The following is a 142,285-nucleotide window of genomic DNA, read 5'->3' on the forward strand; positions in this document are numbered from 1 at the left end:
ATGCGGGCCAAGGCAGGAGAATCCACTGCTGCCCTCTCAGTTCCTTTTATTTTAATTGGAAGGGTGATGCTTAATATCCCCTTAAAAAAGAACACACCAGTCCATCTGGGTCATTATTTCATTTTCAGCCTTTAGGAGGCAGTTGAAGATAGCTTTATTTAGGACTGCGTGGCTAAATTTAGTAGCAGTCCCAATCCCAAGCAGTCATTTACATTTTTGGTTTTATGTTTCTAATGTATTTTATTTGGGGGTGTTTTATCTATGCTTGTACACTGCCTTAAGCTCTGTAAGGAAGAATGGCAGCTAATAAATGTCTGAAATAAATAAATAAATTCCTGGCTGCCCCCCTTTCTGCTCAGCCTCTGGTATGTCAAGAGAAAACCAGTCCCTAGAGAAAAGCAAAACAAACCATCACTTTAATATTACACACTGTACAGAGGAGACAGAAGGGAAGTGGTGTTCCGGCCACCACAGGATCTGCTGAAAGCCGCTCAAGTGTCCAGTAAAACTGACTACAGGGGAAATCACACGCATAGACAGCCCCAGTTTGAGCTTGTGGAGTCATGGATGGAAATGGAGTGGGGGAGCTTCCAGTAATGAGGAAGGATATCAATCCTGCCTTGTTTTTGCTCCGAGAGGGCAGTTTGTGACGATCCTTCCAGAAACTCTATGGTGGAGACAGCTCTAGGAAGTTACACACAGCAGCAAGAAATTGTTGGGGTTGATCGGCGTGAACCCAGTGTCCGGCATCAGGCACGTACTGGATCTCTGCTTGGGGGAAAAGCCGTTCGATCTCTGGGTAGTCATTGGAGCTACAGAAAGGGGGACAGAGAACAGTGCTGAACAGAAGCCACAGTGGTGGCCCTCCCCCCATGTACTCCCTTCGTAAAGAACTTGGATCAATCTGGAAGCTGCTGTGTTGAATCCAGCCAGCATTTCCACAGGTGAAAAAGAGAGGGCTCCCCTTTGACCACCAAAAAAAGGCTGTGTTGGTGATCATGGTATGTAGATGGACACAAGCTATGAGGAATGAAGGGTGCAATCACAAGGTGAATTCAGTGACATACAGCAAAAAAGGGCGGGGGGAGGTGTCCCAACCCGCAGTGCAGCCCATTCAAAACCCCAGCTCAAAGGTCTTAGTTCACAACAACTGATGCAAGCAAATAGCTGCAGGTGGAGGAACTCCTTGCATGCTCCAGAGGCATGCTCTTGATCCAGAGAAATCCCAGTTAATCTGTGGGACTCAAGGCTAGCCTACAGGTTACCTTGTTTATGTGTACATAATACAACAAAGCAGGTGTCCTCTTCACCACATCACCTTTCTAGGAAGAAATCTGAGCATGAGAATGGGTTTGGGAGCCAAGGCCTTGCACAGACGAGGGCAAGCTAAACTCTGGATGATTTTTCTAAATCTTGGAACAAGAAATCTCACCTGATGTACTCAGATTTCGAGCCTCCAAGGAAAAGAGTGGGGCCTGTGTAGGACGTCTGGAAATCAGGGAAACTCATCATTTCGTTCAGATGGTGGGAGATGGCCTCCAAATTCACCCGCCACACAAACTGGTCCTCAGAAGACACCAGATTGGTGAGCAGAAAGTTGCGGATGGTTGGCTCCTGGGCAGAGAGAAGACAAAGAGGAGCTTCGGTTGAGCAAGAGTAACACCCCCTTCCAAGAACACACATTCTGTGCAACTAAACTGTGCATGCACAGACTACAGAATCTGCTCTGCAACTCAGCAGCCTAGATAACCTTCATCTTCTTCTCTTCCCCTTTCCTTCCCTTAAAATGACTCCACAAGTTTCTGAAGGAAGTTTTTCCTCCTGCACAAAGTAAACTCTTTCTAAGAGGCTGACACTCCCCACCCTAAATGCACACCATCAAAAGACCCAGCAAATAGATACCAGGGAGAACAGGAAACAGAGGGGAAGAAGGGGAGGAAAAGGTAGAAGGTGGGAATAGGACTTCAAACATTGCAGCAGGACAGGTATAGTAAACCTGTATTTATATAAGACGGTTTTGCCAGATTCAAGAGAAAAACTTATACTGATTTCTATTTCACTGATTTCTTTGGGAAGGGACTGTCCCCACCTAATAAGGACATCTGAAGCTGCCATATGAGAATCAGACCTTTGGTCCAATTAGCTCAGTATTGCCTGCTCTGACTGGCAGCAGCTCTCCAGGGTTTTGGGCAGAGGGAGGTCTTTCTCAACACTTGCTGCTTGCAACTTTCTTTAACAAGTATATGAGATATACCATGAGAGATATCATGCCTATATTCTGGAGAGCCACCGTGGTGTAGTGGTTAAGAGCAGGTAGATTCTAATCTGGAGAACTGGGTTTGATTCCTCACTCCTCCGCCTGAGTGGCAGAGGCTTATCTGACGAACCAGATGTGTTTCCGCACTCCTACATTTCTGCTGGGTGAGCTTGGGCTAGACACAGTCCTCTCTGAACTCTCTCAGCCCCACCTACCTCACAGGGTGTCTGTTGTGGGGAGAGGAAGGGAAAAGAGCTTGTAAGCCACCTTGAGTCTCCTTACAAGAAAGGTGGGGTATAAATCCAAGCTCTTCTTCTTCTCTTCAGATCGTATAAATAGTTTGTCTTTTACGATAGAGATGCCAGGTCTAAGACTGGCCCTCCTGCATGCCAACATGCACTGGGCTCTAAAGTACCAAAAGGTCTCCAAAACAAGATTTGCCTCAGATTCCCTTTTCTTTAACATCATATTTCCAGGTCAGTGAAAAACCTGAGCGACCGCCCAGTGAAATCCCAGAAATCAAAGTAGAAATTCTAAGAGTGATGAGGCGGTGGGGCTGCAATGGAGCCTCCTTGCAAAAACAGACCTATGTGGCCTAATTTCAGAAGCCTTTTGGACCTTCTTATATCAGAAACCATTTGAGTGAACGACTGAAACAGTGGAGCTGGGATATCATTTTATGCTGCTGTGGAAAGCTAGGTAGTGCCCTCCCCCCCCCCCCTTTGCCTGTGTTATCTCTTGAAGCACACCCTTGCGTCTGAACTGGCTTGGCTTCAACTGGACCCTGGAGATGCGACCTTACCGGGACAGTCGAGCGCAGCTGCTCTTCAGCCAGCCGGCGAGCAGTGGAGCGAGGGAGACCCCGCGGGATGTCCACGGCCTGCATGGCAGCCACGAAGGCTGGGAAGCTGGTGACAGTGGATGTTACACTGGGACTGATGTCGACACATACCAGGCGCTCCACCAGTTCTGGCTGAGGGGGAACAAGCAAGTCAAAGTGTGTGTCAGAGGACGAACAGACAAAAAGGCAGTCTCCTCCCGGGGGAAGATGGAAAATGCATCCAAAAGAATCTCAGAAGCAGGAGTAGAGGTATTATGACTAGATTATATAAGAGACACCTGCATTTGGAAAAAGCAATTTCTTTCCAGTTGTTCAGCTCAGGGTAAGTGGGGTAGATAGGGAAAGATTTGGTGGGAAGTTCAAGTGTGAAGCAAATGAATCTGAATTGCTTTGTGAAAATGATGCACTATTTTGAGCTTTATAAGTTGGTGAACAATTGTAATTGTAGTCTTTAGTTTGGTGTTTCCTGGGTCAATACTCCCACCTTCTATTGACCACCAGCCAAGAATTTCTTCTTCTTCTTCTTCTTCTTCTTCTTCTTCTTCTTCTTCTTCTTCTTCTTCTTCTTCTTCTTCTTCTTCTTCTTCATCATCATCATCATCATCATCATCATCATCATCATCATCATCATCATCATCATCATCATCATCATGTTTTGTGCTTCCACCTATGAGTACATGAAGCTCATCCACTGAAGTTTCTGGGATCATATACAGTAGCATACTTACCCGCTGGAGCGAAAGTACCATGGCCGTCTTGCCCCCCATGCTGTGGCCAATCAAGACACACTTGTGAAGGTGCAGCTGCTGAAGGAGGAGCTGGACATCAGCACTCATGGCTTTGTAAGACATCAGCGGGCTGTGGGGGCTGCTGCCATGGTTACGGGCATCGACTGTCAGCACCTAACTGGGCAGGAGAAAATGAACAGCGCTAAGTTGGCACAATGCAGGCCTTGCTTACACTCTAGAAGAAGGCATATCAAGCAATGAAGGAACTGTCGAAGGCTGTCACAACTGTCTGTTGTGGGTATTCTGGGCTGTGTAGCTGGGATCCAGTGGTTTTAGCTCCTAATGTTTCATCCACATCTGTTGCTGGCATCTTCAGAGGCATGTCACGGTAAGATGTGTTTCTCTTTGGGGCACAGCCCCCTCCAGAGGGACACTACACACTGTGTCATGAAGAGACACACATCTTACCTCTTCTTCTTCTTCTTCTTCTTCTTCTTCTTCTTCTTCTTCTTCTTCATCATCATCATCATCATCATCATCATCATCATCATCATCATCATCATCATCATCATCATCATCATCATGTTTTGTGCTTCCACCTATGAGTACATGAAGCTCATCCACTGAAGTTTCTGGGATCATATACAGTAGCATACTTACCCGCTGGAGCGAAAGTACCATGGCCGTCTTGCCCCCCATGCTGTGGCCAATCAAGACACACTTGTGAAGGTGCAGCTGCTGAAGGAGGAGCTGGACATCAGCACTCATGGCTTTGTAAGACATCAGCGGGCTGTGGGGGCTGCTGCCATGGTTACGGGCATCGACTGTCAGCACCTAACTGGGCAGGAGAAAATGAACAGCGCTAAGTTGGCACAATGCAGGCCTTGCTTACACTCTAGAAGAAGGCATATCAAGCAATGAAGGAACTGTCGAAGGCTGTCACAACTGTCTGTTGTGGGTATTCTGGGCTGTGTAGCTGGGATCCAGTGGTTTTAGCTCCTAATGTTTCATCCACATCTGTTGCTGGCATCTTCAGAGGCATGTCACGGTAAGATGTGTTTCTCTTTGGGGCACAGCCCCCTCCAGAGGGACACTACACACTGTGTCATGAAGAGACACACATCTTACCATGACCTGCCTCTGAAGATGCCAGCCATAGCTGCGAGCAAAACTTTACGAGCTACAACCACCAGACCACCACCACACAGCACAGAAAACCTAAAAGAGCCAATGAAGGAGCTGCTGCTTTTTCACAGGATGACCGAATTTTCTCTGACACTTGGGTACACACAGTCTGTTTTCTTATCCCAACAACCTTGGCACTAAAAAATCCAAGATGGTTATTATTTTGTATTTATTATTATTTTATTCAAGTTATACCTCCCCCCTTCCCAACAGGACCAGCCTCAGTGAAGCTTCCAACAATAAATAAATATATTGTCAAAGGCTTTCATGGCTGGAATCACTGGGGTGCTGTGTGATTTCCGGGCTGTATGGCCATGTTCTGGAAGCATTCTCTCCTGACGTTTCGCCTGCATCTGTGGCTGGCATCTTCAGATCCTGTGAAGCAATGAAGCAATGAAGGAACTGTCGAAGGCTGTCACAACTGGCTGTTGTGGGGATTCGGGGCTGTGTAGCTGGGATCCGGTGGTTTTAGCTCCTAATGTTTCATCCACATCTGTTGCTGGCATCTTCAGAGGCATGTCACGGTAAGATGTGTTTCTTTTCGGGGCACAGCCATGGCCATACAGCCCGGAAACCACACAGCACCCCAATAAATAAATAAATGTACAATATAGGTGCTTTTCCAGGATTTTCCAGGATTGTAAGTCAGAAGGGGGGAACAGAGCTAGGCACTACGAACCAGGTGGGGCATTCTACAGCAAAGGTCCAGCATGCTTTGTTCTGTGGCAGAGGAATATACAATCTACTATCACCTTCATGTGCAACATAGTTGTCCGTTTTATTAACTTGGTTATTGTTTTTATTTTTTATTCACTGATTGTTATTGTATTTTCTTTGTCAGCAGTAGAAGCTAGAGATGTAACTTCTTAATAAACAAACTGATAGGTCTCAAGGGCACATGAATTGATTCAGAGGTCCTGCAGCTATCCCAACAAGCTGCCTCCACTTCCTGACCCCCAACCCCACCCCACATACCTTGCGGCCAGTCTGGAGCACAAACATTTTGGCGAGGGACTGGAAGTTGGTTTTGCTTCCAAAGAGACCATGGAGAAAAACAAGTGGAGGTTGAGGTGAGGGTCCATCAAGCACTGCATACGAAAGGGGAAGTGGCCTGCCAACAGAGGATGGAGGCAGTTAGAAGGATCTAAACTTCTGACACCCCAAGTAAACATGAGGTATGGGCGAGGAATGCCACACTAAGGAATTCCAGAGTCCTGTCATTATTAAACAAGCAATTAGCCCAAAGTCACCCAGCAAGTTTCTTGGCAGAGCGGGGATTCGAACCTGGACCCTAGCCCAACATCTTAACCACTACACCATACTACCTCTGCCTCTCATATGTCTACATTCTTAATAATAAAGTAACATATGTACACTTCCAAAAACCACTAAGTGATGCACGACTAAACTTCACACTGGCCACCACCCGGCCAATTGACACAGCTGCCCATTGAATCAGTTTCCACTATGGGCATTGCCCATAGCCGGGCCTTATCAAGTATTTACAATTCCGCGCGGGGCACTCTGGGAAAAAAAAGACTCAGCTGGCCCAGCCTGGCCAGCCTCTTTTTCTCTTCTTCCGGTGAACTTACGTCATCACGTGGCTTGCAAGCGCCCTTTTTCCCTTGGCTTGGTGAACGAGGAGGGGTCGGAGGGGCGACGGCTGAGCCCACCTCGAGAAGCCGAGCGCGCGGAGCATCTTTGGGAGGGCGTGGCCAGTCACCAGGGAGACTGAGAAGGCCGGACATAGGGAGGCACGTGGCACGCAGCGTTTTCCGGTTTGTTACCAAGGGGACTTCTGGGTACAGGAGAACCGGTCACTCAAATGTTCAGGGACGGGGATGAGACGTGATATGTGCCTGTACCGGCAGGGGGCGCGCGGAGCTGTTTTTGTGCGCGCTTGTGAATGGCACAGAATGCTTCTTGTCAAACTTTCTTGTCAAAATAATTTGTATTGTATTGTATAATTTGATTTGTATACCGCCCTCCCCCGAAGGGCTGAGGGCGGTGAACAACAACAACAGCATAATAGCAAACATCAGTAATCAAGCAAGCTGTAATCAAGCATAATAGCAAACATCAAGCAACAAAACATCAATAAACAGAGGATCAATAAACACATTATTAAACGTAGCATTATAAACAAGAACATCAATAATCATAACATCATAAGCTATAAGGCAACAATAATCAAACCAGCATATATAATCAACAGAGATAGACATAACAAGCATGCGGAAAGAAAGAAGACTGCAGCTCGCCCCATGGGAGATTTTATTTATTTCGATTTATATGCTGCTCTCCCCGACAGGGCTCAGAGCGGCATACAACAATAAAACATAACATAATAAAACTCGATTTAATAAACAATTAAAACAGCTATTAATAATTAAAATCAAATCCCAGCTAAGTAACGTTTTCTTAATTAACATTTTCTAATTAACGTTTTCTTAAAACTTAAAACCAGAATTAGGGTTAGGGCCAGCAACAGATCTAATTGAAGTTGAAATGTGGAAAGAGGCATGACCCATCGCTGGGGGGTTTGCCTCTTTTTTTCCCTCCCCAAACTCAGGTCTTGCCATCTCAGTCCTGCCCAATATTAAAGACAGAACTTAAGAAATGACAACCAAGAGTATCTCGGAGCATATGCAAAACTGTGGGTCCCTAAGGTGCCCCGTGCTGCTTAGTGGTAAGCTGCAGTACTGCACTCAACAGCTCTGCTCATGACCTGAGTTCAATCTCGGTGGTTGTCAGTTTCAGGTAGCGGGTTAAGGGTTGACTGGGTTCGATCTTGGCAGGAGTCGGTTTCAGGTAGCCGGCTCAAGGGTGACTCAGCCTTCCATCCTTCCAAGGTTGGTGAAATGAGTACTCAGCTTGCTGGGGGTAAAATGTGGGCAACTGGGGAAGGCAATGGCAAACGACCCTGTAAACATTGTCTGCCTAGGAAACGTCAGGATGTGATGTCACCCCATGGGTCCATAATGACCCAATGTTTGCAAAGGGGACTATCTTTACCTTTTTGAAGGTGGTACTGGCCTCTGAAACCAGGCCCCTTGTAGTGGAGGGGAATTTCATTTCTGCCATGGAGACAAACACATCTTACCGTGACAAGCCTCTGAAGACGGCAGATGTGGGTAAAAAGTTAGGAGCAAAGACTATCAGACCATGGCAGCACAGCCTGAAAAACCCACAGCAACCGGATTTTCATTTCTTTGGGTTTAACACTTCTTCTTTTCTGGGTGAAACTGCAACCGCTCTGCTTCCCCAACCCCCCCCCCCCACACACACACACACAAACACACCAGCTGCCCTTCCCGAAAGGCAAACAGAAGCTTTGGCAGGCAATGTTTACAAAAACAGGTCATCTGTGATCGTTGGTTGCTCCTGAGGAGGGTTGGAAATGAGTAGCCCCTAACCTCTTCTTTGGGCCAGATAGCTGGCACTAGAATTGACAGAGGAGCCGGAGAAGCAGCGCTGTGTGGTAAATGCTGAAGATATGAATCGTCTTCTTGTGGAGTCAGAATGCTCACAGCGGTGCCGTCGAGCTGATTCAATGCAGAAATGAATATGCCTCGGCCCACTGATTTCAACAGAACCATCAGTGCATGTCGCTTGCTGTTGGAAAGTGGCCATTTCTCTTTGTTGCTTTGTAGATTTGCCGAATCCCTTCCTTGAGCTGTTTAAACTGAGAATGTTTAAGGACTAAATGAAACCTCCACGTTCAAATTTGGAATAACGTTGAACACAACATTCTGAGGGCAATCAGCCGGGGAAGAATAGTTGTTTCATATCTTTCTCACAAATGCTCTTAGTTAGCTGAAATTCAGGAATAATTTTTAACCCTGGAATCCCCAGTGGGAGTTTTGATAGCAGCAAAATGGCTACCACGGGAGCTGGAGGCAACCACAGAACGATGGCAACAGGTTTTCAGTAACCCAGTGCAGGTTCTTGTGCTGTGGTGGCAGTTGCTGCCAAAGCTACATTTTTAAAAAATCTGCACAGCCAATCAGAAGCCTTGACCTGGCCGCTTCCACTTCCTAAAAACACTGGATGTGTGCCAGAAAAGGGGTTGGTGTGTACCGTGACACCCACAGATACCACATTGAGGACCTCTGTTCTAATCAGCATTGTAAAACATATTAGAGAACTGCAAATGCAACAGAAACACCATAAACAAATTGCCAGCGGTGGTTAATGGTAAGATCCAAAAGCACTCAAACCCAATGCACACCTGTCAACATCAACAGCAAACAGGCACTGCCTTAGTGGATCCTGTCTGTCAATGTATTAATAGCTAGACTGGCTCAATGGAATCTCTGTTCAGATGCAGTATATCTGAACAGCTGCAAGAGAGGACTGTTTTCATGCTCTGTGAGTTTTCTGGGGCCACTGGCTGACAGTCTATAGAAACAGTGCTGGACTAGGTGGACCTTGATCAATCAAATTTCATTTTCTGCTCTAGGATTTGGCTTGATTCCATTTGTTTCAGTCATCCGGAGTCATTTTATTGTGCCTCTTCTTCTAGCATTCAGTGCCAATCAACACATTCTGGAGTACAGAAGTTGGGTTTGGGATTCTCACGGACTAAGATGCTGCTGCAGGCATTAGTTGCAAGCTTCTCTGGTTTGGATCAGGACTGTGGCACGTGTGAAGAAAGGGTTTCAGCCATCCTCCTAATACCCAGCTGACCACAATCCCAGGGGGAGGCACCATTTGGTATGTTGGGGAAACTTATGTGTATTCCAGGAATGTGGGTTTTGGGTAAACAGCACCACCTACTACTGTTTGATGTAACATCATGCCATCTTCCCTGAGATCTGTTAGGGAGATGAAAATACCGTGCCATGAAAGGCTTTGTATTTGTAACATGAACTGTGAAGAGTCAGTTCATATCCTATACCATTGTCCTTTATATAATGCATCTAGGAGGAAGTTCCTGGCATCTCTGTTGATCGACAACAGACCAACGGAAAACCCTCTTCCTTCTGGACAATGGCTCAAGAGAAGTCTTAGAGCTGACTGCCAGGTTCCTCTGCATTGTAATTGCAAGGCGTTTTTAATGTAACCTTTGAAACCTTTTATTATCATTTTAGAGGATTTTTAAAAATATAAATCCCTATTTTGTTATATGCTCTTTTATACATTTGTTTTTTTTAAAGTATGTATTATTGTTGTTATCTGAATGGCATTAAAGGCTTCAGTTCAGTACCGTTTGATATTGGGAGAATGGCCTAAGGGCCGTGCATCTGAGCCAAACCAGGTACCACATGCCTATTCTAGAGAGTCCGCAATTTGAGCCTGACGCAGAGTGGGATCCCAGATCCAGCCTGTGCCATCCGTGAACGTTCTTCCAAGTTTCCTGGCTGGTGTCTTTTGCACCTGCTGTGCTGTGGTGGCCGTGATTTGTTGCTCTCGCTCTATGAAAGCAGCCGGTTGGCTTTTCCTGTTTTGGGGCAGAGCCCGAGCCAGAGGAGCTTTTGATCTCTTTCAGCTCTAACCTACCCACTCCCTCCCAATCAAAACTCTGACACACGCTTATACACTCCCCTCTCGGGAATCTGTGCCGGGGCCCAGCCTCAGAAACTCGATTAAGCATGAAAGAAGAACAGGGAGCTTCTCTGAGCATATGCAGTGTGCTTTCCCTTCACTGCTGAATAATCGCGACCACTTCCTACCACCCAGCACCATTGCAGGGTGGGTCCAGAAACAGAAGGTCAACCAGCAGTTCGTGTATGGACAGCCCACCAGGGTCTCAACGTACCTTCTTGCTTGCTACCACTAACAATGGTGAAGGGGTTGTGTCACAATCCATGCAGGTGGGTTAGAGGTGATTTGAGAGCTCTCCGTCCAGCAACGGCAAAGCTTCCAGCACTCCACCTATGCCCTGATGTCTTCTTTTTTAAAAGAAGAAACTTCCCCTTTTCCTAGGAGAAATATCAGGTTTGCAGCCCCTGCCAGGTATGCATAGAGATGAGTATTGACCCCTTCATTCTCCAGCAAAAGCACCAAGTGTACCCTGAGCCCTATCTGACTGTCAGGGCTTTCACCATAGATGGCAGAGAAAGGGTTAAATGGGAACACAGCACACAGATTGGCTGCTGGCCAAGTATCTCGCACCTGTCCTAGGTATCGGTCACGTGCTTGGGGTGTGGAGGCCCTACAAACCTGTCCTTTGTTCCAGACTCTGCCTGCACAGAGTCCTTGTGTCCTCTTGCGGACAACGGCTCCACTGTTACAGGGAGCTACTCTTGCTCCATCTAGACAGCAGCCCCTCACCCCACCCACCAGAAGCAATGGTCTTGCATTAAAAAGGGGAGGGGGTGTTAGCTGAGAGTGTTGGATCGAAATTCTTTTCTCTCCGAGGTTTTTTTTTAAAATAAGGCTTTAAAAAAGACAAACAAAAACAATAGCCAAAACCACATACCCACAAAACAAATTACAAAAGGGGAAAATGGACCGACCTCAATTTCCTCTGTGCCAAATATAAACACAATTTAAAATCTACCAATTCTAGGATTACAAGTATGGAATTCATTCTTAATTATTATTACTGAAAAGATCCACACTTTTCTCTATTATGTCTATCTTCTTGGGATTTGGATTCTTAAAGTCAATAAGGAAAGGGGGTTGCCGTCTGCCATTCCTGTTTTCAGTATCAGGAATGGGTCGGATGGGACGCTGTGCCACCCACCCCTGTTGCTTCTACCAGTATGTTTGGACAAATAGCAGAGATCTGGCAGGGAGATGAAAATACCACGCAATGAAAGGCTTTGCATTGTAACATCATATTCTACACACCATTGTTCTTTATATAATGCAGCTAGGAAGAAGTTCCTGGCTCCTCTGTTGAGTGACAACAGCATTCTCACAGAGCATTCCTTCTGGACAAGGGCTCAAGAGAAGTCTTAGAGTTGACTGTCAGGTTTCTCGATATTGTAATTGCAAGGCGCTCTTAATGTAGCTTCTGAAACCTTTTATTCAGTTTTTCATTTATCTAAGATGATAATGTTTTAAATATAGATCCTTATTTTTTAAATGTTAATGTTTAAAATATATTTTAATATAGATCCTTATTTTGTGATATTTGTAAAAGAGTATGTATTATTGTTGTTTTCTGAATGCCATTAAAGGTTTCATTTCAGTTCTGACAAATTGCAGCGTGTGCACATTGTCCAGAATCAACCATAACGATGGTCTCTTTTTGGGGAGCAAAGTGTTTCAGTCAGTGTGACTCTGAAACAACTGTGCTGTTTACTCCCTTGTCGCCCGTTTGCCTGGAAATCCCACTCAGAATAAACCCAGGGGGTCCCCCCCGTACTATATGCCCTCCTGCATCTCAGTAAGACCACAGGTGCCCTCAGATGGCATCACCCACAAAGAGGTGATGCCTTCTAGGATATAGGCTTCTTGCTGTGCAGTCAATCGTATTGTCCTGTCCAGACAGGGAGGATCTGCAATATCTTTATGCAAGAGGAACTGGATGAGGAAGGTTTTCCATATACCCATCCCAGGGTTAAATGTATTGTTCATATGCAAAGGAGGACTTCGGAGCTTTTGTATTGTCAAGGAATTTGGGAGGCCGCAACTTCTCATGCAGAGTAAAATCTCTTCTGGCCAACTGTGGAAGTCAGAGGAGCCTTGCTACACGAGGCCACCAAACGATGCCGTTTTTAGGCCATTATTTTCTGTTCTGTTCACCGCTCCCCTTCTTTTCTCCTTTAGATCCCTCTCCACAGAGTTTACAAAGCTCTTGTTCGACAGCAGGTGAACTGAGCCAAGCGGGAGGGCACGGACCGCCCATCATGCTGAGCACGGCTCAGAACATGTGAAAAGCAAACAGAAGCTTGCTGAATCTGCCCCAAACCATGAGCATTCGGGTGGAAAGGAGATCCATCTCTTCCATCTCCAGCCTGAACCGCTCTCAGCGAGGCAAAGGAAAAGCAGAATGTGACTAACGCTCAAGCCCCATCTGGGTTCAATCGGATCCAGATCTCAGTCTCCGGATGGCTTTTCATGCCAGGGAACTCAGACCTGGTACATGAGAAGTCATAGCACAGAGAAGAAGGCTTCTGGGCATGTGCAAAGCACATACCCTACCAATACTAATTGCAAGCCATGGCGAAAATCTGGAAGCAGTGGAAAGTAAGATTTCAAACTAATCTTGAAGGCTGCCATCAGTCCCAGTACCTCTCTTTAAAAAAACAACAACAACAAGCAGCCTCAAATTGGAGACACCGAGCCAGGGGCTGTCCTTAATGTGCTTTTTTACCTTCGTTCGATATGTGGCTTCTGGATTGGAGGTGCCGACTCCATTCATGGAGCTGTGAAATTTGTTTTCACAGCAACACGGGCTTTGCTTTAGTTTGCTGTTCCTTCCATTTATTTCTCCATCAATTTATTATATCATGAGGCCATCTGACCTCCTACCCAAGGGGTAAAGGTTGGCTGTATATCATCTCGCCGGACAACAACCCAGGAACTTTGATCCCTGCAATTCTATTCATGGCGCTGCAGCCAATGAATCCGAGCAACTTTCTTTGATCAGGGCCAGTGCTCCCCTTCATTGTCTTGAGCCAATATTTAGCCTAGCGACTGTCCAAGTCCCTCCGGTGGAGGCATTCCAACTGTCTGAATCAGAATATGCTGGTCTCAAGGTCACAGTGAACCATAAGCATCAAAGAACTGGCAGTTTTGGGTGGGAGTCAGGCCAACCAGCCCAGGTCATTTTAGTACCTGAGATGGAAAATGTAAATATTCACCTCCCCAACTGCAAAGACCTTCAAAATAAGGATGGTATTTGGTAACAGTGCAAACAGCCATGTTGCCTTGCATCTGCTGTTGCTATACAATAAGCATAACAGAAAGCATCTTATTGCCACATCTTGTGACAGCGAGTTCCATAAGTTGCATTACATCTTGTCTGGGCAGCAAGCCGCTTTTGTACTGTAAATTATTATAACTGGGTACAAGGAGGGGGGGGGATGTCTCTTTCCTTCATTCTGCAAGATCTCTTGCACCGATTCCAAGTCATTTCAGTGGCGCTTTGGCAGGAGAACTTCCTGGTATATTGTGCCTCGAGGTCAGCTCTGTTTGCCTTCCACTCATCTACCCTTAATGACACCCAAAATATGCTGCCTGAGGCAGCCACCTATCCTACCCTCAGGGTAGGATTCTGGATTGTGGTTTAAGATCAGGGCAAGCCCAGGCTAGAATTAAATTGATTTAAAAACCCTTCTTTGCTCAGAAGGCTTACTCATTTCCATAATATCTGTGATTCGTCTACGGCTACTCCTGAATTGCTGTGAGACGTACAGGTGCTTTCGAGCTAAGATTACGACTCTTTGCCTGGTCCAAAGCTCTGTCCGCTAGAGACCCTGCAAGTCTCTCGCCTTCTGAAGCCCCTGGCAAGCACAAAAGTAGTGCCTAGTTGTTGCGCATACAACAAAAAAAGGACTGCGCGCACGCTGAACTCGGAGTAAACTCCGGAGTAAAGTAAACTCGGAGCAAGAATGCAGATACTTGCCAGAAAATGCAGATAGAAGTGTGAAACCAACCAGCCCCAAACTGTCAAGAATGCAACGTTTGATCAAGTTACTAAAACAGAGTTTTATTTGTGGGAGAAAGAAGGAAACACCATATAACTGTACAAACACAAGGGAGGGGGAGTTGTCAGCTGCCCTCAAGCCCCGTGTAACAATGAACCTGGCTTCCTCCCAGCTTGGTTGGACGGGAATCCTACTTGGTATCTCTGGCTAAAATGTCCACGATGGAAAGTCGGAACAGCTGCTACCCATCAAGGTTCACTTTACCAGCAACTTCTTAAATATTTTTCTGCCCTGCTCCAATGGTTGCCACTATCCCAGGAGGTGATGGTATCTGCTAGACAGCTTGTTTCTGATGACTGTGGAAGTTACCACTTGTGCTGAAGGGCCGGGCTTGAGAAAAATGGCAGATGTCGGCCATCTTTATTTCTTCCTCACCAACCCATTGCAATCTTCTCGCTCCCAGCAACAGCTGACTCTTTGCTCAAATGCAAATTCGCCATTCACTATGGATACTTCCCTATAACTTGGGTGGAACCATTTATTTCCCAGAGGCCCGGTTTGGGACAAAGTTATTACCTCAGGGCAGGGGCCAGAGTGAACTCTTTCACAGCATAGTGGAGGAGGTGGAGGTGGAGGCCATCTTAATTCCTCCCTGGAACCAGCAAGAACACAGGTCTTTTTGCCCAATCAGACCAAATTCTGTGCTCTAAAGCTGCTATTTAAACTTTAAAAAGGGGGCCTGGTTTGATATCGTATCCTACCACTCATCATCTCTCAAGGGTTCCCAATATCAACCAGATCTCACACTTGGTGGACATCTCTCCCCATGGTCTATCTCCCCTAGAATATCTTCTAGAAATATAGCAAAATGATTCCAATAACACAGCAGCTCCCACTGATTAAAACAAGGAGGGATATACACATTAATCATAATTAAGACTGAATTAAAAAAAAACTCGATAAAAAAGCCTGGGCAATATTCCCTAGAATATCATCCTATCCGTCCCCCGCCCTTTAAATCGATCGCTTTCCCATGTAATCCCTACAGAAACAAAGGTCTGAGGTAGGAAATAAAAGGGGCCTGGCGCTAGCCGCGAACAGCGGGAACAATGTGGAGGCTACGCCTTCAACTGCCTTTCCAGAGTGCGCAACCAGACCTTGGCCCCACACCAGCCTTCGATGACTGCAGATAAAGCCCAAGGGACAGGAAGCGGGGGTCCAGTCTTGCAGAGGCACTCAACGAAAGTCCAAGACATGGCCGGGTGTGTTTTAAGTCACAGGCTATCCACAAGAAGACGAGCTAAAGGTTTCCCCTTCTCCTTTTCAGGAATACTTTGTGGTGGGGGAATGCTAGCCCAAAGCCCCTCATTCAGTCCCCAAAGTTAAAGTAGAACATATCTCTGAATATTTACTTCCAGGGATATGTCTGGATGTCTCTTTTCTTGAGCAAGTGACAGCAAAGGTCAGGAGCGTCCTCAGAGGTGCAGCAACTGGTGGTTCAGTCTGGTGCCCCAGGCAGGCTGCTGCTTCATACGTAGTTCTTCCTTTCGTAGCTGGCCACCGTTGACTTGGGGGCTGAGTAGGTCGTGTTTGTGGGTCTGTACCTGTCATCCTTAGGGGGGCAAGAACAGCAGAGCAAGGCACCCCCGAAAAGTGAGAGGGCAGCCGCTGCCCAGCCAACGTAGAGAGAAGCTCCTAGCTCTCGCTTCAGGGCTTGGGGCACCGCCACATTGTAGAAGTCACGGATGATGGTATTGGCCGACCAGGAGACAGGGATGAGGACCAGGATACCGGCCAACAGGAAGATGACTCCGGAGACGATGGTCACCTTGGCTTTCATGGAATCGTCCTCGATACACCTGGTGCACTGCGCCCCCATCAAGAAGACAAGGATGCCCAGCAAGCCTAGGACGATAGATATGACCGTCAAGGCACGGGCGGCCTGCAGGTCCGGGGCCAGAGCCAGCATGGAGTCGTAGACCTTGCATTGCATCTGGCCAGTGCTCTGCACCACACAGTCCATCCACAGGCCCTCCCAGGTTATCTGCGCAGTGACGATGTTGTAGCCGATGAAGGCTGTCACCCGCCACATAGGCAGCCCGCAGGAAAAGATGCAGCCGATCCAGCCCAAGACGGACAGAGATATCCCGCCAATTTCCAGGCCCATCGACATGTTGCTGCCGCTTTGTCGGTCACCGCTTGCCAAGCTGGGGAATCGGGTGTTCTCAGAGCGTAGCTTCGAGCAGAACTATTCAAGCACCTGGCCTCGGGCTGATTTATAGCCATTGCTATAACCTGGGCGGGCTATGTTAGCTCAAGCACGGGGTGGGGCTTTGCCAACGGACTCTCATCCTGCCGTTCCCTCACACCGTCGCCTTTTGTTTGTTTGTGGAGATGGCATCCTTGAGAGATGAAGACCGAGCTGGGAGTGCGAGTTGGAGGCAGGCCCTGAATTCCAACCGCTTGTTTGCCGTGACCACTTTTGGTTTCAAGAGGAGGCTGGCAAGCAGGGACAGGGGTGGCAGCCGAACGGAAACACCTTCTGAAGCACTTTGAATGACACAGCATTTGCTTGATTTTAAAACTGCTATTTGGCCTCGCGGGGCCCCAAACATGCGTGGAAGAGACTGGCATTCTTGGCATCCATTTTGTCACATGTGTGCTGGCATCTGAACCTAAAACCTCCTCACGAGGCTGGGATAGTCTCATAAGCTACTTGGGATTGTGTGGGCTTGGATATCAGGGCCCCCTTCAGGTGCAAAAGAGGGAGTATCAGTCTGCAACATTTATTTTACGTATTTTTATCCCATCTTTGGACCCTAACAAGGGCTGCCAAAGCATCTCACAGTTTAAAACATGCACGATACAATCACATTTAAAAACCACTAAAACCAATCCGCCCCCCCCAAAACAGACGTCAGAACATTAAAACAATTAAAAACTGTTAAAATATGTACCTGACATAAAACAGCGATTAAAATATTGGTTAGGAAGGAGGGATCCCTGAGAGAATGCCACATGAAACAAAAAACATCCTCAGCCACTGGAGGAAGATGGCAACCAAAGGGGACAAACAAATCTACCTGAGAAGAAAGTTCCAAAGCTTTGGTGCCATGATCAAAAAGGCCCTTTCCTGGGTTGCCACCTGCCTGATCTCAGAAGGTGGAAGCACCTGAGGCAAGGCCTCCAAAGATGAGTCTAGTGGTAATGGGCTTAATAGTAGAGCATGTGGTTTGCATACAGAAGTTACCCACTGCCCAGTCAAATCCCTGGCATATGATAAGGTTGCCAATTCCAGCTTGGGAAATTCCTGGAAATTTGGGAGCGATGCCTGAGGAGGACAGAGTTGGGGACGGGAAGGAGCCCAGCAAGAATGGAATATCATCTAATTCCAGGAACACTCTAAGGGAGCTTTTTGAAGTTGACAGCACCTCTAGGCAAAAGGTTCAAGGTAGGGAGTTTTGGGAATGGTCTCACTCTGGCTGAGATGGCGGAGAAGGGAAGAGGCATTAATGATCTAGACAGGTCAAGGCTTTGACTGTCACAGTGTAAGGGAACTTCTTATAGGCAAGGGCCAGGGCTTGTACTTTGGAGGCAGGTCTTTGGTTTGGTCCATGACATCTCCACTTAGAAGATGTGGTAAGAAGCCCTTGTCTTCCTGAGATGGTGGAGAGAGCTTCTTCCAGACAAACATTGCTAGAAGGACCCATGTTCTTACTCAGTATAAAGCAACTTAATTCATTCGGTATTGGCCTCTGTGGTAAAGAAGCTTGGCATAAATATCAGGAAGTTGGCCTTTTGCCTTTGCCAGACAGAGAAAGACTTTCTATTTTGCGGCACTTGAGACATTCAGTTTCCTATGGGCCTCCTTGGTCATTTCTCTACCTCTGTAAGTGCCCATTCTGGAGGTAGGCATGATGCCACTTGAATCAGTTGTATTCCTTTACATCCTTCTGGGAAGAAGGCTGTTTGTATTTGCTGGAAGAACATTGCATCTCAACTCCTGTGTATACTCCACGAAGCAGGGAAGAGCCATCATCTTTGGAACCATGGTTGGGTTGAATTAATGAAGAACATAAGAACATCCTTCTTGGATCATACCAAAGTTCCATCCAGTTCACAGTCCTGTTTCCAATAGGGATCAACTACTCCCTGCTAAGAAACTCACAAGTAGGTCATGAAGGCGATTGACATTTTGTTCCCAGCACCTGTAATTAAAGGTGAATATGGAGGTTCTATGTACTCATCATGCTACAGCTAATATCTGTTGATGGTTACTTGCAAAAGTCAGGGGACTCAGGAAGCCATCAAGAAGAAGAAGAAGAAGAAGAAGAAGAAGAAGAAGAAGAAGAAGAAGAAGAAGAAGAAGAAGAAGAAGAAGAAGAAGAAGAAGAAGAAGAAGAAGAAGAAGAAGAAGAAGAAGAAGAAGAAGAAGAAGAAGAAGAAGAAGAGGAGGAGGAGGAGGAGGAGGAGGAGGAGGAGGAGGAGGAGGAGGAGGAGGAATTTGGATTTATATCCCCCTTTTCTCTCCTGTAAGGACACTCAAAGAGGCTTACAATCTCCTTTCCCTTCCCCCTCACAACAAACACCCTGTGAGGTAGGTGGGACTGAGAGAGCTCTGAAGAACTGTGACTAGCCCAAGGTCACCCAGCTGGCATGTATGTGTGGGAGTGCACAAGCTAATCTGGTTCACCAGATAAGCCCCCACAGTTCAAGTGGCAGAGCAGTGAATCAAACCTGGTTCTCCAGATTAGAGTGCACCTGCTCTTAACCACTACATCACGCTGGCTCTCTTTAGAAACAGAACGATGACTGGACATCCACCCCTAGCTATGGATGAAATAAGCCAGGGTGAACAGTTGAGATTGGCAGAGGAATGGCGTTGACATGCCTTGAAAGTCTTCCTAATGTCTTGGGTAGAAACCAGGAACCAATCAGGAGGCAGAGAAACTAGAATGGCTAGCATCTAATAAGACCTTTCGAGGCTGGCCAATTGGTTGCGGTTTTCATACGTGCTTAAAGGAGCTGGTTTTCTAGTCATAGAATCATAGTGTTGGAAGAGACCTCAAGGGCCATCAAGTCCAGGTGGGAAGCCCCCAACACTTGTCTGGATGTGGCGTTGCTCTGCTTCCGAGGCCCCTGAACAGTCACTATCAGGGGCAGAGAAGTGGACAGGGCGGAAGTTTGCTCTGGTCTGTTCAAGCGATTCTTCACAAAGATACGTTCGCTATGTCAACCTGAAGTTTATTTAAGTTGTGGCAGCTCCCATATCAGCCATCTTGTTTAACTAACTACCCCGACAAAGGTGGTTTGTTGACTATTGCCCGGCGGCTATCGCTGCATACACATTTCCATTAGTTCAGTTTCTTAGTGGCGCATGTTCCATCCTTAGGGCGCATTGCCTTGTCTAGACAAGGAAATAGAAAAAAATCCAACGAAAGAGCATAGTTTCGGTCTTGGCCTATACCTCCTCACTCCGGTCCATTCTGGTCCAGATGGCAGTCCAGGAAATGAATCAGTTTTCTCTCTCATTACAAACCGCTGGTTGCAATTAAGATTTTATAGTGGGCCAAGTAAAGAGTTATAGAAACCATTCCAACAGTGATAGTGTTATTGGGACATACTTACCTGACTAGGTCACAGGGGAATTCCAGTTTGCTTCATTGAAACTTCATCTTTTCTTTAAAATAAAAAGGACCACCCTTTCCCCACTTAAACACGTGGTTTGCAGAGGATCGGTGTCATATCCTTTGGAAAAATCACCTCTTCGGTCCATATACATAATAACTACTCTGTTTTCCCGTAAATAAGACAACCCCTGAGCATAGAGGTTTTGCTGAAGTGCTTAATATAAGGCATCCTCCGAAAGTAAGACGTAGCAAAGTTTTTGTTTGGAAGCATGCCCACCGAACAGAACAATAAGACATCCCCTGAAAATAAGACATCGCACATCTTTAGGAGCAAAAATTAATATAACACTGTCTTATTTTCGGGGAAACACGATAGCTACCATATCTTCCTTCAAGGAACTGGGGATCATACACTGTTCTCCCATTCGCCATTGAGCGCTTTTGCAGGAAAGACAAAACAGGGTAAATATGATTGCACAGCAAAGAAAGACATCTTGAAAACATTTCAGACTGAATAATTGTTTTAAAAGGGGATTCATTTAAAACATTTTGAGGCTGGAAATAAAACATTTTCAGAACCAAGGGAAGGAGGAGGAAACAAAGCAGAACTCCATGGTGGACATGTTTTATTTACATCTGGCCTTTCCTTGCACTGAAGTTTCCCTGCAATGCACTAATTAACAGTAAATTAACCTGCGGTGCATTTCCTTAGCAATGTCCTTTGCAATGCTGATGTTTCATTAAATGTGGTTTTACCACATTTCTCTGTACATAATGTTGAGATGTGGGGACGAACGGATGAAGTTTCATTTGCACACTTGGACATTTGATTGTGACTTCTGGGGAACATAATGAAAGACAGCCACCATGGTTAACAAGGGAGGTTGAGGAAATTATCAGAAAAAAGAAGAAGTCTTTTAGAAAATGAAAGTCCAACTTGACTGATGAGGAATACCAGAGGGAACACAAATGGTGGCAAAAGAGAAGCAAGTTAGCTGAAAGGGAGGCAAAAAAGTGTTATGAGGAATGCATGGCTGCGAACATCAAGACGAGCAGCAAACAGTTCTTCAAGTACATCAAAAGTAGGAAGAGGTAGGCCCATTAGATGACAAAGGAACAAAAGGTGTACTAAAAGATGACAGGGAGATTGCAGAGAAGCTGAATGAATTCTTTGCATCTGTCTTCACCCAAGAGGAGGTGAGGAACATTTCTGCACCTGAACCAAGCTTCTTAGGAGGTGAATCCAAGGAACTAGTGAAGATAGTTGTAGACAAGGAAGAAGTTCTGGCAGCCATTGATAAACTAAATGCTACCAAATCCCCTGGCCCAGATTGCATTCACCCAAGAGTTCTTAAAGAGCTCAAGCATGAAATTGCTGATCTTCTCACTTTAATATGCAATTTATCCCTGAAATCAGGCTCCATCCCTGAAGACTGGAAGATGGCCAATGTCACACCAATCTTTAAGAAAGGATCTAGGGGGAACCCAGGAAATTACAGGCCAGTCAGTTTAACATCTGTCCTGGTAAATTAGTAGAATCTATCATTAAAGATAGGTTATTGAGAAAACTCAGCAATGAAGGAATAAGAGGGGAAGTCCTCCTATGGATTCAAAACTGGTTGAGGAACAGGAAGTGAAGGGTGGGTGTAAATGGGAAATTCTCACAATGGAGAGATGTGGGGAGTGGTGTCCCCCAAGGATCCGTCTTGGGACCAGTGCTCTTTAACCTATAAATAAATGACCTGGAAGTAGGGGTGGGTAGCAAGGTGGCCAAGTTTGCAGATGATACCAAATTAGGTAGGGTGGTGAGAACCACAAAGAGCTCCAAGCAGACTTTTATAAATTAGGTGAGTAGACTAAGAATCAATGTAGCAAAATGTAAAGTGATGCAGATAGGGGCAAAAAATCCAAACTTCACATACAAGCTACATGGGTGAGTGCTATCAGTCACAGACCAGGAAAGGGATTTGGGCATCTTAGTTGATAGTTCCATGGGAATGTCAACTCAATGCATGGCAGCTGTGAAAAAGGCAAACTCTATGCTGGGGATCATTAGAAAAGGAATTGATAATAAAACTGCAAGGATTGTCATGCCCTTATATAAAGCAGTGGTGCGACCGCACTTGGAGTACTGTGTTCGGTTCTGGTCGCCGCATCTCAAAAAGGATATTGAAGAGATCGAAAAAGTGCAGAGAAGGGCAACGAGGATGATTGAAGGATTGGAGCACCTTCCTTATGAGGAGAGGCTGCAGCATTTGGGACTCTTTAGTTTGGAGAGGAGACGTCTGAGGGGGGATAGGATTGAAGTCTATAAAATTATGCATGGGGTAGAAAATGTTGACAGAGATAAATTTCTCTCTCACACAATACTAGAACTAGGGGGCATTCATTGAAAATGCTGGGGGGGAGAATTAGGACTTCACCCGTTCTATAGCACCCATGATTGAAGACAACTGCCGTGTGCTTTCTGCAAAAGCCTGTCTGAATTGCCCCGCCTCATGTCTTCGATGCTCCTCCTCTTGTCTTTTTTTGCTGTGCCTCCTCCTTTCTGTGCTGTGCCTCCACGTCTCCTTGATCCACCATTGCACGTGCGAAGCCAGCCAGGACACCCACGCGACGGAGTCTTCTCTTCTCCAGCAACGCACGTGTAACCCCCATGCCCAGAATGGGTTGAACCAGTAAGGGGGTGGAGACTCAGAGCAGCAGAAAGGCTGCAGAGCTCTTTGGAGAAGACAAGGCTACCAGACTCGGACCTTGATTTCTATAAGCCCTTAACACCTTGTTAAGGGTTTCTTTTTTGTGGTTGTAATGGGTGAGAGTTCTCCTGGAAACCTTCATCATGTTGCATCCTGTTCATCAAGCCCTTGGAGTCTTCAGGAGCCAACCCACTTGCAAAGAAGAATTAGACTTGGCAGTATCAGTAGACTGTAACTAGAAGGACTTGAAATGCAACCTGAACAGGACCTTGAATTGTAATGTTAAATGTTGATGTTTAATGTTATTTGTAAAGAGAAGTAAACTGTTTTGTTTAAATTTGGTTCTTTGCAACTCCTTCCAAGTACTGCCCCACAGAACCCACAAGCTGAGGTTACACACGGCGTTCTGGTGATGTCTCAACCCAGGGTTGTCCCATTTGTGTACCTGTGCAGTAAACAGCAGTGAGCAGCAGAAAAAAGGACGGCTAGATCATGTTTCCACACCACCTTTATAATTTTCTTATTGTGTAGTGCTACTTGATATCATGGAGGCTATTCGCAGACAGCAATAAAACAAGGGCACTGTACCGCTTTTTTCCCCCTGTAGGAATGCATAACTTGGGAAAGGGCATGTGTACTGCAGGAGACAAAGTTTTCCACAGACCACGAAGCAAAGTTAGCAACGTGGCAGAAGCTGCCGTACCTTCCAACTGACTGGTACTGCCCTGGTCAGCATTTATAGCTCCCTCTTGTAGCTGTGAAACATTGCTTTGCGGGTTGTTCTGCAGACACGGACCTGTGAGAGATGGGTTGAGGAGGGCTACCATGATAAGAACTGTATTGAACTGCTGCATGCCAATGGAAGGTTAATGTAGTGCAGAAATGCCTCCACATCACATCCCTGAGCACTGCCCAATGGACACTCAATCTCTACTAGTCAGCGAGCCCTCCTAGAACTGATCACACATGTAGCTTGTCAGAGTTACACAAGAATACACTCACCCTGCATCATAGCATTGTCAATCTGAGTTGCATCTTCCTGTGTTGATGTGTCGCCATCGGTTCCTGTGTCGGAGGAGGAAGAGGGAGTTTATTAAGTTTGAAAGAGTGTGGCAACACAAGTCCTTATCTCGTGCTCGGGGAGGGGGGGCTGCCTGTCCGACACGGAGAATGGGAACAGCGTGAGCAGAGAACCTTAGCCAGTAGTCTGGACAGTGCCCAAGGGGTGGGTGGGAAGGGAACGTGGGGCCACTAGCAGGAATGTCCTACCTGCTATTGCAGTAAGGCCATTAGACATGACTGTCCCAAGATGCAGGAGACTGGCCATAGAAGAGATTGGGGTGCTTACCAGATGCCAGTAGAGATGGACTACTGGCAAGGATGGCCGATTCATCCATGATCTGCAACGTTGATTGAGAGACGGGTTGCACATTCGATGCAGTGTGAGAAGTACTGTTGGCCGCAACACACACCGTTGCTCTCAGTTGTTCGGGGGGATTGACATTTCTGTCATCAATCAGTATGCTGTCCGGCTCATTGTAGAATGGCATCGTTTTTGGACTGTTCCCCGAAACCCTGTTGTGCTGAGCAACACGCTTAAAGTCCCTCTTAAGCGCCTTTGCCTTTGTGCGGCACTCTGTCGCAGTCCTCTTGTGGCCCCTTCTGTTCATCCCTGCCGCAACCTTTTGGAACACATCCATGTTACGATAGCTGCTCTTCAGTGACTTCTGCACTTCCTGTTCTCCCCATATTCCAATTAGATCTCTTGTTTCTGCTTCCTGCCACGCAACACCTCTACCCTTGTTGGCAGGCCCTGTGAATCCCACAGAGGTGTCAGACGCAGCACTCCCCGCCACGGGCAAGTTTGTATTGCTGGTTTGCATGTGAGCAGCTCCAGATATGATGTATGTCAACCTTGGGAGAGAGTAAGGGGGATAGTGCATATCTGTTCGTTTGAAGCAACGTGAAATCAGTGTCAGTGCAACGACGGTCTTCTGCAAATGGTTAAAAAAAAAAGCTCAGCACACGCTCTGTGATTGGACGGGACTCCCGTGTGGCGGGAGAACCAAACACGAATTCGGCCCCTGACATTCCCCACTTATCCAACGTATCCAGCGTTGGGGGGCGTGTTAATTAAAAAGTTGAACTTCGAAGCAGCGTCGGTAAAAGTGCTTGATTACGCAGGGCACACACATTAGAATCTGTTGTTGGCACGTATGTAGTGAGGAACGTTGAATCGATCCGCCTTGTTTTGATGATTTATCCAGCATTAATTTGCCCGTGGGGAATGCGCCTTTGTTTTAATGTGAATTCAAAACACTTCTGCAAAATGACTTCAAATGAAAGCTCCAACATGAAACGGCCAAACTGGGGTTTACGCAAAGGTTTCACACTCCCTCCATTGCAGAGGTGTAGCAAGGGGGGAAAGCACCTGGTGCACTGGTGCGTCCTCCGCCCCCGTCCCGCCCCAAACACCCCCAGAATGCCCCGGAACGCCCTTGCCACACCCCCACAGGGGCACGCGCCCAGTGCATCGCACACCCCCTGTCCCCTTGGAGCTATGCTTTTGCTCCACTGCCCTCTGCTTATTGAATGGAAATGTTGCTGCTATGCCTGAAATCTTACTCTGCCCTCCTGGATGTAGGCACTGTTTCAATTTGTTGTTTTTTCCTGTGAACTGTTGCATGCTCAAAGCGCTTTTCTCCCATTTCCTCATATTTTGGATATGAGAGAGTAAAGCCCGACAATCTCCATCGCTGACACGCCTTCTTCATGGCCTTCTGCCAGGGTGTCGAGTATCTCCAACCCAGCAGGGAAACAGGACCAGCTGTTGGCAGGATACTTCAGTTTGCAAATATTGTTTTATCAAGACACTTTACAACGTTTCTACTAGGAGCGATGGTAAGGGGGAAGGGAGTCTCCACCGAAAGGACCTCTAATGAGCTTCCTATTGTGGGTTTATAAAGCACTGCTGTTCAGATGGAACCTCTCTGCAGCCCACGTCAATCCTGTTCTTTCAAGTGGACTAAACACGTAACAGTGTACAATGGAAAAAGGACAAATATTGAGAGTCAGGGTATTGTTCAAGGCTTTCACGGCCAGAACCAACTGGCTGTTGTGGGATTTCCGGGCCGTGTGACTCAGTGTGGCGCAGATCACTTCTCCGGATTAGAGATTGCTACTTTTAACCACCACACCATGCTGACCGAGGCAAATGGTGGTTAAACGGTTAAGAGCAGGTGCACTTTAATCTGGAGAACCGGGTTTGATTCCCCCCGCTTTGCCACTTGAGCTGCGGAGGCTTATCTGGTGAACCAGATTAGCTTGGCACTCCAACACATGCCAGCTGGGTGACCTTAGGTTAGTCACAGTTCTTTTGTCTTTGTTTGAACAGACTGAGAGATGCCATGTGAGAGGGAGAACACCACGATGTGATCACGAGGCTAGATAGACAAGATGTAACCAAGTGTAGTACTGTAGAAATTCAAGTAACCCTCCCTAACAGATAGTAAACTCATTTATACATAAGCAACTGAGAATCTGTCTCTTTTGTCCTACTCTGCTAATTTGCATATTGAATTTACCTAACAGTTTCCTAACCTGGATCCAGCAACCCTACCCACCTCCAGGAGTTTCCCAGCCTGGCAACCGAAAATGTCAAACCTCACCATCAGACAATGGTCCGTGGGAAGGACATGCAAGCAGGTGAGGATATGGATGGGCTGTAAGGAAGGCACGAGGGCGGGTCCCGGTAGTAGGCGGAGGAAGATGAGGTAGGACCCCTGGCCCCTATCTATCCGGGACCCCCCAAAATTTGAAAATGGTCCTGATTGTATCCTTCATCCCTGGAGCCTCCCCAATTTGAGATACAATGAATCATCCCTGTTCTACAGGCCATCCTCCCTTGCTGAGTTGGCACGTGGAGGTAGTTGGCAATCCCAGAAGCTGCTAGACAGAAGGGCAGAGCAGGAAGCAAAGACAGATCTTCTCTCAACAGCTGTCAAAGCAGGGAAACGGAGGGGCCCCACCTACTCGCAAAGAATTCCTCCCTGAGAGTGCCATGATAAGCAGAAAATGCCAATCAGGATAATCTTGCCTGGTGCTCTTCTGCTTTGGCTAGCATTTCTGTTGCACACGTAAACTCCTGATGCAAGATGTTTCTTTCCCTTTGCTGCCCTGGCCCTTCCTTCCAGCTTCCTGGAAATGCGACCAGACAGCAAGGCACCGTAGCTGCAATCAAATCAGAAGGGTTCTGGTCACTCCCCAAAGTCTAGAATTGGGAGCATTTGCAGAGTTTCCCATCCTTTCCATCCAGTGGAGTACCGCCCAGGGGGACATATGGGGTCTAATGTCCCCAGGTTGCGGCCATTGACTCACATGGGGGCAGAAACTCGCCCCCACAGCTCCTTATCCTAACTTTGAGATGACCTGGTGCAAAAAAAAATTGTTTGGCCGTGGTGGGGAAGGGCAGCTGCCCATGGGAGGGGAGGGGCAGAAAGGTTTTGCACCGGGCTACATTTTCCCTAGATCAGTGATGTCGAACCTTTTTGAGACCGAGTGCCCAAACTGCAACCCAAAACCCACTCATTTATCGCAAAGTGCCAACCCGGCAATTTAACCTGAATACTGAGGTTTTAGTTAAGGAAAAAATGGTTGGCTGAGGCGTGTGTTACTCGGGAGTAAACTTGGTGGTAGTTGTTGGCTTTGCTTTGAAGCAACCATGCAATTCTTCGAACAGGTGAATCACGACCCTAGGAGAGTTTACTCAGAAGCAAGCCACATTGCCAGCACATTGTCAGCTTACTCCCAGGTAAAGGATTATGCTTTAGTTCTTTGCATGAAAATCAGTGGGGTTTAACAGTGATTAACAGGGTTACCTACACTGCTTCCCCAAAACTAGGTCTTAGGTTAAATGCTAATAATAGAGCCCAGCAGCCCAGGCCAGCCTAGATGTGTGTGTGTGTGTGGGGGGGAAGCGATTTCCCCCCACATGATGAACTCTGTGCGTGCCCACAGAGAGGGCTCTGAGTGCCACCTCTGGCACCCGTGCCATAGGTTCGCCATCACTGCCCTAGATACACCTCTGTTTCCGTCAAATCTTGACTTGTACATTTCCAACTGTAAATCCCTAATTAAATGGATACCCTCCCCTTGTCTGCTCTGGCATCAGCGACCAGCCCTAAACCAGCCTCCAAAAGGAGGGCAGACCTTAGTGGTAAACCATGCTTTCGATGCTGGCATTTCCAAAGTCATTCCCGCATCTCCACATAAAAAGGCTGCGCATTGCAAGCCAAGGAAAAGCTTTCTGAGAGACACTGCAGAGCTGCTGCCAGTCAGAGCAACTGCAGTCGCCTTATAACTAGGGTTGCTAATCTCCAGGTGGGCCCTGGAGACCTCCCATAATAACCAGACTGCAATGATAATTTCCCCTGGACAAAATGGTTCCTTCCGAAACTGGGCTCTGTGGCATTATGCCTATTGCATTCCTCCACAAAGTCTGCCCCTTCCAGAGTCCAACCACATATCCCCTGGAGCTACTCAACCCAGAGTTGGTGGCTGGGCTCATAAGACCATTGGTCAGAACTGAGACAATTTCCCTCAGTCATCATGGTGTGGTGGTTAAGAGCAGTAGTCTCTAATCCGGAGAACTAAGGCCCCTTCCGCACATGCAGAATAATGCACTTTCAGTCCACTTCCACAATTGTTTGGATTTTGCTATTCTGGACAGCTTCAAAGTGCATTGAAAGTGGATTGAAAGTGCATTATTCTGCGTGTGCGGGAGAGGCCTGAGTTTGATTCCCCATTCATCCACATGAGCGGCAGACGCTAATCTGGTGAGCCAGGCTTATTTCCCTACACATAAAACCTTCTGGGTGACCTTTGGCCAGCCACAGTTCTCTCAGAACTCTCTCAGCCCCACCTACCTGTTGTGGGGAAAGGAAAGGATGGAATTTGTAAGCCACTTTGCGACTCCTTACAGCTGAGAAAAGCGAGAGACAAATCCAAACTATCCTTCATTCTGTGCCTCTGTGTGCATGTGTAAACAATGGGATGATCATAATTGGAAGCATTGATTTTCAAAATGTTTATTTTATTGAAGTACTTTTACACCAACGGGCTCAGAATGCACCTCTGCAAATGGTCCACGAGGCCCGCAGGTTTCTATTCGGCTTGTTGCCACAATCGCCCCTTTGCAATGCTTCAGCTGTCTCTCGACACCCTGTTTTTTGCAACAGACGTCAAAGGAATTCCTACACACCTAAGCATATGCCGCTCAGAACAGGAGGGGGACGAGAGGAGGTGGGGAAGTCATTCAAAACTATGCATCTTCTCATTGCACAGTATTACCACATCTTCCGAGACAAAGGCCCTCTCCGACTGGACGCAAGCTCCCGCACCCCCTCCTGCCATTCTGCTGCTGAGCCTTGTGGCTCTCTGCCATGGCTCCCCGCCTCCTCTGGCTACCTGCCTGGCCCAGCCTTCCTTGTCGAGGGACTTGTCCTGCAACTGCATTTGATGCTCAGGGACCCTCGCAGCCAAGGAAGCGGCCCCCTCCCTTCCCCACCGCCTGGGACTGCTCCCTCGTTCTCGGACAGCCACAGAAATCTCAGCAGGTGAGTGAACCTCTCTGTTCGTTCATCCCCACGGCATAACCACTGGCCCGGCTTGGGCTCCCTGAACTGCGTTCGCCACCAGCCATGTCTTGGGTTTCGTGCCCACAAAGAAGGGATGCTGATGACGTCAGGATCACAGTCCTGGGGGTGGGGGCCATGGCTGGGATTCTTCAACTGGCTGACACCCATCAATGTCTATACCGTGTTCAGGTTAAAGATGACGGGAGATTTGTGGATTCATCCACCATTTCCTGGACTGTTGCTCTTGAATGCTCCGCTTGGATCTTGGTGCCTACCTAGTTCTGTCCCCAAGGCACTAAGACCCAAGTGGAGCATTCAAGAACAACGATTGAACAACAAACCTAGAAGTGTTAGAGCAGGTAGTAGGCCAGGATTGGCTCGCTGCTGTCATCTGACTTCCAGGACCAGGAGGATTCTGGGCTGTGGAGCTAATGCATGTGGTCTTTTCCAATAAGATTGCTAGTGTGGTGTAGTGGTTACGAGCAGGTGGATTCTAATCTGGACAACCGGGTTTGATTCCCCACTCCTCCACCTGTTGTGGGGAGAGGAAGGGAAAGAAGCTTGTAAGCCACCTTAAGTTGTTGTTGTCTTCTTCTTCTTCTTCTTCTTCTTCTTCTTCTTCTTCTTCTTCTTCTTCTTCTTCTTCTTCTTCTTCTTCTTCTTCTTCTTCTTCTTCTTCTTCTTCTTCTTCTTCTTCTTCTTCTTCTTCTTCTCCTCCTCCTCCTCCTCCTCCTCCTCCTCCTCCTCCTCCTCCTCCGAACAGTGGCAAGGGGGTCCAGGAACCAATGCCTCACCAACAGGAGTCATGCAGCCCTGTTCACAAGTTACAGTGACCGTAGCAGTCCAATCTGTGTATAGTATACTCTTGATATTTGTTTGCCTGTGTTGACTAATTCCCATGGCATGTTTGTAGGGTTGCCAGGAGATCTCCCAGAATTACGGTGCATCTCCAGGCAACGGAGATTAGTTCCCCTGGAGAAAAGCGCTGCTTTGGAGGGTGGACACCAAGGCATTACATTGTGCTGACGTCTCCACCCCAAACCCCACCCTCCCAGACTCCACCTCCAAATTGGCACATGTACAGCTCAACATGTGATTTAAACCCCTTATTTATCTAGGTATCGGCCTCTGGTTTAATTTGTTAGGTTGCCACAAAATTTTGGGGATGGCGCCTGAGGAGCGCAAGGTCTGGGGAGGACTATAATGCCACAGTGAGACCACACTCCTAAACAGCCAGTTTCTCCAGTGGAACTGATCATTGTCACTAGGCCAGTAGTGGTGTAGTGGTGAAGAGCAGATGGATTCTAATCTGGAGAACCGGGTTTGATTCCTCACTCCTCCACCTGAGTGGCAGAGTCTTACCTGGTGAACCAGATGTGTTTCCACACTCCTACAATCCTGCTGGGTGACCTTGGGCTAGTCACAATTCTCTCAGGACTCCCTCAGCCCCACCTACCTCACAAGGTGTCTGTTGTGGGGAGAGGACGGGAAAGGAGCTTGTAAGCCACCTTGGGTCTCCTTACAGGAGAGAAAGGTGGGATATAAATCTTCTTCTACGCAATCAATTATAATCCCAAGAGATCTCCAGCCAACCCCAGGGGGTTGGCAATTCTTTTCTTTTTTTGTAAAGTGGCTCTTTGTTACAAACAAATGTACACATACAGGATGTACACAAGGTTCACTGTAACACCTGACCTAGTGCTGGCAGTGAGGTTATATGGCTTATGGGCTGGTGATTAATTGAGAGTTTCTCCAGGTGTGGCAAGAGGGCCCTCATGGGAAACGGTTAAACTCCTACCTCCCTTTCTACACTTTGATCTCTCGGTTTTAGGACAGGTTCACTTTCACTGACCTTTCGTCAGCTGTTTGACTTGCAAGTAAGACGAGCTGCCTTTGAATTGAGTGAGCAAGATCCAACCCGCTTGGCTCAACACAGCCTTTTTACCTTAAACTCAACCTCGCTAAAGCAAAGCAGAGCCGTTTGTTGAGGGTTTTCCGGGCTGTGTGGCCGTGGTCTGGTAGATCTTGTTGCTAACGTTTCGTCTGCATCTGTGGCTGGCATCTTCAGAGGTGTATCACAAAGAGACTGGACACAGTGTGTAACAGACTTCTCTCTGTGATACACCTCTGAAGATGCCAGCCACAGATGCAGGCGAAACGTTAGCAACAAGATCTACCAGACCACGGCCACACAGCCTGGAAAAACCCACAACACCAATTGAATCCGGCCGTGAAAGCCTTCAACAGTACATCAAAGCAGAGCTGTTTGTGAAGCACTTTGCCACTGGCTCGAAGGCAGAACGTTCCTCAAGGTGAGCTGTGGTAGAGCTCATATCTGGTCCTGCAGGCAAAATCCCCAGCTGAGGCTGGAATGTATGAACAAAATATAAGACTTCAAAGTATTATAGTGCTTTGAAATATGACAGCGCTTTGCTCTCAGCATATGTTTGGGAACAGAAGGGAACTGAAGGGTACATTCGGCATTCTCAGCTTTGATTTCTGAGTGCTTCTGGGAGCATTCCCTTCTTCAAGTATATGGCCATTCATGCATGCACTATCTGCCCTGCAGCTGTTTGCTTTGCAGTGGGTTTTCCCTGTGGGTTTTGGTTTACACAGGGATTCTTCTCCTGCAAAGTGTTCCTAGTCAAAACCAACTGTTATTTTGCCCACCCACCACTCCCTTGTTATTTTCATGCCACCTTCATTTGGGAAGGTTTCCTGCCACCTTTTTTGGGTGGGTGGGTGGGTATCTTTGGTCTAGCACACAGGTGTCAAACTCACGGCCCTCCATATGTTATGGACTACAGTTCCCATCATCCCCTGCCATGCTGGAACTGCAGTCCATAACATCTGGAGGGCCGTGAGTTTGACACCTATGGCTAGCATCACTTTGCTAGGCCATGTCAATTTCATGTCAGTTTCAGAAGGCCTATCACTAGAGCGTTTTTTTTAAAAAAACCTTGAAACAGAGGACCTACTGAGGTGTGAAAACCCAAAGAAAGCCTAATGCACACAAATCTCCTTCATTTCCCATAGTCGATGGGCCAGTCACACGAGTTTAGTTAATTGATTGACTGATTTCCCAGCATTTGCAGATGAGAAAAACAATTATTCTTTTTAAAATGCACATTTCTGTTTTCGGGGCATGTTCCTTATTTCCGCTTCTCACGCACACAGGAGGGAATACCTATTTTAAGGTGGCATTTGGTATTGAGGGTTTTTTGAGCATTGAAAAACACACAACCTAATTCATTTTTTTAAAAAAAAACCCTGCTATCTCAGAGGTACCTTTTTATATAGCAACTGATACATTTCAAAATTATTCCTCTTAACAATGTCTTTTTGGCACTGTCCTTCGTATTGTCGAAAAAGGATTAATGTAGAATGACAAAAGGCATCCGGAAACGTGAAAGAAAACACTTGTGCTCCTTTCTGTAGCGCCAGCCATGTCAGTAACCACAACACTTTGGGCGTTTGACAAAGCAGGAGGGTGATTGCGTTTTTAAAGTGTCCCTAACGAAATAAGCAAAGGATCTTCTAGTGGCTGAGATAACTCACTCGGCAGTGGTGCGCTGGAGGATCCCGCTTGGCAGGTACGGTTCCCTTCTTCTGCTTCTTGGGGTGGGCTGAAAACTGGCATACTTGACATACTTGTCGTTCAGGCCCGCCTTCTGTGGAGGGCGAATGTGAATCATCCTTGCTAGTAGAGCTTAAGCAGGGCGGGTGGTGGAAACAGCTGCCAGAGCCTTGCAGCCATTTAAGGACGAACGCGCTGCTTGCGGCAGATGTTTTCATGGGACCATCAGAGGGATTTAGTATTTTCAGCTCCTGCTTTTCAGCTGGAAGTGGCTGTCAATGAGGTTCAGAGGAATAAGAAACCGATCAGAGGACATTCAAGTCCAATGCAAAAGTGATGGGCTTTGTGTGTGATTATCTGGCGTTGGAACCAGGTGTGACGTGAAGGTTCCTGTCTGCTGCCCGGGCTTTCTTTGATGGTCCCAGTGGTCCTGGGAAGCAGGAGGAAGGGGGCATGAAACCTTACATTCAAGGTGTATGTGCAATACACACGTACAGGGCAGACGGCGAACAGGTGGGAGGTTATCAGCGAATGTGAGAAAAACACCCAGCATTCCAGGACAGAGGTGTGTTCCATTACTATGCAGAATGGAAATTTAAACTGGATCCTAGCAAGAGAGTAAATGATCCCATCAGAATGGGTGTGGAGCGAGCGCTCTTAGCCGGTGCTGAACTGGCAAAGTCAGATTTCTTTATTTCGGCATTTATACTTTGCTTTTCTCCCTAATGGGGGTCCAAAGTGGCATTCGACACCCTTCTTCCCACCTTCAGCTGGTCCTCACAGCATCCTTGTGAGGTAGATTAGAGAAGAAGAAACAGGAACTGGCTGAAAGTCACTCAGCTAGCTCCCATGGCAGAGTGGGGATTTGAACATAGGTCCCCCAGATCTTCGGGTGACATGCTAACCACAGCATCAGGCTCCAATTTAAATCATGGTTTGAGGATATGAATTTTTTAAAATGGCAGTTTGCCTGGCTTTTAGCCCCACCTACCTCACAGAGTGTCTCTTGAGGGGAGAGGCAAGAAAAGGAGATTGTAAGCCCCTTTGAGTCTCCTTACAGGAGAGAAAGGCAGAGTATAAATCCAAACTGCTCCTGCTCCTTCTCCTTCTCCTTCTCCTTCTCCTTCTCCTTCTCCTTCTCCTTCTCCTTCTCCTCCTCCTTCTCCTCCTCCTCCTCCTCCTCCTCCTCCTCCTCCTCCTCCTCCTCCTCCTCCTCCTCCTCCTCCTCCTCCTCCTCCTCCTCCTCCTTCTTCTTCTTCTTCTTCTTCTTCTTCTTCTTCTTCTTCTTCTTCTTCTTCTTCTTCTTCTTCTTCTTCTTCTTCTTCTTCTTCTTCTTCTTCTTCTTCTTCTTCTTCTTCTTCTTCTTCTTCTTCTTCTTCTTCTTCTTCTTCTTCTTCACCCCACTCTTTCAGGCTCTATTCTCAAATCTCCAAGAATTTCCAAACCTGGAGATGGCAATACTATACCCTCCTAAGGCATTTAGCTCTGATTGCCCAAAGTTCCCCTAAAAATTATCAAGTGGGGAAAAATCAGAGCTCCTGGGTCCTGCCTGGGTTCTGAAAAGAAGAACCGGCTGCCATATTGGTTAGCAATCTGCTGTAAATTGGAAAAACAGGACAAGGGAAAGGGAGGAGAAAATTCTCAAGTTTTGCAAAAAAACAAACCAACCACACATGGCAATCTTTTGCTTGTCAGTCAGCAAGGACTTGATTGAGATCTCTAGATACCAGCCGGCTGTGCAAATCCTGTCCTGGCACCTGGCCAGGGGTGTTGAAGGCCTTCCTTTCTCCACCCCAAAGTCACTGGGCCAGCTGTTCACATTCCTACCCGGGAGTATGATACTTGACAGGCACACTGCAGATATTTTGTGATTTCTACATTCCCTCCCCAGAGAATGGTGCACCTGCTATTACAGATACATGTCCCAACAAAGGAATCTATTTCTGAATACATTTTTGTGAACTTTTTTTTTCATTGCGGCAGGTCTTTTGAGTCAGCAAACATTGCAAAATTCAGCCAGGTGTGCAACTGAAATGCAGAATTGACATTAGAAGCGTGCTTGGTTTTGAATAAGGAGCTGGGTGCGAGATGCTTTGAAACTGGCGCTGAAGCCTTTGCCATGCTTTTGGATGAAGGATGAAAAGCACTCAAACTATATCTGATTCAGAATGGGGGAATCATGCACAGTTAAGTTGCACCTGTGGTTCTGAACAGGGAATCATGCACAATTAAGTCATGCCTGCATTTCTGGACAGGGACGCATGCACAGTTAAATCATGTCTGTGATTCTGATTCTTATGGGAACTTCCCTCCGGGGGGTGGGGTGGGAGGAGTTCAATCAAGGGAATGGCAAGAGGAAGAAAAGAGGGAATTCCCCCTGCCCTGGCCCTAGTCAAACTCACTTCCTGTTAGGTCTTGGACCTTAAATCAATAAATGGACTCTGGATTTTTGATCGGAAGTGTTTATTGAAGGCAGCAAGTCCCTAGCTTGAGAAAGTCAGTTCTGAAGGGAACCTGGCTTTCCTAGGTTGTGATAGCTCCACTCAAATCCCTCTCCCATTTTCCCAGCAAAAGTGTGAAAATACTTGTTTTAGGAGACATAGGCGCCTCAAGGTCACAAGGAGAGTTTGAATTTATATTCCACCTTTCTCTCTTGTAAAGAGACTCAAAGGGGCTTACAATCTCCTTTCCCTCCCCGCCCCACCACAACAAACACCCTGTGCAGTAGGTGGGCTGAGAGGGCTCCGAAGAGCTGTGACTCGCCCAAGGTCACCCAGCTGGTGTGTGTTGGAGTGCACAAGCTAACCTAGTTCCCCAGATAAGCTTCCACAGCTCAAGTGGCAGAGCGGGGAATCAAACCCGATTCTCCAGATTAGAGTGCACCTGCTCTTAACCACTACACCACTGCTGCTCCCAAGAGAGGAAGATATGCCACCCCTGTGGTTCAGCGGACATCCTGTTATCCGAGGACGGGTGGCTTCCCAGGGTTATGTCAAGTTATCTATGATTGGTGCGAAGCTGTAAACATCAAGGAGAAAGATACAGAGAGGAGAGACCCTTTTGCATATCCATCAGTGTGCATAGGAGCACTTTCAGGCCTTGGTCCTGACACATCTCCCATCTCATGGGCATAGGGTTGCCAACTTCAGTTTGTAGAATCCTGGGGACTAGGAGGTGGTGCCCATGGAGGCTGGAGCTTGTTGCCCATGGAGGTTGGGAACCATGCGTGGTGGCTAGATTTGAAGATTAAATGAAAAGGGAAACGTTGTTAAGATGCCGGAGGAAAAGGAAGATGCAAAAACATCCCAGGGGGAAGGAGAGAAGAAAGCACAATTTGTAATTTCATAACAAGGGCCCATGCAAATATTATAATTATACAACGTGATCATTTTGAAGAACAACGCGTTGCAATTAACACCACTGACACACAGGTTTTGTGACCTGTGGTTGTAAATTCCGTAAAACAAATCCTTAAAACCAGTTACATATCTAATAAATGATCATAAAAACACAATTAAAGTTTTTTTACTTTTATAGATTGTGATAGCCTGTAATAAGTGTAGCCAGGGTCCAGAGGCATATCTAGGAAAAATGTAGGTCAGTTCAAAATCGGAGTTTTCACCCCTCCCCCTGCCCCATATGGATGGCTGCCTTCCCCCACCACGACCAAACAACTTTTTTTTTTGCACCAGGTCATCTCCAAGTCACCATCAGATTATAGAACATGCCCCAACTTGGGGGGAAGGAGGGTGTGTGTGGGGTGTTTGACTATATGGCTGCAGCCAGGGGACATTTGATCCCATATGTCCCTCTGGGCAGTACGCCCTTGCCAGTGTCTGGCACTGGAAAGATCTGATGTGTGTATGTGATTCTTATCTCATTTGCAGCCTAAACATGCTACTGTCCTGAATCAGGTCAGCCTAATAGCTAAGCATCACACGCTACGGGCCTCGCCTTTTCGAAGGGCCGGCGCTAAACGTTTGCAAGCTGTCTGCTGAAATCTGCATCTCGCTGTATTCTCACAATCGGGCAATGCTGTTGCCTACATGTTGGGGTTGCTGCATGAAATTGATGCCTTTCACTAAAGTGTCATTACCTGACTGTATAGCAAATGAAAAAAAATCGAATTACTTTATTATGCAAGTAAATAATTTATATTTAAATATTTATGCACACTGTTTTTTTAAAAAATCGGTCCCCTTTAGAACATACGCTACAGATTAATCCAGCCCTATCTTGAATGATCGTTCTGGCTTATTGGACAGCCAGTCAGGTTGGCTTGGATGGTGGGTGAGGCTCAATGCTGTAATCAGGAGGGACCTCTGAACATGCACAGAGTGTGCTTCAGTCTCCAACAAACAAGTCCACTGGTTTCCTAAAGCGGCTAGTGTTTGAGGTCCAAGGTGGTTGCGACTTGCTTGGTCACCTTTAGACTTACGGCTCACAGAGTCAATCTCTAGGGTTGCCAGCTCTGGGTTGGCAAATACCTGCAGATTTTTGGGGTGGAGGCTGAGGATGGGGAGGGAGTGTATAATCCTAGAGCCCACCTTCCAAAGCAACCATTTTCTCCAGTAGAACTGATTTGTTGCCAACGGTCATCCCAGGAGATCTTTCTTGGCCTTCTCAGCATCCCTGGGCTCTTAATCCTGGACCCTTTAAAGAAGAAATCAGCTACCAGAAAGGGGAAGAAAGAAGGATGAGATGCAGACCAGGAAACCTCTGGGTTTCCCCTCCCACCATTTACTTCCCTGGTTGTTTGTGGCACAGGGATTTCTTCTTGTGAGGAAACTATCACTTCTCTGACTGGTTTGGTGCTCTCGGTGGCAAGGGACGGGTGTGGCTGGACATCCCATCTTTGGAGGATGAGGTGATTCATTCACGGATGCTGTCAACAGGCAATGTGGAGATGGACCATCCTGCAGCATCAGGCTAGATCGCAAGAGAGCGTAAGGGAAGGAAAACATTTGGGACGCCACAGCGCAGCAGGGGAAGGGAAGAGGGGCACACTTTTCCCGCCAAAAATATTGTTATCCTACAGAGCTCACTGCTGAAAGATTATGCTGTCCTGGTCGGAGGCTTTGAGAAGGGGTTTGCCGATAAAAAGCTGTCAGCTAATCGGAGCCTTCGTCTTTGGTAACCAAAGAACTACAGACAGGAAAACACCATCATACTCAGGCCGAAGATGGACAGCCACTTCGGAGACAGGATGCTGGACTTGATGCTCTGATCCAGCGAGGTCGTTCATATGAAGAACAGGGCAGTGGTGGGACCCAAAAATTTTAGTAACAGGTTCCCATGGTGGTGGGATTCAAACTGGCCAATGGGGCTGGGTGGGCCATTCCGGGGGCGGGGCATTCCTAGGCGGGGCTGTGGCAAGGACACAGCCGCTGTGCCAGTCCTTGGGCGGGAAACGAATGCACGCAGGCGCAGGCTGCCACGCACGCCGGTGCGCCTTCTGCTAGACTGCTTCAAGTTCCAGGTGCTACTGCTGAGAGGAGGGGCGTAGCTAAGGCAAAAATCAGGTGGCAAAATCACCAATTAGTAACCCCCTCTCGGCACACACAAATAATTAGTAACCTACTCTCAGGAACCTGTGAGAACCTGCTGGATCCCACCTCTGGAACAGGGTTTTTGCATTGCTTGTGATAGCCCAAAATGGAGCCCTCATGTTCAGACATAACATATATTTCATTATCAGTTGCCAGGGACAAGAATGGTTGTTTTCCTATCCTGCTGATGTGCTCCCGAGAAACATTTGGTTGTCCACTGTTGGAAACAGTATTCTGGATTTGACAGACCTCTGGCCCGGCCCAGTAAGTGGATCCATACATTCCTGTCTCCTGATCAGCTTTGCGAAACAGCCGAGCCGGCAAGATTTCACACACCCTTTCTCTGCCTCATCCTAACTCATTCCTTTAAAAAAAAAATCCTGGCTGAGATTTAATTTTGCCCAGTTGGGAAAAGGGGAAAACCAGTCCTCCCAGTCGAGGAGACGAGCTCTATCCTTGAAGAAGCCAAGATCCCAGCTTGCAATGATGATCAGGAATCCGGGAGAACTGGTTTGAGCCTCGGCGTCTGTTCATGCTGGATGGGGCTTGGGAGACTCCACCCACCGTCGAGACATATAATTTCCCCAAATTTACCACCTGCAGCTCACTCACACGGGCACATCTACGGTTGCTGCAGCTTTCCCATTTCCAGCCCAGCGACAGGTGCAGGGAGCCGGGAGCCGGGCATGATGGCGACCATGGGGATTCAAGTGTTGGGCATCACGCTCTCCGTCATTGGCTGGCTGGGGTCCATCCTGTGCTGCGCCCTCCCGATGTGGCGCGTGACAGCGTACATAGGCAACAACATCGTGGTAGCCCAGATCATCTGGGATGGCCTGTGGATGAACTGCGTGGTCCAAAGCACCGGGCAGATGCAGTGCCAGATCTACGAGTCCATGCTGGCGCTGGCCCAGGACATGCAAGCCGCCCGGGCGCTGGTGGTCGTCGCGATTGTCCTGGCGGTGGCGGGGATCTTTTTCGCCATCATCGGAGGGAAGTGCACCAGCTGCGTGGAAGACGAGACGTCCAAGGCCAAGATCATCATCTTTTCCGGCATCATCTTCATCCTGTCCAGCCTCATGCTCCTCATCCCCCTCTGCTGGACCGCCAACATGATCATCCGGGACTTCTACAATCCCATGGTCCCCGACAGCCAGAAGCGGGAGCTGGGCGCCTCGCTGTACATCGGCTGGGCCGCCTCCGGCCTGCTCCTCCTTGGAGGGGTGCTACTCTGTTTCAACTGCCCCCCTAAAAACGAGAAACCGTATTCGGCAAAGTACACGGCGACCCGATCCGTGCCGGCCAGCAACTATGTCTAAGAATTAGCCCGTCTCCCTGCTGTGCGGGTTGTGCATGGGACTTTCTGCTACCACCCCACTGGGGGGATATTTAAGACTGTGTTTCTTCTGTGTTGGACAGGTGTTCCTTCCATGACTTAACAACCATATGCTGTGACCGGAGCTCCTCACCCTGATTCTGAAAGCAGGCATCGTTCTCCTGTGTTCAGTCTTTTGAGGAAGCATCTCGGGTGCAGAGTGTTAAAAGGGAGAATGTGATTGGTTGGGGTGCTTGCCACTTTCACCCGCCAGAACTACACGGAGAACGAGCTTCACAGGCAGCTGTTTTGGACTATGGCCAAAAGGTTTTTTTTTTTCACGGTCATTCATCGGATTTCAGTTTTCAAAGCTGGACTGGGGAGGTTGAAGGCCTTGTCTCTGTTGAAGGGCTTTCCGTCAGCACTTGACTGGAATGGAGTGGACAGCAGCAATGCAGTTTGAGGTTTGTGAGTCTCTCAGTCTCTAGGGCCATCTCTGGTTGCCTAGAACTTGAAGGCTAACCCACACTGGTGTTGCATGATGGCTGGGAACCTGGAGACAGACTCAAGAATACAGGTCTGCTCTTGTGGTGCCGGTGTGGTGTAGTGGTTAAGAGCAGGTGGATTCTAATCTGGAGAACTGGGTTTGATTCCCCACTCCTCCACCTGAGTGGCAGAGGCTTATCTGGTGAATCAGATGTGTTTCTGCACTCCTACAGTCCTGCTGGGTGACCTTGGGCTAATCACAGTTCTCTCTGAACTCTCTCAGCCCCACCTATCTCCCAAGGTGTCTGTTGTGGGAGAGGAAGGGAAAGGAGCTTGTAAGCCACCTTGAGTCTCCTTACAGGAGAGAAAGGTGGGGTATAAGTCCAAACTCTTTTTCTTCTCCTTCTCCTCTTCTTGTTATTCTGGACCCGGGGACGAGAACTGGCAAATGACAGTAAAGGACTTTCAGGGTCATATGGGGTCTGGCTCATGGATAGCTCATTGCTTGTGGGTTTGGGTAAGGATTTAAATGAACACAGAGAAATTAACACCGTGTGTGCGCTTCCCGCCCTTCCAAAACCGCAAAAGGTGAGAGCCACACCCTGTCACTGGATGGGCTAACACATCCTTGCAAGTTTTCAAAGTATATGGGCTTTCTCAGGTGTAAGCCATTCACCAGCCTGACTTTTCTAATGTCAGAAGATGAGCGAAAACTTGAATAGGGAAGCGAGTGGTAGCGTGGGAGAGAAAGGCCAGCTTTAGAATCTTTGCAGGACTTGTAATTTCGCTTTGGAACCTGCTGTCAGTGCTGAGACCCTCCTTGGGTCTTTTTTATCAACACAGCTTGGCTGCACAGGGTGGTACTCTGACCGTGTGCAGAGTGCCTTGCTGACACCACTGAGTAATTATAACTTCAGTTCTCCATTCTGAGGAAAGAGAACTTCCAGTCCAAAGCAAATGGCTTTGAGGAACTTGTGAACACCTCAACCTCCTGTTTTAGAAATTATAGTTTTCATTTCCTCTTTCCCATGACCCCAGCTCTGTATGTTTGGAAAGCACTATCCGTCGGGAGAATTCTTGAGAACTCAACCTATTTTGAATGTCACGGCCTGTTCCTGTAGCTGATGGAACAACCAACTGGTGCCTCTGAGCAGGTGCGAAGTGTCCTCCTTGCAGTACTGAGTAACTGACTAGAGATGCGTCAGGATTTGCCTTTTGAATTGGTCCTATTTGCCGGACCACCATGGGGGTGTTGTGAGAATGTTCCCCCTCTTTCTTGCAGGGTTGGTTATTCCGAGCTGCCCGTATCAGGGATCATCGTAACCAGACAGACGAGAAGTCGATGCTTTTGCCCTTCTGTTGTTCTGTATTCCCTCCCCCTCCATATTTTATGTCATAACTTTAAATCATATTTTATTTGTTTGTAAGCTATGTTAAAGTGTATGGAAAAGCAGCCTGTTTTGAATAAATAGTGTTCAATAAATGTGTGTATATATGAGGAATCAAGGGCTTCTCTCTCGTTTCTCTCACTCCGTTCTGCCCATTGAAGCCAAAGTGGAGACCGTCGACAAACCTCTCTGTCTCATCCTCCATGTCTGTTATGCGGGGGTAATTCATCTCCGCTAACCTGCAGGGTCATGACAAAACATCTTGGATCACTTGAAAGGTTCTGTTGCGTGGTTAGTGGCATCAAAACCATTGTTGACCTGTGTTTTCACATGTTAAATGGTTTTTAAAGATCACAGTCCTGTTTTGGATTGTCTCTTCCCACTTTTATTGTATCGCTTCGTTGTTCGCTTATATTATGCTGCCTTATTTCTATCACGGATCTTAAAGGCGGCACCTGTGGGTGAGAGAAGGGCTTCTTAGTAAATCTCCCATTCATCCACGTATCAGACCCAGATCTCTTGGCTTCAACAAGACAGAGTACCACGCCACGCTTGGATTTCTTTTTGGATTTCTTTTGGATGGTTTTGTGCTGGATCTTAAACTGTCTGGAAGGCCCATTTTTAGAGAGGTGGGTTAGAAATGTTGCGACCAACCTTTAAACACACACGTGCATGCACACGCACACGCACTTGTGGCTTTTACAACACCTCCCACACAAGTGGGTGCAGCACCAGAAACGGCAATGAATTGTGTGCTGGTGAAAAGTGCAGCCAAGTCACGGCCGACTTATGACAACCCTGCAGGGTTTTCAAGGCAAGAGAGATTTGGAGGCAGTTTGCCGTTGCCTGCCTCCACGTGGGCTGAGAGAGTTCAGAGAGAACTGTGACGGGCCCAAGGTCACCCAGCAGGCTTCATGGGGAGGACTGGGGAATCGAACCCGGTTCTCCAGTCTAGAGACTGCCGCTCTTAACCACTACACCATGCTTAATAATACACACATCTTAGTAATATAGACGTGGCTTAGGGCACTGTCCCACACCAAGAAGCTTCTTTCTCTACTGCTTCACCCTTGATGGCGGGATATTTTTGCTGGCTCATAGAACAAAGGAGACCACAAAATGGAGGGGCCACAGTGCATTGGCACTGGGGCAACGAGGGAGTGCCAGAAAAAATGGGTCAATATATGTGAACCCTCTCTTCCTTCCCAGCATCAGATCCAGTCAGTAGTCGGGGCCTATTGCTGAGCCACCTGTGTTTTTTTTTCTGCCGTCAAACTTCCTGGTGTTGCCCACTTCCAGCAACTTGCATCCAAAGGTATGCTGCCTCAGAACATGGAGGTTCCATTCAGTAGCTGTAGCTAATAGGAGCCAATGCACTTAATCTTTGATGAAAGGGTTTAATCCCCCTTACAGCCATTTAAGCTCAAGGCCAACAGTACCTCCCATGGCAGCGAGTGTCACAACATTTGGAGCCTTTCACATCCGAGATCACAGTAATTCTTACTAAAATGATTTTGATTTTTTATTTTTAAAAATTATATTTCACATCCTGCCCTTTCCCAGCACAAGCTCAGGGCGGCGAACAAATTAAAAATTATTCCGTACCTAGACAGTAGCAATCTAGTCAATGAATAATTCAATAAACCTGTTTGAAACCAGCAGACTTATTAAAACAGCTTATCCAATATTAACCCCTCCCTTCCTAATTTAAAAATTTCTTAATAGAAAAGGGAAGGGAGGGAAAAGAAAAGAAAAACCCTGCAAGAGGGTGGGGGTGGTTTGGGAGGCCAGAAACACTGGAATAAGTTGGAACTGCCTCAGCTTTCAATCCACTTTCAATGCACTTTGCAGCTGTGTGAATAGCCCAGTGGAACTGTACAGGGGCCCTTGGCTCAGCAGACGGGGTCCTTTCCACACAAATCACCTGGAGCATTTCCAAAATGTCTGCAAAACGTTTTCGATCCCCTCCCATTTGTTCGCACTCGCCCCCTCAAAACGTTTCATGGCCACTGTGAAAGGTTATTTCTCTCCTTTTTGGCTATTTGTAGAAGCAATACTTTGAAGACCCGTGGATTCTCTGGTGCTGTCCAGGTTCCTAGTCTGGCATCTTAATGACTGCACCATGCTGGCACTCTCAGAGTCTCTGGACCCTGGGAAATGCCAAAGCTCGCAGGCTGCCGCCAATGCTGGTGATGCGTTTTCAGCTTGTGTTCTGGAATGCCTCTTCCCAGCTCCGCAAGTAACATTCCAGTGTTGGGCTCAGAGGCAGGGTAAGGAGCAAATTGGAATGGGGGTACTAATTCCCTGTGGGAAAGGGCTGTGGCTGAAATCCAGAGCAGGGGAGAAAGACATGGAAGAAGAAGAAGAAGAAGAAGAAGAAGAAGAAGAAGAAGAAGAAGAAGAAGAAGAAGAAGAAGAAGAAGAAGAAGAAGAAGAAGAAGAAGAAGAAGAAGAAGAAGAAGAAGAAGAAGAAGAAGAAGAAGAAGAAGAAGAAGAGAAAAGTTTGGATTTATATCCCCCCTTTCTCTCCTGTAGGAGCTCACAATCTCCTTGCCCTTCCCCCCTCACAACAAACACCAGCAGCAGCAGCATTTGGATTTATATCCTCTTTTCTCTCCTGTAAGGAGTCTCAAAAGGTCTTCAATCTCCTTTCCCTTCCCCCACCCTCAACAACAAACACCCTGTGAGGTAGGTGGGTCTGAGAGAGTTCCAAAGAACTGTGACAAGCCCAAGCTCACCCAGTTGGCATGTGCTGGAGATAAGCCTCCACAGCTCAAGTGGCAGAGCGGGGAATCAAGCCCGGTTCTCCAGATTTGAGCGCACCTGCTCTTAACCACTACACTACTCTGACGCTCCCAGGAAGGAACTGCTTGAATCCTCAGAGATATGGAAACCGCCTCCAACTCACTTTGCAGGTGGTGTTCATACTAGAACATAAGAACATAAGAACTAGCCTGCTGGATCAGACCAGAGTCCATCTAGTCCAGCATTCTGCTACTTGCAATGGCCCACCAGGTGCCTTTGGGAGCTCACATGCAGGATGTGAAAGCAATGGCCTTCTGCTGCTGCTGCTGCTCCTGAGCACCTGGTCTGCTAAGGCATTTGCAATCTGAGATCAAGGAGGATCAAGATTGGTAGCCATAGATCGACTTCTCCTCCCTAAATCTGTCCAAGCCCTTTTTAAAGCTATGTGGTGGGGGCACCATTGCTAGATGTGGTGGGGGCACCATTGCTTGCCTCCCCCAAATCTTCATGTGTCAAAGACTTGGATTTCTTAATAGAAAAAGGGTGCTGCTGCTGCTGCTGCATATGCAGAACATTCCTCTGAGCCAGATCCTGTTGCCCCATCCTGACAAGGCGGCGCTGCTGGAAAAACAAGCTCTGGAATCGCCTGCTTAGGTTTGACCATCTTCCAGCCAGATCCTCTGCATTCCCAGTGGTGAGCTGCACCCACAGCCAGCAAAGCAAACTACCTACCTTGGCTGCCTTGTTTTGGCAGTGCAGTCAAGCAGGGGAAAACAGGGGTGAGGCACCTTGCTGAGTGCTGACTGCCCTTGCTGTACCAATTTTGCTTTAGAGAAGCTCAGTCCTGGAGCAGACGGCTTTGCAGGCAGGTACAAGTTCAGCTCCTGGCATCTCCAACGCAAGAGCTGCAGGGGTTGAGAAATACCTTTCTGTGTCTGGGACCCTGGAGAGCGACTGCCAGCCCAAGGAAGCGATGCTGGGCTTGGTAAATCAAGAACCTGAGTTCATTTTTTGTCTTCCCCCCTCCCTCAGTTGACAGAGTGTCGATAGAAGAGTCTATGGCCATTTACACGCTTGTGGTCTCCTTTGTATTGAGCAAACATTCCCTTCAGATTAGATTCTCGGTTGTGCACATGTTTTCCCTTCTTAGGAACTCACTGTGCTCCCAAATCAGAGAATCCCTGTAGTTTTCAGAAACCTGTAAAAGTGTGACTTTTTCTCTCCCTTCGCAGGGAAAGCAAAGGAGATCACCATGCATTTCATCAGTTTCATTGGGGGTTTTTTCACTCCACCTTTCCTCACTCACACAACAGTAGTTTCTCTCACTCTTTGGGCCACCATTTCAAAAGGATCAGACGGGGCTTTCCTTTCTTTTCTTTTCTTTTTTGAATGCTGAAGATCTACTGCTGAAGCAATAGACCCTTGAAATTGACATGAAATTGACATGGTGTAGCAAAATAACACTAATCTCTCTCTCTCTCTTACACACACACACACACACACACACACACACACACACACACACACACAGTAGCAGAATGAACAAGGAAGCATTGGGCATGTAAAATGGCAGCTTGGCTTGGCTGGGGACCCTTTTCAGGGGAGATAAATAAAATAAATATGCAAATAAAAAAACCCACAGGAAAATCCCACCGTGAAGCAAACAGTTGTGGGGTAAGTAGTGCGTGCATAAATAGCAAATGCCACCCAGGACAATATCAGCCCTTCTTAAATAATGCCTTCCCTGGGTGATGTGTCATCTGTGGATCAGAAGTGAAGCTTGCAAAATCTGTTTGGGGTGCAGAAATTGGTGCGTAGGCAGCATCCGAATGAGTTTCCAGTAGCACAGTTCAGCTGAGCTGTGTTTCTGGGTGTGTATGGCAGCACTGTTTGGCATCTGGCTGCTTCTACAGACCACAATGGAGCCCAGATGTGCCAGCTGTTTAGTTATGAGATTGCTACTTCTAGGACGTTAGGTGGTCTCCTTTCTTTGGGTCCAAGGGTTTCTAAAACCTTGCAGTTGGCACCTGAGGTTTCACAACAGTACCTTTGTCAGGGCCTGCTCTTATCAAAAGCAAAACAAATGATGCAAGACGGCTTCTCCTCCCCAGCAACACCCAAACTGCACCCTCCTTGCAAAGCCAATATGATGTTGTTTGTCTCCTGAGCACTGACACCCTGAATTATTTTGCCCCCAAGTGATCTGGCTGAGACATCTGTCATCTCCTTGATCACCAAGGTTGATTCAGCTGACCTGGCTGGCAAGGTGGGTGTCCCCCACCTCCCTCACCACTCCATGTGTGTCCCTCCTGAAGCTGCGCACTCAGCGGAAGAGGACAACCATTCCAGATAGGAGTGTACCATTCTTCAATCAAAGAAATATGGTAGCTGCACTCCCCTGCTACAACCTCCAAACAAACTCAAGGTCCAGAGTTACTTTCTCCCCAAAATGGTTCCTTCAAGGAGCTAGCTTAGCCAAAACCTATTAAGAGAAACCAGCTTTCTTCTCTGTGATTTTTTAAAAAAATGTGCATCAACTTGGAACATGATGCCACAGGAGGTGGTGATGGCCACTAACCTGGATAGCTTTAAAAGGGGCTTGGACAGATTTATGGAGGAGAAGTTGATATATGGCTACCAATCTTGATCCTCCTTGATCTGAGATTGCAAATGCCTTAGCAGACCAGGTGCTCGGGAGCAGCAGCAGCAGAAGGCCATTGCTTTCACATCCTGCATGTGAGCTCCCAAAGGCACCTGGTGGACCACTGCGAGTAGCAGAGTGCTGGACTAGATGGACTCTGGTCTGATCCAGCAGGCTCTTGCTTATGTTCTTAATGACAGTAGGGTTTCCTTTTAATCACTGTTTTATTATATGCTTTGTAAGCTACCTGAGAGAAGGGAAGGCAGGATGGCATAGCTTAATCTTATCAGATCTTGGAAGCTAAGCGGAGTCAACACATGTACGTGTTCTGATGCAGACCTGCATAGGATTTCTCTTCCAATGACACACAACCTTGATAGATCTAATGAAAGGTGCATTCCTGGGAAAAATAATTTTATCAAGATCCAAACTGCAGAGAGGAACAAGTTGATTTTTCTTTAATGGATGCAAATTGCCCAGGGAACTCCCTAGAAGAGAATTTATTGCAGCTAGGTTTGTACATTTAAGCCTGGATATGCCCAGTGTCAACCCACGCAGAGGCAAACAATAGCAAACCACCTCTGAACATCAAATGCCTTGAAAACCCTACAGGGTCACCTTAAGAGCCAGCATGGTATAGTGGTTAAGAGCTGGTGCACTCTAATCTGGAGAACCAGGTTTGATTCCCCACTCTACCACTTGAGCCGTAGAGGCTTATCTGATGAACCAGATTAGCCTGTGCACTCCAACACATGCCAGCTGGGTGACCTTGGGCTAGTCACATTTCTTCGGAGCTCTCTCAGCCCCGCCCACCTCACAGGGTTTTTGTTGTGGTTGGGGGGAAGGGAAAGGAGATTGTAAACCCCTCTGAGTCTCCTTAAAGGAGAGAAAGGGGGGATATAAATCACACAACACACACACTGCCACAGAAGATCTCAAAGGACAATATGCAGGAAATCCATTTTTCAGATCCAATCCAGTCCAATTCCATGAGTGGGTCCATCTCACTTTGAAACCATCCCAAGCTGAAACTGCAAGCGACGGTAACCCGTGTGGCATGTGTATATGCTTGAACTCAGATCTGGCCTCCATCTGTAAAACAAGGGTATGAGTATATTGGGGGGGGGGTCTGATTTAAAGAGAAAGCTGTTTGGGGTGGGGGGCTCCAGAGAAAGTGACCAACCAGTGGAGCCTTGAGTGCTTCTGGAACCTCCAGAGTTTAGAGATCGATTCCCCTGGATAAAATGGCACCTTCAGACAGCAAACTCTACACCAGTGGTGGCGAACCTATGGCACGGGTGCCAGAGGTGGCACTCAGAGCCCTCTCTCTGGGCACGCGCAGAGTCCCCACACACACATCTAGGCTGGCCTGGGCCACTGGGCTTGATTATTAGCATTAAACCTAAAACCCACTGATTTTCATGCGAAGAACTAAAGCGCGATCCTTTACCTGGGAGCAGGCTCGGTTGCTGGCAATTGGGCTTGCTTCTGAGTAAACCCTCCTAGGGTTGTGATCCACCCATTGGAAGAGTTGCACGGTTGTTTCAAAGCAAAGCCACTGACTACCACCAAGCTTACTCCCGAGTAACGCACGCCTCGGAGCCAACCGGTTTTTCTAAACTAAAACCTCAGTATTCAGGTTAAATTGCCGTGTTGGCACTTTGCGATAAATGAGTGGGTTTTGGGTTGCAGTTTGGGCACTTGGTCTCGAAAAGGTTTGCCACCACTGCTCTACACCATCACACCTCTGCCCCCAATTCCCCCCCACCACAGTCTCCTTCCACAAATTTCCAAGAATTTCCCAATACGAATGAGCCCAGGCATTTACATGAGCAGGATATTTGGCAATAGAGGGTGGCAAAGGTGGAGGACTGCAGATCACAGGTAAGAACACACCAGACAAGTGTGGGCAGAGAGAGAGAGAGCAGGGAAGAGGGATGGGTGGGATAATGTGATTTCCTTGCTGCATAATTTGGTGCAGGATTCCGAGACTGCACGGTGCAGTGTTCAGAATGCTGGGCTGTGAATCCGACAGACCCAGGTTCTCTGCCAGGGAAACTGCCCGGATGATCTGTGGGCCAGTCGCCCACTCTCAGTCCGACCCACCTTACAGGGTTGTTGTGAGGATACAAGGGAAGATGTAAGCCTCTTTCAGTCCCGAATATGGAGGAAACTGGGGAGTGCACGAAGTAAAATAAAAAAATAAATTAGGATTTTGGGGGTGGGGAGTACAATATTTGCACCCCTGCCTGTTGCCTTCGGCAGAATTTCTGTCCCTCCTAACCAATCCTTGTGCTCTATTCCAGCCATGGCGGCCCTGGCCCTGCAGTTGGCGGGGCTGGCCCTGTCGGTCTTGGGCTGCCTGGGGGCCATCTTGGCTTGCGCCCTTCCCATGTGGAGGATGACGGCCTTCATCGGCTCCAACATCATTGTCGCACAGGTCTTCTGGGAGGGCCTGTGGATGAACTGCGTCTACGAGAGCACCGGCCAAATGCAGTGCAAGATCTACGACTCCTTGCTGGACCTCCCCTCGGACCTGCAGGCTGCCCGTGCTCTTGTGGTGGTCTCCATCGCGATGGCCTTCCTGGCTCTCCTCGTTGCTATCACCAGCGCCGAGTGCACCCGTTGCATCGAGGACCGAAGCGTCAAGGCCAAAGTCTCAGCGGTGGCCGGCACGATCTTTGTCCTGGCTGGGCTGACTCTTCTTGTTCCCGTGTCTTGGTCAGCCAGCACCATCATCAGCAACTTCTACAACCCGCTGGTGCCTGCGGCCCTGAAACGAGAGCTGGGGGTGGCTCTGTATGTGGGCTGGGTGGCCAGCGGCCTCTTGATGTTTGGGGGCTTCACCCTCTGCTGCCTCTTCCCTCAAAACAAGGTTGAGAAACCCTTCCAGATGAGATATAGTGCAGGAAGACGTTCCAACCTGGGCAGCTACGCCCGGAAAGACTATGTGTAACTTCCCTCAGAAAGCCTTTCTCCCTCTGTACCTCACAGAGAAAGAAAAAACCCTCTCCCTTCTCTGGGACTGACAGGAAAAGGGAGACCGCAGAGGCCTGAGTGATAGTCAACCAGTGTTCCCAATCCTTCCAGATAGGGTTGCCAACTTCCTGGGTGGCAACTGAAAATCTTCTGGATCACAACTGATCTCTAGGGCCGTTTCCACACAGTCCACATATCCCAGGATGGGCAAGTGAAATATCCCAGTTGTGCACGTTTTCCACACGTTTTCCACACGGTTCCCGGTGCTAATGCGGGCCTGCCCTGGTGTTGCCCCAAGAAATTCCCCTTAGCCCAGGATTTTCAAAAATCACCAACTTGGTGATTCTTTTCAAATATCCCGGGGTGACCCCTCTGCTATGCAAACACCATGGAAGCAGAATCAGTTTATTTTCCCCACCTTGCCGCTCTTGACCAATCAAGATATTTGCGCATGAGGGGATGCACTTGTGGTGTAAATACGAAAGACCCGAGCTTGTGCGGAACAAACTAGAGTATTACGTCCCGGTCCTAACTTGGCTCCTGGAAAGAAATGGGCGGCCGTGTGGAGGGAGAAGCTGGGATAAAATAAACCCAGGTTAAAAAAACACAGTGGTACACAGGTATTATTTTGCCATGCAGAAACGAACTAGGAGATAGAGATCAGTTCACTGGGAGAAAATGGCCGCTTTGAAAGATGGATTCTGTAGCATTATGTCCCATTGAGACTCCTCCCCTCTGGAAACCCCACCCTCCTCTGGCTCCACCCCCACAATCTCCCGGTATTGCCCCACCCGAAGCTGGCAACCCTATCTTCAGATATCCCTCTCAGAGCTCCAGCTTGGGTGATGCTTGGTGCTGAGGAAACGTCTGGGCCGGCCTGTTCTCATGTGATTTGTGCAAATGTATTGATGCAGTCCGTGGAAAGAGGTCCTGCTACAAAACGTGTGTTTGTTTTATATTGCTTTCACTTGTATTGCTTCCCCCAGTGAATCCTGGGAACTAGGTTGCCAACAACCTGAAGGAGAAAAAGGCACGCTCCTGTCTGTTTCCACGCATGAAGGGGCAAGACATTTTTCCCTCCAAGTTGTTGGCACTCCGCAAGGAAACTGAAGTTTTAAGCTTCTTTTAGACATCCCCAGTCCAGAAATCCCTCGTTCAAGAAATTACCAGCTCTCTGAGCTCTCAAAGGCACCTGGTGGGCCACTGCAAGTAGCAGAGTGCTGGACTAGATGGACTTTGGTCTGATCCAGCAGGCTCGTTCTTATGTTCTTACCCTCTGATGGGCCATGGCACACGCCAGCAACATTTATGCTAGGTGAAAGGCGGGGGTATCTTTGCTGTCCAATCCAATCAAATTTTATGGTTACGGTCAATGACCGGCAATTACAAGTAATAAAAACATTAAAAGAAAATTCAGCATTAAAAAAAAAAGTTTCTAGAACTTCTGGTGCTGCCTGACTTGTGAAAGTTTATTCTCATGCCCTCTGACTGGCAGTGTTAATGGAGTTTATGTCCTAGTGCGCACGCACGATTCAGCATTTTAAAATAAACCATTAAAAAGTAGTGCTGTCTGCATGTTTGCCAGTCTTCCGGATTTTTCTGCACACCTCCAGTTATCCTGCTGTCCCGAGACATCTTGTGAAAGTTTATCCTCGGGCCCTCTGATTGGCAACTGCGCATTCCAGCAACTGTGCATTCCATGCAAAAGGAGCATTTAGTTCAAATGCAAAGTTCAGCATTTTAAGTCAGTTAATTCTAGAAGATGGCAACAAGTTGCATGCTATAAAAATATAGTCAGTCATGAAGAAGAAGAAGAAGAAGAAGGAGGAGGAGGAGGAGGAGGAGGAGGAGGAGGAGGTTCACCAGAGAAGCCTGTGCCACTCACATGGAGGAGTGGGGAATCAAACCCGGTTCTCCAGATTAGAATCTACCTGCTCTTAACCACTACACCATGCTGTGATTGTGTTGTCTTAAAGAAGAAGAAATGGATCCGACTAAACTTCTCTAGCTGGAGATTTCCTTGAAAGACTAAAAGCAATCTGGGCATAACGTCTGCATTGCACACCAAGTATCTGGCAGAAGAGAGAACCCCTTAGACCTCACACTATAAGGCGTTGGAGGCAAATGTCTTGGGCCAGTCCCGGCCATCTCATCCCCTTGTCTAGGCTAAATGACAGCGAATTGTATTTTATAACAATTATATAGAGCAGAATGTACCATAAAAAGCCCAAGGGCTTGTACAGAGCTGTGGAATTCAAAGGCCCTTCCCATCTCGCACTCCTCTTACTGTGTACTCTGCCGGATGGGTGTTTTCTCTTCAGGATCTTGTAGGTATGCGTCTCCTGCTCTTTAAAATTTTATTTGCCTTTTTCAAAATAGTACCAAACAAATCAACGCTGGCAATAATTAACAGGTTCTTACCACACCCCGTCCATCCGTTGCCACTTCAGGAACATTCTGTCTTTCCCACCCTCATGTGGTCTCTAATATAAAATTTAGCAAGGTGATAAAAAACATGAAAACATGTAGAGCTGAAAACACCCCTCTGAATTTCAGGAGACGCCACGTTCCCTCAAGAGGCAGGGAAAACAAGTGAGATTGCAAATAAGCAGTGGCGTAAAGGGCAATCTATTCCAGCTGCCCTCACTTCCTTTTAAAAATTGCTTGCTATTTTCAGTCAAATGAATTTGGGTCGCTTTTCTTCCATTATATTTCGTCTTTCTTGGTGTGGCTAAAACTGTTTCTTCCAAATAGCAATGAAAGGGAGTCTAGGCTGCACTGCAGGCTGGAGGCTCATCGGATGGATGTTGTTCCATACTCTAAAATCGTCCCCACCCAGAAATCCAACATGCCAAGGGAAAAGATGCCCTGACCGGGATGGCCTGATGCCATCAGAAGCTGAGCAGAGCTGGCCTTGCTTAGACCTTGCATGGGAGACCACCACCAAGGAAGTTCAGAGATGCTCCACAGAGGCAGACATAGCAAACCACCTCTGAACATCTCTACAGGGTTGCCCAAGTCAGCGGGGACCTGACGGCACTTTACACACGCACGCACGCACGCACGCACGCACGCACGCACGCAAGTAAAAAAGTGGTAACAGTCCTACGTAGGTGGATTGAGGCAATGATTATGTGAATGTCAGGTGTGGTACAGTCCAGACCCAAAGTGGGCTATTTATTTAACTTACAAATGAAGTTCTTGGCAGGCCTCTGCCCAGCAGGACCTGTAGCAGGCAGGAGCAAGCAGAGTCAGATCTGAAAGGTTTTGCCAACTGATGCCCATAGTTGGAATCCATGGCCGTGCCTGAGATGAGTGGCCCTTGTTTTTATTCTTTTGGCATTTTAATGCCCCTCTCTGTTCCTGGTCCAGTTTCTCATTGACCCTTTGCTTTGCTGCTTGGAAGAAAAACAGCTTTTGCCCAAAGGACCTTCCATGAAGCGTCAAAGAGAGTCTCTGTTTGTTGTTACACAACACTATCCCATTTTATAGGTGGAATTATGTTCAGCCTCCGGGACTTCACTTTAGGTCTGTTTACTGGTTATCAAGCTAAGCCATATTGAGGGGCTGCTTCGCATCCAAGCCATTTCTCCCTGCCCACATGCATGCCAATAGAGTCATAAACTCATCAGGGAACCAGTTTGGTGACTCCAGATGAGACCGCCCTTGGCCCACAGAACAAAGCCTTTGGCAAGGGCCGTAATATATTTTTTCTTGCTTTTTAAAAAAGCATCCGCCATACATTCTGGCATCCTTCCCAAGTTTGGCTTTAACATGAGTTTATAAAATCCATTTTCCCAATGCACATTAATTAATGTTATAGGTGGTGTAGTGGTTAAGAGAAGATTGATTCTAATCTGGGGAACTGGGTATGATTCCCCACTCCTCCACCTGAGTGGCAGACGCTTATCTGGTGAACCAGATGTGTTTCCACACTCCTACATTCCTGCTGGGTGACTTTGGGCTAGTCACAGTTCTCTCAGAACTCTCTCAGCCCCACATACCTCACCAGGTGTCTGTTGTGGGGAGAGGAAGGGAAAGGAGCTTGTTAGCCACCTTGAGTTTCCTTAAAGGACAGAAAGGTGGGGTATAAATCCTCCTCCTCCTCCTCCTTCCTCACAAGGGCTCAGGGAGGCTTACAAAGGTACCAATACAATGAAAACCAATAAAACCAACAGTGTGCCGACCAACATATTGGAGGGATACATCATCAACATAACCTGGCCCCTGTCTATGGAACAGTATCCCTGTGGAAATTTGCCAGGCACCAACCCTTTATAGGTTCTGGCATCTGGAGAGGATTTTCCCCTTTACCCAGGTCTTTTGACTTTGAACCTTTTGATGCCCCCTCTGGAGGCTGCTGGTTTGGGGTGGGGGAATATTTTTGGGGTTTGGGTGAGTAAAGTTTTGGAAGTGTTTTATGATTGTTTTTATATGATGTTGAGCTCTCCGATATTGTTTTTACTGTAGTTAACAATAAAAGCGAACAGCTCTGAATTGAATGAAGTATGGATTGATTTGCTTACGGCTGCTCCTTTGCAGGAGTAGGGTAGAGAAGAGGTACTCTGTGTAAGATTCCAGGTGCATTTTTTTTGCTTTTTATTATTACTACAAGTTGCAAAACTGACCAAATGGGGAAAAAACAGGCTCTGGAACTACGGCTTTCAGAAATGCCAGCTCATCGCCACCTATCAGTCCAAAACTTCCTTGGGGGTCTCCCAGCAAGTGGCAGGTGAAGCTGCTCCCTCAAAAGCCGACACCCAGAGTCTTCCTGTACAGGTAGATCACCCCAGAAATGTAGTCCGACCCCTCTGTGGCTTCTTGCTCCGATGTTGCCCTCTCCCACTGGCCGACTTCTTGCACCTTGACCTTTTCCCACAGTCCTCGCTGTTCCAGGTCATCCAGCAGCTGCTGCATTTGGCTCTTGTACCGCAAGTTGCTTTGGTTGTCCCGCGTAGTCAAGCACAGAAAGCCCCCTGTTTGGCAAGGAAGTCAGAGAACATCACACATTGGCATACAAGAATGTAGCTGGCAGGAAGAAGAGGTTGGCAAGAGAAACCACAGAGCTGAATCTGGGCCCATTCAGGGAGATATCTGGCCCTCTACATTGTCAAAATTCTCTTTTCCTCATTTCTTGAACACTGAGCAAGGGCAGCAGGGAGACCCAGACTGCATATCTTTCTGCTTCTCCTCTTGGCCTTTGCTTCTCATTGTCTTTCTGTGGTATTTACTCACTTGTGGAGACAGAAAGTGAGGGAGACAGAGGTGAATTGGATGCATACCTGTGCTATCCTCCCTCTGGAAGGAAAAGGACTTGGTGGTGGGGGGGGAGAAATATGGGTTGAAGGGCAGTGGGTCCTTTGTGGGGGCACTGACTCTGCCCTCCACAGGCCAAACTAGTTGTTCATCACCTCAAGAGCTATAGGGAAGATGGGAGAGAACCCTGACTAACCATGATCATTCCTCACTTCTCTCTGTGATACACTTCTAAAGATGCCGACCACAGATGCAGGCGAAACGTTAGGAACAAGATCTACCAGACCACGGCCACACAGCCCGGAAAACCCACCACAACCAGTTGAATCCGACCACGAAAGCCTTCGACAATACGTTGCCCTTCTGTATTTCCCCTGCAGGAGAAAGAATCTACCAAAGGCAAGATCAAGGCCCAGAAGGCCCTCCGGGCAGAGCCAGGTCACAAGGAAGGCAAGGAAGGCTTATCCAAACAACTCAGTGCTAACAAAGCCCTTCATCTGCCGAGAAAGGCCCTCAGGGCCGTGGCACCATCTAGTGACCGCAGATACCAATTCCCAGTTGTCTTGCTGGACCAGACATAAGTGGGCCGATCGAGGACAGCATCTGGGTTTTTTCCCTGACACCTGGAGCTATTCTATGCCCTGCAGAAAGAAATGGGAATATTTGCTCCAGAGGTGGAATACCAGCTCCTCCGGGGGCCACAGAAGGCCAGTAAATAAAGGAACCCCCCTCCCTAAATTACAGCCCAGATGCAAACCTGGGCCTCTCCTGCAGCTGCGGCGGAGCTGCAAGGTGTCAGAAATGGGGACTGTCCAACATCTGGTTTAAAATGCTACAGAAGAATAAAGGAACTTACGAAGCTAGAAAGAGAGCCTGTGGAACTGGGAGCAGTTAATATGTCCAGCAGGCTTTCTCAGGTCTTGAATCAAGATTGCAGGTGGTCCTTGCATGCCACTATGGGGATTTTTATTACCTTAGTGTAGAGTGTCAACTCCAATGTACAGAACTCCCTTTCTGCTGCTCCCAGTTCAGCAATTTGACAGCCCTTCCCGTGGTCTACAAATCAGCCATTCAATCTGATGACTTCACACCTGAAGGCCACGGCAGTACAAAATAATGGAGACCAAGCCCCGACTGTCAGAGCAACAAACAATACCTGCGCTGCACGCTACAAAGATCTTAGCGGCAGCCGAGTTTCCTTGCTGCTTGAACCAAACCCAGAAAGTCAGTCCAACGAATGAATTCCAAAACTGAAAACCAGCTTCCCGCAGCAACTGTTCTGCAAAGCGGCTCTGATTAAGGACTGTGACACTCAAGGTGAGAGAAAGGAGAAGGCAGGAAAAGGAAATTGTGCCCTGCTTTGATTTCTGTCCTTAAGGAGCATAGAGTCTTCAGGGTGTGGGGTAGAGCAGCATTACCCTTCTAAGAGCAACAAAAGAGAATGTACCATCTTCAACCACACTAGAATGGGGCCTCTGTGATCAGAGGCAAAGCACAGGTCTGGCTGTGTCATGCCCTGATGGCATCTTTCTACCGCTGGCCAGTATAGGGAGTCTGTTTAGCAGCAGCGGTGTAGTGGTTAAGAGCAGGTGCACTCTAATCTGAAGAACCGGGTTTGATTCCCTGCTCTGCCACTTGAGCTGTGGAGGCTTATCTGGGGAACGAGATTAGCCTGTGCACTCCAACACATACCAGAGCTCTTTGGGTTAGTCACAGTTCTTTGGATTTCTCTCAGCCCCACCTACCTCACAGGGTGTTTGTTGGGGGGGGGGAGGGAACAGAGATTATAAGCCCCTTTGAGTCTCCTTACAGAAGAGAAAGGGGGGATATAAATCCAAACTACTACTCCTCTTCTCCTCTCCTCCTCCTCCTCCTCTTCTCCTCCTCCTCCTCCTCCTCCTCCTTCTCCTTCTCCTCCTCCTCCTCCTCCTCCTCCTCCTCCTCCTCCTCCTCCTCCTCCTCCTCCTTCTCCTCCTCCTCCTTCTCCTTCTCCTCCTCCTCCTCTTCTTCTCCGTCTCCTTTTCTCCTGCACCTCCTCCTCCTCTTCTTCTTCTCCTCCTCTTCTTTTACTCCTCCTCCTCCTCCTCCTCCTCCTCCTCCTCCTCTTCTTCTTCGACTGGACTGATTTTTGGTCCACCTCAGAGCTGCCAATTGTTCCAACAAATACCTGTCCTCCCCGGGTCTTCCCCCTCCCCCCCCCACCTCCACAATTGAGCTTATCTTGTCAAAGCCACACCTGGGTCCCTACCTGGTTTGGTGACGCGAAGCAGCTCTGGGATGACACTGGTGGGCACCTGCCCTTCGCTGAGTGCCCCAACAATTGTAACAGCATCGTAGAAGCCTGGGGTGGAAGAAGTGATGCTTAGCTGCAGGGAAGAAGGGGGGGGGGCAGTGCCAGGAAGCAGCCCCAAAGAGAGAGCTGAGTGCCCCGCCAGCCTGTCCCCCACTTCCAGCTTGTTCCTGGTTGTGTTACCTGAGGGTGCGGGCAAGGCTTCCTGGTCCAGCCTGCACAGATTCAGCTCCTGATACAGCCCCTTTTGGCGCGCGTGTTCCAACATCCCCCAACTTCCATCCAGGCCGTGGAAGCGGCAGAAGCCCTTTGCCTGCAGCTGGAAATGTAGTGCGAGTCATGTCATTCTGCTGGCTGCCAGTCAAATGAGACACATTTGGACTCACCAGCTGTCACATTCTGGATGGGGCACACTAGATATCTAGGGCTTTTTCAGTGGTGGCCTCTCACCTGCAGGAGTATACTGCCCAGAGGGACATATGGGGTCAAATGTCCCCAGACTGCAACCATTTAGTCACTTGGGGGGGGGGCAGAAAATCACCCCCACACTCCTTCTCCTTCCCCCTGGGTCGGATCGGCAGCCAGGCTCCTTACCGGCGCATCTAGCCGGGACCGGATTACGCCGGTACACCCTGTACCATCTTCACTGGCTGCCTATTGAGTTCCAGATCATGTTCAAAGTGTTGGTTTTGACCTTCAAGGCTGTGAGCGGCCTTGGGCCTGCATATCTGAGGGACCACATCTCCTTATACTGCCCCACTAGGTCCCTCTGCTCCTTGGAGAAGTGCCTACTAAAGGTCCCTGACCCGAAAGACATCCAGCTGGCCTCTACGAGGGCCAGGGCTTTTACGGCCCTGACTCCTCTCTGGTGGAACAGGCTCCCTAGAGAGACCAGGGCCTGCAAAATGGATCTGTTCCGCCAGGGGTTTGGCCAACTGGGTTGAGTGTGTATCCCCATTCCATCTTGGCCTCTCGTGGGCACGGGGGGAGGGGGGCAGGGAGGGGGGGTTCTGTCGCCTTCTGAAACAACATCATTCCTAAGTTATGGTATTTATCGATTGTTCTATCTTGTTGGGTTTTATTATTATATGAATTATGATTCAATTATTGTTTTATCTTTGCTGTTCACCGCCCTGAGCCCTTCAGGGGAGGGTGATTTATAAATCTAATTATAAATAAATATAAATGCACTGACTTCAAGATCTGGTGCAAAAAACGTTGTTTGGTCATGGTGGGGGAGAGCAGAAGCCTATATGGGGTGGGGTGGGCCCCCGAAAACTTTGCACTGGGCCACATTTTTCCTAGATACGCCCCTTGAGCCCAGCACAAACACTTCTTTTTACCCCGGCTTTTAAAATGGGGGTGGGTGGGTTATCCTCATCATTTTAATGGTCTGCTTCTGTTTCACAGACAGTTTTTATGCTGCTTATATCCAATGGATTTTTTTAATATTGTAATTTTTATTGTAAGCCGTCTTAAGCATGATTCTTAAGGGGCAACATATAATCACCCCAAGGGAATAAATATTCTAATTTACACACTTGTGGTCTTCTTCACATTGATCCTACATTCCCTTCAGGTTGAATTCTTGACTGTGCACACATGTCCCCTCTTTGGAATTCACCATGCTTTCAGATCAGAAAATTCCAGTGGTTTCCAAACGTTCTCAAAGCGTGACTTTTTCTCTCCCCTTGCAGGGAAAGCAAAGGAATTCTATACGCTTTAGTCTTTCTTCGGGTGTTCTTTCTCCTCCTCTCTTCACCTGCCCACCCCATAGCAATTCTTCCCACTATTTGAGACCCCATTTCAGAACAATCAGAAGGGCCTCCTCTTTTTTTAAAAACAGGGAAAATGACATGAAATTAACCAGATCTAGCAAAGTAACACTAGACCAAAGATTGCAGTTTAGTCTGCCAAATGGGGAATGTGTCAAATTGCACACCCAGGCCTGACCACTAGCCCACACTAATTTGCAACCCCAGGTGAACCTGGGCGGGGATCCATGTTACCTCCTGGGCCACAAGCCCTGTGCCACAAGCCACATCGAGTACCAGAACATCTGCGAGGGATCCCTGGAACACAGAGGCCAGACAGGAAGCAGCCAATCTGGGGGCTTGGTACTGTAGCGTTATCACATCCTAGAGGAGAAAAGCATCAGGCAATTATCTGAGCTGGTGAATTCACAACAAGCATTTTTTTAAAAAGCTACTGCATGTTGCATACTTAATCACAATAGTCCTCTGAGATTCAGTTCAAGGCCACCTACAGAGATTTATGGCTACCCAGGGACTTGAACTTTGCCTCCAAACTGAGCAGTCTGTGTTCTTTATCGTTCTGCACGTTCCAGAGCAGAGTCCGAGATCTGAAAACAGATGCTGGGCCTGTGACTTGTGGCCGAAATTGAGACAGAGCAATAGCCCCAGAACAGGTCAGATCCAAGGAGGAAAGTCCCACTGCTTGCTAGCACAGGGCCAAAAGGGAGGACGGGAGATAAGGTGAATGTTTCAAAGGACAGATTTCAGACAGGGTGGTGGCCCTGGGGCAGCTGGCTCCACCCCAATCTGCATTGGAGGAGACTGCTCACCCTTGAAAGAGCAGTGGTGCAGCCCAGGAGTGTTCATAGACCCACAGGTCTACAAGACTTGATAGCTTGGGGGGGAGGGGAAGAAAGGGGAACCCTGACTTCAGGTCAGTCAGTCAGTCAGTCAGTCAGTCAGTCAGTCAGTCAGTCAATCAATCTTTACTATGGTCATAGTCCAGCATAGACCACCATATGGTACAGAAGATTAAAAAGGTAAAGTTTCACTGCAAGCAGTGATTTTATAGGCAAGCCACTTTTGTGGGGTTGTTTGCCATTGCTATTCTTTACCCCCTAGCTAAGAGCTAGGAAAGGTACTCATTTACCGACCAATAAATGGATGGATGGCTGAGTTGACCATGAACCAGCTGCCGGGATATCTGACCCACAGGAGGCTCGAACTCCTGGCCGTGTGAGTGGCAGTGCAAGCACTTAACCACTACGCCATATGGCTCCTGCGGTACAGAAGATACTTACAATTGAAAGGATAAAATATAGTAAAACTGTAAATACATGTATAGAATCCACCAGCAGAAGAAAACCAAGAGCACGAAAAGGTACGGGAACATAAAGGGGTGGGATAAGAGTGTAAATATTAAAAGGAAACAAGACATAAGGGGACCATAAAACTGGCAGATAAAAGGCTATAAATAAATCCCAGTGATAACCTTAGTATTTATTGTGCCTGTTTTATTGCACAGAGCATTCTGCAATGTTCTTCAAGTGCTGCTGATATGTTATATCAGGGTTTAAGCACTGCAGCAGAGTGATCTAAAACTGACCTGTGTGACCTGGAAATGTACTCAGCAGAGGCAAAATAAAACCAGTACGTGCCTTTTTATGGTACTGACACTGGAGAAACACATGATCAGACAGGTTTGATGCTTTCCTCTGATGTCAGAGGCCCCTGTCTTTTTCTTGTGAAGGTCTGGCAAAACAAGCCCCCCCCCGCCCATTTCTTTCTGTAATACCCTCAGCGTCACCCATGCTCTGGTAACATCGAGGCAAGAGCGTTGTGCTGCGCTCCAAGCAGGGCTGCCTTTGGAAAGCACTCAAAAACGTTGAGAGGTGCAAAATGTAGCGCATGGATCATGACCTAGAGTTGACGGCCATGATTGGACAACCGCTGCTCCCTCCCAGTTCATTCCAGAGTTCAATTAATTCAGAGTGCTATTGTCACCCTTTAAAGCCTAAGAGCTGCGAGCATCTACAGGACTGCCTTTCCCCATCCGAATCCACGTTCCAAAACCTGACAGAAGGCCCATCTTTGTGTGTCCCTGCCTCTGGAGGTGAGGTGGGTTGCTACCAGAGACTGGGCCTTTTCTGCATTGGCACCGAGGCCAAGGAACGCCCCTTCCTTTATGTGTGCCTGCAAGTTAACCCCTCAGAAGCCAGACAACATTTTTGTTTGCTTGTGCTTTTAGTGGTGGCTTTTAACTGGCTTTGTTAAGGCATATTTTCCCATTCTGACTTATTTATAGCCACAGTTATCAGCTAATAATCTTTATATTGTCTAGTTTTATTGCTGATTTTGCTTTCCAGTTCCCTTGCATATTTTTCTGTTATGTCCCAAAAGCCACTTGAAGGGCTTTACCAGGACATTTTCTGAATATATCAATATTTGTGGCCAAAGGGCAGGAGATCGTTCTATTATATTCCTGTGGAATTTATCCTGCCCTTGCAAATGACTTAGATTTGGGGGTGGGAGAGTGGGGGACTTTTTTTTTGACGTTCCTTTACCAGGCAGATGCTTGAGAATAAAATCCTGGTTAAGGGGCAACTAAATCATCTTAATGATCACATATATTTCCCCCCACGGTTGGAGATCTGGATTACGTTGCTCAGAAACACACAACCAGCCACACTGTCAGGAACTGAGCTTCTAGTTTGTTTTATTTATTTTAATTTTCGATTTATATCCCACCCTCCCCTGCAGGGCTCAGGGCGGCGTCCTCATGAAACAAGAAGGTTGTCAAATACCTGACCTCCTATGAGAAGCCAGCATGGGATCGTAGTGGTCAAGGTGTTGGACTAGGATCTGAGAAGCCCTTGTTGCCAAGAGCTAAACATAGACTTTCTCTTCGCAAAGTTCCCAAAGCTTTTTTAAAAAAGCCATCTGGATGTACAGGCAGGAGGGGGAACGCTCTCTGCACATGCTCTTAGCCACCGCCAGCAAAGCGGGAGAGGCACCTGCTCATACTCCGGAGCCCAGCCGTCGTAAAAGTGCAGTTGTTCCTCCGAGTCGTTTTCGTGATGCACAGCAGAGACGCGACGTTGAACCTCCGCTAGGCTCCGGCTGCTGGAGGCGGCCATAGCGGAGGAGGAGGAGGAGGAGGAGGAGGAGAGTTTTCTCTTGCCCCATTGGCCGCCTCCGTCCCGGCCCTCCCAGAGAAGGCAGCTCCCCTTCCCAGCCTGTCGCTGCACCCTCTCCTGGATCGGCTTAATCTGTTTGCGGAACTCTAGTCCCGCCTGCTCTATGTCAAATAACTAATACAGGGGTATCCAACTCTGGCCCCTCCAGATGTTCATGGACTATGATTCCCATCAGCCCCAGGGGCACCCCTGAACTAATATACGAGTGTTTTGGTTTTTCTTGCTTGTTTCTTGTCGGCTGGAGGCAAACGCTTGTCGCTCTTTTCAAGATGACTCTCGGCTCTTTTACAGCATTCATCATCAACCAAGACGAGGCTTTAGATGAGGCTGAGATGGGGCAGCATTGAGCGTGGCCACTAAGAGCTTCCAACAAGCATCTCTTTCCCCCTCCATCTAGGAAGGCGCTCCCATTTTTTGGCCTAAACGTGGCACAACAGGCAGCAGCTCATCTGAGCATCTTTGGAAGCCAGGAGAACGGCGCTGCTTGGTTCCCATGGCAACCGGGGCGGAGGGTACCAATCTCCATGGCAACGGGAGGAAGTCAGAATTTGCATCAGGAGGAGGAGGCGGGTGCAGGTGTAGCTGGTTGTGCCATCAGATTCATCCTCTCCTGTGATGTCACAAAGAGACCTAAGTGTTGGAAGCAATTTGTGTCTTGAAGGTCACTAGACCTTACATCAGTAGCTTTTCCTATCACACGGTAAACCAACTTTCTTTGAAATTTCACAGAGCTGGTTGGGCCTTTCAGCTGGTGACCACTAGATGCCTAGACAAGGAGGCTGTTTTGATTCCTGCCCATTAGCAAAGGGGTAAGTGCTCTGAGAAACCTATACAGCGAACAGCACCTTACCCTAGGCGCAGGGCCTTCCCAATCAGAATTTTATACTGTCCTTCCATGATGAGAGACAATAGAGTCAAAGAGAGGTCTAAGTTTATCCAGTGAGCTTCATGGGCAAGAGGGGTTTGAACCTGCCTCACCCCGGTCCTAGTTTGAGACTCTAACCACTACACTGCAGTGGCATTAGGAGATTTCCTCTAATTCTGACAGCAAATGACCACCCTTAAGACAGAGCCATCTGCATTGACCTTTCTGCCCCAGGGGAACCTGTGGTGGTCCTTGGGGTAGGGTCCATCTCAGCTGGGTCAAATTGCTAAGACTTCCAACATTATGAATGTTCCTCGTACCAAGTAAGACTGTTTGATTCAGTATTGGGGCTGGCAGCCGCTGTCCAAGGTCTCCACCCTTCATGACATTAACTAGGAGCAGCAGTGGTGTAGTGGTTAAGAGCAGGTGCACTCCTCGCTCTGCCACTTGAGCTGTGGAGGCTTATCTGGTGAACCAGATTAGCTTGTGCATTCCAACACGTCAGCTGGGTGACCTTGGGCAAGTCATAGTTCTTTGGAGCCCTCTCAGCCTTACCTACCTCACAGGGCGATTGTTATGGGGAGGGGAAAGGGAAAGAAGATTGTAAACCCCGTTGAGTCTCCTTACTGGAGAGAAGTGCGTTGGGGGGTGGGGGGAATAAATCCAAACTCTTCTTCTCTTCTGCGACTATCTGCAAGCCATGCTGCTGCTTTCCGGCTGAGCTGCGGCTCCTACCCCAAACTGTCAATAATCAGAAAATGGTGTCATTGCACAGAGAAGTCAACATTTGAAGGGAAGAGGCTGTGACTCAGTGAAAGAGCTTTTGCTGGGTGTGCAGGGGGTCCCAAATGCAATCCCCACCATCTCTAGGTAAAAAGGTCAGGAGGCAGGTGATGAAAGAAGAGTCCGTGGCATAGAGTGGAAACCTGCAGTACTGCAGCCCAAGCTCTGCTCACGACCTGAGTTTGATCCCAACGGAAGTCGGGTTCGAGTAGCCGGCTCAAGGTTGACTCAGCCTTCCATTCCTAGGAGGTCAAGTAAAATGAGGACCCAGATTGCTGGGGGTAAAGTGCAAAAGGCTGGGGAAAGTCATGGCAAGAGAGGAAAACGACATGACCTGAATCCTAGTAGGAACACCATGTGTATGATTCTGTATGAAAACTGGCCAAGTATAGCCACTTTGATGATTAATCACAACAGTATGAACGCAAAAGAATATATGCACTGAAGAAGATTATTCTTTTGAAAACGCTCTACAGTGCGCCAGCATTCTGCAAAGGTGATGCAAAAGTGATTGCAAAGTTCACTCAGCGTCCTTTGCTATTGAATCCTACATTCTTCCAGCATTTTGGAAAGGGCTTGTCTTCTCCAACACGTCTAATTTACGATCTTCTTCTGGTGGTTGGTAAGCGACCGGCTCCCACATGCCTATGTGATTTATCTACACCACCACAAACTGACTTTTGAAACATTGTCTCTATTCATGAATGGTCCCCCTATCTGTGGGATTTATGAATGAATTTGATTCCAGCGCTATTCTATCTATATATAAGAATGTATTTATAATACTATTAATGCATTTAGACTTGTCATTCATGTTATAAATCAGTTTGTTGTACTTCCCTGTTTTGGGCGAGTGTTTTTCTGGAGGTAGCTCATCCAGTTTCCGTGAAAGTCATGGCAAACCACCCTGTAAACATAGACTGTCTGGAAGAAGAAGAGTTTGGATTTATAGCCCACCTTTCTCTCCTGTAAGGAGACTCAAGATGGCTTACAAGCTCTTTTCCCTTCCTCTCCCCACAACAGACACCTGGCGAGGTAGGTGGGGCTGAGGGAGTCCTGAGGGAACTGTGGCTAGCCCAAGGTCACGCAGCAGGAGTGTAGGAGTGTGGAAACACATCTGGTTCACCAGATAAGCCTCAGGTGGAGGAGTGGGGAATCAAACCCGGTTCTTCAGACTAGAATCCATCTGCTCTGAACCACTGCACCATGCTGGCACCTAGTAAATATTGCGATGTGATGTCACCCCCGTAGGTCAGTAATGACCTGGTGTTTGCATAGGGGACTACCTTTACCTTTTAGGTGACGGAAGACTTCAACCTGAAGTCTGGAAAACTACTGCCAGTCTGAGCAGACAGTACCCGTTATGGCTAATGGTTTGATTCAGTGTAAATCAGCTTTGTGTGTATATGTGTGTAAAAGAGAGTGATAGTGAATGTGTTCTTCCTTTAACCACAGATCTCCCTGTTGCCCTGTTCCAACCCTCTGCAGTCAAGCCTTAATTCCTGATGGAGCCTGTCGCCTGTCAATCCATCTTAGAAAACTCAGCTCCTCCTGCCAAGGATCCTGATCTGCCATCGCAGCCTCCGGCGCGTGTCGGCAGGATCCAGCGTGGGGCAGCGCAAGGCAAGACCAGCGGCCTGTACTTGAAGCTCGTCTCCTTGCGAGGCGGGCTCATGAGCTGGTACTTCTGCCTCAAGCAGATTCAGTGGGACCTGTTGCAGTGGATCCACATCTCCTTGGAGTTGGCCATCGACGTCTTCTTCAGCTGGGTGCAAAATGTGCTCTTGGTTTCCATGATGCTTCTGCTGCTGGCTTGGAAGGCTCACAGTGGGGCCAGGCAGCACGGTTGGAGAACGTTGCTGTGGGACTTGGTGAGTGTGGAGACGGAGCAGGCCTCACTGGGCAATGGGAAACAGGAGCTTTCGGGCCGGGTCCAGAACTCCTTGCTTTTGCTGTTTAATTGAGGGGAAGGAGTGGGCAAATTTTAATATGGTATTAAGAGCTCTTCTCATTGCCCCAGTTAAGAACATATCCAATGTTATCCTGGGCCCTTTCCGCACTTGCAGAATAATGCACTTTCAATCCACTTTCAATCCACTTTGCAGCTGAATTTTTACTGTGCAGAACAGCAAATCCACTTTCAAACAATTGTGAAAGTGGATTGAATGTGCATTATTCTTCATGTGCGGAAGGGGCTCTGGCTGGCCAAATGCCTGGCGGTACAGGTCCGTTTTTCAGGCCCTGTGGAAACTTTGTATGTCCCGCAGGGCCCTGATCCCACCTGGGAGCCTGTTCCACCAAGTAGGGGCCAGGGATGTAAAAGCACTGGCCGTTGCTGAAGCCTGTCGGATCGCCCTGGGGCCAGGGATCACCAACAGGCCCGCCTCTAAAGAATGGAGGGGCCTAGCGGGGCAATACTATCTCTGAGCTTGGGAACAAAACCAAGAACTTGACAAAGCCATTTTGTTTAGATATGAAGACTGTACTTAGGAGGTAACCTGAGGTCAAAATCGAACCTAATTGACATCTCTCTCTCTTCTTGGATACTCTCTCCAAGTATGCATCGGGAAAAAAAAATTATGTAAGATAACTCAGACTCACTGAAGAGCCAAACAGCTATAAAGCAAAGGAAGTCATTAGAGGGAAAAATTAGGAAAGATGGAAGGATGCCGTTTAGGCTGTTAATACACAACGCAGATAGCCAAAACAACACATGTCCCCATCAGAAACGTATAAGCGTTAATAATAACCAGATCGTGCCCCTCTATAATCAAATCAAAGGCAGCAGTTCTTGCCTAATAGTCTTTTGGGGTTTGAGCACATTCCAGTAAACAATAACAGGAGACCATAGCTTTCTAAACTGTTTGGTGGAATGCCGTTCCCCTTTCCCCAAGATGTTTATACGAGGTACGCTTACTCATTAACCACGCATTTGAAACCCTGCACAACCAAAGACACATGCAAGTTCAACAATTGCGTGTCCAAAATTTCGCAATCCAGAGCCCAGCCAAAACAAGAGAGATTCGTTATCGTACCAATGTTTACTTCCCTCACTGACCCCCTGAAATAACCCCAAAGGAACACTGGACCGTCATGAATCGAATCGGCAATCAATCCTCCTATTTTTTGATGTGCATTTTTTCAATAAGCCGGAACGTCTGCGCATTGCCCGTTCCAGGAACAATCTTGCATCTGTGGCTGAACACGTTCCTGTGGACCAGCCTTCTTCTAAGTCTCACAGCAACAGAATTCCACCTTTAGACATTGTCGAGAACATTCCCTCTCGAAGTTACATCAATAAACTAATGCTCTCGTTTCATATGTATTTCACTGGGTGTCAGAGAAACGGATTTGAAGGCTTTGCTCCCTCTTTGTGGTACGGTGTCAGATCTGCACCTATCAGCCTGTCTCTGCCTTTAGACATAAGTTCCTGTTGAGTTGGAGGTTTGACAAGCATTTGTTTGAAATCTGTTGGCTTTCTGAAAACATTACTGGAATGTTAAAACGTGTCAAATACAACTCTCTGTTGGTACATACTGCAGGCTTGGAATGTTGTCTGGATAAATTTTTTTTCTCTGCCTGACTTCCCTAAGTAAATTCAAAACCAACCTTCATTGGACAATTACTCCTTATCCACGGATCAAAATGACCTCACGTGTGAGCAATCCTACAAATTGGGCTGAAAATAATTGAGGTCAGCAGGGAAATCTGGACGCCAGCGTTGTCCTCAAATTTATCCCACACTTTTCACAGAGCGGCTTGAATCAGGTTATTTCTCGCGGCTAGAAGGTCTTTTCTTTTTAACCAAATCCATGTTGCACGAATCATGTTGACTCAGAGCTGTTCCCCTATGCAATGAGAATTCACTCGGCCGAAAAAGAGCAGTCAAAAGTGTATTATGTTCATATTTAAGTTCTGGCTAATCTTTGGTAGTCAGAGTGGTTTGGATCGAATATGTTCATAATTACATGTGAGTCGTTCCATCGTGCTGAATTAGATTGAAAATTAAACATTGACAAAAAGGCGATAAGGTTACATTTTATTTATTTGCTTCATTTATCATCAGCCTTGGTCACTGAGGCTCCTGACAGATTTCATAATTATTAAAGCTGTTCAGGAAAGATCAGTATATGATCATGGCAATGCGCCTGGACGAGCGACTAAAGCAACAAAGAAATAAAATCATATAATATGAACTGGGTTTTCAGAACTGTGGGACCTAAAGGTGGTATCCTATATCTGGGGGATATGAAAGGGGAGGAAAACTGTGTACAGATTTCATTGTGTATGTTAAGTGCCATGATGTCACTTCCAATTCATGGCGACTCTATGAATCAAGATCCTGTAAAATGTTCCCCCACAAAATGTTAATAGCCTTGCTCAGGTCTAGCCTTGCTCAGGTCTAGCAAACTGAGGGCCGTGACTTCCTTGATGGAGTCCATGCAGCTCGTGTTGGGTCTGTAATATGGGCATATGTAAATAACAATGAAGTTGCATTGTTAGGGCATTGTGAGGGCATTGTGAGGGCATCTGCAATCAAGAGGATGGGATAACCAGGCAACTACTATGCAGATGCCCTCACTAATTTATTTATTTATTTATTTATTTATTTATTTATTTATTTATTTATTTATTTATTTATTTATTTATTTATTTATTTATATACCGCCCTCCCCCGAAGGGCTCATAATTGATTATGTACATATGCTAAAATGGGTGGATTCCACTCAACACATGCAAAGCACATTTGCTAATTGCACCCTAATTGCACATTTGCTAATTGCACTTGTTAACCAATGCAAATGGTTCTTCCCCCACCCTGGACATTCCACAGGTATATATACTCCACTTGCTTTACTACCATCAGAGCCCCTGAAGATGCCAGCCACAGATGCAGGCAAAATATCAGGAGAAAATGCTAGTAGAACACAGCCATACAGCCCGGAAATCCCACAACACCCCAGGAAGGAAGTTTCCCTGAGATTAGCAATCTACACATCAAAGGCATAGTGTCAGAGCCATAGAGAAAGGATGCCCAGTGCCTTGTCCCCTCTATCTCTGGGACTCTGTAGTCAAGTCCCCCTCTGAAGTCTGAGGTTAAAAGACTTCCAACACTCTGGAGGTCTCTTGCCTGGGAAAGCCGGCATGAGAGTTGCCATGAATCCCTTATTACTTGGCAGCTCTTTCAAACCCTGCTGCCGTTATAACGTCCCTGCAGAATTCAGTTTTTCCACATACACTTTAATGCTAAATTACAGAAAATGCTAGAAAGAGATATATGAATCTTGACAAGACATTCTTTTTGATTGTGGAAATTCTTAATAGCCAGGACAATTTGAGACCATCTGCGTCTCACAATTGTCCAGAATAATATCTGCAGTGACACTTGACGAGACCCCCTGAATATTGGATATCCTTCAAGTGCCACGTTGATTCAAACATTTTTCATGGATTGCGTGGGGGCACTTCTATCCTAGCTAAGTCTGAGGCACAAGGTGTCTTATGAGAGAAAAGAAAAACATCTCTGATCGCAAGGTCGTTGGCAGGGTCGTAAAGGAGTAAACGGCCAGCAAAAACAGAACACCTAAAACATTTCAGACACGAAGTTTTAGACATAAAATATGTAATAAGGGCAGGGTTCTCAGCTTGCCAACCTCCTTGTGGTGGCTGGAGAGCTCCAGGCAACACAGATCAGTTCGCCTGCAGAAAATGGCTATGTGTGGCGTACTGGGTAAGAGCAAGTGGATTCTAATCTGGAAAACCTGGTTTGATTCCTCCACCTGAGTAGCCAAGGCTTATCTGGTGAACCAGATGTGTTTCCACACTCCTGTATTCCTGCTGCGTGACCTCGGGCTAGTCACAGTTCTTCAGAACTCTCTCAGCCCCACCTACCTCACAAGGTGTCTGTTGTGGGGAGAGGAAGGGAAAGGAGCTTGTAAGCCACCTTGGGTCTCCTTACAGGAGAGAAAAGTGGGGTATAAATCCAAACTCTTCTTCTTTGGAAGGTGGATTCTATGGCTTTATAACCTATTGAAGTCCCTCCCCTCTTCAAATCCTACCCTCCTCAGGCTCTGCCCCCCAAATCACCAGGTATTTCCTAACCCAGAGCTGGAAATGCCAGGGCTTACCCTTTTCCTTCTGCACCGCTTCTCAGCATTGAATCCCCCTTCCTGTCCAAACAACCTCCCCACGCCACCCCTCCTTGTGCTTCCAAGCTGTTTGGAAGCAAAGTGTGATATGCAACGAGTCCTTGCTGGCTTTCTTTTGCTAGACCTCGCAGCTGCAGCACGCCTGGGACCAGTCTCTCTTGAGGGCCTGTTGTTGCAACCTGAGAAGCTTTGTGGAGCGGGCAGCCTTGGCTCCGATCCAGTGTGTCACCTGGATGACCTACTACCTGGTCCGGGCTCTGGAAGTCATCTTCGTGCAGGCTTTGATGATGGCGGGAGAGGAGAAAGAGGAAGAGGCGCTGGTGGAAGCCTTTTCTGAGTCTCTGTCTGTGCTCATCCTTCAGTGTGAGGAACAAGATTCAAGCAGCGGTCAATAAACCATCTCTTGACAACAGCTTTTGTATTAGATGATGCACAGATCGCCTTTCTTCCTGAGTTTAGTGCAGGAGTCTGCAACCTGCGGCTCTCCAGATGTTCGTGGTTTACAATTCCCATCAGCCCCTGCCAGCATGGCCAATTGGCAGGGGCTGATGGGATTTGTAGTCCACGAACATCTGGAGAGCCGCAGGTTGCAGACCCCTGGTCTAGTGTAAGTCAATATAATCAAGAGGATGGGACATCCAGTAAACAGTGCCGTAGGATTTGGAATGCGGAAATATTTTTGTTAAAAAAACCAAGCAGAAAGCTGAAACAAGGCATAAGCAATTGACACGGTATGGATGATGCAAAAATTGTATAATAGGTGCCCATAGCGACAGACGATATATATTATATACGTTAGTATAGCCCACAATTTTTTTTGAACCCTCAGTACAGCCTTCTTACCTGTGTAAAAATGCCCTCCTGAATAATCCAGTTTTGCATTGATTTCAGAGAGACAGGATAGTGGAGACCTTTCTGACCTCCACAGGTAGGCCATTCGATAAGGTGGCGTTCACAACAGAAAATAAACACGGGCAATTGTTAATCTCGCCTGATGGGCTGGCAGGGGGGTGGGGGGCACCTCCAGAAGGTCCCGTTCTGGTGGGTACGGTTCAGAACTTTGGCTGCAGAGATCTTTGCATGTGGGGTTTGGAGGTTGAGCAGCAGTGGCGTAGAGGCATAGTGGTTAAGAGCAGGCGCACTTAACCATCTGGAGAACTGGGTTTGATTCCCCACTCTGCCATTTGAGCTGTGAAGGCTTATCTGGGGAACTAGATTAGCCTGTGCACTCCAACACATGCCAGCTGGGTGACCTTGGGCTAGTCTCACAGCTCTTCTCTCAGCCCCACCCACCTCACCGGGTGTTTGTTGTGGAGGGGGGGAAAGGAGATTGTAAGCCCCTTTGAGTCTCCTTACAGGAGAGAAAGGGGGGATATGAATCCAAACTCTTCTTCCTACTCTTCTTCTTGAGAAACACTGGCCATAGAATAGTGCTGAATCCAGTAAGGGGATACTGGACTTCAGTGAATCCACAAGACACTCATGGGTCTGGTCAAACTGTCTTTTATTCTTTCAGTCTCACTCCCCCCACCCCCAGATGCAGAATGTGAGTGTAATTCTTCTTGAATCTTTCACCTCTTCATCAAAGGGGGTGGCAGTCTGCCGGTTCAACACAAGAGGGCACCCCCTCCCCACCATTTATGATCAAGCTCTGCTGCAGGGAGACTGGTTGGTTCTGGCCGCTCACTGCTTACATTTTGAAGGTCACTGCTTCTCTGTGCCTCCAAGAGCTCCCTCCACCACCACGGGGACCCCACCTTGTCTGCCAGAGCCCATCAATGAAATCCTTTGCGCAACACATTCCGATGTGGATTTATTTACAAATATGGGCATTGCTCCGTATCTCTTTCAATTGAAGGAGGCTGCAATAGAGCACAGCAGAAATAAAACGTTCTGCGGATGTTTTGAAAAGATCCATTTTGGCTTTATGTGTTCGCTCTGTGCAGACATAAAAAAAAGCTTTGCCAGCCAAAATGGTTATTTTCCCCCACCTGCCACCTGACAGAGTTCTTGGCTGTTTCATAGTTGCGCCTGCCACCCCTGTGGGGGTGTGGCGAGGGCGTTCCGGAGTGGGACGGGGGCGGAGCACACACTGGTGCACCAGGTGCTTTTCCCCCTTGCTACGCCTCTGCTCATCTGCATGTGATTTCATTGTAAAAAGTGCACGAATGACGTTTGTTTTGCCTGGGGATCCTGCGCACGTGTCGTTTTCCCTTTTTTTTTTGAGGGAGACGTCTGTGAAGCTACGACAACTCGAACATGCACATATTTCAGATTCTCATGTTGCATCATTGAAGCTTCAAAGACGTCTCCCTCAAAAAACGAATAAGCCCCCAATAAACCCAAGAGCCCATAAGACTGCGAGAAAACCGAGTGCTTCCCAGAACAAAATTTGAAAACCACTGCCGTGGGCCTCATTCACTGTTTTGGAATTCTGCCGCCGACCACTGTTCTGAGCGGCATCTTGCACTGCCTGGGCGCTTCTATCTTGCTGAAGACAATCATGCACGCAACCGCACACTGGTCAAAGACAAGGAGTTAAATAGGTGGCAAGGCAACTCCGTAGGCAGCACGTATTACAAACCTTTTACCATTTTGAGGAGGGAATCCATGCCCTACAAAGAGAGACGTAGGGAGCTGGGAATGTTTAGTCTGGAGAAACGAAGCTTATAAGGGGACATGATAGCTATGTTTAAATATTTAAAGGGATGTCATGTCAAAGAGGGAGCAAGCTTGTTTTCTGCTGCTCAAGGACACGGAGTAATGGATTCAAGGTGCCGGAAAAGAGATTCCACCTGAACATTAGGAAGAACTTTCTGACCATCAGGGCTGTTTGACAGTGGAATTCACTGCCTCAGAGTGTGGTGGAGTCTCCTCCTTTGGAGGTTTTTAAACAGAGGCTGGGTGAACATATGTCAGGAGTACTTTGACTGTGTGTTCCTGCATGGAAGGGGTTGGACTTGATGGCCCCTGGGGTCTCTTCCAACTCTATGACTCATGTGCGCAAGCAGCCTCTAGAGCAGGGCTAGGTTGCAGCATGTCTTGCTTTATTGCACCTGTGTGCACACAGATGGCATGCGTGCACACGAGGGGCCCAGAATGATGCTCCTTCCCAAATAGCAATAATCAAACCTTTTGCAGCTTTTAGCACCTGGCAGCTTGTCAGGAATAATCCTGTGCCAATCAAGTTGGCGGTATGCCAGACAATTGGCCAACCTGGTCCACATAGCACTGGCCATATGAATTCTCTATTTAGTGCAGCTGATGCTGCCTGGTTCCCCTGAAAAGTACAGTTTTGGGTAGGGATCTGGCTCAGTGGTAGAGCATCTACTTGGAACCCAGAAGTTCCCAGGTTCCAACCCTGGCCTCTCTAGTTGAAAGGTTCAGGGAGCTGGCATTGTGAAAAGCCTGTGCCTAACACCTCTGGCAAGCAGCTGCCAGTCAGAGTGGACAGAGTGGAGCAGCAGTGGCGTAGGAGGTTAAGAGCTCGTGTATCTAATCTGGAGGAACCGGGTTTGATTCCCAGCTCTGCCGCCTGAGCTGTGGAGGTTTATCTGGGGAATTCAGATTAGCCTGTGCACTGCCACACACGCCAGCTGGGTGACCTTGGGCTAGTCACAGCTTCTCGGAGCTCTCTCAGCCCCACCTACCTCACAGGGTGTTTGTTGTGAGGGGGGAAGGGCAAGGAGATTGTGAGCTCCTACAGGAGAGAAAGGGGGGATATAAAACCAAACTTTCTTCTTCTTCTTCTTCTTCTTCTTCTTCTTCTTCTTCTTCTTCTTCTTCTTCTTCTTCTTCTTCTTCTTCTTCTTCTTCTTCTTCTTCTTCTTCTTCTTCTTCTTCTTCTTCTTCTTCTTCTTCTTCTTCTTCTTCTTCTTCTTCTTCTTCTTCTTCTTCTTCTTCTTCTTCTTCTTCTTCTTCTTCTTCTTCTTCTTCTTCTTCTTCTTCTTCTTCTTCTTCAATAGTCTGGCTCAGTGTAAGGCAGCTTCCTGCATTCATGTTGGTGATCTTAAGGTTCCATCTGACGTTGCTCAGACTTTTGCAACCAAATGGCCTGCATTAGAAGTTGGGTAATAAAGTACCTTAAGATAAACCAGTAGGATCTTGGATCCACACCTTCAGCCTTGCCACCAGCCTTGGTTTTCAGAGACAATTGGGCACTTTCGCACAAGCAGAATAATGCAATCTACTTTCAATGCACTTTAAGAACGGTTTGCAAGTGGATTTTGCTATTTTGCACAGAAAAATCCAGCTGCAAAGTGCACTGACAGTGGATTGAGAGTGCATTATTCTGCATGTGCGGAAGGGACCAAAGCGATCCAAACATCACGCTAACATTTTTGTTTGAAAATTGCCAAAGTCTCAACTTTTGGATCTCCATGTCAAAAAACAGACCTCTAGATTTGCCGTCAACTTCCGATATTAACAAGTCTGTTTCAGCTGGCAAAGGAAATGAATGAGATTAATACAACATTCACTCTTGCAAGCTGGCTGCCTGATACCATCCCCAGACTGCTGTGCAAAACCTCTGTGTCCAATGTTGATGCTTTAATACTAACCATTCACGTCCGGAGAACACCTGGAGCGCGTTTGCCGTCAAAGTGCTCCAAGGAAGGGAATCTGGGGGCAACGGGGTTTGTTCCAACCTGATGAACAAGCCAAAAGAAACACATCTTCAAGAAAACAGACACTGCCCCCTGGTGACTGGTGCGTGCACATTTCGAGGCGTGGGACTCATGCTCGGTGCAAAAAGAACATAGTTGCGCTCCGCAGATCTTGGAGCGTGGAAGTGTACTATTGCTGGAGTTCAAGGCGGGCAGCAAGTTCCCCCCCCCCCATACCCCTAAGGTCTGGCAGGAGGATGAAAAGACCCTGTCCCCCCACACCTCGGGGGTCAGTCCCAGCTCCAGTTGCAGGCCTGGACTGAAGAGCAGCCATCCTTCATGGCTGTCAAAGCCTCTGTGTGCGCATGTACCGGCTGTGCGCTAAAACCATTACTTTAATCGCCTGTTTCACACGTGCGACTTTGTTTCCACTGCTAATTGAGTCCCAGGGTCCTCTTACAAGATAAACACAGCAGAGAAAGCGCCATCCAGCTCGACTCCCTCCTCCACTTCTCCCACTTGCTGGACAGCCCGGGCTCCTGGCTCGGCTCACAGACTGACATTCCAGGGCCGGTCCCTCCGACAGGCTGGGCCTTTGCTGAGAAATTCTCAAATTAGCTGGCGCTCGCCTAGACATCATGTTCCCGGGGCTGGCGCTTGGCTCGGGCAGCCACAGCTGTGCAAACAGCTTCATCTGGCTGCGCTGGGCCAGCTGGATGGGGATTCGGTAAGCATGGGGGGTGGGGGTGGGGTGGGGGCTGAAGGAAAAACCAGGGCTTGCATCCCAGATGCCCCGGTGAGGTGCCGGCGGGCTCTCTTGTCCCGTCCAGCGGCACCTGCAAAGTCTGGCACTCGACACGGTCAGGTAGGGAACAGCAAAAGAGATCATTGCCGGAGAAGCAGGGACACGTTTCCCACTCCGACGAGGTCACCGGGGTCTGCCAGAGAGACAAGATGTTGTGTGGAACAAGCTTGGCTCTCAGTCAGAGTGACGGGTGGCGGGGCACATGGTTGGCACAAAAGGATCACCTGGCTAGGCCTTTGTTTTTGCCGCTGCGACGCAAGCACTGTGGAGTGGTGGCAACAGGAGGGGAGTTGCCCAGGGAAACCGGGGTGTAAATCACTTGGACCGCAGCAGTTCCCTTTCCAACGGGACTGTTGGGGACTTTTGCAGGACTTCATGTCTTAGCTTGGCTTTGTCCGCAGGGAGGGCGGTGGGGGGAGTCTCATAAGAACATAAGAACATAAGAACTAGCCTGCTGGATCAGACCAGAGTCCATCTAGTCCAGCATTCTGCTACTCGCAGTGGCCCACCAGGTGCCTTTGGGAGCTCACGTGCAGGATGTGAAAGCAAGGGCCTTCTGCTGCTGTTGCTCCCGAGCACCTGGTCTGTTAAGGCATTTGCAATCTCAGATCAAGGAGGATCAAGATTGGTAGCCATAGATTGACTTCTCCTCCATAAATCTGTCCAAGCCCTTTTTAAAGCTATCCAGGTTAGTGGCCATCACCACCTCCTGTGGCAGCATATTCCAAACACCAATCACACGTTGCGTCCTAATTCTTCCCCCCAGCATTTTCAATGAATGCCCCCTGGTTCTAGTATTGTGAGAAAGACAGAAAAATGTCTCTCTGTCAACATTTTCTACCCCATGCATAATTTTATAGACTTCAATCATATCCCCCCTCAGACGTCTCCTCTCCAAGAGTCCCAAACGCTGCAGCCTCTCCTCATAAGGAAGGTGCTCCAATCCTTCAATCATCCTCGTTGCCCTTCTCTGCACTTTTTCTATCTCTTCGATATCCCGATGATGCTTGGCAGAAAATGTCTGCCTTGCCAGATTATGTACTCCGTGAATGGTGTGTTTTATATGGACAATAAGCCAGGGAATACCAAATCTGTTTGAGAATGCAGAAGGGAAGGTGAATATACTGCATCAGATTTTAGTTGTGTGTGACAGACACAGTGACAGATGTCAAACCGTAGCTGACTTATAGCAACCCCGTTGGGTTGTCAAGACAAGCAGTTTGGAGGCGGTTTGCCATTGCCTGCCTCCATGTCATGACTCTCATGTTCCTCGGTGGTCTCCCATCCAGATACTAACCAGCGCTGACCTGTTTCGCTTCCGCGATCAACGAGGTCAGGGCAACCTGGAGCCCTTTTGCTACCAGTTGCAAAAGCCAAAAGCTCCACATTTCCTGGGCTCTGACCATTTCTGTGGCTGGCAGCTGACCGAAAAAGAAGTCAGCCCCTCCTGGCCATTTTGGACCATGCAAAGATGGCCAAGGAGCTTTGGCTGCTCCAGGTTAACTTTGATCCAAACCCAGCATTTAGAAATCACCAATATTTCCATGTTTTCCTATAGATGTCCTGCAGAAAAAAATAGCCACCCCGGTCCTTTTTACCTCTGTCAATCTGTTTCTTCCACACCGTGATATGTAGAGACGAGGCCTCTAAATCTGGCACTTTGCCTCTGTGCCTGTATAGATTTCCTCCAAGGACAAGAAACTGTCGACAGTGCATTTGGGCATGATGGAAGAAACTCTTCCCTTCTCCGTCTAGTGAAGAGCTAGGCCCCTTCTGCACATGCAGAATAATGCACTTCCGAACCCCTTTCACAATTGTTTGCAAGTGGATTCGGCTATTCCGCACAGTAAAATCCAGCTGCAAAGTGCATTGAAAGTGGATTGAGAGTGCGTTATTCTGCATGTGCGGAAGACATCCTAGACCACAGGTGTCAAACTCGCGGCCCTCCAGATGTTCATGAACTACAGTTCCCATCAGCCCTTGCCAGTATAGCCAATGCTCATGTTGGGAGGGACTGATGGGAATTGTAGTTCATGAACATCTGGAGGGCTGCGAGTTTGACACCCCTGTCCTAGACATACCATGGAACCTAGTAACCTGTATCTTGCCATCTTCCTCACAATTGGAGAGGTCACAGAGAGGCAGGTTCTCCTATCCCTGTTCTGTCTTGTGACAGCCCTGCAAGGTAGCTCAGGCTGAGAGAAAGAATGGCCCTCAAGTGAACGTCATGCCATCATGTGGACTGAACCCACTCCAGGGGGTATCTATGGAAAATAGCACCTATGGCAACCTTGCATATGGTGTCAGGGTTGGTCCTTCTGCTGACTGGCCATGCACTTTTTGGGTGGCACAGGGTGGCAGGAGTCTCTCCTCAAAGTTTGACTTGTCATGGGACAGGCACAGAACCTCCAGTCCCTGAGCAGCGTCGAGGGGCTATATGGCGGGCAGAGCAAGGTAAGGTGCACGGACAGAATAGCTGCAGTGGGTGGGCAGGCAGGCTGGCAGGGATGGCACACCCCTTCAAGTTACACCCAGGGCACATGCCATATCTACCATCCCCTAGATATGCCAGTTGACCCAGATCTTTAAGATCCTAGTCTGACATTGTGAACACTACACTCCCATGGCTTGCTGCGATACAGGAAATCTGGTGTCACAAGCATGCTTGGGCTTGCAGTGCCGCCAGCCTCTCTGCTGCCTTAAGATGACTGGCTGACTCCAGGCTTCATGTTCAGTCGGGGGCATGCTCCGCCGAGGAGTTGACTCATCTCATTATAATCCAGCACGGCTTTGCTGAGCCTCCCTGGGCTAACCGAGGGCTCTCTGGGGAGCGGTAATCCAAACGGCACATCCTGGCCTTGGCGTGAAGGGGTGTTTATTGCCCAAAGTGACTTTTATGGGGCAGCAAAACCCCAAGAGATCTATCTTCGTGGCTTTGGAAAAGAGGGATGAGCTCATGTCCCCGCAGCCTTCGAAATAACCCCCAGCTGCATTGCAAGAATATGATCAGGCATCAGTTGAGAACTTCATCTGATGCCCAAAAGGCAACGTGTGACTAGGAAGATGAAAGGGGAGGTTTTACGGCTGATTTAATGTGTGAAAATTCCATCTTGGGTCCTCTTGCCCCAGCACCATTGAAGTAAATGGAGGCTGCAGTCATATTCTGGGGCTGAAGAAGAAGAAGAAGAAGAAGAAGAAGAAGAAGAAGAAGAAGAAGAAGAAGAAGAAGAAGAAGAAGAAGAAGAAGAAGAAGAAGAAGAAGAAGAAGAAGAAGAAGAAGAAGAAGAAGAAGAAGAAGAGGAGGAGGAGGAGGAGGAGGAAGAGGAGGAGGAGGAGGAGGAGGAGGAGGAGGAGGAGGAGGAGGAAGAGGAAGAGGAAGAGGAGGAGGAGCAGGAGCAGGAGCAGGAGTTTGGATTTATACCCCACCTTTCTCTCCTGTAAGGAGGCTCAAGGTGGCTTACAAGCTCCTTTCCCTTCCTCTCTTCACTTGTTAGGTAGGTAGGGCTGGGAGAGTTCAGAGAGAACTGTGACTACCCTAAGGTCGCCCAGCAGGAAAATAGGAGTGCGGAAACACATCTGGTTCACCAGATAAGCCTCTGCCACTCAGGTGGAGGAGTGGGGAATCAAACCCGTTTCTCCAGATTAGAATCCACCTGCTCTTAGCCACTAAATCACGCTGGCTCTCAGTGTGGAGTTCCACAGGTTTAGATCAAAGTGTGTTCAGGATCTTGCATCCAGCCGTAGCCTGGCCAATTCCCCAATGGTAAGCTCACCAGCAGGACATGGGGACAATAGCTCTCCACTGTAGTTTGTCACAGGCATAGGTATACTGCTTCTGAACATGGAGGTTCTCAGAACTAATAAGCACACCTAAACAAAACCTGAAAACCCAGGCTATGTTATTCAGTTATGTTCTCAGAGACTCACTGAGATTCAAATGGGTGGATTCTACTCAACACATGCAAATCACACTTGCTAATTGTATCTTTTACACATGTTAACCAATGCAAATGGTTCTCTCTCCCACCACAGGACATTCCACAACATTCCACTTGTTTTACTACCATCAGATCCTCTGAAGCTGCCAGCCACAGATCCAGGCGAAACGTCAGGAGAAAATGCTACTGGAACACAGCCATACAGCCCAGAAACCCCACAACACCCCAGTGATTCCGGCCATGAAAGCCTTTGGCGATTCACTGGGTATTGTTAATTCCTGGCCCTTTGTGCTGAGGTCTGATAGGCAGTTTCTGCCCTCTCCCTTGGACTAGCTCAATCTATTTAGCCACTCCACAGGCCTTCTTCTGGTACAGGTTCCAAGGTGGACTGCAGAGAAAATGACCCAGGGATTGGCATCTTTGGTGCAGGACGTAACGCTAGATCCAAGCCACACGGAACATTTTCTCTCGTGCTTGAGCAGTGGACTGTCCTTATTTGCCCCATTCCTTAGCATGAGATGTGTTGGTTGTTGGGCATCTAAACAGGTCTGAGATGAGGGTTAGAGAAACAGGTGCTGCTGTCGTGAAAGTCCAGATACCTCCTTAAACAGAGAATTGCAGTTTTGTTTCCCTCTGTAATTCTTTGGACAGTTTACACTGTGAATGCTTAAACAGGTTCTTCTTTCCCAGTTTTCTGGCAAAGGAGCTGATTTAACAAACTCGGTCAAATGGGAATGGCTGGATAGCTCAGATTTCATGCTGGCCGTGCGGCTGAAACTAGACCAGCCTTACCCCAAAGGCTCTCTTTTCCCTGCTCTTAATCTCGTCAAAAAATGTGTTTCAGTCCAGAATAGGTGGATAGTAATTTGATTTTTTTAAAAATCCAGGAGCAAACATGGCTAAGATTGGCTCCGGCTAAGCTTTCTCCTGCTTAGTTCTGTAAGCCAACATTCCATTCTTTGATTGCTTCAGAACTCATCTCACGTGAACACACGAAGCTGCATTAAACGGAGAGAACCAGGTTTAATTCCTCACTTCTACACATGATCTTTCTCCTGGGCAAGCTTGGGCTGGTCACAGTTCTCTCAGAACTCGCTCAGCCCCACCTACCTCACAAGGGCCGAATCCCCACTGTCAATAAAACGCATGCTATTCACACCAAAAAAACGCAATTTGAGCACGGGCTCCCCACCGCTTACATGTCAAACTCATCGTCATCCTGGTTCTGTCGCTAATTTCATCCCTCATCACAGGTTTTTCCTGGACCTGCATGAATGTGAACCTTTTCAAAAAAAATACACGCCGAACCCGGATCCAAGAAGAGGGACAGGAGTTGAATGTACGTTTGTTTTTGTGCTGTTGGGAGTGACGCGACGGCTTTCCAGCCAATCACGGCAATTTTTGTTGTTGTTGCTGTGCTGGGCATAGCCACGTGGAAACTAGGACACGTGGACATGTGGGCACGAGCGGATGTGCAAACGTGCACACGTCCAGACATTCAACAAATATTGTTCATTGTACCCACATTGGAACATTAAAGTGAAAATAAGAATTATGAATTTTGGAGTAATGTTCTCGCTCCGACCCAATAGCCAATGAAAATGCCCGGCGCTGCCACATTGTGACATAGTGACGTCACCACTGCGCACGAAAAAATAAAAAAAGGTCCCGCCCCAACACAACACGACAGCCAATCAAGACAAGAAAGAACATGACCGCTGAGCAGATCGCGTGTCCGAGGGGAGTGTTACTTGGATCCACATTACTTGAATCCTTGATAGAAATTGAGGTCTTCAGTGGATTGGGAAGGGTGAATGTGAGATGAAAAGGTACAGTTTCTTTTGAAACCTGGATGAATCCATATTTAATTTCTCAGTGGGGATTTGGCCAAGGGAAGGGAAGGAGCTTATAAGCCACTTTGAGACTCCATAAAGGTAGAGAAAAGTGGGGCCTAAGAACCAACTCTTCTTTCACTCTCATTTAGTCAGGAACATTATTATTATTTCATTTGCTTTTGCCAAGACTCAAGGGCAATGGCACAGCTGAAAACCATGCAGTAAACACAGACTGCACAGCTGAAAATCATGCAGTAAACACAGACTGCACAGCTGAAAACCATGCAGTAAACATCATGCAGTAAACACAAACACAAACCATGCAGTAAAATACATATGAAGAAACAATGCATTCAAAGTAATTCCAGAAAAACACGAGTGGCATACAGCAGTTTTCTGTTCCCTTAGCTCACGGGCATCTTTTTTGCCCCCCACGTTACCAAGTTGCCCATGCCTATTTGGCAAACCTATGCAAAACCCGCACTTGATGTGTCTGTCTGTATGACTGCGCGAAGAGTATTTTTGTGTGACACATTGCAAAATTGCGAGGTCTTACAGAGACGCGGGATTGCATGGGCATATCCGTAAAACACTGTTCTGAGAGAATCTCGATGCAGTCCTGCATACAACCACATCAGACGTTGTCTTCTGCAACATGGTCTACACGAGCAGGTCAGGGATATGGGTATGCACATGAACAGAAGGAACTGAAAGATGTGGCTAACTGCATGCACAAGACCCCGGACAAAACTTGGAAATAAAAACTGGAACAAGGCCTAATTCCTGTTGCGTCCGTTCTGCTAAATCAGGCCTTTAAGAACTTTAAAAATCTGGGGAGAAATTTGGGTGAGGACATTTTGGGGCAGATCGTTGTTGCAAAGTGCTCTTAAGGCAGAGGAACTGCCTTGTGAAATGTTTTTATTAGGTGTAACCAACAAACATAAGAACATAAGAACATAAGAACAAGCCAGCTGGATCAGACCAGAGTCCATCTAGTCCAGCTCTCTGCTACTCGCAGTGGCCCACCAGGTGCCTTTGGGAGCTCACATGCAGGATGTGAAAGCAATGGCCTTCTGCGGCTGTTGCTCCCGATCACCTGGTCTGTTAAGGCATTTGCAATCTCAGATCAAAGTAACTCTCAGAACAAAGTAACTGAGAGGAGGAACAGAAGAGAATGTACCAGGTCAAAGACAGAACGTGGACACTAGATTTCAAAGCAAGAGGAAAGAGGTGAAGAGTTTGCTTAAAAATGGACGTCACTGGCTAGTATTGGTCAGTTTGGACATACTGGGGTGTGTGGCATGCTGGTCAGCCAAGAAAGTCTACCTGTACCAGCCAAGCTAATTTCCTGCAGGGTATGGTTGTATAAGACATGAATGGTTGTAGGCAGTGTTGGGATTCAGCAAGTTCGCACCACTTTGGCAGAACCGGTTGTTAAAATGGTGCTTGTAAACAAACAGTTGTTAAATTATTTAAATCCCACCACCGGAATCGGTTGTTAAACTATTTGAATCCCACCACTGGTTGTAGGGGGCAGGAAGCAGCAAATATTGGTTACAAGAACTAGTGTGGTTAAGGTATTTGACTAGGATCTGGCAAACTCATGTTTGAATCCCCGCTCTGCTTTGGAAACTTACTGGGTGACCTTGGGTCAGTCACACACTTTCAGCCTTGACCCTGGCAAGTATTTGAATGGAAGACCTGCAAGGAATAACAGAGGTGTGACACAGAGGCAAACCACCTCTGAATGTCTCTTGCCTGAAAAACTCTACCAGGCTGCCTTGTTAGTTATAATTTGTTATTGGGGGTGAGGGAAAGAATAGGCTTTATTGAGCCAGGGAGGCTGAGTTCTTCAGCACCTAGGAGAGCTCCAAGACAAGTCAGACCTTGCTCTGACAGTGCTGTTGGCTCACCTTAGCACCTAAATAGTCATGTAAACCTGTGAAAACCCAGAAGCAACAACATCATGCTCTAGGATTTGTCCAAAACTCTATGGTTGAACCATAGAGTTTTGAGTAAATTCAAGGGTGCAATGACATCATTTCCAATTTGTCACTGGACATGACATTGTGGGCTGGCACCCCCACGTTCCTCCCATTTCCCTTCCCTTGGAAGCACTGGTGGGGGGACATGGGCAAACAGTAGGAGGTCTGTCACTATAGTGGAAGGCCTAGCCCACCTCCATAGCACAGAAACGTTCGTGTTCAGGACAGCTGCCCAACCCACCTGCATGGTCTCTGCCCATTCATGGCAAGAGGCAGGTGCAACGTTTCAATGGGGCTTCTTGAGGTTTCTCTAGCTGGCTAAGAAGAAGCCGTAAATTGGGACGCCCCCTCAGGGAGCATCTTGCATTGAGTCCTGGATCGGGATCAGTCTGCCTGGGAAGACAGAGCAGTCGAGGGAACGCTTGCAATTGGTTGCAGAGTTGGCCGACTTTGGGTTGATTTACGTCTCACTTGCTACCTGGTTGACAGCCATGTGGGCTTGCTGGGCCGGCGCAAATGCCTTCGTGACAGCTCAGCTGGCTGTGAGCGGGGACGGGAATGCCTGGATTTATGAGCTGAAAAGCTGGGCAGCAGCCCAGGAGGCATCTCTAGTGGTTTGTGGCGCTGAGTGGAGCCGCTGGGCGCCGAAGGGCTGGCTTACCCGTCTTCTGCTGATCTGGCCGTGGGCTCTGAAGGCCACGGTCTTCACTTCTAGGTGTCTGTCCTGACATCCTCCTTCCCACTCAGCCAACTGTACCCAGAACCCGAAGAGATTCCTAAGACCCTCGCGAGTTACGGTATGTGGACAAACAGTTGCTTCCAACGGCTTGGTCCTTTGGAGTCAGTCCTTTCCTCCTCCCAGGGATTCGAAACCGGGGCCAAAAGCCATTGAGGAAGATTTAGCAACGGGATTAAGAGCATGAGGGTGATGACGAGTGAAGCTGGCACATCACACGCTCAACGTCACATGACGGACGTCATGCTCTAAGCGAGGGAGGTGGTTGAAGCTGTCTACATGTTGGATTCATTGCTCCTCCTGGCCTGAGGGAAACAGAGAAGAGGCCGTTCTCTGAGCGGGAAGGGTGTGGCCAAGCTTTACCCAACGTCTCCAAGCAGATTTTGCCAAAGTGGCTTCTATGGGCGGGCGACTGTGTTGGACTGGAAAACATGGATCTGGAGAGCGTCAGCTTTGGCTAGATGCTCTTCTGAAAGGGATTTGTAGGATCCTTGAAAAGCAAGCTTCATGGAAATATGTTTGGAAATGTGTTCATAAAGAACGTGTGCAGGGATATATCTAACCACACATGTCCTCTGACTGAAAGGATATCTCTGTTTGCAGAAGAAGGCATGGTGATTTCTGGCAATTCAGACACATCACCTCACCCTCTATGCAGTTCTTTACTCCCAGGAACAAAATTTCAGGGGGGCTTGTAAGCTGCAGCAGCAGAAGAAGTAGAGAAGACCTGCTGTATGGATCTGTGCTGGAGCCTTGGGGTCCCAACCTCCAGGTGGTAGCTAGAGTTCTCCTGAAATTACAACTGATCTCCAGGTGCCAGAGATCAGTTCACCTGGAAAAAATGGCTGGATTGGAAGGTGGAATCTATGGCATTATACCCCATTCAAGTCCAGCCAGCGTGGTGTAGTGGTTAAGAGCAGGTGGATTCTAATCTGGAGAACCAGGTTTGATTCCACACTCCTCCACCTGAGTGGCAGAGGCTTATCTGGTGAACCGGATGTGTTTCTGCACTTCTACAGTTCTGCTGGGTGACCTTAGGCTGGTCACAATCCTCTCTGAACTCTCTCAGCGCCACCTACCTCACCAGGTGTCTGTTGAGGAGAGAGGAAGGGAAAGGCGCTTGTAAGCCACCCTGAGCCTCCTTACAAGAGAGAAAGGTGGGATATAAATCCAACTCTTCTTCTTCTTCTTCTTCTTCTTCTTCTTCTTCTTCTTCTTCTTCTTCTTCTTCTTCTTCTTCTTCTTCTTCTTCTTCTTCTTCTTCTTCTTCTTCTTCTTCTTCTTCTTCTTCTTCTTCTTCTTCTTCTTCTTCTTCTTCTTCTTCTTCTTCTTCTTCTTCTTCTTCTTCTTCTTCTTCTTCCATCCCCTCAAGCCATCTTCCTTCCACCCCAAAATCTCCAGGTATTTCCCAATCTGGAGTTGGCAACCCTGCATAGGTTCTCTAGACGTGACCGTTCTTCTTACAGCATTTGGATGCAGGGGTCCTTCTGCAGCCATTAGTCCATGTAGCTTTGCAAGTCCCCAGATTGCCACAAGGTGTAATGATTGTTTCTCTAAAGACTGCTGATATTCTGAAAACCTATTCAAACAGGAAGACCCCTGCTGTACAGCTGCATGATTCTCATTGTCCCTGCCTTGCTTCTTTCCAGTGCTCTCTCAGCATTGGGCAGGATTAGGTCTATTCAATCGCTTCCGATGCACAGACAGAATGGAATGAATGTCTCTCACTCGAGGTTGCATCTCTGCATGAGTCTCTGCAGCCTTCTAACGAGGAAGCACACCCCAAACAGAACTGAACTTTCACAGAAATACAAAGAATGCACCTCTCTAAAGACAGATCGGTCTGCCTGTCTGTCTCACTCATACACACTCTTTCAGTCATGGGGGTGAAATGTGTCCCATCAGTGTGCCTGCGCGTAGGGTTTATGGAAATGCTGGCCTATTCTTATAGCAGCTTTCAAAGATTGCAGATTGGAGGTTTTTCCAACCCTGCCGCATGAGATGAAGAAGAGTCCACCCTCCAAAGCTGTCGTTTCCTTCAGTTGCTTCCCATTACACCTGGATCTACTTCCCAGAACCCATGCATGATACAATTCCTCTGATTTCTGTTCTCAGAAGAAGAAAAGAAGGAAGAGGAGGAGTTTGGATTTAGGCCCTGTTTTTTTCAACCACAAGGAGTCTCAAAGCAGCTTATAAACTCCTTCCTTTCCTCTCCCTGCAACAGACACCTTGAGCGGTAGGTGGGGCCAAGAGAGTTCTGAGAAAACTGTGACTGGTCCTAGGTCACCCAGCAGGCTTCATGTGTAGGCACAGGGAAACAAATCTGGTTCACTGCTGCTCAGATGGAGTCTGCTGCTCAGATGGAGGAGTGGGGAATCAAATCCCATTTGCCAGATTAGAGTCCCCCTGCTCTTAACCACTGCACCACACTGGCTCTTACATGGAGATCCTCTTTCATGGAGATAGTGGGCATTGAACCCGGGGCTTTGTGGCATACAAATCCATGTGTTCTGTCCAGTGGTGGGATCCAAACATTTTAGTAACAGGTTCCCATGATGGTGGGATTCAAACTGTGGCGTAGCACCAATGGGGCTGGGCGGGGCACGACAGGAGTGTGGCCGGGCATTCTGGGGCAGGGCATTCCTGGGCGGGGCTGTGGTAAGGACGCAGCCACTGTGCCAGTCCTTGGGCAGGAAATGAATGCACGCAGGCGCAGGCTGCCACGCACGCCGGTGCACCTCCTGCTAGACTGCTCAAGTTCTGCGCGCTACTGCTGAGAGGAGGGGCGTAACGAAGGCAAAAATCACATGGCAAAATCACCAATTAGTAACCCCCTCTCGGCACACACAAATAATTAGTAACCTACTCTCGGGAACCTGTGAGAACCTGCTGGATCCCACCTCTGGTTCTGTCCCCAGAGCCTAGCTCCCTTTCTGTTAGAGGGGCATAGTGGTACTTGTCCCCAAACACCTGCTGGGTTACCCCACACCTTCTCAATACCTGCCCAACATTCACATCATCCAAACACACTGCTTCTCTGCTCGACACCCATCTGACCCAGCTCCAACAAACATTCTTGCTGTTTGCGGTTTGCGCTCAACCCAACATAACGAAGGGTGCCTCCAGATATTCGTTTGTCTCACCCTTTAAATTGGCCCGGGTCTCGGAAGATAACAGATAGCCTGTGCGCAGACAAAAAGCACAAAACCCATTTCCCCATCTGGCTGGAAAGACTGGCAGGGACAGAGAGTACAAGTGGACATCGTTCAGAGATTCAAAATGGGGAGCACCCCAGGAATTTTTGGGGTGGGGGGAACTAGGGACGCATGCAGGCTGGACCCTGGAGATCCGAGCCTTGTAATGCAAGCATTGCTGGCCAAGACTGAGCTTCATGTCTGGTTCTTGGCCTGGGTACTCTGCTCGGCTCTCTGGCCAGGTATGTAACTATTCCAATCATTTCCTGCTGTACGGAACAGCAAAGAAAAGGTTGGCTATAAATATCCCCTGGAGTCGCGGGAAGAGCATTGCAGACGGATTGCGTCCGTGGCAGCGCCAGCCAGCACCGCACTTATTTCAGTCTCTGGCAGCGGCGGTGGCCGGCGGTGCCACGGCAACAGCCCAAAGACAAAATCCCAGGCCGGCTGGGTCCCTTGTTCGCCAGTGATTTATTGACAGTCCCCCTCACCCAGCCTTGGGGCCTGGGCCAAGTCTGCTGATCACGTGAACAGGGTGCAGACAGAGGGGGGGTTGGGAGAGATCAACCGAATGGACCGGGCTTTTGAAGTTTACACTTCGTTGTGCTCTGTGGATGGGCATCAGTGGGAAAAATCAAAGGGAACTGTCAGATAAGGAGAGATGGGGCGAGGTTTGGTTGATTGTAATTGGAAGATTTAAACATTTTATTTGTTTTAAAAATAAGGGTGTTTTTTTTTCTCCACTGTTTTGCCCTGGTTCAGACCCTGGGGTCCATCCATCTTAAGGTGGTCTGGCTCTCCAGACCCATTACCTGGCAGCCTTTACCTGCAGGTGCTGTTGACTGAGCCTGGTCTCCCACTATGCACAGGAGAACTTGGGGGGGGGGGGGTCATACTTGACCCCATTAACTATTTTTTCTCCCCAAGTGCCAAGATTCTTGATGTAAGGCCAGTTTTCATGTGAGTGTTCATGCTGACAGATGAGAGCATCATAACAGCCTTACTGAATTAAAGTCAGGATAATCTAGCCTAGCATTCTGTTTCCAACAGAGGACAGCCAAATGCCTTAGTAATAGAAAAAGAAGAAGAAGAAGAAGGAGAAGGAGAAGGAGAAGGAGAAGGAGGAGGAGGAGGAGAAGGAGGAGGAGGAGGAGGAGGAGTTTGGATTTATACCCCACCTTTCTCTCCTGTAAGGAGACTCAAGATGGCTGACAAGCTCCTGTCCCTTCCTCTCCCCACAACAGACACCTGGTGAGGTAGGTGGGGCTGAGAGAGTTCCAAAGAACTGTGACTAGCCCCAGATTCCCCAGCAGGAATGTAAGAGTGCGGAAACACATCTGGTTCACCAGAGAAGCCTCTGCCACTCAGGTGGAGGAGTGGGGAATCAAACCCGGTTCTCTAGACTAGAATCCACCTGCTCTTAACCACTACACCACGCTGGCTTCCTTTGGAAGTTCATAAAGAGGGCGGGAGGGCAATGTTCATCCCCTGGTGTTTGACTCTGGCATTTGCTACTCAAAGGCAGACCGGCTATATATGTGGATTCCACTTCATGATGCTGCGCTGCCACCCTAATGTGTGCATTTGTGCATAAGAGACAAAGGAGAAGCAAAATCTGCTAGATTCTCAAGTTAGTTCAACTAATATATATATTTACTTGCAGGAATGTATTTTCCATTTATTTTGTTGCAATTATCATAAATAGGGAATTTTTTAATTAAAAAAGCAACAACCCGGATATAGCAGCTGAATAAAGACCATAAACCAATCAGTACCCCCAATCTCCAGAATGTTTGCACACAAACCTTGCGTAAGGGCAGTTTCCTGTATGCAGGAGAACAAGGGGTGGGTGGGTAGGATTCAGTAGGGGTCAGTATGTATGGGTGTGCACCCAGGGAGCTGGCTGGAAACAAGGGACTGGATTGTCCACTGAGATTATTTTCTGCAACTTTGTCGATGAGATCTCCCTGTTTTGCCATTTTCGATACATGTTGAGTGAATTTCTAGCACTGCATTTTGATATTTTCATTTATGGATACAGAGCCAAGTGAGATACAGGTTATTCATGAGATTCCCCAAGACAAACCTCATGCTACAAGCCAGACAATTACATAGGCCCCTTCCGCACACGCAAAATAATGCATTTTCAAACCACTTTCACAACTGTTTGCAAGTGGATTTTGCTATTCCGCACAGCTTCAAAGAGCACTGAAAGCAGTTTGAAAGTGCATTATTCTGCATGCACGGAATGAGCCATAGAAAGGTGTGGTGGTGGAAGTAAAGGTTGTCCTTTAGTGATGGAGATAAAGGTTGACCCATTGGGTGATGCCACATCACAGTGTTTACTAGGCAGACGTTGTTTACGGGATGATTTGCCATTGTCTTCCCCAGTCATCTATAATTTACCCCCAGCAAGATGGGTACTCATTTTACCAACATTGGAATGATGTCAACCCTGAGTCAGCTACCTGAAACCGACTTCTGTTGGGATCAAACTCTGGTCACGAGCAGAGCTTTGACTACAGTACTGCAGCTTATCACGCTGCGCCACGGGGCAGTACCTTTCCCAGCGGGAGCCCAGCCCCTCTTTGAAAGGAAGTCTCGGCAAGGAACATGTCCATCATTTTCAGCACTGAATGCCCTCAGTCACTTCACAACAGTGTCCTCAGCTCAGGGGAAGATCTTCTCTTGCCTCTGGCCAGACCTATTGATGGAGAAGCCTTTTGGAACGAGAGCCCATAATGCAAAGCAGATGCTGCAAGGTTATAGATGGGGTTTTCATCTGGGAGGTTACCTGATGAAGACAATGTGCTCGGTTCCTGCGCTGGGGTTGCATGAGTGGTTCCTTTGAGTCCAGAGATGTTCTCAGCTCCTTTCCCCCAGGGACGCTTGAAACTTTATTTCTGAGGTATTTACGCTTTCCCAGAATACTGGCATCAGTTTTCCATGCCATTTTCCTGCTAAAGCAAATAGTAGATACGCAGCTTTTACAAATGTCAAAGCAAGCTTGTATATCAAAGCTCACTTATTTTATTCATCAATAATAAAACGAAAATAGCGTGCATTTGATTTATGGAATATTTTATTTGGAAATCTCAAGTCGATACTGGATATATACAAAAAGGCACGAGACTTTAATGCATTGTAAGATTTTAGTTTGTGTTTTGTTTATAAACAGTGGGACCTCTTTGTCTCCTTTGTCAAGCAGGGTAAAAGCTATGTACCTGTCAAACAAAAATTGAGAGTATTGCTTGCTCCTCCTTTAGTGTTTATTACTTATGAATGACACACATACACAAATGATTGTCTAAGAAATTAATGAAAGAGACCCCAAGGGCCATCGTCCAACCCCCTGCAATGCACATAATCAAAGCACTCCTGACAGATGGCCATCCAATCTCTCTTTAAAAACCTCCAAAGAAGGAGACTCCACCACACTCCGAGGTAGTGCATTCCAGTGTCGAACAGCCTTTCCTGATCTTTAGGTGGAATCTCTTTTCCTTCACCTTGAACCCATTACTCCAGATCCTAGTCTCTGGAACAGCAGAACACAAGCTTGATCCCTCACCGACATGACATCCCTTCAAATATCTAAACATGGCTATCATGTCACCTCTTAACCTTCTCTTCACCAAACTAAACATACCCAGCTCCCTAAGTATCTCCTTTGTAGGGCATGGATTCCAGACCTTTTACCATTTTGGTTGCCCTCCTCTGGACCCGTTCCAGCTTGTCAATATCATTGTTGAATTGTGGTGCACAGAATTTAATGTGATTGAGTATTTGTGGCTACTGGTGCACAGTGGTTTTCTGGTAACTTTGGGTGCACTTATCCCCTTTAAATAATATGCTGGACCCACCTGGAGATCGGCAGCCCTAGGTGCATGCAATGAAGGTTGCTGAGGATTCCACAGCAAACTTGTCCAGGAGACAAATGTACCATATTCAACAGCCATGATCCCTTGCGAGAGCTGTCTCAGATTCCCATGTATCACTGACTCAAGCGATGTGACAAATAGCTTTGGGAGTGTGCAGTAACCAAGCCGGTGGAGTTCCCTTTCCTTTCTCCCTGGTATTTGCTTTTGCACCTGCACAATAAATGAAATTGACTCTGCCCAAGAATCCTGGATGATTGCATCTGGTCATTAAAGAGTGCCGGAGGGAACCGCCACTTCAGTGAGGCTGTGCAAAATGGTGCGTGCCTGGTCGCAGATGGATGGTAAGACTTATTTTTTTAAGCACAGTGTTTATTTATAAATAACGGACTGACTGGTTTGCTCACTCTTTATTTAAAGAAATGTTTGCAGAGCAGTAGGCTGTGATGACAGGTCTTCACATGAGAATTTGCATGTGTGAAATGCTGCCAATTACATTGTTTGAATATGCAGGAAGTAACTGCTTGACTACAGCCAAACTGCCGGATAAAATATTGGCTCCTTACTCACAAATGGTGAGCAGAACGTGAGCAGAGTGCATGGGCATCCCTACTTTAGATACATGCTTCATAGAATGATTTTAATCTATGCAGTAGGACCTCAATACATTCTGGCTGAAGACTGGAGGAAGAAAAGCAATGGTGGAAATATTGTGGGGAGAGAGCTCTCTATCTCTTGTTATGCTTTCGAATCATCCCAAGTCTTCTTGGAGTGTTCCAGGATGGGAATTGTACTTCTGCAATCCGTGGGGTGAAAGCCCTCTAACTTGGAAGGAGAGGGGTGGCTTTTCCCTCAAAATGTTTATCCCTTTGATACCTTTCATGACCCAAGAAGTGCATACCAGCATGCTCTGAGCCATAATAATGGACTCTGGTTGGGCATCTCCCAGACTCCTCATTGCAGCCCAAGGAGCTCAGGGTTCTTTCCTCCATTCTGTCCTCACAAGGTTGTGTAAGGGATGGAGATTTTCACCTAGGTTTCTCCAGTGTAATCTTCAGTGGCTGCATGTCAGAGGCGTATCAAGGGAAAATGTAGCCCGGTGCAAAACCTGAGTTTTCCGCCCCCTCCCTGTATGGGTGGCCGCCCTCCCCCACCACAACCAAACTTTTTTTGCACCAGGTCTTGAAGTCAGTGTATGGACTCGGGGGGGAAGGTGGAGGGGTGTGGGGGACGATTTTATGCCCCCCATGTGACTAAATGGATGCAGCCCAGGGACATTTGACCCCTGGGCGGTACGCCCCTGCTGCTTGTACATCTGGAGGGGGCCGGGCTGCTTCATCGGTGACAGGTTCTTCTAGCTCAGAGCCTCCAGATTTCCTGCTTTCCCACCCCTGTGCTCTCTTCCTGAACTGGCTGGCCCAGCTCTGTGGGCAGGGGCCCAGCTTGGCTCCCCGCCCTTTGCATAGCACAGAAGCAGGCGAACGGCAGCAGCTGCCATTTTATGGTTATTGAGTGTGACCCCTTGGCGTGCAGGGAAATGGTTGCTCATCGCACCAGAATGCCTAGAGCCGGGAGTGACTCGGGGAGTTGCCTTGGCCGGGGCCCAGACCCACCACTGGAAATGAGCCCCCATTAAGACCTGCAGCCATGAATCAGATGGACGAGGCCCATTCCGGCAGGGCTGGGATGTGCTCGTGAATCTGATCATCGGCTGACTTCACCTGTCCTTGCAGCCACTCAGGAAACGGGGAGGCTGCCTGTTTGCAGGAGCTTTGCCACACACCTGGCTGTGGGAGAGACCCCAGTGGCCTCCGGGAAGCCCAGCCTGTCTGCTGTTGGCTCAGGTCCCAGCAGAGAGATGTCAGTTTGCTTGGTGAGAAGGAACAGGGGCAGTTCCAAACTGGCAAGACGTCTATGAGCTCAGGGTCTGAAGCCAAGGGATAGGCAGCTGCAGGCCAAAGGTCCTGCTCTGTTGCCCAGGCAACGGCAGGCCTCCCGGTTCCCAGTATACCGAAGCCTTGGCAAAGCCAGAGGGCTCTTCTTCCTATCAATGGCAGGATCTTATCTAGCATTTTTCGTTCTGTGCCAAGAAGCCTTTGAAACCAAACTATTTTTCCAGTTCCAGGGAGCACCCGAGGTCCAGTCCCAGCCACAGACCCTGGGACCCCAGCTTTGGTGACATTCTTCATCTTACAGACTCCCCAACAGTCCTTTCATAGCTAAAAACAAAACAAAACACCTCCCATATTTTCTCCTCATAAAAACTGCCCCTCAAAGCCTAACTCTCAAAATGTAACTTCTCTCAAAGCCTGACTTCTTCTGACTAATGAAAACGAAAACGTAAAATTTTTCCAGTACAGCTCCTACTGGCTGATTCAGAGCATCGCTCCGATGGGCTGCTATGTCTCTTGGGTCCATTTTTGTACTCTGCTGGTCACAATTCCATCCAGTTGTCATGGCTAATGGCTGTTCACACCCCATCTTCCGTCTGTGTGAGCTTTTTTTAAAGATCTCACCTCAGCCAACAGCCATTTCCAGATCCTGAGGTAGAGAATTTCATCCTTTAGTACTGTGTGAAGTACCTCCTTTTTATGTTCTGAGGCATGAGGGAGGCCTAGAACATTCTGGCGTTTCTCCTCATTTCTTAGAACCGTGCCCTTTCTGTTCCTTCATCACAATTTCTGCTCAGTCTTATGGATTCAGCTCTTCTGAGAAGGAAATTATTCAAAAGTTGCTGATTTAAAAGGTACCCGTCTGTGGAAAAGAACTTCAGAAGGAAGATTTCAGCATGAAGCTGATGATTCAAAACCCACCAAGAAATCTGATTGATAAAACTATATATATGATATATTATGAAAAAGTCACTGTATGCAGATTTATAATATAATATTTCCACATATCTGACTGATTTGTTTTGTGGACCGCTCCAATCAGGAGAGAAGCCTTCTGAACAGAAAGTTTATGTACGAAACTCCCAACCGAGGGAAATAACATAATTTTAACTATATGAATGTATGAATGTTAAAATACAAATGTACAACTTGTATTTTCTATTAATTTTCAATAAAAGTTGTTTTTTTTAAAAAGAACTCACCAAGAAATCCAGCAGCATCTCCCGGGGTTCCTTAACCTTTTGAGGTGTTCACTAGCTAAGCAAAATATGGGAGACTGTGACATCCCCAGTGACTGCTCTTGTGAATAGAGACTGTGCATTCAGATACAAATTATACGCAATCGTGCCTCAACCAGCCCTTCCTGCATTTGGTGGCCCTTCACTTAAGCTCTCTTACAACTCCCCCCCCACCCCCACATCACAACTTATATAGAAGTCTGCCTAGTGAGGATGCATAACATGGATCAAGCAAAGTGGGCTCTAGGTGGAATTTGTAGCATTTATAGTGTCACAAAAACTTGTTTATTTGTTTTAAATTTCCGTCAGCGGAGGATGTTCATGGGGCTTTTGAGACGGTCTGATTTTTCCCCAGTTGCTAGCGCGTCCAACTTCCCCGTATCAATGTGAATCACACTCCCTCCTGTCTTACACCATTTTTCTACACTCCTGATACTGGCCTATAATAAATCCCCCCTTCCCTCTGGCACCGCCAAAGAATTCACTCATATAAAACGCTTGTGACTCGCTTGCCAAAGTTCCCACCTCCGCCTGTCATCCACCTTGCAAAAGACGGGCCTTCCCGCTGCTCTTGGACCGACCCTGACCTTGCTTTGCTTGGACATGTCTGTGGCTGCCACGGTCCTGTGGGAGCTCTTGGCTCATTCTTGGAGGCGAGTTCTGAGAAGCGGGAGGCTGGGAATAGCTCCTCGTAGCCTTCTTGGACGCCAGCGCAAGGGTCGGCATGCAACTTTGGTGCCATTCAACAAACAAGCCAGCTCTCTGATCTTTGGGTTCCGGATCAGGAAAAAACTGGAGAGAGAGAGGAAGAGACAGAAATAACTCATAAGTGATAAGGGGCAAGCTGAGGATACTGGGACTCTGCCATGGGGAAGTCCTGCAGCTAGAATGGTGAGAAGCAAGCTGCTCGGCTGTGGCTCAGTGGAAAGCCTCTGTTTTGTATGTAGAAGGCAGTGGCAAAGCCACCAGGGGACAGGGGGGTGCGCAACACACTGGGAGCACCGATTCTGGTCACATGGACCCCCCATCCCTGTGCGGCGCACCCCCCCACTTACTTTAAGGAATGGAACATCCCAGAGAAGAAGCCTGCCTGCGTTGCCTGGGCCTGGTGGGAACTACATTTCCCATCAGGCCAGGGCAACGCAAGCAGGCTTCTTCGGCCTGCTCCTTTCCTAAAAGTAAGTGGGGTGGGGTGGGGTGCTGTGGGGGGGGCGGGGGGCCCCAGGGGTGTGTGTGTGAAAAAGCCAGAGTGTGCACCGGGCTACGCCTCTGGTAGAAGGTCCCGGGTTCAACCCCCGGCCTCTCTAGTTTAAAAAGACGAGGTTGTAGGCATTGGAGACTCTAATGTGCCAGAAGGTTGGGGGCCCCTGGTTTAAAGCAACGCTCTCTGCTAGAAAAGATGTCCCTCATGAATGAGGTAGCAGATTTCCCGAGGCAAAAGTGTATTGTTTTTTGTAGAAGTGTCATGCCCTTTGACCTCTTCAATAATCCAGACTGGAGGGTTAACTTCATCTGTTTTATTGAATGGGAATTGCGATGGGATAATGTTTGGCATTGCCAGATCTGACACTTCCCAAGCAAAGCAGTAGCTATACCTCTTGCAAATCCCCTCCTCCGCAGAAGGAGGAAACCGAAACTGTTTGCTGGACACAGGGCTCACCAAGGTCCATTAATTAATTAAGGGCTCACCAAGGTCCATTAATTAATTAAGGTCCATTAATTAATTAATTAAATCCATTCAATCAATCAATCAATCAATCAATCAATCAATCAATCAATCAATCAATCAATCAATCAATTAATTAATTAGGCTTTTATACCGCCCCATCCCCGAAGGGCTCTGGGCGGTGTACAGCACATAAAAACAGTGGTATAAAACAATCAAAATTTAAGGCAGCGATAAAAGCTAAACATTTAAATTATGTAATACATCACAATAAATGGCATAGTTGGTGTCCAGTATTCCAGATTAAAATTCCCCCTCCCCCGAAAAAGGGAGGCATGGTGAGTCTCGATAGATGGTAAGTGGCCTAGATGACTGGCCACAAAAAGAGGGGGGCACCATTAGCGGTCGGTTCCTCCAAAGGCCCGGCGGAACAGCTCCGTCTTACAGGCCCTGCGGAACTCACCAAGGTCCCGCAGGGCCCGGACAGCTGGAGGGAGAGCGTTCCACCAGGCCGGGGCCAGGGCTGTAAAGGCCCTGGCCCGTGTGGAGGCCAACCGCATCGCTGAGGGGCCAGGGAATGAGACAGCCACATAACCAGGTGCCAAAAGCAGCAACAGGCAACCATTATGCTTTGTGCATCAAGTTGAGGCCTTGAAGTGCCATCATCTTTTGCCTGACCTTGGGGCCATATCAAGACAGCAACAAGAATGGGTCTTGATAATAAGTTCTGCTAAGCATGGTGCCGGCGTGGTGTAGTGGTTAAGAACAGGTGGATTCTAATATGGAGAACTGGGTTTGATTCCCCACTCCTCCACCTGTGACAGAGGCTTATCTGGGGAACCAGATGTGTTTCCACACTCCTACAGTCCTGCTGGGTGACCTTGGGCTAATCACAGTTTTTTGGAACTCTCTCAGCCCCACCTACCTCACAAGGTGTCTGTTGTGGGGAGAGGAAGGGAAAGGAGCTTGTAGGCCACCGTAAGTCTCCTTACAGAAGAGAAAGGTGGGTATAAATCCAAACTCTTCTCTTCTCTTCTAAATGCACCAGATGGCAATTGCTATTTTAGAAAAGGCATTCCTTCAGAGAGTGAGCAGGGGGAATGCCTCCCTTGGCAACATGAAAACAATGGAAATGTTCTTAGAACAGTTGTTTTATGTGCAAATTAAAACTCAAAGATTAATCAGCTAAGATTTTCATTAGCTGGGTGAACAATATCAATGCAGTCTCCTGGTAAACAAGCACAGAGATCCCATATAGATGACCAAACCAAACTCAAAGTATTAGGTTGCCCCATGGGAAAGAGGATCCTCACCACATCAGGGACATCTAGCAAAAATGCGCGGCAAAGCAGTCTAGCGTGAATTGACTAGACATAATATTTTATCAAACTGCGCAATATCAAAATTTGAGGAAGCAGAAGGGAGAAAAATTTTTTGGGACACTTTGCAGATGTTTAGGAAAGATTTCAGACTTTCCGTTCCCAACTGCTCCGATCTCCAAATGTCTGTTTCGATGTTATCTCTCCCTCATGCAAAGTGAACTCATGATTCTTGAATGTCACGCTTGCTTCTTTGGAACAATTTTGCTTTCTTGTAAAAAATGTGCATTTTTCAATGTGCATTTTTCACATACACACAAACACAGACACAGACACACACACACAAATGATATAGGTGGTATATAAAGATATCATATAAAATGTATATAAAACCGTACAACATGCAAATACAATATCAAGTGAAACCCACAAAGCGAATGACGAAAGTGGAGAACGGACTTTGTTGACGAAAATTTCCGCAGATATAAAAACAAACAGGGAACATCTGTTCTTTTTACATATTACAAGTGACGGGTTCACAGGGTGTTAATCTGAGTCCATGATCACTCCAGTGAATAATACTTGGTAAGGTATCACTTGGCAGAACAGTCTTCAAACTGGGAAGGAAACAAACAATTTGGAGGCTAGAAAAGTTCCACACGTGTCAAATGTAGTACAGTCATCATCCTCTGAACATGGACTTAACAGTCGCCCATGCCACTGTTAACAGTTTGTTCTCCCATTTTTGCTAGATATTGCCCTGGTTTTTCCCACAGAAGTTGATTTTTTTTTTGCTTTGTGTGGAATAGAAGCACAATCCATATTGTGTGCAGATCACCTACACTACCATTTCACATGTTCTCACGATGGCGTGTTTGGGCTCATGTTAAGAATGTAAGAAAGAGCCTGCTGGATCAGACCAGCAGTTGGAAAGCTTCATTCTGGTTGTCAGCCTCTGAAATGCTTTTTGACGCTGGTGACACGAAAAACAAAGCAGGTAGTCCCTCTGTCGCTTTCACCCGGGTGAAATGCAGTAAAGATGAAGAAGTATTTTGCCAGAGAGCTGGGAAACTCCTGGTTAGCAGCAAGGGGAAAGTGCAGTGTTCATCTTGCAATCTCATGGGATCATTTCCAGCATTGTAACTGGAACCGATGTCACTGCCTTGCTGAATGTTCGAGCATTCCCCCCTCGGCTCTATGGTTTTATCCTAAGAATTTCAGATGAATATTTGAACAGCCAGTGATGTTGAAATGGCTCTCCACTTCCCAAAGTTACTCCTCCTGTGTGCGTATGGGAGGAACGGTACTGAAGTTGAGAGCGTGTGATTTGCCCAAGGTTACCCTGATTCATCTGTTTCTGGGGTGTGACTTGAACCCATGTCCCAACACGGACGGATTTTCGGAGCCCCTCTCCCCGTCCTCCGCATCATTATCCTCAGAGCACCTTTAAGCGAGCTGCGCTCTTTCTCTCCTTTCATTGCTTTTCCAGACGTTGGATATAGAGAGCTGGGCTTGTTCCAGGCTCTGATTTGGAGCCCTGGTTCCCTGCGTCTTGGCCACGGCTGGGATTCCTGAAGAGCGCCTGCCACCTGAGCCTTGGCACCAGCCACGGCCTCCCGGTCCTTGCCAAGAGCTTTCTTGCAGCTTTATACGGATTGAGCTGTGGTTGCCAGAGCCCATCATCCAAAGCCTTTGACTCATCAGATGGCTCCCTTTGCCATCTTGGGCTGTTTGTTTTTGCACAGCCCAGATAGACTCTGCAGCTGCTCTCCCTTTCCCGTGGAAATCAGTACAGCCCTTGGGATTACGGCTGAACGCGACCGCTCCTCGGCAGCCAAACCTGAAGTTGCCTTCTTTGGAGCCAGGGCTTTGGGTCTGTTGGGGTCAGTGCGATCTCATCTCAGGTGGACGTCTTTTCACATCACCTGCTGCCTGATTCTTTTTACTGGGGATGCCGGGAATTGAACCTGGCACCTTCTACATGCTGAGCAGTACCTCTGAGCCACATCCCCTCTTTCCTTCGACTGTATGGCTAATGTGGGAGGGAGGAATCTTCCTTTTTCACATTCTGAACAGCTGCTCGGCGAGATCGTACTGGAAGCCCAGGATGCTGATGCTGATTGCAACCAGCCAGATGCCTCTAGGGTGCCCAAAATGGGCAAGGGAAGCAACGCCTCGACACCTAGCATATTGAGAAGTAGACTGTCCTTGAACATGAAGGCTGCATTTATCTGGTGATAGATCTATGCTTCAGGGATTTGTCATTGAAAAAGACATGCCATCCGAACTGTGTCCGCCACGTCTTGTGGTAGTGAACAAAGGAGGAGCAGCAGTGGCGTAGTGGTTAAGAGCAGGTGCATTCTAATCTGGAGGAACCGGGTTTGATTCCCCGCTCTGTCACTTGAGCTGTGGAGGCTTATCTGGGGAGTTCAGATTAGCCTGTGCACTCCAACACACCTCATATGGGTAACCTTGGGCTAGTCACAGTTCTTCAGAGCTCTCTCAGCCCCACCCATCTCACAGGGTGTTTGTTGTGAGGGGGGAAGGGCAAGGAGATTGTAAGCCCCTTTGAGTCTCCTACAGGAGAGAAAGGAGGGATATAAATCCAAACTCCTCCTCCTCCTCCTCCTCCTCCTCCTCGTCTTCTTCTTCTTCTTCTTCTTCTTCTTCTTCTTCTTCTTCTTCTTCTTCTTCTTCTTCTTCTTCTTCTTCTTCTTCTTCTTCTTCTTCTTCTTCTTCTTCTTCTTCTTCTTCCATCCCATGACCGTTTGTGCTTTTTCCTGCATCATTCCCAGCTAGGCTGGGAAATCCATGGAGATTTAGGGATAAAGCCTGGGGAAGGCTGAGCTCGGCAAGGGGAAGAGCCTCAGCAGAGATGTGATGCCAGAGTCTACCCTCCAAAGCAGCAGGGGCGTAATGACGGTGGAGCAAGGAAGGGCTTTTGCCCCGGGCAGCAGTTGCCTAGAGGCACCCTAGCCACTGCACCACCCTGCCTCCCGCTGCAAAAAATGTCTCTGGTTGCTTTAACATTAAGATTAACTAACTTCCAGGCACATGGCATCATGGCTGGGAAAAAACTGGGGGCGGGGACCAAGCCAGGGAACAAACGTCCTCTCTGGCCTGTCCCTGCCCCGCCCCCCAAGTCTTCCGGTCACAGCGCCGCTCACCTGGAAAGAGATTAATCTTCATTTTAAAGCAACCAGAGGCTCTTCTTTTTGCAGCAGCAGTGGGAGTGGCGGGGGGGGATGTGGGTGATGTCCCCCCCTGCCACCACCGAAGCTCTCTCTTCCCCCTTTTTTTCTCACTCCCTTTCTCTCTCTTCCCCCCATTTCCCTCTAGATGGAGGATACGTTACTGAGTAGCTATGTATGAGAACAAGATCTTCGGTTACAGATGAACAGTAAGTTAAATATGAGTCATCACTGTGATGCAGTGACAAAAATGGCTAATGCGGTCTTGGGGACGCATGATCAATAGGGGCATAACACGATCACAAGAGGCTGGGGGAGTGCAGTTTGAGAGCATGCCCCAGGCTCCGTTTTCTGTAGGTACCCGCCCTGCAAAGCAGCCATGTTCTCCAACTAAACTAGAGATCAGTTGAGAATCTGGGAGATCTCCACCTGCAATTTGGTGACCTTATAAAACCCCAGCTCCGATACCCTTTTGGAGATGGAACGGCCAGAAGTGGATTCAGCATTCCAAGTGATGCTCCCCCGTAGAGCGTTACCATCCCAGCTGTTCTATTTTCAACCCAAATAGTCCCGGACAAGTTTGTCTTTCCCCCGCCCTTGCAGCTGCCCATCGAGCCCATGTTTTCAGGGACCCGCCTTCCCCCCTCCTCTCGCAGGCAAAAAGAACGGAAAACAAGGACGTCCGCCAGCAATGCGAATCCATTCTTGTGGCCTGGAGGAGTTATTTTGTCTGCCGCGGATCAGCAACTCTGTGTTAAGTACTGTCATTTCATTGCTATTTATAACCCCCCACTTGCACAAAGCTTGGAAATGTTGAGTAGTTGACCTCCACCCAGAACCCCTGCAAAGAAACCCGGGAGTGTTTGGGGGCAGGCCTCTCCCTGCACTGTGTATAGTTTGTGGAGAGCGAACGCTTGTGTAAAGTTTATTTTTTAAAAGTGGGCAGGGAGTGTGCTGGCAAGATTTCTAAAGCCCCATTTCCCTGTTTGCTGCCGTCTGTTTCCTGCTGGCCCTTGGAGCGGATTCCTCAAACCAGACACAACAGAGCTCAGGGCAGTGACTAATTTTCCTGGGCAGCGGGTAGTTGCCAGACCACCACCCCATTCCCTGTTTGACCCACAAGCAAATAAAGTAAAAACTATACCTCTATCACCTCTAGTTTAGAGTGGTGAGGGAGGTAACACTCCGGGGTAACACCACCAACCTCTACGTAAGGACTCCAGGTAACAGAACACATCTTCAGAGGACAGAGGTCGGTTTCATCTGAAGAAAATGGCTACTTTGAAAGGTGGATTTTATGACATTGTATCTTACTGATGTCCCTCCCATTCCCATGTGGGGGGGAGCATCCCATAATGCTGAGACATTACTTTTGGCTGTGTAACCAGATGTGATGTCACCATGTCACGGTCACTCTAGGGGGCTTTCCGCACTGACAGAGTTGTACTGGTTTCTATCTAGGTTCACCTCAGTGTATCCGCACTGCAACTGAGCTCAACGTTGTTTTGTCTCAGCTCCCCCCCCCCCTCAGAACTGCGACATCCCTGTCACAGTTATGAACTGCACCTTTCTGCTGGAACAAGGTCGATACCGTTTCGAAGCTTCGAAGTGCGGACGCATCGAAACGACACCTCATCCGTTCAACCAATCAGGAGGAGCTGCTTTTGTGGCATGCGCAGAACGGGAGAGTCGTGGTGGGCATGTAACTGTAAACTGTAAACTGTAAAAACTGTAAAAAAAAAAGAACGCTCCCGTTTCCCATGGTAACACAAGCTCCAATCACGATCGAGGAGCGAAACAGGCACCAAGATGATCCCGCCCACTTAGCTCGGTTCCAGGGGGCCAAGTAAGTTGCTGTGCGGACAGCCTGGAATCGCCCCCCACTGAAGGGAACCGAGTCGACCTTAGCACCCTTCTGTAGTGCGGAAAGCCCCTATGACTCCTATGAAACTCTGTGGTTTTAACCACAGACTTTTGGGAAATCCTAGAGCATGCTGTGAAGTCGTAATGGTTACGGATGCCATTTTGCCCCTCTGCCCCTCTCCCAGTGTTCCAAAGTTCACTATAGTTAAGATCCTCTTCTCTCTGGGCCTCCACCTGGAGAGGTAAGGCAGGTTGCAGGGAAAGATGGGGTGTGGAGCAGAGGTGGGATCCAGCAGGTTCTCACCAGTTCCCGAGAATGGGTTACTAATTATTTGTGTGAGCCGAGAGGGGGTTACTAATTGGGTCCGCTTTTCCATCTCCACGCCCTCGTCTCCCCAAGAGGCATACTGCCTTTGAACGCGAAGGTTCCATATAGCATTTGCGACTAATAATGTAACTCCCTGAACTGGGTTAATCCCTTCCAGGTACTGCAATTCATTGATTCTCAGCCTTTCGTACCTTTTATCTCACCAGTCTCTATCAAAGAACCTGTGTGTTTCACCATTGCTGTGTTCAGATTTGTGAGTTGGGGCATTTTCTATAATGTGATGATGATTGAGAAATGACCGGGTGCAAAAAATTTTTTGGGGGGCCGTGGTGGGGTGGCTGCCCATGGGGGTGGGCATCCAACTCAGGTTTTGCCCAGGGCTCGGGTTTGCCTAGGTACGCCTCTGCCCCCTTTGCTGAAGAGGGGCTGGCGAGGGAACCTGTTACTAAAATTTTTGGATCCCACCACTGGTGTGGAGTATCTTCTTCCTTGAGGCTCACCTTACCCCTCTGTTAGACATTTGGCCAAAGAATTTCTTTTTATTTGAGCTTTTAACCGAGGGTTTCCATCTTTAGTTGTTAGCATGGTTAGTATGTCAAAGCTTGGGGACAGCTTGATGAATATCATTTTAGGCTGCTGAATGCTACTTTGTGCTCTTTTTCTGCTTTTCTGGCATGTTTTTAATGCTTTGGTTTAGTTGTATTGTTTTGTTTGTGACCTGTCTTGAGCAGGCATTTGGAGATCCGACCTATACATTTTCTAAACAAACAAAGCACAAACGACCTGCAACCTGTTTGGCAATTTCCAATTTTAGCTGAGAAAAATCACCTATTATAATCAACTCAACCACACCCTGTAACACCAAATAACGACTTCCCGCTATCTCATTGCTGAATTCTAATCCCTTCTAGGTTCACGGATCTATTTAAAATGAAACCATTTATCGGTTACACACTTCATCATTTCCAATATTCCATTTCAATCTGCTGTTTTCTTTCAAATCTCGAATCCTGCAGTTGTTTCTCTTCTACCCTATTTCTTAATACATAGTCCAGTTTTGTGCAAACTTCTCTGTATGACTGTCCCTTACGGAAGTTGTTAATTTTGCTCTTTCTGAATATTCCGTGACCTTCTGAAAAAAAACCCACCCCATTTTCAAACGCAAAAACCCATGTTCGAGAACGAGGAGCATCTCCTGTTTAAGTGCCCCGAAGGCTGATGGCTTGACCAAGCTTCACGGCTTGGTCTGTATGCCTCCCTCTCCACCTCTAGACCCTGGACCGGCTTCCCAGAGACAAACCAAGCAAATGTGTTAATGATGTCGAGGGGAGCCAAGGGGTTAGGCCCTGTTTGTGCGGATTCTTTTCAAGTGTGTAATCTAAGCCTAACAGGGAGCGGAAAGAGCAAGCTGACGGCTGTGCGATAAAGCGCCCTGTCTGAGGAACCGAGAGGCACGTTCTTTCGTGGCACGGCAGTTCGTCCCCTGCTCTCTCCCCCCCAAAGCACACACACTTTGGTTGGAGCCAGAAAGCACAACACAAGTCTGGAGGGCAGCCATGGGCCAGGCTCCCCCACAATGCTACTCTCCCGACCGGTTGTTTGTGGAAGGAGAGAGCCAGCCAGCCATCTTCCCAAGACAAGAGGCAAAAGGGAGCTGAAAGATGTGAGCTGGCAGGGTACACACTTGGGACCAGAGAGGGGTCCCGAGGAGCCACGTCTGAGCCAGAGCCGTGCTGGGAGGAGAGGGCTCAAATTCTGCATAGGCACAGTGGCCAGGAAAGAGACAAAACAGAAGATCAGTGCTGAAGAGGCCCAAATTATGATTGTTTATTGTTTAACACATGATATAGATACGATATGAATGTATTTAGTAGTAGTAGTATTTATTGCATTAGCCATAGGCTGTCATAATCAATATATATAAAGCAAACGTGAAAAAAACCTATACTATAACAACAAATAAACTACATTCAAAGGAAAAGGACAGAATCTTCTGCACTGAAACTGACCAAAACAAAGCTGATACTAATTAAAAGAATTGTGACACAAAAGCTTACCCTTTATGGTACCCATTCATTTCTGCTAAATATAATATAATATGTTAAACATAGCTCAATGTAAAATGAAAAACACAGAATACAATGTCCAGCGTAAATATGAGTGTATGTGTAGATGTATAGATGTATAGATGTATAGATAGATAGATAGATAGATAGATAGATAGATAGATAGATAGATAGATAGATAGATAGAGAGAGAGAGAGAGAGAGAGAGAGAGAGAGAGGTAGGTAGGTAGGTAGGTAGGTAGGTAGGTAGGTAGGTAGGTAGGTAGGTAGGTAGGTAGGTAGGTAGGTAGGTAGATAGATAGATAGATCGATAGATCGATAGATCGATAGATAGATAGATAGATAGATAGATAGATAGATAGATAGATAGATAGATAGATAGATAGATAGATAGATAGATAGATAGATAGATAGATAGATAGATAGATAGATAGATATTGGTTTTCTTTTGATGGGATTGTATTATATTTTTGTTTCCTGTTTTTTCTCTCCAGTAATTAACAAAAAACCTTATTGAAATTAAAAATAAAAATAAATGGCTTGCCTCCTGCACTGTGTGCTGTTATACTGATGTAACTGGGTACATCGAATCATACAATCATAGAGTTGGAAGAGACCCCAAGGGTCAACAAGTCCAACCCTCTGCAATGCAGGAACGCATAATCATGAATGCTTTAATTGTGTGTTCCTGCATTGCAGGGGGTTGGACTTGATGGCCCTTGGGGTCTCTTCCAACTCTATGATTCTATGTAATACAAAGAGAGAATAGGAAACAAGCCATTAAATGACCATTAAGTGACATGATCGTGACATCACAATTCAATCAGTTTCCCTCCCATCTGCAAACTGGCCCAACTTTTCAACATTTTCCCTCCCCTTGACGTGTAACATACTTGATGAATGACCCCAGTAGCTAAGAAACAATTGAGAGAAAGGAAGAGGAAAAGACGTGTTTGACAGTAAGCAGATTTCCTGCTCACCGCTTCCACCGGGCCAGTCCTGCATCCCTGGCTGGAACCGCACTGCAGAGCGGTCGCTAACCCAGGAAGAGCTGAATTGGCTTCCTCGACCTGGAGCACAGCTTGGCCAATGGCCTTCGACCCAGCGAGGGCGCAGCTACACCTTTCCCCATGATTCACTTTCTCCTGGGAAAGTCCATTTGTGAAATTCAGCACAATGAGGACAACGGGAGCGATGAGTGCCCCGAGACAGGTGCAAAGTTGTCAGGGAACATCCCAGCATTTGGCATGCTGGCTTCTTGCTACGCTTCGGCTGCAGTAACAAACGAGACTGCAGGGAACAGGGGAAGGGGACTTTTGGCGGGAAGAATGTGGATTTTCTCGGGCTTCCTCTCCTCCTCTCCATCCTAGTTTTATAGCTAAAAGGATTGTGGGAATCTTGACTGTGATATGTTTATCCTGCCCTTTCTGCAAGGTGCTGAGGGCGGTGTACGGTGCCTGAAAGTCTGAACCTGGCTCCCGTCTCTTATTCAAACCCCTGTAAGTTGCTTAGGCTGAGAGAATGATTGGCCCAAGGTCACTGTGGGGGCTTCATGTCTCTGCGACAGTTTGAATTTGGATCTCCATAGTCCTGTGTGACAGTCTAACCCAGAGGTCTTCAAACTATGGCCCTCCAGATGCTCAGGAACTACAATTCCCATCAGCCTCTGCCAGCATGGCCAAGTAGCAGGGCTGATGGGAATTGTAGTTCCTGAACATCTGGAGGGCCATAGTTTGAAGACCCCTGGTCTAACTCCGTGGTGGCGAACCTTTGGCACTCCAGATGTTATGGACGACAATTCCCATCAGCCCCTGCCAGTATGGCCAATTGACCATGCTGGCAGGGGCTGATGGGAATTGTAGTCCATAACATCTGGAGTGCCAAAGGTGTGCCACCACTGGTCTAACCACTACACTGCATGGCCACAATATATTATTGCAGAAAGTGTGTTTTCTGGCGAGAATGTCTCCTTTAGCCTCTTGTCTTTATCACCAGCTAGATTCAAATCTAATAACTCCACTGTCACCAATTTTCAGGGTATTCACTTTCGAAAGCTCATATGCCAAAAATCTTGCCGCTCTAAGGTTTTACCAGCCTCGAATTGAGCTGTTCTGTTGCAGACCAAGATGGCTACCCTCCGAAACTATCACCTTTATCAAGCGGTCAAGAGTTTCACGTGGGTGTTAGTGTGTTAGTAGTCTTTTGCAGAGCCAGAGCCGGTTGAGATAAATTGCTTATTTACAAAAGTTCAGTTGGAGCAGATGGGAAACAGGTGTGTATAAGCAGGAAGCTGGATGCCAGCTTTCTGGGCTGCGGTGCTTGCAGAAGAATTCGTTTCAACCCGCAGCACCTCCAAAACAGTCGGTTTTACATTCCCAAGCCTTTCACCTGTTTTTAAACAAATAACAATTTCCTAAAATGTCCACCTTAATCGCCCTGCCGTTTGCTGAATCACAGCAAAGCCACTGGGTGGTGGGATTTTTTCAGCATAATTTAAGGGATCACAATCTTGAAATAATCCCTCCTATGTCAGAGGCAACCAGGACCGGGTAGGTCAGGCAGATGGTGTTGGGAGGATCATGACTTTCACAGAGCATTGTTAGGGCTGCAAACTTCTACATCATAGGTGTCAAACTCGTGGCCCTACAGATGTTATGGAATACAGTTCCCATCATCCCCTGCCAACATCATGCTGGCAGGGGTTGATGGGAACTGTAGTCCATAACATCTGGAGGGCCACGAGTTTGACACCTGTGTACATGATAGCTGGAGACCTCCTGCAATTACAATGGATAGCCAGGCAATAGAGATCACGTCACTAGAGAAAACAGCCACTTTGGAAAAGTTGGACTCTTTAGTATTAGATCCCATTGAAGACCTCCCCTCTCCACCCCCCACCCCTCCACCCCCCACAAATCCCTCCTTCTCAGGCTCCAACCCAGAATCTCCAGATATTTCCCAATCATGGCAACCATAGGCATAGTCTTGCCTTAGGTAATTGTATAGCAATCATAGAATCATAGAGTTGAAAGAGACCACAAGGGCCATCCAGTCCAACCCCCTGCCATGCAGTAAGACACAATCAAAACTCCTGACAGATGGCCATCCAGCCTCTCTTTAAAACCCTCCGAAGAAGGACACCACCCTCCAAGGCAGGGGATTCCATCAGTAAGTTCTTACCATCAGTAAGTTCTTCTTAATGTTTAGGTGGAATCTTTTTTCCTGTACTTCGAATCCATTACTCTTTATCTAGTCTTTGGAGCAGCCGAAAACAAGCTTGCTCCATCTTCAACATGACATCCCTTCCATTATTTAAACATGGCTATCATGTTGCCCCTTAACCTTCTCTTCTCCAGACTAAACATGCCCAGTTCCCTAAGCCACTCATCATAGGACGTGGAATCCAGACCTTTTATCATTTTGGTCACCCTCCTCTGGACCTGTTCCAGATTGTCAATAGCCCTGTGGTGCCCAGAACTGGACACAGTATTCCAGGTGAGATCTGACCAATGCAGAATAGAGGGATACTATTACATCCCTCGATAGACAGTGTACTCCTCTTGATGCAGCCCAGAATTGCATTGGCTATCTTGGCTGGTGCATCACACTGCTGGCTCATGTTCAACCAATGGGAAAAAAAGTTGAATGGTTTCCTTTCCTCACCTGCCTTAAGGTTGTCAACTTCCAGGTAGGACCTGGAGTCTGGCCTGCCTGGAATTTCAACAGGGCCAGTCTTCAGAGATCATTCTAGAGGAAATGGCAATTTCAGGGGGCATATTCTACTGTACTGCATGCCCATGGAGATCTCTTCACTCCACAGACTCTGCCTTCCCCAGGAACTCCCCCGCCCCCGATCTCCAGGAATCTCCCATGTCAAAGCTGGCAAACCTTCCCGCCTTATGACTGTAACCAATTAACTCATTAAACTCACATCACTTTGTACATAAAAGAAACCTTTTTGCTGAGGCTGACAAGCTAGAAGGGCACTTTCTACAAAAGTAATATGGTTCTCATTTTGATCACTTCTGAAAAATTCGGGTCGTTTTCAGTTCTTTGCCCATACCACATTGTTTGTGGGATATATTGTACTGTTTTTATTTCATGGCTCGCTAATGTTTAAATCCTGTTTATTGGATCATTGTTCTCTAATTATGAAATCTAATTTATGGGACAAATTGCTGTTTCCGTTTCACTGTTATGCTATAATCCAGTCTTTATGGTATAATCCAGTCTTTACTGCACTGCTCATGGAATGCATTATACTGGTCTCTTTTGCACATTGTCTTTACGACCCTGCAATCCACCTTAACGTCTCAACAAGAAAGATGGCCTTTAAATGAACTAAATAAAAATAAGAGAACCCGCAGTTTAATAAGTGAAAGCTACTGCTCCTTGCTTGACAAAAGGAATTAAAAGACATCTGGGCCTCTAGTCCCTTCGGGGTCGCTAGACTTTGGCCTAGTCAGCCTTATGAATAATATGACCCTAGACAGGTGTTTATCTGTTTCCTCTTTGGCCACGTGACTGCAGGCTCTGCCGACATGTATTTGGTTTGGTCAATTGCCACCGCGTACAAGCTCTTGGCTGGCTAAGGCCTTTGGCTCAATAGTAGCAGCTTGCAGAGCTACTCAGGCTCCTGTCAGCAAGCATCACAGTCAGGGAATGGGTGGCTCTCTGGACAGGAGCAAACTGAAGAAAAGAGAAAGTTAGAAAAGCAGACAGGACTGGGCAGGTGGCTTTTTGAGAACCTTAAAAGGTGCGTCGTCGAAGGCTTTCACAGTCAGAATCAACTGGCTGTGAGACCGTGGTCTGGTAGTTTTTGCTCCCAATGTTTTGCTCGCATCCATGGCTGGCATCTTTAGAGGCATGTCACAGCAAGATGTGTTCTGTGCCACAGTGAGAAACGTTCTTCTGGAGCAGCATCCTGTTTCTGTTCAGGGACCTCATAAGCTGGGCATAAAGGGGACAGTCTCTGTCTGCTCTTCAGCCCCAGCATCCGGTGCTCTGAGGTATAGTGCCTCTGAGCAAGGAGGTTCCACTTAGCCTCTCTGTTTCATTGCTGTTGCTAAGCTGCCGATGGCTACTGGCGGCCTGCCTCCTTTCCTGATCCTCATCAGGCCAGCCCTGTGGGACCCCAGGAGGCACAGCTGGCCTGTGGAGCACACACATCTGGAGGAGTTCAGCCCCAGCACAGCAGCATGGGTATAGGAAGCAGGAAAGCCGGCACAAGTCAAACTGGCCTTGTTTGTGAGGAGGGGCCGCCTGTCTGGTGCATGGGGTCATGCAGACAGCTGGGTTGCGTTTGGGGCCTGCGCTCCGGGGCGGAGCTGCTGAGGCCCCCCAAAAGCTGCTGAGCTGCGCAACCACAAACCACCCATCCGCAGCTCGTCCTCGGCCTCTCCCTGCTGTGTTTTAGTGCATCTCGTCAAGCCAAGGGAGGACGACTCGGATTTCTCTCTCTGAAATTCTCTAATGCTCACGTCCTTCGTCTGGCCCAATGGAAAAGGAGAGTTCAGTTTGCTCCCTGACAGTCCATCAGGGGGGTTGCCGTTCTTGCAAAGAAACGAGCAAGGCGCAAAGAAAGGAGGCAGAGCTGCTGAGGGAAAAAAACAGCTTGCATATTTATCTCCCCACCCAACCCCCCAGTCAGAAACAAAAATAAGCCCAAAATTATTACAGGCTGCAGCCTGGGAAACCTCCCTTGCCATTACCCATAAGGGCTGTGACTTCAGTTTATGGACATGAAGCCCCACCTCCATTTTTCCAGCCAGCCATTGGTTCAGCTAATGAGGGGTCACAGAATGTTTACCAACACTGACTGCTCAGCAGTGAAAGAGAGCACACAAACCCCAGGGGCAGATGGGGAGGTTGATGGAGAAGGAAGGGAGGACACAGCCTGCTTTAATGTGATGCTTTAATGTGAGTAGGGTACCCTCCGTGGTGTGAACGTTTGACAGACAGATCACAACAGGAGGCACCAGCAACGAAAGTCCTGAAATAACCTAGTGCAATACTAGCAGCAGTTCAGTTCAGTGTGGAGTTGACATTACACAGTTCCAATGCAAAGGAGGAAGTAGCTTTGTGAAAGAAAAGGCATCCTTCTCTTATACCATCAGCAGCTCCATCTAATCTGTCCTTCTGATTAGATTTGAACTGACATTGTGATAAACAAGAAATGTGTTTTCTACTAGGAATGAGGAGCTGAGTCATAAGGGAGAATGCTTGTGGCAGGACAAAATAAGATGACTAGGATGACTAGGCTGAAGGGCAAGATTTTTATCAGATTGTACGCATTGAGCATGCTTAATAGGCTAATGCATATTAACTTCTCCTCCTGCTCTAACGACAAACTGTATTATAATGAAAATACAAGAAGAATATGGGAGGGGGCCACATATTAAGGAGGAACATGTAAATAGGCGGACCAGAAAGTTATGACTCTAAGTACCCTTAGCCAGTGGTGGGATTCAGCAGGTTCGCACGACTTCAGCAGAACTGGTTGTTAAAATGGTGCTTGCAGTCAACCAGTTGTTAAATTATCTGAATCCCACCATCGTAACAGGTTGTTAGATTATTTGAACAGGGAGGGTGTGGTGAATTCGGGAGAAGGGAATAAACGGGTTGTGGATATACTGTTTCGGCAGAGCCTGCCCATGTGGGGACGGCTCCCTTTCTTTGCAATAAAATTACTTAAAACTCTCTTCTGTTGGCTTGATATTTGGTAAAGAAATATTGGGCACCACAACATGAAGCGGGGCCTTATTTGTAGGGGCCCTCCAGTTATGAAATACCTTTTCTACCTCCATTCTATTTCTATTTCTATGAAATACTCCTTTCTACCTCTATTCACCTGATAGAATGCCCAGGTCCCACCCACCTCTAAAGTAGCTGTTTTCTCCAGCGGAACTGATCTCTGTAGTCTGGAGGTGACCTGTAATTTCAAGGGATCCCCAGGTTTTGCCTGGAGGCAGGCACCCCTAATTTCAAAGATATCAGCTGGGCTCAGAGGAATTAGGGGAGACTTCCTTGCATGTAAACTAAGAAATGGGATACCCCACTGTGAAGCAAACAGCTTTGGGGTAAGTGCTGCGCACATACAGGGCCTGAAGGAAGCTGACTGAAGAGCCAGTTTGGGTTGGGAGCAGCGACATAGAATTGCCCAGGATAAATGGAGTTATCTCGTTCATCACGTGATCCCTGATTGGCTTGGCTTGCCCACATGATTAAATGAGGAAGATGTAGCTGTAATTAGAACAAAATGGGCGGTGCCAAAAAGCAGCAGAGCAGGAAACCAAGGAAAACAAAGTCATAGATTTGTACCGTCAATTAATATATATTTTTTGGTCTGTGCATTCATTTGGGTCATAAGCCTAGATCCATACCAACAGTGAGACTAGCACACACGATTGCCTTCACCAAAATGCACGTTCTGTGGTCGGTGGCGAGACTGTGGGCTGCCTCCGGATCCTACTCTTGGCTCCTGCCCAAAGCTCAAATCTCAAACAGGCCAGGCCAGCTTGACGTGCCTCATGGCTCCCCGACTCCGTCGTGAAGCCTGCGAGCGCTGGTTTTTGTGGTCGAGGCTAAATGATGCATCCCAACCATTGCTTGGTTTCATCTGGGATTCTTGGCTAACGCCTCGGACATGATTGTTCTAAAGGCAGATGTGGGCAAATTAGGACTCTGGGGGAATGCGCTCGGAGGAACGGCCCTTTCTGCTGCAATCAGAGAGGTCTGCTGCCTCGTGGCGCGGCCGAACGCTGAGAAACTAACAAACCCGAGTTCTAAGGTTTCCACCGTCTGTTAAGGGCATTATTTCCACACCTCACTGGAAGCAAACTCAGTATTGCAATCAGTGCAATTTGAACCTGGGCCTCTGCAGAGCCGCTGAGGGTCATGGCCGCTTGGAAAAAAAGAATGTTTTCTGGAGGTTTTTTTAAGCAAAGGGGGGGGGATCTCATAAGCGAGACAGTGTTTGTAAAATGATGAGCTAGGCCACTGGGTTATTAAGCAGGGCCAAGGTGAACAGGAAGTACAGGCAGGACGGTATTCCAACTTGCTTGGGGTTGCCAACCTTTTGGGGGGGGGGGTGGTATCTGGAGATCTCCCAAAGTTACAAGGCAATTTAGTTGTATGATATCCACAATGTGTGGGGACAGCATTTGTTTCTCCTTGGTTTCTCGCTCTGCTGCTGTTGGGCGCCATCCGTTTTCTTCTAATTACTGCTACATCTTCCTCATTGAATCCTACAAGCAAGCCCAGCCAATCAGGGATCACAGGATAATTTCACAATGTTGTGTAGCCAATCGTATTTGGCCACATAACAGTATCAGTAAGGGCAGATGAAGTCAACCGAGAGTGATGGCACAGACCATTTTTGAAACAACTACCCCTCCCCCCCCAAAAAAAGAGAAGAGCTTTTTTTTTACGTCGCCAAAAGTATACGTGAGGTACAGCAAGTATTTCTGGCTCATCCAGATGATCTCGCTTTCCCCAATTTTGTTTCTTTTTACAAGCACTGCTTTTTTTTTCAGTCAAAGTTTTTGATAGGACTATGTTATCCCTGAAATTTATTCGTATTCACATATGGTTTTTATGCAGAAGTTATACGATATTTATATTTGCCAATCACATGTATGTACAATGTGATGTGTAATGCTGGATTTATTGATGCAGAAGCAATGTGGAAAAAGGCTTTCAGTTTAGAGGAGAAATCTGATGCAAGGAAATGGAAAATGGCACAAAATAAAACTCCCAGGTTCGATTTGGACAGGGGAAAGTGGAATTGCAATGGGAATTCTGGGGTCAAAAGAGCCAGGATGAGAAATTTGAACTCGCTCCTCCCGCAGACCCGCTGTCAACAGGCATCTGTGCAGATATACGAGGTCTGGCAGGGTGCGCTGAGCGCCTATTGTAACTTACTGTATCACCCACAGGCACAATTTTCAGAGGCCAAACAGGATATCCAAGTGTCAGGAAGATAAACGCAGAGACCAAAAGGTGTTTTCCTCTTTCTGTCTCTCGTGGGCAGGGCCCGAGTGCTGAGTGACCACAAAGTGTACACATCAGGGGGTTTCAGAAAGGACGTGTGGGGATTTAGAAGATGTGTGGTGTGGATTTATGGTGTGCGTCTGGCAGCCGGCTTGATGCGTCTGGCTCCCACAGAGTGGGAGAGTAAATGCCTCTGGCATGTGTTGGAAAGTGTGAGCGTTCCGTCGCACATCATGCAGTGGGACCATGACAGGCTGTGCAGATAAACTGTTGAGTCATAGGTTTGTACCTTTCTGGCTTGCAGAGTCCCTTGCCAGCACAACACAACAACAGCTGCTTGGGACTGCGGAATCCACTGTCATCAATCAGTTAAGGATTCAGACACTGTAGTTGTCTGGGGGCGGGGCCATGTCTCAGAGGGGTAGAACATCTGCATGGCTCAGAGGGGTATATCATCTGGTCCGGGACCAGTCCCCGGTATTTCCAGTTGAAAGGAGCAGGTAACAGGTGACGTGAAAGAAGAAGAAGAGTTTGGATTTATACCCCACCTTTCTCTCCTGCAAGGAGACTCAAGATGGCTTACGAGCTCCTTTCCTTTCTTCTCCCCACAACTGACACCTTGTGAGGTAGGTGAGGATGAGAGAGTTGGGAAGAACTGTGACTAGGCCAAGGTCACGCAGCAGGAATGTAGGAGTGCGGAAACACATCTGGTTCACCAGATAAGCCTCTGCCACTCAGGTGAAGGAATGGGGAATCAAACCTCCAGACTGGAATCTAGATTAGATAATTCTGAGTTAGCATGGTAGTTTCATAGACTTGATAGCTACATGGAGCCCCTATCTTCAGAGGTAGTATATCATTGAATACCAAATGCTGTGAACAAATAACCAGACAGGAATTTTGACCCTGCTTGAAGACATCTAGCTGGCCACTGTCAGGAAGGAGGAAGTTGGTCTAGATGAGCCTTGGGTCTAATTCAGCATCATTTTCCTTGAACAGGTTGGGAGCAGCTAAGTTCCCAGGTGACGAGTGGTTGTGCCCCATCTGAGACTTGAGTTCTAGCTTCTTTGGTGCAAAGGATCTTGGGTGTAGGTTGCAACCTCTGTTCCTCAAAGGAATGTGCAATCCACATGCCTTGATCATGCCTGCAGTTGGAGCTCATCCTGGCTCGCGGAGAATGCCTTATTCAAAATGTTTCAACCATATCAGCCCAATAGCTTTGCAGCAGACGGAGGAATCGTGGGAATGCAATATAGATCGCCGAATTCCAGGAAACATCATATCAGTGAGTGATGACAGATATACAGCATGCAAGATAAAGAACATGGGTTCTGCCGAAGCGCTGATTATGGAAGAAGCACGAAATGGGAGTCAAATCCAGGTGCTCATAAATAAGACGGAACTTTTGGACACACAGCACATTAGAGATGTCTCAGAATGATTCATTGTATGCGCTTTCTGTACACCGTGTAACTGATTCACAACACAGTTGGCTATATAATTGCTTTGTGACGACGCTAGAGATTTAAGGACGCAACCTTTTGCTTCATGTAAATATTTTATTTTGCATAGACGCCGGGGTACAGGGGTTGTATGTAGCCGGGTTGCAGTTTGTTATTGGTAGTGTGATATCCTAGATGCTGTCCTAGATGCTGCCTAGGAGCAGCAGTGGCGTAGGAGGTTAAGAGCTCGTGTATCTAATCTGGAGGAACCGGGTTTGATTCCCCGCTCTGCCGCCTGAGCTGTGGAGGCTTATCTGGGGAATTCAGATTAGCCTGTACACTCCCACACACGCCAGCTGGGTGACCTTGGGCTAGTCACAGCTTCTCAGAGCTCTCTCAGCCCCACCTACCTCACAGGGTGTTTGTTGTGAGGGGGGAAGGGCAAGGAGATTGTAAGCCCCTTTGAGTCTCCTACAGGAGAGAAAAGGGGGATATAAATCCAAACTCTTCTTCTCTTCTTCTTCTTCCCACTGTGCCCCTGAGGTCTCTGCGGCTAAGCAAGAGTAACCTTTCTGCTTCCCTTCCTGGCTTGAAGTTTGAGCAGGCAAACGGAGAGGCATTTTTGACAGTGGCTCTCCAGCTTTGGAACGCCATCCCTCCAGAAGGCCAACTGAGCCCCAGCGTTTTCTGGAGGCAACGGGTGACCTTTCATATTGGATAAGCATTTCACAGCTAGGGGATTAGCATTTTATTATTCTTTTTTTAATACGTATATTTAATAGACTTATAACCAGCAGAGGTTTGAGGCAGGAAGCAAACTTATTAAAAAGCACGGTATGCCAAAACGTTATAAAATGTTTGAAATGTCGAATCTACATTTGCCCAAAAGTCTGCTGCTAAAATAACCCTCACTTATCCCATGTCTGGTATATGTATTTTGCAGCAGTAATTGAAACATCTATTCATTGGCTTGTCATTAGCCCGCCTGCAGAGGAGAAATCCTGGTCCTCAACCCCAAAGTCCCATTATTGAGAAACTGAGGAGCAGGAGCAAAAATGGCCTCCAAAGCAATCCTACAGGATTTTCCTCATGTTTCTATGTTCTTTACCATAGAGATCGGGGGAAATTCCTAGAGTGTCACCCAGAGTTGGTGTCACATCCTTCCCAAATGCTACTCTCTCCAAGCACTACCCTCAAAATGTCTTGACTTTTGCCAAAACAGTGCTGGCAACACTATCCAGTGACCATATGAGTTTCCCAGATGGTTTCACTACCGAATGTGTAGAGTATGGGTGAGAATTAAACACATAATTGACGGGAAGAATCCAAAAGATTCCCTTATACATAAGGTATTATTGTATGCCATTATTACTTATGCCTTAGAAACAGGGGTTGCTTTTCTTCTGGATCATAACAGGGGATATTTCTTACTTTCCACTTCTTTTGTTCCTTCACATTTTCCTTTTAGTCCACCTTTCTTGCTGAGGCTCAAAGCTGATGCAGTAAAACAGTGTAAGATATACAATAATCTATGCAGTAAAACTAATTAGAGTTGTCAGACATATGCCTGAAACTCCTGGGAGACTATTGGGGGCAGCGCATAAAGCAAGAACAAAGCTGTCGACATGTCAGTGTTACTTCCGGCTAAAATCCAGAAGTGACATCACCAGCGATCTAGGATTTCACCGATCTCTATGGTTCAGTGAAATCTTACAGCGTTGGTCACATCACTTCTGCATATTAGGTGAAAGTGGTATCAATGCATAGACTATGTCTCTCCCCCTTCCCCCCTCCCGCACCACTTTTCCCCTTGCTGCTGATCTGAGTAGCAGCAAGAGTTCCCGTGCCATAGTGGGTAATTTGGCAATGAAGAAGAAGAGTTTGGATTTATACCCTGCCTTTCTCTCCTGCAAGGAGACTCAAGGTGACTTACAAGCTCCTTTCCCTTCCTTTCCCCACAACAGACACCTTGTGAGGTAGGTGGGGCTGAGAGAGTTCCAAAGAACTGTGACTAGCCCAAGGCCACCCAGCAGGAATGCAGGAGTGTGGAAACACATCCGGCTCATCAGATAAGCCTCTGCCACTCAGGTGGAGGGGAATCAAAACTTGGTTCTCCAGATTATAATCCACCTGCTCTTAACCACTTCACCATGCTGGCTTTCAATGTTACTGGCTTGCAGTATTAGAAAGCAAGGCCAATAAAAAAGTATAAGGCCCAATTTGCCATCAAGCATGCAAAACCTAGATTACAAAAGTTAGAAAGCAATGCAGTAGAAGCAAGGAACATATACAACAAACAGTACAATGAATGACAATCTTATTCCCTTTAAAGACAACATGGTTGCAGCCAGCTGATTCGCTCCCAGGTCAGTGGGCAGACATTTCCTTTGCAAGGAAGAACAGCCAAGGTCATGTTGTCTCTTAGCATCGTTTTAGCTCGAGTCAGCCAGGGCCCCAGGAAGAGACCTGCTTTCACAGCAAACAGCCATCTCTGCCAGCTGCAGCTTGGGCCGCATCAGGAAATCTTGACACATCCTTTTGGGGTGATATCACTGCCTGTCTATTGGCTGAGCAAGAGGTGTTCAGCAGAGACCGTCATGGGATGGGGAAAGTGCAGATACCCACGTTGGGTTTTGGTGGTCTCCCAGTTATAAAATTAGGAAACTGGGCCAGATACTAACATCAGCAAGACAACATGTGTGTGGCTGGTAATTTCTCCAAGTGTTGCTTTTCCTCTTTGTCCCCATCTTTATGGCATTCAAAGCTACACTGTTCAGCTGTCACAGAAGACAGCCATTGATAGACCAATCCTCTTTATTACAGCCATTAAGAAAGCAGCCGCCTCTGTGAATCATTCCCTCAAATGCAGCAAGACCGTTTGTCATATACATTGGGGCTAATGCCACCCTACTAGGTCTTGAGCATGGAACTGCATAAATGCTGGAGCTGGCATCAACATACGCTGAGGTGGGGCAGCGGTTGAGGCCCAGGGCTTTCAACGGCAGCCCCTCTTGCTGATGCCCACCCCCGCACACACCCTTGTACCTTTCCTGCCATCTGTCAATGCGTCCTTCCCTGCCCATTCATGAAAGTGATCCATCATCCATGCATCTGGCTTCCTAGCACTGATGGGGAAGTACATGCAGGTGGCCCAGAATGGCAGCCATGCTGGGGGTCTCAGCAGCAAAAGCGCAACTGGTTACATGTGCCAGTTTGGGCAAGTGGGCAAAGGGTATAACCACTACACTACGCTGCCTCTCTGGAATCAATACCTCTGTTGAATTCTGTAGAATACATTTGTCTGATACAGGGGTGTCCAACTCTGGCACCCCAGATGTTAATGGACTACAGTTCCCATCCTGGCAGGGGCTGATGGGAATTGTAGTCCATGAACATCTGGGGTGCCAGAGTTGGACACTCCTGGTCTACTAGGTGGATTCTTGCATTTGATGTTGTTCCTGCTTGACCATTTCACAGTTCTCTCTGTTTACATTTGTGTACTTCATATTAAATTTTTACTCTTTGATCACACATTGTACAAACATATATTTGACTGTAGCCCATGGTGTAGTGCTTTTTGTTCTACACTATACTGTTTGTGTATGGTTTTGGCATGTTGACGATTTCTTCACAATGCTCCTTCACGTGGGACCTCCAGATCAGCCTTGTTACGTCGCAAGACTGAAGACGTCTTTTGTCACAGTCGCGTTCTTTGCAGGCTTTTAGCAAACAAACCAGGAGGGCCACACACAGCACCAGGCCCCGTGCACCATGCTCCAAATTAACTGTCTCTCTCATCTGTATCCAAACTGCCACATCCACACGCTTCACTGAGAAGAACTTGTTCCAACCTCGTCCTGGCAGAGAAGGAGTCATTCGTGTTCCAGGTGCTTGCCACAGCCAAACGTTCATTGATCTGGCCATACCTTCCCCTAACAAGCGAACCCAACCCAATAACTTGGAATCACAACAATATGTTCTAGGCAGGACTGCCAGCCTTTTAACCAGCTCTTGTCCCCATGCCTGTGCATCGCAAACCCCTGATACTTGGTGAAATGCCTCGCCAGCAGGACTGTGTACCATCAAACTGGTATTACAGACAGAAATGTGGGTCAGGCCATCTCTTTCCCAGATTCATAGAAGAAGAGAAGAAGAGTTGGATTTCTATCCCCCCTTTCTCTCCTGCAGGAGACTCAAAGGGGCTTGCAATCTCCTTGCCCTTCCCCCTCACAACAAACACCCTGTGAGGTGGGTGGGGCTGAGAGAGCTGCGAAAAGCTGTGACTGGCCCAAGGGTGTGGGAGCGCACAGGCTAATCTGAATTCCCCAGATAAGCCTCCACAGCTCAGGCGGCAGAGCTGGGAATCAAACCCGGTTCCTCCAGATCAGAATGCACCTGCTCTAAGCCACTACGCCACTGCTGCTCCCTGAGTCCTGACTAAGACATACACTGAGTCCTGACTAAGGCAATTTCTTCCACCCCCTTGTGGCTTATTTATTTAGGCATCTATACCATGCTCTTCTCCCTTAACAACAACAACCCTGTGATCTTAGGCTGAGAGACAAAGTGACTGCTCTAAAGTCACCCAAATGGGCTTCTACAGAAAAGTGAGGATTTGAGCCAGTGTCTCCAAGATCCTGGTCTGGCACAGCACATATTTATCTTTAGTACTAGGAAAAGTGAATTTTTACCTTGCATGTCTTGAGGAATCAAGTCATCCGATTTAAAACATATACTGCCCCTGCGATTCTTCAGTGAACTGGTGTGTTGCAGTTAAATTTGTGTTCCCTGGTCCTTGACTGCTCTGGGTGCACAATAGGTGAAACAGACGCTATGGACTAGGTATGCTCAAAACACTCGCTGGTTGTGTTCACGTCCTCCTTGCCAATTGTGAGCCGGAAGCCAGCGATTTGTTAGGCTGTTCACATGTAGCTGGATGCGTTTGTATAATTAGACTGTAATTAGATTGATTTCTCATAGCAATGCCTTCCTTGCCGCTTATCTGAAGTCACTGCTTTTAATTCTTTTTTTAAGTTTGAGGGGTTTTTTTGTTGGGACTCACTACTCTGATGTATAATTGATGTCTGCCCATATATACAGAAAATCAGTTCTTGCAACCACGTGTTGAAAAGATGCCACCAACTAAACAGGTGCAAAAAGCAGGCAATATAATATATCCAGGGATGGTCATTCGAATGAGGGCCTTCTAAGGCACAGGCATATTGAAGAGACATGCAAGCAATTTCATAGTTTTTACAAGTCAGTCAGTTTAATGACCCAAATGACCATTAGGGCTCATTCTGCACATGCAGAATAATACACTTTCAAACTGGTTTCAATGCTGTTTGAAGCTGTGCGGAATGGCAAAATCCACTTGCAAACAGTTGTGAAAGTGGTTTGAAAATGCATTATTTTGCGAGTGCGGAAGGGGCCTAGGAGGGATTTTGACTTTTCAGTAAGGAAGCTGATTTTGTTTGCCTACTGGGGAAAGCAGCTGCATGCTGCAACAAGCAACCACCTACTGTGCAGACACAAAACTGCTTGATATGGTACTTGTGCTTGCAACAAACATAGCCAGAAACCATCATGTGTAATTGGGGGAGCTCAAATTAGGTACATTTGCTCGTTAAGTTTATTTATTTATTTTTATTTATTTATGCTTTAGACTTCTATCCCGCCCCGTCCCCGAATTCGCAGCACGCCAGATAGGAACATACTGATTATACTGATTTGGGCCATTGTTCTGTCTCAGGTGTCAATAACTTCCTCCTGAGATCCTTTAACTGAAGACGCTGCCAGGGGTCAACTCAAGACGTTTGGTGTGCAAAGCAGATGCTACATCACAGAACTTCAATCCTGGTGTGGTGCTCAGAAGACTTTTAAGGAAGCAACAACTAGATGGAAAACTTCTGGTGTCCTTTTACCGCTGTGCTATAGAGAGCGTCCTAACCTACTGCATCTGTGTATGGTTCTCCAGTTGCACAGTGGCGAATAGGAAGGCGCTCCAAAGGGTGATCAATACTGCACAAAGGATTATCGGCTGCCCTCTCCCCTCCTTGGAAGAAATCTATAATGCCCGAAGTCTAAATAAAGCCCAAAATATTCTAAGGGACCCGTCTCATCCAGCACACTCTCTTTTTAAACTGCTACCATCTGGCAGACGATACAGGGCCCTCAGAACTAGGACAAAGAGGCTTAGAGACAGCTTCTACTCTAGAGCTGTGGCTATGCTAAACTCCGCTGCTTCATATTGATGTATTTGGGGCTATGTAGGGATGGGTGGAGGATGATGATGTATGAGTCTGAAATTGCATGAGTCTGAAATTGTATGAGTCTGAAATTGTGTGCATCGAGGAATGCTGCTGTAAATTTCGTTGTGCGTGCACAATGACAATAAAATGCTTATGCTTATGCTTATGCAGTCTGGTTTAATAAAGCTGCACTATAAACCTTTTGAGGAGAATGTGGCAGACATACTAACAAAGCCACTGCCTATACAAAGACACAATTACTTGGTGTATGAACTTGGGTTGCCAGCGGATGTCTGTGTGCAAAGTGAACCATGTAAATAAAGTGCACCGATATGACTGTAAGCACACACACTGCAAACCTGTATACATATACCGGTATGTAACTTCGAACTGATAAGTAGCGTGATCAGAATATGAGAAGGGGTGCTGGAATAATGTAGAGTGTCAAAGTGACATATTCTGATCTAGACTGCACAATCAGCAGAAAGTCTGAAAGGTCAGTTAATGTCAGACCAGGTGCAATAAGATTATCCCTTATGTGATTGGTGGAAGAACCTATAAGACTGTACTGTACTGCAAGGTCGGTGTGTGAGTGTATGACTGTGGAGGAATTTCAACTGAGTACATTACGTGTGAGCTGCATTTCTCATTCTATTTCTGTTTCTGTACAAGCAGTTGTTTGTACATTCCTATCTTGCAACTAAAGATAAAGCCTTCCAGTTTGTTGGAACGAACGCGCTGCTGTCTCACGGTGGGTCTTCGGTGCCTGAGTTATCTCCTGCCGGTCAAGGTTCCCGGGCTGCTGGCAACGGGGTGCATTATTTCTGCTGACATCTTGCAGGAAAGAAATGGTATTGAACATCCTTGTTCTCACCTTCCAATTCGTACAATTAAACTGTCATGCTTCCAAGGGACAATATCCCACTAGCAGGGCTGTTGAAACATTTCAGAGGTTAAGAACAGATAGGGTTCAGAACTACATTTTTGCATTTCAGAGCACCCAACATCCAAACAAGTCACTATTCAGAAGAGTATTTATTCTGCCTTCTTTTAATTTCCACTATTAAGGCCGCTTCTGCACATGCAGAATAATGCACTTTCAATCCACTTTTGTTTGAAAGTGGATTTTGCTATTCCACACAGTAAAATCCAGCTGCAAAGTGCATATAAAGTGGATTGAAAGTGCATTACTCTGCATGTGCAGAAAGGGCCTTGGTGATACAGATATGGCTCTGAAGATTTTAAATGGTTCGGTCAATTAAAAAAAAAACAACCACCAAAAACAGGAAGCAGCCATAAACACAAGAAGCCATTCTATGAAACTTCAGTTCCCTGCATTCTCAGCAGTTACACTGATTAATTATGTATTCAGATGATAAATGCAAGACTAATCATAGGGGGAAGACGCAGACTCGAAAACATGCAGCTGATTATGTTACTAACAGAAAATAATCAGTTATGTTCATTATCAGTTTATCCAAATTGTTATAGGAAAATCACTACAAAAGTTAAGCACAGAACTACACGTTCTTTGTACCTGCATCTAAAAAAGTGAAAGTATTTATTTCAAAAGAACAACTATAAAGAACTGATATAATTGCCGGCGGGGCGGGGGGAGAGGGGGATTCTCAGACTTGGAATATATTTTACAATCTGTTCTAGTACAACCCAGAAGCAACAATCATTCTCAGTAACTGCATGCTTATCTTGAACGTTATCAAGTGATTGCAGTTGACCTTACTTCCAAATAACCTATGGTTAAAAACAAATTATGTCAGGAGTTTATTCCTGCTTCATTCATTCATTCATTCATTCATTCATTCATTCATTATGTCATTCTCCTCTCCTCACAACAGCCCTGTGAGGGTAATGGAAGCCTAGAGTCGGGTAGGGTAGCTCTTATCTCCAGTTAGGGATTCATACTTGAATAACAAAGCTCTTCCAGCATGGCCAATTGGGCTACGCTTACGGGAATTGTAGCTCATGTAACATCTGAGTGCCGAAAAGGCTCGCCACCACTGGTCTAGAGTGTCACATGCATCAATCCCAGGTTCTGGGGAGGCAAATGGGAGTGGGACCATCCCCTGCATGGCCCTTATTGGGAGCCCCCAGAGGCTGCCAGATCCAGGTTGGGAAATACCTGAAGGTTTAGGGGGTGGAGCTTGCAGAGGGCGGGGTTTCCAGAGGGGAGGGGCCTCACTGTAATGCCATAAAGTCCACCTTCCAAAGCAGCCACTTCCAATTGGCCATGCTGGCAGGGGCTGATGGGAATTGTAGTCCATGAACATCTGGAGAGCCACAGGTTGCAGACCCCAGCTCCAGGTGAACTGCTCCCTGTTGCCTAGAGGTCAGCTGTAATAGAAGGAGATCTCCAGCCACCAGCTGGACACTGACCCCCTCATTCAGACCCTTGGGCTGTCTTTTTACAAGAATGCCTTTCCCTTCTCCTAAAACTTTCTTCCGCCATCCCTAAAAGTCTCTGTTTATGAGCTGTCTGCCGGTTCCATCCTCAGACAAGCTGTCCCCTACAGGACCTCCCGGCCTGGTACAGATGCTGCGCAAGGTGCGGGCTTATTACATCTCGTGTTCCTTCATCTTCCTCCAAACATCGGACACCACGTCTTGAAAAATGCCTCAATGCCTGCAGGCCCAGCTGTCGACCGGGTGGCCTCGTCTAGCTTCCTCTGGCCGTGGCCCAGACGGGGACACGGAGCAAAGCTGGATTCTTTATTCTCGTGGGGGGGAAATGACTCCGGGACCGCAGTTGTTTGTGAAGCGAAGGCGTGAGCCCACATCCGTTTTCGTTCAGTCACGACAGGGCTGGAAAGGGGCCAAGGGTTCCCAAGCATTTTCCTGGTTAGGAAATGGATAGGAAAGCAACAGTGCTCGGCCTCGTTCAGTTCCATACAGGCGTTTGTGCTCAGTTATCAGAGCCAGTTCCAGGTTTTGGCGGCCTTGGGCAGACAGTGCCCAGGGCACTCTTCTTCCCACCCACCCCCAGTGGCATAGCTAGGCATGGGGGGAGGGGCGACAGCCCCAGACACCATTCCCTATGGCCATGGTGGCGAACCTATGGCACTCCAGATGCTCATGGACTACAATTCCCATCAGCCCCTGCCAGCACGGCCAATTGGCCTTTTTCGAAGGAACCCCCCCCCACCTCCCCATTCAGTCAAGACTGTTGCTGTCTTGCCCAAGCAGACTACAGGAGTCATTCTTTGCAAGCTGAAAAGCCAATCAGCAAAAGTATTAAGCAACGTCACAGCCCAGATCCATTGGGAAGAAATACTCAAGACAAGATCACCTCTGAGACCAAGTACATCACTTTATCTTAAGATACATATGTAGGTTGAAAAATTCAATGGCAATGGCAATGGCATCCCACTGGCAATGGAATGTAAATATTCCAAGAGTAGGGTTGGGAAATAACTGGAGATTTTGTGGGGTGGAGCTTGAGGGTTAGGGTTAGGGTTAGGGTAGAGTCTGAAGAGGTGAGAAACTTCAGTGGGTCAGAAATGCCACAGAATCACCTTCCAAAGGAGCCATTTTCTCCGGCTGAACCGATCTCTGTCACCTGAAAATCAGTTGCAATTCCAAGAGATCTCAAGCCACCACCTGGAGATTGGCACCTTTATCCAAGAGGCAGAAAAGACAGCGAGAAAATCATCCAATGGCTTCCCATAGGGTTCTGTAACAATTTTGGTTGCATTTGATTGGAAATGTTTGGGAGGGGGGGGGGAGGGAGGAGAAAGAGTCTAGGCCACCTAATTGTTCCCATCTGCCTTGTCTCCGAGTCGAGCTGATTCGTTTACATTCCCTAAAAATGTCCAAGTGCTTTCATTCATTTCCCTATGTGCCCCCTTCAGTTCTGGATTCGTTTCCAGCCAACAAGCGTACCCATTGCTATAATGGTTGTGTTTACACTGCAAATACACATACACACATTAGGCAGCTTGTATTATTCCTTCGTTTATTAAAACATTTATAACATCTCTGCCAAATCCGAGGGAGGAAGCTCACAAGGACTAGGCACTTAAGACACTTTTCCAAAATAAATATGTCTGGGTGCTATTTTTCATTCGCTTGCAAAATTTATTCCGGGGTGTTGTATGGTTTCCGGGATGTGTGGCTGTGTTCGAGTAGCATAGATGTTTCACCTGCATCTGTGGCTGGCATCTTCAGCATCTGTGGCAGGCGAGACATCAGGAGAAAATGCTACTAGAACCCGGCCAGGAAACCACACGACACCCAGTGATTCTGGCCGTGAAACCCTTCGACAATCATTTATTCTGTTGGTTATGGAAAATAGCAAAGGAGCAGTGGAGAGTACTGTGCCTACAGACCCCTAGGATCCTTACTGAGTATTACTTTGGAGGTTTTGCATTACATTTGGAAGTTGAGCTTTGCCACCATGAGGACTGGGAACCTACTTTTAAAAACAGCTCATTTGTTTGTTTGTTTTTAATTCATTATATAGGCCCCGCTTCCCCTTGTGTGTATGTTCAGGGCACCTTCCAAAGTAAATATCTAATAAAATCCCTCAGCGTTCTGCTTGACACTTGGCACCATTAATTCTAATAATATCTAAGTTGATCCCATAAACTCATCATATATCATTCATCACAGAGAAAGGGGAAGAAAACAAAAAAGGGGAAAGGGAGGGGGAAGAGGGGTGGACAGCACTGCTGCCTCAGCTGTAAGCCTGGTGGAACAGCTCTGTCTTACAGGCCTTGCAAAATTGTACTAAATCCTGCCGGGCATGGGTCTCACTTGGCAGGACTCAGGTCTCAGTCAAAGAGCATTCCATCAGGCTGGGGCCAGAGCTGAGAAGACCCTGGGACTGGTTTAGGACAGCCAGATAGCATTCAAGCCATGGAGCACAAATACATTGTCATTGGCTGAGTGCCAGGCAATTTGGGGAATGTATTGGAAGAGGTGGTCTCTTTGTCCCCCAACCAATCCTTGCTTAGGCAGGCAGGCAGGCAGGCAGGCAGGTCTGGATAGAGAGAAAGATAGCAGGGCCCAGCTCTCACTTGACAGGGCTTGGGTCTCACTCAATAGACTGTTCCACCAGACTGGGGCCAGAGCCAATAAGGCCCTGGCACTGCTTGAGGGACAGCCAGACAGTATTCAAGCCATGCTTTGGAGGGTGGATTCAGAATCTGGACCATCAGTAAATTGCCACTGGCTGAATGCAAGGCTCTTTGGGGAAGATATTGGGTCCCCCAACCAATCCCTGCTTTGACAGGCAGGCAGGCAGGCAGGCAGGCAGGCAGGCAGGCGGTCCTGGATATGTGAGGAGATCTCTTTTACGGGGGTTTATTTTGAATGCCGCACTGGGGCAGCAGTAAACAGAAGAGGAGGGCACCTTGTGTGAGGCCCACTAACAGTCAACCTACAAGGATCTCTTCTGGATGGTTGTTCTGCCCAGCCAGAAAAGCAGAGAGTTTTTTCTTCAAAAGGAGCCAGGGAAATGTTTGCTTCTTTTAGTGGATTTTTTTTTTACCCTCAAAATCCCCACCAATGTTTTGCCAGAGGAGCATTTCACTTTTGGCAAAACTCGACCACACCAACGTGTGTGTGTGTTTTTTCCCCCTAGAAGAAATACACAGGGGCTAATGATCCGGATTTCAGGAAAATTGAATTAGCAGCCTGGGATGCTGGAAGGAGAGGTTTGGAAGGCGGGTCTGGCAATCTCCAAACTCGCTGCAATCAGGAGCCTTCAGTAAAATTGGAATTTTCAAAATACATCTAGCGAAATAAATTTCCAGGCATATCCCAAATCTGGTGGAATAAATCTCCTACACATAGCCCACGTCTAGCAGAACGAATATCAATCCTTATTCCAGATCTGGTAGAATAAATTTCCATCGATATCCCCCGTTTCCAAGAATAAATTTCCACACACATTCCACATCTGATGCCGTTTTGAAGTCTGGATTCAGGCTGTAGAATCCTGCACTCTTCCAAATTTGGAAATAGGGGTTCTTTAAGTACACCCTTTCAACAATGACTCTTGCTGAGAACAATTTTATGGCAATCAAGTATCACCCCAATCAAATCCAGAGCTTTGACACTGTGCTTTAAGGGCTTCACTCGAACGGGACCCAGAACTGATAACTTGCAAGGGTGGGGCCCAAATTGCACCCCGTCTGAGTTTTCAATTTTGTCCGTGCAAGACAATGAAAAACACAAGAATCTGCGGAGTAACTTTTGCCCCCAAATTGATACTCTCTCTGGCCTTGGAATCCAGCCTGGGGAATGACAGCTCTGCCTATTACACACTCCAGAATGTCACGCAGACGTCTCCGACACGTTGCAAAGCAAAACCGACCCACTAAAGGCTGTCCATCTTCCCGCTGCTCTAAGGGTGTGTGAGAGAGCGTGTGCGAGTATACGAGGAACACAATACCATAAAGTCTTCCTGCTCAGAGACCGTAATGGATGATTGCGCCTGGAAGGGAGCCATCCCACCCCCTCACAACGTTAGTCATGCATCGATATGAAATTTTATCATTACGAATGGAGATAACTTTGCAGCCTAATGGCTCATGCACAGGCCTGGGGAGTTTGGAGTCCCTCCTCCAAAGGAACTTTTAAAGGAAGCGATTGTTTTGCTCAAAAGTTCCCAGGAAACATTGGCTTTGGATCATTTTTAACTTCAACCCTCCTCCAAAGGCTTAAGAATGGTGTGGGCTCCCCTGCCTATTTTATCTTCACAACAGCCCTATGATGTAGGCAAGAAAGATATTTCTGAGCCTTCCCGTGAGCTTCACGGCCGAGAAATTTGAACCCAGGGCTCCCCAATCTGAGCCCAAGAATGGATACAAAGGGAAGGTGCGCCAGCACTGAGATCTTTCTTGGCCTGAATCCTTGCAGCTTTGGGTTTCAAATCATCTGCTGCGGTTCTGCTTTTTGTCCGTCTGCCATCTTGGCACTCGCTTCCCTTCAAAGGGACTTGGAGACTCCACTCAGACAAGCTTCCAGTTTTCTTCTGCAGAGCTGCCTGCAAGCCTTCCTGCATCAGCCGGGCTCCCCAGGCCTCAAAGCGTTTGCGTAGAAATCAAAAATAGGATGGAGTCTGAAGTCCTCACAAAGTTTTCTAGTCCAACCCCATGGAAGATTCTCCCTAGCTCCACCCCTGATCCACCAACGAAAGCCAGATAAGAGTATGCCACATATATATATATATATAAACCTTTATTAGGCATATAGAATCCATATAACAGCCAACATTGTCCAAACAAGTATCCCATACATGAGGATTCACATCGAGGTGTAATCGTTTCTAAAGTTTCCATATGAACCTAGCTACAAAAGTTAAAATCTCGAGGCAGAATTGTTTAATAGAACGCAATCTTCCCTTGCACAGTAGAGTATTCATTAAAGATTACAGACAAAGAGCAAAAGTCTGGTCCCCTAGATCCCTCGTATTTGGGGCAGTCGAGCAATATATGTCTCCACATGGTTTGAATCGCTGTGGTACAATGAGGAGCCTCGGGCTTTGCAGGTCGATTTTTCGAACCTTCCTTGTAGCATAGAGCAAGGGAAGGAGTTAAGACGAGCCTCTAGTGATTATCCATCTATGCTTGGCCCGAAGTAAACTCAAATAATCTGCCATATGATTGATTTTAAATTTGATATTAAAAAGAGGGGGGGGAGCAATTGCTTCTGTCCTGCAGAACTTGAAACTCTTTGGATCTAGTAGTTTCTTGTTCTAGTGATTGCAAGGCTTCCCAGGAAAGAGTATACATGGGGAACCTCTCCAGGCAAAATATCTGTGTCTGACAAGAACGCTTGAGGGTGTGCAGAGTGCTCTTCAATCCCCAAGGAATCCATAACATGGGACGGCACTCATCCATTCCTCAATTGTATTCCCAGGGATACCCTTAGCCACAGGTGTTTGTCTCAGGTTTTCCAGATAAATTATGAATCTGTTAGCACTCCCATCAGCCCTTGCCAGTATAGCCAATGCTCACGTTGGGAAGGACTGATGGGAATTGTAGTTCATGAACATCTGGAGGGCTGCGAGTTTGACATCCCTGCCCTAGGCTATGCCTGGAACTTCACAGAGTATTGATTGATTTGATTTGGACGCTGCCTGCCACCCCAGCATGACCGGGCGACCCTACATCTACGGAGCCCTTTGTAAATGAAACACAGCTATGGAGATTGAATAACTTGTTCCAACTGCAAACACACACAAGGAATTTATGACGCACAGGTGAGAAAAAATGACTGGTGGGTGAGCAGAGCCCACCGATGCCAAAGGAGCCCAGGCACTGCGTTCCTTCTGGGCTGCCACTTCCCTAGAGAGCTGACAAGAACAGCCCCAGGGAGGTGGGTTTGTCAAGGGAGGTCTCTGTGAAACAGGTCTGCAAACTGAGATAAGCTTCCGTTCCAGAACCACAGGCGAGGCAAAGCCAAAGCAAGGAAAGCCAGTTTCCTGACCGTCTGGATCCTGGCCAAGCTGCTTCATGCCTGCTAAATCCCATCCCAGTGTTTCCTCCGAAGCGCCAAATCCCTCTTCCTAGTTGCTAACCTCCAGGTAGGACCTGGAAGTCTCTAGGAATTACAAACGATCATCGGACTACATAGACCCACCCCCCTGGAGAAAATGGCTGCTTGGTGGACTGTATGGAATCACACACCTTCCCTCCCCAAACCATGTCCTCTCCAGGCTCCACCCCCAAATCCCCAGGAATTTCCCAATCTTCAGTTGGCAACCCAAGGCAAATAACAGATTTTCCAACAGCCACTGTGGGATCTGTCATTCCCCAGAGAGGTTGCCTTGCTCAGCAACAGGGCAACATTGTTGTTTTTGTTTTCAGTTTATACGCCAGATATGCCCTGACCCTGAAGAAGAAGAAGAAGAAGAAGAAGAAGAAGAAGAAGAAGAAGAAGAAGAAGAAGAAGAAGAAGAAGAAGAAGAAGAAGAAGAAGAAGAAGAAGCAGCAGCAGCAGCAGCAGCAGCTTGCGAGGTGGGTGGGGCTGAGAGAGTTCAGAGAAAACTGTGACTAGCCCATACTGGCAGGATAATGGGCAGACCTGTGGTGTTGGGCTTGAGGCCAGAGCGAAATGCCTTATGTGTATGAGCCGGAATTGTATCGGGCTAACAAACTGTGCCCGGAGTGATTAGAGTGGCTGAAGAAGACTACCAAGTCGAAAGTATTGGATTCATCCCAGGTCAATACTTCCACCTCCATCTCAGATTGACCATCAGCCAATGGCTGTTTCCTCAGAACTGTGCACACTCTACAGAATATGATGATCGCATCACAGAATATGATGATCTCATGATAGAGACTTGTTGCCTGTGAATTGGTTTAGGGATTTCCCTCCTAGTGTATGTGTGTTTGTGCTTCAGATTCATCTGTTGTCCACTTCATGTATAGTGCACAAGTTTAAGGATATACATGTTTTAAGGTGCAGCAGTGGCGTAGGAGGTTAAGAGCTTGTGTATCTAATCTGGAGGAACCAGGTTTGATTCCCAGCTCTGCCACCTGAGCTGTGGAGGCTTATCTGGGGAATTCAGATTAGCCTGTGCACTCCCACACACGCCAGCTGGGTGATCTTGGGCTAGTCACAGCTTCTCGGAGCTCTCTCAGCCCCACCTACCTCACAGGGTGTTTGTTGTGAGGGGGGAAGGGCAAGGAGATTGTAAGCCCCTTTGAGTCTCCTACAGGAGAGAAAGGGGGGATATAAATCCAAATCTAAACACTAAATATTTTCATTAAAATGGAGTTTTTCATCTTGTATTAGAGCCAGACAGGGGTATTGTGTTTTTGCTGTTGACATTTATACTGTCTCAGGCTCCGCTTTGTATGTAACTAGCCCAAGGTCTCCCCGCAGGAATGCAAGAGTGTGGAAAAAACACATGTGGTTCACCAGATAAGCCTCTGCCACTCAGGTAGAGGAGTGGGGAATCAACCCTGGTTCTCCAGATTAGAATCCGCCTGCTTTTAACCACTACACCACGCTGGCTCTCTTGAGGCCAGCCAGACATCTTTCGGGCCAGAATTTTGACCATTAGATATAAAGATGTCCCACTGGGAACTTGCTCTAGTCTCCCATTCATATAAGCCTCTCAAAACTTGGCCTGATTGCTGACTGCATTTGCTGACGCATTTGGGGTATGCGTCATAGTCCCGCATTTCAAGGGAGACACATTGGCTTGGCGACACAGTAAGTCAAACAGCGCAAGCCACTACCATGGCCTTTTTTCTCGTGTTTCCGCTTTTACAAGAGTGTTAGCACAAGCTGAAATTTCACGCTTCACGGATATATTTTTTTAAGCAATCCCGATTGATGCATGTACCAAACTGCTGCTAATTGGTAGGGAAGAGCCCTGACTGCTTTTATACCCCTCTCCGCTTGAGCGAGCTGGTCTCAAGAGGTCTTTTTTTATATATATCCAACATGGAGGTATCCTTGTCTTGGCAGGCAGTGTTTTTCAAAGGGGCTTTTTACTAGCAACTGGAGACGATTGGGAGAGACAGTTCTGCACATTTGCCGCTGCTGCTTTGTGAAAAAGGCGTTCTGCCTCGCAGGTGCCTTTCTCGGCACCTCGTCGACTGCCCCCAAATTGCCCATTCGAGCAATCATCGGATCCTCCGAGACTTTCCAGCCGCAGTCTGATCAACAAACAAGGGCCATGGTAACCAAGACGAAAATTAAGACCAGGTGAATCCTCCAAGGGAAGGATGATGAGGCCAGCTTGTTATGTAAGCAAAACCAAAGACATTTCCCGGCTAAATCCTTTGCAATCCCTCCCTGCTCTCTGCTTGCAGGGGAGAGAGTGGGAGAGAGATTCCAACACCATCTAGACAGAAACAAGATTTGCTGGTTTCTGTGGAATTAAGAGTCGATTCGCGCTAGGACCGGACTCCAGGCTACAAAGTCCTTGTGTTTCTTGGGGGGCAAGATGAGGACATGGGGTCTCCCCAACATACGCTGGTCCTTTTCTACACATGACTGTTGCAGGCCTCTTTACCGTCCTCCTGAACTGATTTTGCATCCTCAAAGCTTTGAGAGCCAGGGTGGTGTAGTGGTTAAGAGTAGGTGGATTCTAATCTGGAGAACCGGGTTTGATTCGCCACTCCTCCACCTGAGTGTCAGAGGCTTATCTGGTGAACCAGATGTGTTTCCACACTCCTACACTCCTGCTGGGTGACCTTGGGCTAGTCACAGTTCTTGGGAACTCTCTCAGCCCCACCTACCTCACAAGCTGTCCGTTGTGGGGAGAGGAAGGGAAAGGAGCTTGTAAGCCACCTTGAGTCTCCTTACAGGAGAGAAAGGTGGAGCATAAATCCAAAGTCCTCCTCCTCTTCTTCTCACGGAGAGATTGACTCCATTGCAAAAATTACAAGTAGCTAGATAGGCCAGGCAAACCCGATCTCGTCAGATCTCAGAAATTAAACAGGATTGGCCCTTGTAAAGTAATTGGATGGGAGACCACCCAGAAAGTCCAGGGCTGTTGCAGAGGCAGGCAATGACAAACTTCTGGGGTTGCCAACCTCCTGGTGAGGCCTGGAGTTCTCCTGGAATTACAACTGATCTCCAGACTATATAATCAATTCCCCTGAAGCAAACGCACAGGTGTCAAACTCACAGCCCTCCAGATGTTATGGACTACAGTTCCCATCAACCCCTGCCAGAGTGATGCTGGCAGGGGATGATGAGAACTGTAGTCCATAACATCTGGAAGGCCGCGAGTTTGACACCTATGTTCTACAGCATCTAGGATTGCCAGTGACCTGCTAGAATTCCTTCTCTCAAGCCACTGCTTTATGCTGCTGTTCAACCAGGCAAAGGGAGGAAAATAGGAGGCCAAATGGGGAGGGAATGATCGGTGTCCCCGGTGCGATCGTGTCACTTCTTGGTCATGTTGGAAGTGATGTCATTACACTGGGGATGCCCATCATGTGCCCCATCATGTGTCAATCTCCAGTAGTAGAGCAACCTTAATTGGGCAGTACATAGGAAATTAGCACTCGCTGCAGCTAACAACAGTGCCCTAGCAATTCAGCGTTTCTTTTTCACTGTGGGCCACCAGTATATACCATCCGCATTGAAGGTGTTCAATGCTAAATGCGGCTCTCAGCTCCTCTATGGAGCACCTATTTGGATTGGAGCTATAAACAAAAATATAAACACAGCCCAGTCCCGTTTCTTCCACAAAATTATGGGCTTACCAAATTGTGCTTCATATGCAGCCCTATGTTTAGAACTCGGGCAAATATCATATGCCACGATGGCCTGGCTGAGAACTGTCAGATACTGGCTACGTATCCACTATTTGCAGGATCACTCCAGTTTGTTACACCTCATGCTTTCCGACTATGCAAATTCTAGGTGGCTGAAACTAGTTGAGGGAAAAATCAACACTCTTGGCTTTTCATTAGAGTCGTTAGTCCCTCTTTCCCTATCAGAAGCATATAGCTGCTTGAAAACTAAGCTATTAGAACAAGAGTATCGGGATATGATAACAGCTGCGAGGAAAACATGTTCCCCCCTGACCCTGCTTATTCCAATTGAACAAGGACACATGGCCAATTATTTACAGTGGATCACCAACCCTAAATTAAGAAGAGCTTTAACAGTGGCCAGATTCAATCTAATGCCTTCTATGCTGCTCTATGGCAGATATCAACAAATTGATAAACAGAGGAGGCTATGTCCATGCAATATGGGTCAGGTGGAGACACTCGATCATACCCTCTTTCATTGTGTAAGGTTTGCAAAAATCAGAATGTCACAATCTGCACTTATCCCATTTCTGTATAACAATCTAACTGATGCTCTTAAGATACCTATGCTTTTGAACAACATGGATCCCACAGTGTGTGAGAATGTAGCAAAATTTCTGCTAACAATAATAGACGTAAGTCTAGATGAATACCAACCAATGTCTATGTATTATGACCACATATAGCCAGCAGTAATTTTTCTAGCTTCTGTCAGTATCCGATGACGTTTAAGTGAGTTAACTTAGCTGAAGGAATGTCCTATAGTTACAGAAGGACCATGTATATATTTTAGTATTTAGTATTTTAGTACCAGTGTCTATAATTGTGAGCAATAATGGGCAAATTTTGTATGCTGATTTTGTATGTTTATTTTATGCCAATAAAGGCTTGTGACTGAATGTGTCAATCTCCAGCTCACCTCTCCTGCCGTCACCTGACAAGCCTTGGCTGAGCTTTGTCCCCAAACTCCACCCTCTCCAGGCGCTGCCCTCCAAACTCCAGGAATTTTGCTGCCCGGAGTCGCCAACACTATACTAGAGGCCAAATTCCTCATCCGAAACCAGATGTGGCCAATCTGGTCTTCTTACAGCCTGCCAATCACAGGGACTGATACTGCAAGCTGACATTGCATTTTGCCAAGGAAAGGGTTGCCAATTTCCAGGGTGGGCCTGGAGGTCTCCTGGAATGAGACGGGATCTCCAGGTGACATAGATCAGTCCCCCTGGAGAAAATGGGGGTTTAGAGGGCGGGCTTTATGGCATTACACCCCCCCCCCACGAGGTCCCTCCCCTTCTCGAATCCAGCTCTCCATAGGCTCTGCCTCCAAATCTCCACGAATTTTCTAGCCTGGAGCTGAGAACTCCAGCGAGGCTCCGAGAAACCGGCTCAGAACAAACCCCTTCTTTGTGTTTCCTCAGACTCCCTTTCAAACACTTTGCGCGCAATCATCACTATGTCATGAAAAGGGATTTAAGTTGAAGAGTGATCACGGTCACGAAAGATCCACCCTGAGCCAGTGGAACCGTGCCGGGGAGGGTCACACAGATGGGGTTTGAATCATCACCACTTCTGGGGAGGGGGGGAGGGAAGCATTCACTGTAACCTTTTTTAAAAAAACAAACCCAGACATGTTACTGTTCTGAAAATAAGCCCTCATTCTGTAAACAGAAACATAGCGTCCCACATTTTTAAAGCCTGTTGTTTTAAAAACACACACTCTCGGATGGGAAAATCAGCACCTCGGTGGCGTATTCTTTTTCCGCATCCCCTCCCCACAACTGCAACCTGGACCCTTCCTCCAGCATTCTCGCAGAAAAATTATTTTTTTGGGGGGGGGGGCAAGCCATTCCAATTCACTTGACCCCTAGTTGCAGAAAGTGGCATGAACACGTTTTGGCGTGTGACCCTCCAATACTTTTGCTAACCCAAAGTATGTATTGGCCTGCGGGCTGTGCTCGTTCTGGAACAGCCCCCCCACCCCAGCCCAGACATTCACGGTTAAACAACCCCAAATGTTTTGATTCCTAATGTTCTGTTCCTTATTGTTTCCATGCAACGTGCTCGGCAAGCGTAGCTCATTGTATCCTCTCTGCAGTCCAAGGCTGGAAGGAGAAGCGACGGCTAGGACGATTATTATTGTGATTATTGTGATTATTTTTTAAAAAACCACCACCAAACCGCATTTCGTAGATTTGTCTAAACAGTTGATTCATGCTGGCAAAGGGCCCCTCGACGTGAAGGTCAGTGTTATGTGCGCATGCAGGGAAAAGGGCTTCAATGGGGAAGAGGATCCCTCCCCTCTAACAATTGACCTCGCAGGAACTTGTCCTGCCGTTAACACCTGTTTTTTAACAGGTTCGATAAAACTCCCAGGAGAGAAAGAAACTTTTGCGCTGGAGTTTGTTTGAGCTGGTGTCAATTAGAGGCAGGCTGCTTGTCTGAAAAGATCGCAAAAGAAAGAAACAGAGAGAGAGAGAGAGAGAGAGAGAGAGGATTAATTTATAACGGAGAAAACCCCAGTAATGCGTTGGATCTCTTCCAGCAAGCACACAAGAGAATGAACAGAGGTAGAGACAAGGCTGCAGCCAGCTAAGGTTGCCAACTCTGGGTGGGGAAATTCCTGGAGATTTGGGGGTGGAGTCTCAGGAAGGATAGGATCTCAGCAGGGATGTGATGTCATACAGTTCACGCTCCAAAGCAGCCATTTCCTCCACGCTATATCTGGGGATCAGTAATAATTCTAGGAGAATTCCAGACCTCACTTGGAGATCAGCAACCTTGGATTGGCACCCAACAGGCTGATGGATCAGTGAGGCAAAGAAGTGACCCCCAGCACATGATCCTTACATTTATCTTCTTGATAGCCACCATTAAAAAAAATTAAAAGAATACAGCAAAGAGAGAAGCTCTTTACAGAAAGGGGCCGAGAAGATCTCCACAAGAGCGAGTTTCAAAGTTTGGGTGTCGCCATATCTGTTCACCCGACACGCCTCAGACAGACACGACGATGGCCCTTTCCACACCAACCAAATAAAACGTTTTGAACAGTAAATAAAATGTTTCCTGAATGGAATTCCGCGTGGGTTTTAGCCCAAAATGTTTTATTACCCGCCTGAAAATGTTTTATTTGCATGCTGTGCCCTAGTGATTCTTTTTTGAAAACATTTTTAAAACGTTTTTGAAAATGTTTCTCACGCCTCTCTGCAGTCTGTAGACTTTCTTGTCACACTGGCCATCTTGAACTGTATTTCTGTCAGTTTTTTTTAAAAAAAAACTTTTCGAGGAGTTGTGTCTATGAAGCTACGTAGACATGACCCCCTAGGGCAGCGGTTCTCAACCTGCGGGTCGTGACCCCTTTGGGGGTTGAACAACCCTTTCACAGGGGTCGCCTAAGACCATCAGATAATACATATTTCCGATGGTCTTAGGAACTGAGACACAAATTATTTTATGGTTGGGGGTCACCACAACATGAGAATCGCAGTACAAGGCATTGAAATTGCATAGCTACAAGTCAAAGAAGTTTTAAAAAATGGAATGACCACAAAATGGCAGGCAGCAATCGTTTTCAAGGGGGTGAGTGCGGACAAATTGAAGTTTTGGAAGACATTTTGAAAACGTTTGCAAAACCTTTTCAGGGGGTAGCACAGAATGGGCCATCTGCAACCCATGTAAACATTTCAAGGGGGCTGTGATTTTTTTTGTTTAGAAAAGCATTGGAGTAATTGGAGTAATGGATGGCAAAAAATCCAAACTTCACATACACGCTACAGGGGTCAGTGCTATCAGTCACAGACCAGGAAAGGGATTTAGGTGTCTTAGTTGATAGTTCCATGGGAATGTCAACTCAATGCATGGCAGCTGTGAAAAAGGCAAACTCTATGCTGGGGATCATTAGAAAAGGAATTGAGAATAAAACTGCAAAGATTGTCATGCCCTTATATAAAGCAGTGGTGCGACCGCACTTGGAGTACTGTGTCCAGTTCTGGTCGCCGCATCTCAAAAAGGATATTGAGGAGATAGAAAAAGTGCAGAGAAGGGCAACAAGGATGATTGAGGGACTGGAGCACCTTCCCTATGAGGAGAGGCTGCAGCGTTTGGGACTCTTTCGTTTGGAGAGGAGGCGGCTGAGGGGGGATATGATTGAAGTCTACAAAATTATGCATGGGGTAGAAAATGTTGACAGAGAGACATTTTTCTCTCTTTCTCACAATACTAGAACCAGGGGACATTCATTGAAAATGCTGGGGGGAAGAATTAGGACTAATAAAAGGAAACAGTTTTTCACGCAACGTGTGATTGGTGTTTGGAATATGCTGCCACAGGAGGTGGTGATGGCCACTAACCTTTATAGCTTTAAAAGGGGCTTGGACAGATTTATGGAGGAGAAGTCGATTTATGGCTACCAATCTTGATCCTCTTTGATCTGAGATTGCAAATGCCTTAACAGACCAGGTGATCGGGAGCAACAGCCGCAGAAGGCCATTGCGTTCACATCCTACATGTGAGCTCCCAAAGGCACCTGGTGGGCCACTGCGAGTAGCAGAGAGCTGGACTAGATGGACCTTGGTCTGATCCAGCTGGCTTGTTCTTATGTTCTTATGTTCTTATGTTCTTAATTTTTTAAAAATACATTTTTGAAAAACATTTTGGCAATTACCTTATAGACTAAAATAAAGAGCCATCTACCAGAGGGAAAGAATGTGTTAATGTGCCACAGTTATGCAAAATATAGCAACTCGCAGCCCTTGATAGTGGTTTGGGCTTTTGGGGGAGAGTTGCCTAGCCTCCGCACTTGCTAACCCAGCAACGAAAGAAGGATGCTGGTTGCCCCAATGGATTCTGGGCGATGGCTTGTTGGCATCTTGGCCCTCTATCCCCATTTCCTTTTCAATGTTCTACTTACAAGGGTGTAAAGAGTCCAAAACCACATTGGCTAAGGGACAGTAATTAAGGAGCTATAAAAATGGAGGGGGGGAGAAGTATCCTTGAAGGGAAAAAGAGAGGGTGTGAATTTTGGCAAATCTCAGCCTAGTCAGGCAGGCCAAGAAGGAATTTGAGGAACAAATAGCTAAAGACACAAAACAAATAATGTTCGAGGCAGAGCGGTGAAGGTCTGCCAAGGAAATGTTTCAGACCATGAAGGCATAAGAGGAACATGCCAAGCTGACAAGAAAGAGGTTGTGGAGAAAGTGAACCCAACCTTCATGGGTGCCTTCAAAAGTGGAGACATGGGGGAGGAGGAACAGAACAGCCCCACCCAAGGCATCCCTCTGAGGCGATGAAATGTAGTCAATTATCGCAGATGAAAGGGCCTCAAGAAATGGTTCCAGAATGGATGGGTAGACTAAATGGTCATGAAACACAGAGACCATGAAACTATGGAACTTCTGACTCTGACATATCCCGTTTTTCACAGAGCTTATATTGTGGATTTATTACACATCTCTCCTTCCTTTCTTACAGCAAGAAACTCAAGACGTCTACTCACGGAGTGCGTCCCCCAGTCTCCGGGCATTTTCGGAGCCCAGAAAATGGGTAATAGGTACTACCATAAAATGGCTGCTTGGGTAGGTGGAACTAATCACAAAATGGCTGCCACTGGACATGGAACCAATCACAAAATGGGGGAGGACTACAAAGAGGTCCCAAGCAAAGCACCTGCTATGATGGGAGAAAATGGGTTCGAGGAGAAAACATAGTCAATAAAGTGCATAGCAACTTAACATGTTTTTAAAATGTTTTAAAATGTTTCAACTGGACAATTGTTTTAAAAGGGAGTTCATTTAAAACATTCCGAAGCTGGAAATGTTACAACAATGCAGGACTCCATGGATAAAACGTTTTATTTCCTGCCGCAAAATGTTTTAAAAGGTTTGTGCCAAAAGGGTCAGCCATTCTCCGCTGCAGATCGATGTGACCATGATAAGCCAATTTGGAGTTATATGTGTTATGTGCCTTCAAGTCGCTTCTGATTTTTGATGATTCTATGAATTAACCTCTAAAATGTTGTGGCACGAAAAGTCTAGCTCAGGTCATGCCAACTGAAGGCTGTCACTTCCTTTACGGAGTCAAACTGCCTCATGTCGAGTTTTCTTCTTTGTCTGCTGCCTTCAGCTTTTCTTAGCACTATTGTTTATTCCAGTGACTCTTGTCTTTTGGCAATGTAACCAAAGTATGATAGCCTCAGGTTAATCACTTTAGTCACGGCAGGGGGCTGGACTGGATGGCCCTTGTGGCCTCTTCCAACTCTATGGCCCGCTCCCCACTCACCATAAGCCGCGGGGTCACCTCTTGATAAGACACGGGGATCCTGGATGTTCCCCACATCACCAGCGGCCACTGCGCAGCTGCCCAGAATTTGCCGCTCTCCCACCGCCTTGGCGTGCATCAAATTAGGTCCTCTTCAAAGAGCAACATTTTCCAAAACCCCGCGGTTGCCGCGGGGTGGTGAAGAACCTCAGCTGTTTACGCGTGGTTGATTCGCTGTGACGCACAGCTTTCCGGCCAATCAGGAAAAAGGATCCTCCATTTTGTTTAGGGAGGGTGTCCCCGTCAGAAAGTGGGCTTATTACGGTGCTACGTGATGACGTAGACGCGAGGCTATTATCCTCTTTTACAATGCACGCTCATGGAAATTGAGTATCGTGCACAACGCCATTTGCCAACATTGCTCCCTACTCGAGCTTTACTGCTTTTGTGGCTTGGCGGCAGCCCATTCACGGCAAAGTGCCGCTGAGCCGATCGAGGTTGTAATGCGGTGGAAACCTAAACCGATTTTCACTTTCGTTTTTCTGCCCAATCAATTTGCTGCGTGCGCGTTGCGAGTCTATCAAAAACAACTTCTCTTGTCAGCCAATCAAAATGGAGGCCCGCCTTCGGCTGGCTGCCACTTCCATGTGTCCATGACGCACACACGTGCCAGCCAATCAGAACGCTCGATTGCCACGGAACTCCTCCTCTTGCTCCCCCGCGTTATTTCCTGAATGGCAAAGGAGTGGGGAACAAATGTCTCCGTGGTCAAAAGCTGCGGAGGCTTTTCTACGCGGGGTCGCTGCGGCGTTGCACTTAGAAGAGGTAAGTGGGGAGTGGCCCCATGATTCTAGGGAAAATTCAGGCTTGATCTAGAACACACTTATTTGGGGAGTGCATGGTTTCCATAAAACTCCCTCTAACAATTGGAGTTAGGTCAGACAAAAACAGAAGTCTGGGACAGAACAAAAGAGGATGAAGAGAGAAAGGGAGATAATGTAAGACCCTAGGAGGAGGAGGAGGAGTTCAGAAACACATCTGGTTCACCAGATAAGCCTCTGCCACTCAGGTGGAGGAGTGGGGAATCAAATCCCGTTCTCCAGATTAGAATTCACCTGCTCTTAACCACTACACCACGCTGGCTCTCAGCGTGGTCCCCTGAAGGAAATGGCTGCTTTGGAGAGTGAACTATGGCATTATATTTCATTGAAGTACCTCATCTCTTCAAACCCCACCCCCTCAAGCTCCACCCCCACCGAATCTCCAGATATTTCCCAACCCAGAGCTGGCAAACCTGGATAGAATCGTAAACTACTCTCGAGCCTGTACGGAGCGCCTCCCCTTGACTCTGAGGGCTGGCACACACCTAGGACTGAGGAAATCTTTCCAGAGCAGCAGAGGCCATTGCTTACAAGAAATTAAGCAGTGCGGCCCAGAACTGACAGATCTGCCCCAGTTTGTCAGTGGAGAAAGAGAGGAACCTCCCAAAATCTAAACAGTGAACTTAAACGCCTGGAGGAGCTATACATCTGCATGACCCTTCCTTCACCCCCCTGGATTTCTCTGCCTCCTTCCTTCCTAGCTGCATCTGCACCACGGGTCCATCGGGGAAAAGTAGCTTCGGCTTCGCTTGCTGCATTATAATCCCCACCTCTGCCCCCAAGCTGTTTAAGAGGACATTCTCATACCAGAGCCGGACAGGCTTTGGACGAAAGGAAGAAACCACAGATGTGACACTGGAACGGCCGCATTTGGGAGACTCCAGGGCTGGGTAGGAGCCAAGAAGGCCTGCTTTGGCAACGGTGGGTGAGAGGGATCCAGTCACTAGCTTCGCTTTCAAAGGCCCGAAGAGAAAGAGCCCTATCTCTAGGATTGGGGCGGGGCGTTGGAAGGAGCACCTTCCCTATGGGGAAAAGCTAAAATATTTGGGAACAAATTGAGTGCCATCCTAAGCAGAGTTAACCCTTCTAAGTGCATTGAAGCTAACGGGCTTAAAAAGGTATAACTGTTTAGGATTGCACTATGAAGGGGAAAGAGAACGTGAAATGGTGGGTTTCTATCATTTTTTCCCCACT

At 47.4% G+C, this 142,285-nt stretch overlaps 6 protein-coding genes across 9 annotated transcripts; 3 read left to right on the top strand and 3 right to left on the bottom strand.

The window, feature by feature from the left end:
- Window positions 1-391: 391 nt before the first annotated feature.
- ABHD11 (abhydrolase domain containing 11) lies at window positions 392-10,900 on the bottom strand. 3 transcript variants are annotated; one of them, XM_048518424.1, is made up of 6 exons: window positions 10,773-10,900; window positions 5,987-6,122; window positions 4,487-4,660; window positions 3,060-3,230; window positions 1,433-1,614; window positions 392-812 (listed from the first exon to the last, which is right to left on the bottom strand). In XM_048518424.1, the coding sequence occupies exons 2-6, from the start codon at window positions 6,011-6,013 to the stop codon at window positions 668-670; spliced, it is 699 nt and encodes a 232-aa protein (XP_048374381.1). In that variant the 5' UTR covers window positions 6,014-6,122; window positions 10,773-10,900; the 3' UTR covers window positions 392-667. The 3 variants fall into 3 exon arrangements, with proteins under 3 accessions (XP_048374381.1, XP_048374380.1, XP_048374382.1); XM_048518423.1 differs by lacking the exon at window positions 10,773-10,900 and adding an exon at window positions 6,604-6,742; XM_048518425.1 differs by lacking the exon at window positions 10,773-10,900 and adding an exon at window positions 6,386-6,473.
- A 3,697-nt stretch (window positions 10,901-14,597) lies between these two features.
- CLDN3 (claudin 3) lies at window positions 14,598-16,783 on the bottom strand. Its single transcript, XM_048518435.1, has one exon. It carries the CDS (start codon window positions 16,727-16,729, stop codon window positions 16,085-16,087), a length of 645 nt encoding a protein of 214 aa, XP_048374392.1. The 5' UTR covers window positions 16,730-16,783; the 3' UTR covers window positions 14,598-16,084.
- A 12,461-nt stretch (window positions 16,784-29,244) lies between these two features.
- LOC125445917 (claudin-4-like) lies at window positions 29,245-54,108 on the top strand. Of its 2 annotated transcripts, none has more exons than XM_048519354.1 (2): window positions 29,245-29,496; window positions 49,525-54,108. In XM_048519354.1, the coding sequence occupies exon 2, from the start codon at window positions 49,527-49,529 to the stop codon at window positions 50,172-50,174; it is 648 nt and encodes a 215-aa protein (XP_048375311.1). In that variant the 5' UTR covers window positions 29,245-29,496; window positions 49,525-49,526; the 3' UTR covers window positions 50,175-54,108. The 2 variants fall into 2 exon arrangements, with proteins under 2 accessions (XP_048375311.1, XP_048375312.1); XM_048519355.1 differs by lacking the exon at window positions 29,245-29,496 and adding an exon at window positions 32,990-33,110.
- Window positions 39,268-40,644, top strand: CLDN4 (claudin 4). Its single transcript, XM_048519356.1, has one exon. It carries the CDS (start codon window positions 39,330-39,332, stop codon window positions 39,960-39,962), a length of 633 nt encoding a protein of 210 aa, XP_048375313.1. The 5' UTR covers window positions 39,268-39,329; the 3' UTR covers window positions 39,963-40,644.
- A 659-nt stretch (window positions 54,109-54,767) lies between the features above and the next one.
- METTL27 (methyltransferase like 27) lies at window positions 54,768-62,634 on the bottom strand. Its single transcript, XM_048518451.1, has 5 exons — window positions 62,512-62,634; window positions 59,753-59,881; window positions 57,927-58,062; window positions 57,702-57,794; window positions 54,768-55,173 (listed from the first exon to the last, which is right to left on the bottom strand). Exons 1-5 carry the CDS (start codon window positions 62,632-62,634, stop codon window positions 54,944-54,946), a joined length of 711 nt encoding a protein of 236 aa, XP_048374408.1. The 3' UTR covers window positions 54,768-54,943.
- Window positions 62,635-62,780: 146 nt separating this feature from the next.
- LOC125445525 lies at window positions 62,781-70,886 on the top strand. Its single transcript, XM_048518609.1, has 3 exons — window positions 62,781-63,503; window positions 65,798-66,213; window positions 70,614-70,886. Exons 2-3 carry the CDS (start codon window positions 65,848-65,850, stop codon window positions 70,884-70,886), a joined length of 639 nt encoding a protein of 212 aa, XP_048374566.1. The 5' UTR covers window positions 62,781-63,503; window positions 65,798-65,847.
- The last annotated feature ends 71,399 nt before the right edge of the window (window positions 70,887-142,285 follow it).

The sequence above is a fragment of the Sphaerodactylus townsendi genome, linkage group LG16, assembly GCF_021028975.2.
Source record: "Sphaerodactylus townsendi isolate TG3544 linkage group LG16, MPM_Stown_v2.3, whole genome shotgun sequence".
In the NCBI taxonomy this organism is placed as follows: Eukaryota; Metazoa; Chordata; class Lepidosauria; order Squamata; family Sphaerodactylidae; genus Sphaerodactylus; species Sphaerodactylus townsendi.

Bases quoted from the DNA above. Each gene is read 5' to 3' on its own strand.
- ABHD11 (XM_048518423.1), bottom strand. From the start codon at position 6,710: ATGCTCCGCGCGCTCGGCTTCTCGAGGTGGGCTCAGCCGTCGCCCCTC. The intron at 4,661-5,986 runs GTATGTGGGGTG...CTGCCCAGTTAG, and splicing joins TGCTCCAGACTGGCCGCAAG to GTGCTGACAGTCGATGCCCG. The intron at 3,231-4,486 runs GTAAGTATGCTA...GTTCCCCCTCAG, and splicing joins TGGTACTTTCGCTCCAGCGG to CCAGAACTGGTGGAGCGCCT.
- CLDN3 (XM_048518435.1), bottom strand. From the start codon at position 16,729: ATGTCGATGGGCCTGGAAATTGGCGGGATATCTCTGTCCGTCTTGGGC.
- CLDN4 (XM_048519356.1), top strand. From the start codon at position 39,330: ATGATGGCGACCATGGGGATTCAAGTGTTGGGCATCACGCTCTCCGTC.
- LOC125445917 (XM_048519354.1), top strand. From the start codon at position 49,527: ATGGCGGCCCTGGCCCTGCAGTTGGCGGGGCTGGCCCTGTCGGTCTTG.
- METTL27 (XM_048518451.1), bottom strand. From the start codon at position 62,634: ATGGCCGCCTCCAGCAGCCGGAGCCTAGCGGAGGTTCAACGTCGCGTC. The intron at 59,882-62,511 runs GTGCCTCTCCCG...TTTCTCCTCTAG, and splicing joins GGGCTCCGGAGTATGAGCAG to GATGTGATAACGCTACAGTA. The intron at 58,063-59,752 runs GTAACATGGATC...CTACATTTCCAG, and splicing joins CAGGGCTTGTGGCCCAGGAG to CTGCAGGCAAAGGGCTTCTG.
- LOC125445525 (XM_048518609.1), top strand. From the start codon at position 65,848: ATGGAGCCTGTCGCCTGTCAATCCATCTTAGAAAACTCAGCTCCTCCT. The intron at 66,214-70,613 runs GTGAGTGTGGAG...TTCTTTTGCTAG, and splicing joins GAACGTTGCTGTGGGACTTG to ACCTCGCAGCTGCAGCACGC.